We start from the raw sequence: 121,896 nt of genomic DNA, 5'->3' as shown, positions 1-121,896 counted from the left end.
AAGATTCCAAGGTTAAAGTACAATACCTGTGGCTCCTGAGACATATAAAAGATCCATCCAAACAACAATACATTATCACCAGTGAAAAGAAAGCTAGAAGACGAAGTAAAGGTTCAATGGCAAACGCTTCAGAATACTTGCAGATGATAATTTTGGAGTTTGTGAGTCCCATGTGTGCATTGACAGTGTCACGTTTCTTAGAAAACTAAATATAAATCACTTCCCCTTCTATACACTATTGCACTTTTTTACCTGACTTCCCACAGGTGTAGTATTACCCATAAAATACTCCAACTCCTAACTCTGTGAACATTACGAAGTCAAGTTTTACAGAAGACCAGAGGAAATCAACACAAAAAATTGATGAACTGAGGAAAGTTAAAAAGTAAAAAAAATTAAAGATAATGTAAAAGGAGGTTGAGCTAACCTGAAGAAACCTATACAAAAAAAAATAGAAATAAAGTGCACACATCCAAAATAAAAAAGAACCAGCCATGCACACACAGCAAAAGAGACAACACAGAGTCTGTAAAGATGTTCTGTGAATAGCTCAGTTACTTTGGATAATGAATAATAAGCTACCCTTCTTCTTGCATGGAGAATTTGAACTTCTTCGAAGGAACCTGAGATGTTCTACCTTCCTACCACATAGATAAAAATCATAACAACAAAAACATGAGCCTTTGAAAGGAAACATGTTCACTTCTTTGATGTAAAATGTGCTGCATTAAATGTGTTGTTTACATTGTATATAGTATTGTATGCACTGTTTATAGCAACTAAATATATCCAGCAACTAACCATTAAACAGTCGGAATTGAAAGCACATGAAACTGGTTACATTGTCTATACACCAACATAAATGGTTTTATGCAATGCCTAGTAGTTTGTTCTTTATTTAGGTGAGACAAACACCATGAAAAATTAGGAGTTACCTCAGCTGTCTGCCCCTGTTGGGAAGTTTCTTCCGTCACTGCCACGATCTGGGAAGGAAACAATATGATCCAAAGAACTTGTGGAGTTAAAAACCTGTTTAATAGTAATTCTTGATTTATCATACTTGGTTTCTGTTGAAAAAATGAAGACCCTGTCTCCTGTCTTACATCTACTCATGCACAGATCCAAACTGGGGAACAAAATAATTCTGGAATCTGTCTTTTCCACCACACAAGACATAGTGGGGAGGTTCTGTAATGTCATAGGAGAAATGTAAGGCTGGAAATATCTGCCTAACATGACCATAGTTCAAGCTGTCAACTCGGGCTTATAAATAGTACAAAGCGAAAGAGGCAGAGAGGGGGAGCAAGGCTTAGCTCTCATATGGCCTTAGTTCTTTGCCTTCTCCTTTCTAATATCCAGGTCATATTCACCTGGTGAGTGTATGAGCCTGCCATAATCACATGAAGGTTTCTCTTGATGTCCACCACTTTCAGTTCTAAGCTGGCAGACTATTCCGTGTTTGTTGTATTGGCATCAAGGAACAATATATAAGAAATGCAGCCATAGCCTTATACAAACCAATGTGACCTATGTTCAGGGAAGCTGGACACCCTTTGATACTGACTTTCAGCAGTGATCTACAATTTGTGAATGGAAGATAGAATGAGAAATGGGAAATTCAAGGGGAATACCAAATAAAACTTTTAATTTAGCTGTAGAACAGGGTTGCAGTCCTAAAGATCAGGAAAGTCCTGCAGGGTCAGTCCTGGGTGGGCTGTGAACTAGATGCCCAGTGCTAATACTATTTTCCATTTCTAAGACCCTCAGTTCTACAACAGAAGGAGCAACATGTAGCATCTATGAGTTGCCCTTACAAGGCAAGCAAGCAATCTCAATTTCAGTTAAGCTTGAATCCAAACCTAAAAAATTCTCAGGGTTCATCCATCCATAATATCTATGGTTTTTTCTCCCTTCATCTGTTGCCTCAGTTGTGCCGCTGGGGGTTTCTGTAACTCAGTTCTCCACTGCTTTTATTCATGTTTTCCAGAATGCTACCAGATGCAATATAATGAGATTATTTATGATTTCTAAATATCGTCTTCTAATATATCTCCCAGGCCAACAAAGCAGCAGCACAGCAAATCTCACTGAACCAGAGATGCTTGTAGCAATCCCAAAGCGTCCATTTCCATTTCCTGGCTTCACTGTCTTATTGAACCTTTTCAGATTTCCTTTTGGAGGATTTGGTGGTTTCTTTTTTTTTCACGGCAATAATGGAAAGAAAAGTGTTATTGGCTGCTGGTGTCCAATCCCTGAAGAGTCACTGCAGATGGAGTCTTTCTCCTGGGACTATTTTGGTGGTGTACAGAGGAAAGAATAGAAGTTCTGTCCTCAGTGTTGTCCTCAGACACAAGTTGTCCTTGACCCAGCAGCCCCTGAAGAGAGTCTGTAGTGACATGGATGGATATTCTCCCAAATCCTTCTGGTCTGGTCTCAGCAGCTGCATTTTCTTCACCCACTTGGGGCTTTGCCTATTCAGAGAGGTACATACTCTTAGGTGAGCACATTTCTAACGCAGCAAGTGAAAACTAATCTCCTTTAATGTGAGAATGAGTTGACTGCTTTTCAGCAAACTTGTTGGGAATTTGTGTCTAAGTAAAGACTTGTATATAACACTAAAATAGAATTTCAAAATGTCTATTAAATTCTATGTTATGTTCATTAATCTTTAAAGACTTTTTGCTGCTTTATATATCCAATAAAAAACCCCCCAAACCTCCTATAAACTCCTCTTTGTGACAGTACTTGAAAATTTATCCTCTACTTTCCATGGTCAAGGCAGTTAGAGAGTAACTATGGAATCCCTGTACCTCCCTTGCTGGCCAAGGCAGTGTAGCCCCATTTTACAGAAATTAAATTGAACAAAGGACTTGCCCTTGGCCATCTGTACCTAATACCAGTCTCTCCTCCATTTATTGCAAAACTGTAAACACTGGTAGAAGCAATAACGAAGTCTCCATCTTTGCCAATTTAGTACTGTATTTAAGGTCATATTCCTCGATTTATAATTTCAAAATTTAAGTCAAATGGGAAGAAGAGCATGCTATGTGATAACTGACACCACCAAGCATAGGTACTCTGAGCTGAATTTCTCCCGTTGCTGTTGCAACATCATCCAGAAATGCTTAGTGGGACCAAGCTTAGTATTTTATCACTGACCCATGGCCAGGTGGTGGTGAAAGAGTTTCCAGCTGAGGCTGCAAAGACTGTGGGTTGAATAGGCAGGAAAACTTCACCATTGCGTGCTGCTCCAGAGCAGTCCTGCTGTTGGCCAGCAGAAATCTCTGAGGCAGGATTGCTGGCTCCTTACCAGCACACGGAGCTGAAAAGTGCACCCTGGGAACACAGTGCTTTTGCCGACGGTGTACTTCAAATTGGTTTTACTCTCCCTCTGTGTGCAGATAAACACAGTGCTGTGCCAGCAGCTGCGTGTAGGTGCACAGAGAAGAAGAGGCAGTTGCTCAAACAATGTGGTATGGAGGGCTGGGGAAAAGGCAGGTTGTAAATGTAAAGGACATTTGCATTAAAGGAAGGTGTGAGAGCTGCAGGAAGAGCCAAATTAAAAAAAAAAAAAAAGAGTACTTCAAGCAGCCAAATTAAACAAGACACAACGGGGGCCAATTTAGCCTCCCAGGCATTTCAAAAGCCCACACCCCAGAGTTCAGGGAGTGCTGGTGGGGGAACCATGTGTCCCTCTAGGTCTTATTTAACTTGGCCAGGTATAAGGAAATTTAACTCTTTTGTGACTTGCTGGTTTCCACAGCACCAGCATCTTCCCATTTTTTTTCTTTGTTTCTGGGTGCTTTTTATTGGATAAGTTTTAAATCCTTTTGAAAAGAAATAATTTCTTTTGATTTAAAAAAATAATCATTAGAGGCAAAGCGTAAAGTCATTTCAGTCATACTATCTTGAAGGAAAATAGATACAGTATTTTGGAAAGAATTTGAAATGAAAACACAAAGCCTGATGGGATTTAAATGTAGAAAACCAAAAATTCAGTCTCGCCTCCTCTTTTCCCTTCCCCTATTCATGAGGTCACCATTTCTCAACTCACAGACTATGGCATCTTGCCGGGATACTGAGACAGCCACCAGAAGAAGTTTTCTTGCTCCTATGAGTACAAAGCAGGATCAGACTGGCCAAGAGAAAATAATCAGAGTGGTTTATTGAAGCTAGAAAGAGAGAAACTTTGCGGAACTAGCAAGAAAAAGATATCCAGAAAATGCAGGCAACCTTTTTGGTGTCTCAAAAATTTGATGCATAAGAATTTGAGAAAAAGGAGGCCGGGTGCAAATGTGTGAAACAGAGAATGTGTATTGAAATTCAGCATTGTTGCTTGTAAATAGCTTGATTGCAGAGGGATTGCGTTTGCATGTGTGTGTGTCCAGGTACCTGCACACGCAAGACATGGCAGACCTCAGTCCAACAAAGTTTAACTTTAATCCTGCTTGCAAGCACTTCATTGTGGCAGGCTGGGTCTCTAAAGAGGGAGGGCTGACACTGTTGCCATGTCAGCTCTACTGTTTCTGGGACAAATGATTTTTCTCCTGGCCTTACTCATACTGTCTGTGCTCAGACCTCAGAAGAGGATCCTTTGTTCAGCCCTGGCACCGTGTGAGAAAGCCCTAAGCTTTGCATACCATGTAACTTTCAGCCTACCTGAAGAAGAAATGATCACTCTGACACTGCACTGGCCTCGCTTAGTTACAGGTATTTCCCTTTTTAAATAAATTTTAACCCCTTCGGGGGTAAATCAAGAGCATGAGGGGAGTAGGGATTGTGAATATTATTCTTCCCAGCAGATTTCTCTACAGTAAGACCCTGCAAATTCAAAGGATCTCCTGGGCATATTGATGGCTCCTACTTGCTCTGCCATAGCTCAGAACCATAGAATATTTCAACTTAAAAGGAGCCAATAAAGGTCATTGATTTCAATTCTCTGCTCTTCTCAGAAATACCTAAAACTAAGCCATATGACTGAGAGCATCATCCAGATGCCCCTTTTAGAGGCTTGATGCTGTGATCACTTTCCTGGGGAGCCTCTTCTAGTGACTGACCACCTTGTCAGTGAAGAACCTTTTCCTAATGTCCAATCTGAATTTCACTTGATGCAGCTTCATTCCATTTCAATAAGAGCAGAGTGGTGCACAAATATGTTAACAGTCATGGTTCGCATTAAAAGCTTACCTGTGAAAGCAACAATCTGCTGGTCCCTGGTATTTATTTCAGATTCCAAAAACTGTCCAACTATACTTACCATAGAATGATAGAATGGTTGGGCTTGGAAGGGACTTTTAAAGGTCATGTGGTCAAACCACTTGCAATAAGCAGGGACATCTTCCACTAGATCAGGTTGCTCAGTCCTGTCCAACCTGACCTCAAATATTTACATGGAAGGGGCATCCACTAACTCTCTGGGCAACCTCTTTCAGTATCTCACCACCCTCACTGTGAAAAACTTCTTCCTTATCTATTCTATATCTACTTTCTTTTAGTTCAAAACCATTACCTCCTGTAGTATTGCAACAGATCCTACAAAAAAGTCCATCCTCCTTCAGGTACTGGAAGGCTGCTACAAGGTCTCCCTGGAGCCTTCTCTTCTCCAGGATCAACAACTTCAACTCTCAACGTTTCCTCACGGGAGAGGTGTTCCATGTCTCTGAAAACTCAGCTCAGCTTTTGGGACAACAGTGGTAAAGTGAATGCTTTAACTCTTACTGAAGTCAGGCTGCAGCACAATTATTTTCAATGTACATTTCTGAGTTATATTGTTGCTAATTAAGTCCAATGTCAACTTGAGTTGAAGATCCACTTCAAAAATGTGTCTTCATGACAATTTTCCCAATGTGAGAAAGAAAGAGAAATTACTACAAAGGAAAAATTGTGCTCATTAGAGAGAAGGTTTGTTGAATTTTGGCTCTGGATCTGAATTGTCTCCAAGGAATGGCACTAAGGACATGGAGTCAGTTTGGCTAGATGGCATAATCCTCTGGAATATGGGAAACACGCTCATCATCACGATGCAGCTTCTTAAAAATCCAGGCAGGGAAATAGGGAGAGCCTGAGGAGCAGGGGCAGGAGTGAGGGTGACATGGGGACCTGCTAAAGTCACAGCTTGGAGACACACAAGAGAGTCCAGGGTGCAGGAGGAAGGCCATCATCAAGAACATCTGTCCATACTACTGTGGATGTCCAATGCCAAAGCCAGCAGCCAAAGTCTTCAGCTCAGTTGAAGCACATCTGGCTCCCATGGGCATGAATCAGCGGTGAGGAGCACAGCTCCTGCCTGCACAGCAACAGAGCTCTGTCTAAATGTTACCATTCAGCGCTCTAACACCATGCTGACTTTGTTGCTCAGGACAAGACAAGCTCAAGCTGTACCTGACAAGACTTCCAGCCCACCATGGTGTTAATCACATCATCCAGCATAGTATTAGGGGATACTCCTCTTAATTTTCCTTTCCAGTCTGAAAGCCTCCACCAACCATGCTCTCAGCTCTGTTAGAGCAAACAGGTGTTTATTTCTGTGCAGTGCCATGTAGCACCTTGGCTTGAAGCTGTCCCATACATCTCCTAGACTACACACTGGGACTTTTACTCAGGTTTGCAGTTGATGACAGTGTCTCTGAAAGCCAAATTATCTGGGTTTTGTTCTTTTCTCATTCTCTACTGCTACTTGTATCCTGAATCAGATGGAGCTCCTCAGTCTTGTAGTGATGTTATTCTCCTTACACTGCTTGCAGGAATGTAGGGATGAGCACAGAATGTCTGGCTCTGACACTGACAGATCTCATACTGCTCCCAGGGAGTTGCCCAAATGCTACAAAGATGAACCATATGGGCCGCCCCAGCACTTGAGGCCATTAATAGGAATTTTTGAGCAACTGTGATTGATGAGGCAGCTCTTACAAGTCTGAGATCAATGAAAATGCAACTTGATCTTTTGAACCCAACTCCTTAATTTTTTTGTTCCTTTTTCTGCAGAGAATCCCATAAAAACATTTCTGTGCAGACAAAAGCTGTCTGGGACACTTCATGTGGATTTGTCATGCATTTTCCTTTTGCTCCCCCCTCTGCCCTATTTGCAGTTTCATATGCAGTTCGTTTTTGAGTTTTTCTTCAAGACTTGTACAGTCACAGCACGATCAGCTTTTTCTATAATTGTGATTGGACATTGTCTTAAGGGTGTTTTTTGAGACTTATTATTTTTCTTTTGTTTTCAATTTAATTAATTTACCCTCACTATTATTTGAACACCAAGGAGAAAACAATAGTAAGAAAAAAGAAAAACAAAAGTCACTGAGAAGGGGACGAAAGGCTGAACAACCTTCCTGGGAAAGCAGGGAGCCCAAGAAAAGAACAAGAGAGAGGACCATGTCTAATGAGTCTTGAATTATCCAAAATTTTTCCCTTAGGATCTGCTGACACAAATCAACAGTAACCAAAACTGCTTCATCTTCCAACATTCTCTATCAGAGAGACCAACCCAGCAGTCATTCCCAGTAAATTTGGATTGAGACAGTCCTCAGCCAAGATGTCAATAGGCTTCCGTCAGCTGGATGCTCCTAGAATTGAAAGCATCTAAGAGGCAGGCAGGTCACTTCTAACTAGAGGGAAAAGAGGCTTGAAAGACAGAGGGAAGGGGCAGCTTCTTAGAATTCCAGGCAGGGAATTAGGGGGAGCCGAGGAGCAGGAGCAGGGAGTGAGGGCAACATGGGGACCTGTATTCAGCTAAAGTCACAGCTTGGAGACACACAAGAGGGTCCAGGGTGCAGGAGAGAAGAGGCCAAAACCAATGCAGTGATGTGGGTGAGTTTGACGGAGCACAGAGAAGTGCGAGGCACAGCAAGAAGAGAGAGTTCCGGAGTGAGGATGCGAATAGCAAAGGGCTGCAGAGGAGAGGAGGGGTGCACAGCATTAAGGGAAATTGTGAGAAAGGTGAGGGAAAAGCCTTGGAGGGGTTGGTAGGGATGCAGTGGGAGAGGAAGGAAAGCCGAGAGACAAACAACAACTCTCCCCTCTCCAGGGAGGGGAAGAGCAGGAAATGGAGCACATGTTTTATGAAGGACTGACAGCTATATTTTGAACTTGAAACAACAACATGTAAATCAGGAGTTGGGAAAATGCCCCTTTAGCCACTAAAAAGAAGAAAGAAATAAGTGAAAGCATCGAAAGACATGTTTAATTACACAATACTTAAACCAATGCCAGTGCAAGAGGGATTCGGAGAAGGGGTGATACTGGTTCTTGGATTAGTAGTGCCTGGTGTGGGACATCTTCTCTTCCTTTGGCTAGCTGTGGGCTCAACCAACTCACTGCATAGCTCAAGGTAGAAAAGTTTTAGCAGCGTTTTGGGGCAGGGTGCACATAACGGGCTTCCCGGGAAGGGTGAGAATCTGTTCCCAGAAATACCAGTTTGAGTGCATTTTCTGGAGCACACCAAGCCTTAATGGAGCAACACTCTGCTACAAGTGGGAAGGACTTTTTTGCTGCCCTTCCCACTTGACTGCTTGTCATAGGGTGGAGCTTACTCACCAGCTGACTATGACAAATAGCAACAAATGGGAGAGTTGGTGGTGTAGGATGCATTGCAGTCCCTTGGAGTTATTCAGCACTTCTGAATCACTGTTCTTGCCTTTCTTTGGGACTGTTGGTGTAAGGCTCAGCTAAGAGAAGCACAGAGGTGGAATGGACTGGTTGAGAATGGCGTAAGTCTAGGACTTGGGATTTTTCAGGCTCAGTTGTGGGCTTAACCCACCCTGGCTCGTGCTGCTTCCCTGCTATTGACCACCATTGTGAAGGAGTGAGTAACTTGGAAGAGCACACACCCAACTTGAAAAAAGAGTCGCTGAGGGCATTGATGGGATTGAAAGCACCCAGCTCTCCATAGCCTGTCAAAAGCACAAGAAAAAATGAAGATGTTCCCAGGACCCAGTGACACAGCTCAGGTGTAGACAGCTGGTTACCAAAGTAACCTGATAACTTACAGTATGTCACCAAAATTCCGTTACATTCTGTGTCTCTTCTGCTAGGGAAAGAGTAAAATCTTCCCTGTGAACAACATCTGGGATTCTCTCTTACATTATTAGGTTTCTAAAATTAGTCCCTCCAGGACATGATCCTGGACAGGCAGAATGATGGGTGGTTACAGTTGCAGTGCGCTGTTGGGTCCATCGCACTCCTCTGGAGTTTGCATCCAGTTCTGGGAGAAGGATAAACAACAGCTAAGTGATGGAAAGTACTCGTGCACTCTCCAGACCTCAAGCATGCCAAAGTGTTTGGCATTTTGATATCTTCTAGCAGTGGGCACAGATCTGGCTGCAGCTGTGTGCAACCTGGAGACTTTCATCTTCAAATGAGCCCTCCAATGGTGTCACAATGTGGGTGACTCCCAGGGCCTCTCCAGGGTCTTCTGGAGTACCCAGATCTCTGGTTTTCAGTCCGTGTTTGACAATGTGGTATCCGCAGAGATGCACTCACACTAGATGGGTTCTTCCATTAAAACCTTAATATTTGCAAAATGCAAAGCTCCCTCAAAAGAAATATTACACTCATTTATCTGAGGGCAGTGACTCAGATATGCTTTAAGCTCGGGAATATGCCAGTAACAATGCTACTGACCTGAGTAGTTTGGACTTCATAGTCTTTTCTTTGTAACTAATACAAACTAAATGTGATTAACATTTTCCTTAAAACCGGTCAGTGGAGCAGTGAGGCATACCAACCTGGCAGCATTAGAAACTGGAGCTGTGTCCCCAGAGAGCAGACGTAGGCTGACAAAAGACAGGGCCAGCTTCTCACACCCACACAGGGCTCTGGCCACACCGCTTGGCCTCACACCCAACTTGGAGTGACAGCTTTGAGAAGTGAATGGCAAGCTCGGTTGCCACGACTTCCTCAGATGCTGCCTGCAATTACTGAGTCTGCCAAAAGCCACAGAAAGGCAGCCAGATGGCATCACCACATGCTGTCAGGGCTTGTCTCTTGCAAGCCTCTACCGACTGGGAGCCCATTCATTGCCATTCCCCCACTTTTCTGGGTCAACTACAGCACTGGGTTGAGCTTTAGCAGGAGACCCAAAACAAGCATGTATTGACTCAACTCAACTCCCCTTGCAGACAGTTCCTTAAACAGTGCTTGCTTCACTGAAACTGTATATGGTCTAATACAGTCTCTGTGACTGGACACATTTAGCATTTCCCCACCATGAACATTAGGGAAAGACTGAATGGTTCCAGGGACATTCCCTTCAGCTTTGTTCTCTCTGAACCTCTGATTTTTCCTTTCTTTCCCATCTTCTATTCCATTTTTAAAACTTCCTTTAAAATGACACTGACTCTCCTACCTACAGTCACTGCTCTGGAGCTCAGTCAGCCTTGTTGATCCTAGCTGCAAGTGACAACACTTCTCACTCTTTTATATATCGGCTTAACAGCCTGATAACAACTGGGCAGCACAGGATATTCCTGGCACTCTGTGTGTATGCTGTGCGAGGCTTGTAGTATGGCACTAGCTATATTTTGCTGTCTCTTGCTCTTGAGCAGTTACCTTCTGATTGATTGAAAATGACTCATGAGGTTCATATGGTCCAAATTAAGTGAATGCCTGAAGACTCGTGATGCTGTAGATTCCTTAAAGGATTTTAGGCAGAATCTTAATATTTCATTGTATGCCTGCAAACTCCTGAGATTTTTTAGCAGAAAACAAAATGCAGATTTTTCAAACTACAGAAATGTCTCATCAGCTGAGAATCTCAACCCTAATTCCAAGCTCATTTAATAACTTTTGTGGCACACTGTGGTTAATACAACCATAAAGTAATGTTGTCATGGAAACTTTCAGTTTATCAAGGACATTTCTCCATTTTTCTGTGCTATTTCAAGACTAGAATTGTTCTTCAACAGTGGAGCATTTTCACTAGGCGTTTCTTTAAAATGCATGGTAAGCATCTATGGGACATTGCCAATATCTTGCATTACATAAGATGTTATGTGTATACAAATATCCATTTTGAGCTCTGCCTGGTAGAGTAATCTCTACTGTCAGTAGTTCTTTTATTAGTTGTCTTAAGAGCTTCTCACCAACTGCTGTCCCTACTCTCAGCCTACCCACATCTGCAGCACTGGCCCTGCACTCCTGGTCCATCAGCTCTGCTCCTCATCTCCAAAGCGATGCTCAAGTATATTCCAGAGCACATTTGGTGATGTGAGCTGCTGAAGAACAGACAAATACAGCTCCTGGTGTGCAAACTGTTACTGCACTCAACAACACTTTCTCAGAGTTGCTGCTAAGTAAGTATGTGAGGCTCAAAAAGCTTTGGACAAGAGGCTTGGCTTCTCTATTCTCCATTACCCTAAACCCCTGACCTATATACTGTTTTGGGGAGCTGTACTGTTTGTCTGAAAGTCATCCTTACACCCCAGAATTTACTGTGTAAAAAAAATTTACCCTTCATTCTTTCATGCTTGAGTCCCCAGCATTCCCAAAGGGTGTTCCAAATGCCTTTAACACTTGGACTGTCCTTTTTGAATTTTAGCAAAGGCTAGAGGGTTTGCCAGTGGTTTTGCTTTCCCAGTATGAGCCAAATATGCCTGCCAGATTTCTCGAGAAGGGATGTAAGATTTTCCAATTTCTAAATAGACCAATGAAGCATTAAAATATCAAAATGTAAAATAAATGTGTTTTATGAAAGGATTCTCTGTTGTCAAGAAAGGAGGGCTGGCTAACACCTGAGGGTGCCGGGAACTTTTCTGCTCTGTGACCAGAGGCTCACAGGAAGTGACCTTTACCAGCCTGGAGGTGCAGGAATGCGGTGGTGCCAAACTTCCCCTCCACATGTTGTGGGCAACTTAATGGAAAATCCTGTAAATATTGCAAAATGTCATGGATTGTTAGTAGTATTACTATGCCCTTAGATAGAGACAGGTACTGTGCATTTTATTCTCTGTAACTCTCTTTTCATAACAGTTAACAAGGAAAGAAAAGTCAGAGGTTTCATGCTTACAGGAAGTATATAGTGTCGATGGATTTGCATAGTATTTAGAAGAGCTAGAGTTACATTGCGGTGACGCAGTTCTACAGCACTTGCTAATTCCCTCTTCTCCCCAAATACTTCCTTTTGCCTCCTACCTTTGGTTTTTTGGACATATCCAGTCTTTTTTTCCTCTCTCCACAGGCTGTGTCCAGAGTTACCGAACAGTTGCACCAGGTATGGTCATCCAGACTCTCTGAATGGGAACCCAGATATTTGTCTCTTGACATGTCTTGCCATTTTCCTTTCCATATCACTCTGTTGCTCTCCATTCATGTATCTATTCCAGCAACTGCAATAAAACAGGTCTTAAAATCCCACTTGACTGCCTAGCAAAGCAGAGCGTGAAGTCTTCCCAGGAGAGTTTTTGCGACGGTGATCTTCACGTCAGTGACAGGCCTTATATTTGTCATGTTTCTATACAGAGTTCAGGCTTCATATAGATATTGGTTTATCCTTATACACACATGGCAGCCTGTTACTCTGGAAAGTGCCTGACAGAAGCAGCACAGCTGTTGCAGCACCTTCAGCTCTGATTCTGGTAAGGGGGCAAACCTCCCATGAACCATCTAAGAGTTTTGCAAGGGTGACCCTGGAAAATTCCCTGGAAATGCCCTTTCCTCTTTCCACCTTGAGAGCTGGTTTCAATTGCTCTCCTTTTGTGGCAAATGGGGGTAGAGGTGGTGACATCAGGCCCTTCTTGGCAGCTCCCTTTTCACAAGGAAGCATGCGTTCAATTAAAGGATTTTAATTAAAATACTTTTCTGTAGCATCCTGTTTCCAGGCCCTGCTGTAAATTTAACTTGACGTTCTCTCATTTAACAGGTGGGTGAGATTATTCTGAGAGCTGCCAGATGGAAGAAAGCAAAAGCAGGGCTGGCTGCTGAGATAGAAGAATGAAGAGAGGAAGAGAGAGAGCAAAAGAAAGGAGTGGGACAGATATCTGGTGCATATCTGTCAATATTTACTATGTAACGTGCTATCCTTTTCTGTGATGGTTCTTCATTGCCATATGCATGTGACTTCTTAAATTTCTCTTGAAGGATAAAAGCAGCAAATCCGGGATCAACACATTTGCATTTGATCTCCTTTCCTTTTAGATTGGAGCAGTTCAGGAATAACCAATGAATTGCAAGTTATGCAAAATTCAAAATACCCCTACAACTGTCCCCAAAAAAGAAAAAAAAACCACTTTAACCTGGAAGCTGGGGAGCAGAGTAATAGTTGTGAGGCTGCAGTGGCAGCCATGGGAGTGGGCTAGTTCACTAACCGTCCCTTCTGCCATTGCAGCTGTGTCACCACCAGCTTCCAGATGCAACAGGTTAAAGGATATGGGAGAGAAGAGACTGTTTTCGAGAGGTTGAAACTCAGCAGCTAGCAGGAGCAAGGACAAGGAATGTGGAAACCTGCCATTGGGGAGTCTCAGGTAGAAAGGCTGGAGACAAGGGGTGGGTGACTAGGAAGGAAAATGAAAGGGACAAAAGGAAGAGAAAAAAAGAGGAAGGACAGTCTGGGAAGAAGGAACCTTACGGAATGGGGGAGGAACAACCGCTGAGGGTTGCTGAGGATAGTGAGATGACTGAGAAAGCCACAGAGGCAACAAGGAGAGGAATGGGGAGGAAGAGGAACAAGGATCCTTACACTCTCTGTTTCCCTTTGAAAGTAAGAAAACATAAGGAATTAAAGCCCAAACTTCAAGCTAATGTAGAGGGGTAACAGAATTGATCTCCTTCCACTGTGCTATGTTGGACTGTAGTGCTCTAACCCATCCACCACACAGCATGTGTTGCCAGGGGTGAGACCTCCAGAACAATGCAGGGTGGAGGCTGCCTGAGACAGTACCAAGATGTGGTGCAAGCAAAGAGGATGTTGTAAATCCTCAGAAGCACTGCACACTAGTCTCACTTTGCACTGATTGCCTGAACCAGCTGTTTTCAAAGGAGTCTTTTGCAAGTCTGGTAAGCCTTGTCTTTCCTCTTTCCATTTGGTATAGTTTGGTCCAGCTCCAGCTTCAGAGGTCTGGATCTTTCAAAGCTGTTGATTCCCTCTTTAGATTTGCTGTTCTGACTCTAGAGACCTGCTAAATAAATCCACCATCTGCATGATTTGGTTGCAAATTGATAAACTTGAAATTGTCCAGCTAAGCGCTGAGAGTCCTCATGTTTTCCTCACAAAGAATGGGATTTCAGACAAGACCTGTGATTGGGCTTTGCCTCCATTTAGCAAACTGAATATTTCAAGATACACCCAAACTGAAACATTTCAATATACACCCAAACTGAAACATATGGTTTTGATTCTCCAAACGGGAAAAATCCTGTATAAAACAAACTCCCATTAAAAAAAAAAAAAAAAGAAAGAAAAGAAATTTTTAAAAAATCCGTCTTTTCAGAGGAAGATTCTTTATCAAAAGGACAATATAGACATTTGTAAAAGCTGAAACTTACATCAGAAAGTCATCGCACAAAATCAAGTGCTTTGCTCAGCAAACATACTTTTGTCAGTTACATTGTAACCACTGCCTAAAAAGAGATCTTATTTTTTTTCCAACAGGATCTGCTCTCCATATTATTACACCAATGGTATTTAATTGCATCAGTATCCTTTAATTCTTTACCAGTCATGTCTCCTATGTGTCTTTCTATAATTTTCCCTGGGATTAATGCCAGGTTAATGTGCCTATGTTTGCTTGAGCAACCAAATTTATCCTCTTGAAAACAGGAAAAACAGCTAGTTTTTTTTTCCAGTTTCGTCTGGAAGTGTCTCACTCTTCCAGGACCCGTGAAATACCAACAGGAATACCTCAGAGTTCTCTTCAGCAGTCCCTTTAAAGGTCTTTGCTAAAATATACCTGGTCTGTGGACCTTAAAAGGTTTAATTATAATAATTGTTCAGAACCTTCTCAAATTATTCTTGGAAGTATTTTCAGAGATTCACAGGGATGACTGACTTGTATCACCAACTTGTGATACACATGTTGCCCAGATAATTTCACATTAAATTCCAAGACTAAGACTGAAGCCTGACCAAAGCCAAGGAGAAGGCAAGGCAAAAGCCTCTGACAAGCTCTGTGCCCACATCCCAGCAGGAGCAGCGAAACCCATCATGAACACAACTGACAACCCTGCAAACAAAGTGCACTTTGTACTGCAGAAGAAGGTGAAACTGCCTTCAAGACTATGCCAGTGTGACCTTGAGGAAGCCTCATATTCACCTCGAGTAAATCAGGGATCATGTCCCTGAACAAAGTGGCACAGGGTCTCATCCTCAGGCATCTACAGTAGAAGTGCTTTGGAGCACAACCAACTCCCAGTCACAGAGCTATCTTCAACTTTCGACAGTTTCTCAGCCCTCAGGAAAAAGCAAAGCAAGAAAACAAAAGTTACTTCTTTCCCCAGGAGCCTGAAAGCACACCAAAATACATCTGGTCAGCGGAACATCAAACAGAAACACCCTCCTGGTACCTGCAAGGAACTAGAGGGAAACCGGACAAGCTGTATTTACTTTCAACTGTTGCTTGTTTAGGGAGTTATACAGAACGGAAGGGGTTTTCAGCATTCTGAGGGCAAAAGGAGATAATTTTTTTTACTGAGAACTTCAATGCGTGTGACTTTGTCTGAGCAGTTGATTTACAAACTGTGGGCTCTCATGCTGGAAACTAAACAGGCATCTGCAAACCAAAATTTTCTCGGGCCTCTATCCTTTGTTAAACCCCAGAACAAAAGAATCCTTCAAAAGTTCAAAATTTTGGAGATTCACAAGATTTGTGAAAAGAGTATGATTCAGGATGTTCCCTTCACTGCTTCAAAAAACCGTTCTTTAATTTAAGTAGCTTCTGTCTCACACCTTATGTTGCTACAGACTGCAAACTTTTTATTTAATATCATACATAGTAAACCGCACCACACTGCTTTATTTTGTCTGTATAACTGGAATGTAATGTGAACTGAACACTTGTGACTTTAAAGTTTTGCTGTTAAAGAGGTCCGTATTCAAGCAAGGCTTTGGGAGGTTTCTTGGGTGCTGGTTTTTTTGTTGTTGGTTTTGTTGTTGTTGTCGTTGTTGTGGTGGTGGTGGTCTGGTTTGGTTTGGTTTTTTGTTCCTAATATATTTTTAAATGTTCTCTTTAAAACCACATTGGTCACTTTTATTTTAAAAACAACATTATTTTGATTTCTCATACATGTATTTTTAGTTTATAAATTATATTAACTACCTCCTGCTTTCTCTTTCTCTATTGTGTTGTGTGACAGATTGTCATTTAAACACTACTTTCAGGTAGCCTTTTAACCAGGGTGATTTCCATTCATCTATATTTCCATCCATATCCAACAAAATATATTTTACACATGCTCATGGTGATTTCTTGTGAGTGTTTATCTGGTAGGGATTCCACAAAGGGCTCCCAGGCTTCACTGGGCTTTTAAAAGTTTTCCATTCTGAAATACTTATGAGCATGGGAAATGGCCTTTAGAGTTTTAATTTAAATTAAGTTACTATTTCATGCAATGCTGTTTGCATGTGACAAATACACTTTTGCCACCACTGGTGATTGAGGCTACCACTGACCTTTAGGTTATTTATTAACTCCTTGTCCAGCATAAAAGTTGATACTGAACGATCTCATCCCGGATGCAGGACACTGCATGTAAAGAAATTAACACCTATTATTTTTAGAAGCTCTTAGAAGTTTTGTCACTAGTAACATGAGAAGTCCAGCAAATACTCCCCAAGTTCTTCTAGGCCAGATGGCTGTCATTTCCCATCCTTAGTGAAATCAGTTAGACCTTTAGCCCACATGAATTCAAATTTTGTGATTCTGAAACAGCAGTGACTCTTCAGTACTTTACAGCCTCTCTGATGTCTGGAGAGACAGCCTCTCTGCTGCTATCCCTGTGGGACAAGTTGTAGCTGTGAATTTTAAAGCCTTTGTTTGGTTATTATCTCATACACAAGTGGAATATAGAAACTTTCCTTTCATTCATGCACACAGAGGTATCTTAGAACTTGGATCCCATCAACTGGTTTGGGAAAGGTGCCTCAACATCTTTACTTTTACATGTCACCGCTGAGTGTACAGTCATCTCAGGTCAGCCATTGTCATCCTGGTCTGACTTCATGCTCATCCATCTCCTTTTGAGACAGATATCTGTCTGTGGCCAAAGCTCAAAAGAGCACAACTTGGAAGATTTCCTATCATTTTGTATGTACAAATGTCAGCTAAAATAATTTTTTTAAGTTTATGTGAACACGAGTTATATTTCTGATGCTATTGCTGTAATAACATTGCCTACTGGATTAGTTACTCCAGGTGCTGCCAATTTTTGAACATTTGGACTCTGTTTTGTGACACAGACCACTGCTCAGACCTCTTCGTCTCCCATAACCTTGTTTTTCCTGAGGAAAAAAAAGGGATAAAGTGATTTAGGAAGAGTTAATGCCCCTGAACAGATGCACCAGCAAGAGATGTGACAAAATGTCAAGTGGAATGTGCCTGAGGGCTTGGAATTTGGCCATGGAAGCAGCAGATGAGTCCCCAGGATGGCATGTCCCCCAGAGGCCTGGCATGCTTTGGTGACAGCTGTGATTTTTATGACCCGGCTTCGATGACAGTTTGGGAGGGGTCAGCTCTGCTCTTTTCTGACAGGAATTCAGTTTGTCATCAGATTCTAAAATCCCTCTGATTTATGGCATTAGCCACTGCTGGCATTTTATTCAGATACATGTCTTCTCCCCACTCCCTACAGAATGGGAGGTTAAGGTCCAAACCTTGATGTTCAAATTAAACTAATCATGAGGAAAAGGGAAGTGGTAGGTCATGAAGAGACAGGAAACACCAAGAATACCTAGCTCCAAAAATCTCTCATTAAGAACATTTAATCTGAAACCAAGCAGCTCCTCCACTGCTATTTGAACACCAAATCTTCTATTAACCTCCACAGTCCATAACCTGCCAAACTTACGGACATTTCAGGGAATTAAAAGACTACAGAGGCATACCCTTTGGTACCATATCCCCTCATATTTGCCAGTGACAAAGCAACCTTACAGAAAGGTGATTGCTTAGAACAAAAGCTTTAAGAGTAGGTGTCAAATGCCTTCCAGCCACACAGGGGAAGGGCCATGTCAGCATAGCACTCCTCAGCTTCTCAGTTCCCACTTGGTGTGACCATGGTGTGTTTTTCCGTGGTCACTTAGCACCCAGCAGGGGACTCGTGGCAGCTGTGGGCAGTCATTAAGGATACAGGCAGCTTCAGTTTTCCTCCTGGGTTTTCCAACCACTGAAATATTTTTTTTTTTTGCAGACCTGGTAAGACACAGTAGAACAAAGAGTTCTCCTGCAAGCCAAGAGCCCAACTCCTATCAACACTGCCATTTAATTCACATCTTAAAGGAAGATGTTACAGAACAAGTCAAGACCATTCTGATGACTCTCTCAGCTCCCTCCCACAGGTTTAAACAAGGTGCAGAGAAGGTTGTTTCTTTCTAATATCACCTTCTCACTCTTTGCTTACCTTACAGGTACAGCTCTTACAAATCAGAGGTGTTAACTGTCTCCTGCAGGAAATCCAGTCCTATTGAGGCTTCCTAGCAGTTGGAATATCCAAAAGTATGGGATATCCTCTGTGGAATTGAACAGAGGAAGCTGAAGGTGACCACTCAAATATCTGAGATAAGAAGAAAGGAATGGTTCTAAAGCAGAGCCTGCCTACAATGGTAAGAAACACTGGCCTCAGACTAATGCTGTTATGATCACAATATTATTATGAAGTCCTAAAATGGGTACAAGGAGCCATGGATCACAGAATCACAGAATCACAGAATTGTTAGGGTTGGAAGGGACCACTGGAGATCATCTAGTCCAACCCCACTGCCAAGGCAGGATCACCCAGAGCAAGTAGGTTGTTGAATGACTCCAGACAGGGAGACTCCACGACCTCCCTGGGCAGGCTGTTCCAGTGCTCTGCCACCCTCTATGTAAAGAAGTTCTTTCTCGTGTTGAGGTGGAACTTCTCGTGTTTTAAGTTTATGGCCATTGCGCCTCACCCTGTCGTTGGGCATCTCTGAAAAGAGCCTGGCACCATCCTCTTGGCACCTGCCTTTGAGATATTTATATGCATTAATGAGATTCTCTCTCAGTCTACTTTAAACAGGTCCACATGTAAAGGGATGAGGCTTTGCTCCAGTTGTTCGCATGAACTCCATTATAAATGTGGCTGCATAACCCTGGGACAGAGGATAAAAACTTCAGGGATCACTTTTTGTGGAGATGACATTCTAAAGCACTGAATACCTTATGGCTGAACTGTGTGTGTTTTGTGGGATCAAGAGGAGCCAAGTGATAGGAATTCTCAGCATGGCACTTGACACTCTTCTAGCAAAATATATGTATGTTCTGTTTGGATGCACCACCATTATTGCTTGGCATCCTTCTACCCCTGGGCTTGACATTTGCCTTCATCTTTCCTCCTTATATTCTTCCACATGGTATTATTAGCAGTCTGATTAGAAATTCCTTCCATTCCCAGTTCTTTGCATGTTTGTGAAGGCATGATCTTATAAACTCTCCAGTGGTCCATTGAATTTTCCAGACAAAAGGTATAAGGGTATAATTTGCTACTGTAAATTTTTAATGAAGTGAGTAAAAATTAAAGAAAACAATAAAGATAAAATATATTCAACTCACTTTTTATTCAGCATAACTCAAAGGCATGTCAGGCTCACATTTCTCATTGAAAGTTATCTGACCACAGGTTTTTACATGACAGAAACATTTACTTCTACACAACTGATTAAAGGGATTTTACAACAGCTTTCCCACAAAATTTGCTTGAGATGTTTGGCAAGTTTCTCTTTGTCCAGGCAGAGGAGAAAATGTAAGTATTCCCAAAAGTAAGAGGAGCAATTCAAATCAATCAAGTATTTTTTCACAAAAATGAAAAAGCCTGGGAGAATTATGGTAGAACAACAGTAAGAGGAAATTCAACTCAATCCTTGCCCACAAAGGATGCAGGGGATACAGAGGGTCCCATGACGTTTGCCACATCTCCTGGGGACTTGCAGATAAAGCTGAACTGGCCCTTGCTGTGGAAACACTCCAGTTCATTTTTTTTATAAACCAGCTACGGTTTCAGTCTGCTGAAAAACTTCGTCTCAGTAAGAAATGTCAGGTAGAATTCAGTTAGGAAGTCTCAGTGCTTCTGATGCAGTGGAAAACCGCATTTTATCATCCATTTAACAGGCTGAAAAATATTTCAAGATATCAGACTTTTTTGGCGAATGGGTGCTACAGATTCCAACTGTGTTTACGTACAGAGAATTTTTATTTCATTTGCCATTCTGGGGCTTTAGTAGTCATGATATAGCACTTTGCACAATTAGCTCTGTGTGAGAGATGTGTATGAATAGCAATGAAAATCTATTCTCTAGGGACCATTCTGCTTCCTTTATGGCTATTTTGGTTTATGTTGCAGTTGTCATCGTAATGTACAACTGCCTGATCAGATAGCAAATGCTCCCTGGAGACCTCAGGGTGCTGCATGCATTTGGAGACAGCATGACACAGGAAAGGCCAACGCCACATGAAATAGAAGAATACATTTTTTATTAATAGTCTAAATATTTTTTCCCTGATTTTCAAGTGTCTGAGTTCAGTAGGCACAATTATCTTGTTTTGTTAGTTAGAGGAATAGCAATGTCAAACCACAGGCTTTGGGAGAGAGAAGTGGTCAAAAAATTGTGGGAAAAATAAAGGACCAATCAACTACAAGAGCTAACATGATCAGAAAGTGTGAAATACTGGTCTGAGTGCCCAAAAGACTCCCAAGTTCCACAGCCATTTGAATAAGGAATGAGAGTTTCCATACCATCTTATACTCCACAACACTTCACAGATTTATTTTTTTTTCTTTCCCTGAGAAATGTTTTCCAGATTTTCTCTATTTCTGGCTCTTGCCAGTGATACAAATACCACAAGAACAGTCTATCTCAAAAGTGTTCTGGCAAACAATTCAGGTGCTGGCTAAGACTCTAATGCGTATTGGCTACATTAGGTTTTTATAATGTGTCAGCTAGTCCCTGATAGCTATCATATGGTGATAACGATTATTTAGTCCAAGCCCTAAGTGAGATGGAGAAAGTGCATGTGTAAAGTGGGAAGCCATCTCTGCAACCATGCTCTCGTTTCTACACTTGATGTATTTCCTGGAAAAGACGTGAATTCAGCGTCCCAGGCTATTACCACTGAGAAAGGACCTTCTCTTCCCATCCCTATATTTATGGGTTCGTCACCACTATTTGTCACCACTATGTCTTCACCTTTTTATTTTTCCCAGCTTAGTGATGCAGAGGTTGTGAACAGCTTAGTGCAACTCACATCTCTCTGTAAAGCAGATAATAATCCCAGTGACCGCTGGAGAAAATTGATTGTGCCGGAATGAATGAGCCACTGCTGGACTGATGAACCTCGCTGAAGGCAAGGTTTGCACGCAAGTGCTGATATTTTGGCATTGCACATCATGCATAATTTAATACTGGGAACCCAGAAGTGTCTGACTGGGCTTTGCAGAGAGCCTAACCACTCTGTTTTGCATGTCAAATTAACTACCCAGTAGTGAGCTACCCCAGCTAAATGATCACCCGTTGGCCAGCTGCCACACCACAAAGCTCCCCATACAACTGTCTCAAAAATGGAAACTTGTTATTCAGGAGCTGCCCTGTGAATACCCGTTCTGTCAAGACTGGAGGGAAATATTTGGGGCAGGCAGGCTGAGAAAACAGAGAGGTGTTAGGTGTCAGAATTGATTTAAATGGGCTGCAGCTTTGCATGGGAGCAATGGAGCTCAGCAGCCAGAGGATGGGAGGTAGTCAGGGTGGGGGACTCAGGGGCAGAAGAAAATGTGCTAGATATAAGACTCAGATGCCTGAGAGGGTCTTTTGGAGCCAAAAACAGAGTATTGTATGTTCCCACTTGACTTCCTAATCCTCACCAGCACTCAGAGGTAGCAATTGCCTTCTGTTGCTGGTAAACCAATAGAGGTTGCTCCTCGGGGGCCTAAACAGATTTGAGGCAAGCAACAGGCACCCTAGATAAACATGTTCATCATAAATATCTTTCAGTCTTCTTCCAAAGCTGTTTTGAAACTGTTTCCACATTTAGTTAAGTTATCTACAATAAATTGTTTCCTTCCTATCTTGCACTGAGCCATCTCCTTCCTAGATTTACACTATTTTCCTCTCTTCCACAGCCTGAGCATTTTTAGAAGTTCTGAGCCTTTTTAGAAGGCTTTCTAACTTACTGCACCTCTCAGTAAAAGACCCCTTACCATATTTCCTTCCTCTTTTTGATATCCAATAGCATTACATACAAGAAATCTTTCTAAAACCCATTTTATATCAAGCTAGTGTAAATCCAGTTATATATTGTGCTTCATTTCACTGCCACACATTTGCTTTTACATTATTTATTTGTTTAGAATAATAAAGGTAGGTTTATTGTAATTTATTTTTACTTTCTAAATATGAAGATGCTCAACTCTTTGATAATAACTTTGCTGGCCACAACCTATTGTATGACTCTGATCTGTCACCCCATAAACAGTTGGGCGATTTTAGTATTTTCTGTTACACCACTCTGTTAGCATTCCTAATTACTTTGGTTCCTTCCTTTTCAAGCATGTCACTCTGCAGGGTCTGTGAGTCTACAGTAAGAGTGCCGTAACTTATCAGATCTTCAACTTTAGAAACACCCATCATTGTAGGCGTGATGTGACATCTCTGGTAAATAGTTTGTTCAAAGATCTTTTCTGAACTTCCTCTTTCTTCTCTCACCTGGAAGTGTGTCATGCTTACAACCATTTTTGTCACCTGGCACAAACCCTTTCCCCACGAGTTAACCAGAGTTGTTTTTTATCTGGACAGTTCCACCAATATGGCCACAGTGCAGGCTAGCAGTATGCAATCAATGCTACCAGATTTGGATTTGCTATTCTGACAGCTGTGCAATTGTCAACAAATTCTCATATTGTTCATTTGACAGCATGAAATGCAAACATTTCAAAAATAGCTTGTAAATTTTCACTTGCCCACTTAAGCCACATGCACGTATGGGGTATGAAATATTTTGAAATCACAAGCCCAAATGCCATAAAATTCAAACACAGTTACCTTGTATGCAGAGAAGCAGTATAGTCTATATGTTCGTGAACTTGCTACTGGCTTGAATTAAAGGCTTGGCTGCAAAATCAAATTCTAGAAATTAAAAAGAGTAAATCTCCACTCCTCCCCTCAGCTACTCTGCTGAGTTACAAGTTTCAAAGGAAGGTCAAGGTCACTTTCAAAATGTGGCTCTTCATGTAAGGCTATCAACCAATGATAATATTTTTCTTCCTAAAAGCTCATAACAACACAGGCTCCCATCAGAAACTGAATCACATTGCTTTTACCATCACGGAACCTTTCTGTTTCATAAATCTGATGCCTACTTTGCATCAGCACTGGGACACAAATCTAACACCAGGTCCAAGGGTCTTTAACTACTCTGCATTAGGTGAGGAGACAGCTTTAGACATAAGAAAACAGTAACTCTGAAGTCTTTCCACATAGTCTACCTGCCTGTTCCTTTTTGGCCTTTTAGTGGCTATCAACAGGATGAGTAAGGTGGCTTGTGACTGACACACTGAAATCTCACTTCCCTACTTCACAGCTTTCCAGAGAATATCATATATATATGATATAGGACTGACAGAGATATTTCCCACGCTGATGGTCTTTGAGGTACAAAGTCTTTCCAGCCTTTCAACCTGATCAATATTCTTGCTTGACTTATGTTGCCCTTTCCTTCTTCCAGAATTTCCAGGTTTTCTTCCTAAAAACATGAGTTACATCCAAAGGACACTTTTTTCCTAAAGAAGGTAGAAATTGTCTGATGGTGTTAACACAACATATGCTCTCTTGAGGAAGGCATTCTCACAGCTTCCTCCCCATCTAACCTGGGCAGAGCTCTTGTCTGCCTACCAGAAGGCTGTCAACAAATTCAACAGCTTAATTCAGGGACATGAGATTTCTGTGTGACATTGCATAACTCAGGAACTTTCCCAGCTTGCAGTTTACCTAGAGGTGTAATTCTAAAACACTCCCTAAAACAGTCCCACTATAGCTGTTCTTAGAGCACTTCCCAGCCCCATATTCTTCCTGAAATTCACAGTGGCACTACCCCAAACTATGTCTCACAAGGAAGAAGACACTCCTCTGCGCCGAACGCCTGTCCCCCAGACGCATTCCCTTCCAACCTGGTCATATTTCTCAGTCTTCTCACTCTTTGACTGCCCTTTCCATAGCTTGTTTTTTTTTTTTTTTTTTGACAATGGAGTTTCCCATCCTGCAAACATCACACACAATTTTTTGTTGCCGTATGTGTATTTGGATGTACTCACATGCATGTTCAACTCTTTTCAGCCTGACAAGTTGTCCAGTTTTCTTTGCATCTATCAGAAGCTGCAATCAGCTAACTTAATTAGAAATAATTTTTATACTTGTTTTCAGATTATCGGTAAAAATACTCAACAGTGCCAGACCAAACCCACACCTCTGTGGGATTACATTAGAAACACATACTCCTTTTACTTAAGAGTCTCCATTAGTAAATACAGTTTTCAGTCACTTGAATGATTTCTAATTTGTTGACTATGTGCAATAGTGCCCTGGCAGATTCACAGATTTTAGTGGGAATGCAAAATATTTCAACACATTTTGAAGGAATTGAACCCTACCTTAACAGAATTAGCTTTGTCAGGCAGGAATGCAATCTTTTCAGTGAAAAAAATTGAATTTATTTTAGTAGAATACCTTTTCCATGAAACCTCATTGACTAACACTCATTGAATTCCTGTACTTTAACTGTTATTTGATTGTGTCCCACTGCCATTTTTTCCCAGCATCAATATCACCCTAACTGACCTATAACATCCCCTACTATGCCACTTATCTCTCTAAAATTTCAGCAGACTAGCTTCTTAATATTTCATTGGAATCCTTCCAGTTCTTCCAAACTTGAGCAATCAAATCCAATATTCAAAAAGTTCCTGGATGCACTTAAAAAAATCTTGACTGTAAGTTAGTTAGATAATTTAATTTTAAGATATTTAAACTTTCATAGTTACAGTTTGACTCAGCTACCCTTGGACTGTGCCTCATCTACCAGTACACTACACTAATGCAATAGATCTTTTCTTGGGCTACTTTCCAAGTTTTGTTCTCTAGGAATTGCATGGGCTCTTGGCTTCCTTTCAGGGGAACATATTCTTTTTAGTTTTTGGATCTCTTCACATTACGGTGCCTGGTATGATGGTTATGACCATTTTGACCATCATTCTTCTCATGGTGGTTGTTTCTATGCAAAATTACAGCTACAAGTTCAAACATTCTCAAAGAAAATCCATATCCTGAGAGGCACAAGTTTAGCAGCACATCAGGGTGCAAGCTATCTCCTCTTTTGCTAGCCAAAGGTAGTTTTATTTAAATTTCTGTGTTTAAATTTTATTTACACCTTGCTAACAATCAGCTGACAGCATGCAGGCATTTGGCATTAGCAAGCACAAATACTGTTTTGTATATGGTCTAGGATGTGTGTCTCTTCTATATGTGCTACTGCACACATGTGTATGTCTACGTAAACCATATCTGACACCAATATATGATGCCTGCATTATCAACACAGCCAACCTAATTTTCTCACTGTCCTTCACCTTTTCCTTTCTTTTTTTTCAGTATTAAGACACCATTTATAAGCCTAGGACACCAATTTTGCACACTAATCAATCTAAAAATAACAATAATCACCTTCCTTTAATTTAAACCAACTATTTTAACCATGAAGGCGATGTTCATTAGCCACACTACCCTGTGTGCTCCAGCCCCTTTTGTACTCTCTAGACCTCTTCCTTTCTCTCTGCAGTTGTCAGTGCTGTGTGCGTAACAGGACTCTGCTGAAGCCATGCAGCACTTTCCATTCTCCCCAGAAGCGTTATGCACATGCTCTGCTAGCTCAGCTAATTGCTATCTTTCTAAAGAATGGAGGTCACCTCCTGGGAAAGGACAGGAGGGAGATTCCTCCTTCTCCAGGGAGATGCCAAATACAGCAACACATGAAGCCAGTCGGTGTGAGTTCACAAACCAACTGTGACACATAAAAAAGGATCTCTCTAGCAAGTGTTCTTTTTTTGACATATCCAAGTCTATAAAATACAAAGGGACTATTAAAATGCAAAATCCAGACCAATTGCATTCCATGACCGTTACAGGTTGGTAGCAAGTTGAAAAGGAGAAGGGAGTCTTCCCTGTAGTAATTTATGATTCCCACACAGATGATCTTCCCTGTTTGTTTTTACGTGATGTGGTACAAATGGGAAAGGACTGATCTCTTAGTCTAGGAATATGCATTTGACTTCCTGCCTGTCTGTGCTAGCATGGTTTGCGATCCCCTTCTGCAGTGGCAGTGTTTTGAGGATGTATACAGGATAGTTTTCCAACATTCCTTATTGGTGTGCTTTGGGCATCAATGCCAATGCCAGAACAGTCTTTTAAATAAACACAGATACAGCCCAGCCACGGCTTTGAGATGAAAGACAAAGGATTGAATGAAGAGATTTATGTGGTGTGCTCATCTGGGGTGCTCTGGATACATCACGAGAGAAAGTAGAAGAGGCACTAAATTAACTTCAACTGACTTGAATCTCATGTTCTCATGACCTTGAAGAACTAGAGAGAAGGGGAAGACAGCTGGTATTTTATGTAAAGGTCATGAGCAGCACGGATAGGACTCTGTCTCTTGGCCAGCCAAGACCAGCACCCAGAGCTCAAAGTAATTTTGATACAGCAAACTTCATCATTTCTATCAGCAAAACGAGTCTCCTATGAGGTCTTCTAAACATAGGCCTGCTGCCTCACAGCAGTTCTCAGGGAGACCTTAAAGGGTCTGACAAAATTCTCAGTTACATGGAGCTAACTTATCTATAACTAGGATTGTGCCCTCAAGGACAGAGAGAAGCAGACACTGGACTGAGGTATTCTCAGCCTGGGATGTGAGCATTTTCCTTGGGAAAGGTCAGTCAGGTGTTGTGCATAATCCTATGCCTGGTGTTGTCTGTAGTCTGGATCTCCATGTTCCAGTGACACACTGTCCTGTCCCTTGACAGCCTAATGAAAAACAAAAACCATGTAAGTGAAAAGTCCCCTCATCCTAAACCCAGACAAAATCACTGTTCTGCTTTTCCACTGTGATTCAATACAGCCTCTGCAAACACTGTCCATACTTCTTGTTTTCAAAGACTGGCAGCACTGACTGCTCTTTCCCTTTGTCTCCTGCAGCACTGGCTGGAGCACCAGCCTTGGCAGAAGCTGCTCTGAAAATCTTATCCTAAATCTGCCTTACAATTTTTAATAAAAAAGAAGGTCTTAGCTATGGTGTCCTTGTTGAAGGTCAACCTAGGTAATTGCATACTGTATTCTTACATTCCGTGCAATATCAACTGGAGTCAAAGTCCTTTGGTGCTGTGTCAAGGCTTTATGCCACACACTCTTGACACTCAGCTCATAACAAACTATATGGTCCATCATCACCTGAGCACCTGCTCCATAACAGTCTCTGCCTTCTTTCAGCATCACCCCAAGATATGTCACATTTCTATGCCTGAATAGATTTAATGCAGAACTGTAATGTAAATATTTTCCAAGCTTTATGTCCTGTGTTGTGTGCTGATGTAATTAAAGACCTTACCAGAATGCAATTAACAGGCATAGACTTACCAAGGCAATCATGACTCTGAATTTACTAATATTTTGAAATTAAAGTCTTAACTTTCATGCTATATAATTATTTTTCAGAGTTAGAAGCGTCTTCCAAAATTCATCTATTCCTGTGCCCTTGTTCCTCTGATCTACCATTTCTCACACCCATGGGGAGATGTGGAAGTTTCAAGCTTTTATTGAAATTCACCAGATTCCCCTCGTGCTCCTGACCCAAGTCACGGCAAATAATTCTACCTAGTTGGCAGGTCACTTGTGCTGCATAAAAAGTACAGTGCATGCTCCCATGTAAGAGATCGGGAAAAGAACTTAAAACCTTGAAAGTAGAATTTATTTTTAACCCAGCAAAGTTGTCAAAATTTATATGTTTTGTTCTATAGAAAGTTCTGATATCAACATTTATTTTGGATGCACATCTGGAAGAAATGCCGAAACAGTGATGTTTTTACTGAAAGCAAATGTGTCCTTTCTCAGAAAAAGTTTAGCTTCAGCTTGGTTTGATATAACTGTGCATCCCTTGGAACTGCTGTAGTGCCTCCTGAGGGTGATACATCATGTTTCTCGGCCGATGAAGTTCCCAGCCAGCGTCTTGTGATGTTTTGTGGCCATCTGACTCTCAGAGTACATTGCAGAAATTTAATGAGAGAGACGATTATGATGCATTATGGGAGTATGATGTCTATAAATTAAAATGTCCACAAGGCACACAGTAACTCTTGTGGACATAAATTAAAGCTGAACTGCCCCTTCATGAAATGTTTTAATTCAGTTTGACAAACCAAAGTATTTCAATTTAGGTTGAGCTAATTCAAAACAAAGCATTTTATTTTTCCCAATGGGGAGTAAAAATCTCCAGCAGAAGTGCCACAGGGAAATTCAAAGCTCTTAAAGACTAAATTTCCATTCAGAAAAAGATATTCATGGGAAATATCTGACCCCAAATAATACATACTCCATATCCACATATTTATATAAATATATAGACAAATATATTATCACAAACAAAGAAATATAAGCCTGGACTGTTAAATATAGCTTAATGGGCTTAATATGCAGTTGGTGATATTTAAATTACAGTTTGTTGTATAATATCCAAGTAGGAAAAGGAAGTCATAGAGTATTTATTTCTTACATTTATTTCTAATGCCTACATGGATGACTCTATATGTTGCAAGCTCATCTCAGTAGAAGCTTTTTTTTCCCCTAAGTTTCACAGGAGAGGGAGCTGAGAGGAAAAAGTGATGTGTTTCATCTCAACCTTGATGTGTTCACAGCACTGACAGGCTTTCTATTGTCTTCATTACAATCCTGTAACACTCCAGCAATTGGGAGACATCTCATTACTTCTGCACAATTTTCTGGCTTCCCATTTTAAAAGAGGAAATCTGTTTCCCTGAGGCAGAGCTCTGCTATCGCGTTGTGACAGAAATCTGTGTGTTTACGTATGGCTGGGAAAGGCCTACGTACACCTTTTGTATTACCGCTGTTTATTGGGAAAGATTTCACTTATTTTGGACTTCCAGAAAACTTATTTCACAGCTTTTTTCAAGAGGATATCTGTTTCCTGGAGACCAAAATTCTGTTCAGTCCCCAAAGCAGAGTCCTATCCCCAGGAATCTGTGCCATCAGAGGTAGAAAGGTGAGAACAACATCAAATCCAAACACCTCATAGTTTTTAATGAGGTTTAACCATGGCAGAAAGTATGAAATTAGGCTCTTGTTATTCTTATTTCAGAAACCATGAGTCATTGTAGACTGTTTCAGACACAGAATAATGGCAAAGCAACTTTGGAAATTGACAGTAACTGTTCTTATAGCAACACGGTTTGCCACTCACAGCTGCAACGCCGTTTCAGAAGCACAGTGTTAACCTGGCCCATGACGCTGGAGATTCCACAGCCACGTCAGCTCTGCCAGCTGCGTCCTGCTTCCAGCAACAGTGAGGAGTCCTGTAGGAGGGGATATTTCTGGGATGCAGCTGAGTCACAGGGACTGCAAGCACCAAGGGTGCTACGAAACTGTGTAGACACACACAGGGAGAGCCATGTCCATCATTCCCCTCTGCTCTCTGACCCCACGTGACTGTGATGGCACATGGCTATGTCGTAACAGCTTGTGACTGTGAGCTGCTTCTTGATAAGAAAACTGGACCACTCGTTTTCCATTCCTCATTTTCCTGACTGAGCTGTAGGGTCTGACTTGCCTCTCTGCCTCAACCATCTGGTTGGAGTTATCCTCATGACCTTTCCAGAGTCTCTGCTTTCCAGGATGGGTGCCTGCCTCCCCACACTGGAGAGAGTTTTCCATTCTGTCCCGCTAGATATACGCCCTGGCATTTGCACTTATTCAAACCTAGTTTTGCTCAAAGGGTTCTGTTCTATCAGGTGATCAAGATTGAATCAATAGTCTGAAAAATTACCCTCTCCTCCCCATCCTTTACCACACCACCAGCTTTGTCTTCCCCACAAACTGCATCAGCTGTAAGTTTGTACTTCTCACAGTCCACTGAAGTGACATGCTTGTCCCTGTTTGCCAACAATGCATGTCTGGTGTTTCCACACAAAAGTGTCACTGTACAACAGGAGATGAATATAAACAGATTAACAGCTGACAAAAGAAGCTGGAAAACACTGCCTCTGGTAGAGGAACAGCAAAATACATTGTATAGTAGAACACTGGGCAGAAACACTCCAGGAGATATGGATATAGCTCCAGTCAAGAGTACTATCAGCTTTTATGTATTGCCCTACTATCGGGGCAATGAGGCCCTCTGTACCTTCCAGAGAGACACCAGCTTTTGGGGAGAGAGACAAGTCTGTGCAGTGCAGGTTGCCTTTTCTCTGTGTCTGGAGTTCTTGCTACATGACAGCATCACCATCTGTAGCTGCAATTTTGAGCTAGAAATAGCATGAAACATTTTTTCCTTCTTCTGTGCCCACTATGCCATTCATGCCACCAATGTCCTGCTGCAGACCCATCCAGTCCTTATCCCATTTACCCTCCTCCTTCCCTATATTTATGCCAGACTTATTTTGAGCCTCTTTATGTGAGCCATTAATCATAGCATGGTTAGTCATTTAAAAATAAAAATAATTACTGGTCTATGGACGTGACAAGTCCAGCTACTGAACAACTTGGCAAGTGATTTTTTTTTCTGTTTGGTTGAAAATATTCTAGACACACCAGGGAGGTTTTTTTATCTGTGTATTCGTATAAAGAGAACATGTAAATGTGTCAGAGGGGATGAGATGGGAAACAGCCAACTCCTGAGCAGTTGCTAAAAGATGACACTTTGTAAACTATGTTGATAACCCTCTTGGGAGGAATAGCAAAAACTTAATTAGTACTGATATGTATTAGGAGAAGTCTTATTTTTAGAGTTCTGAAAGGAGCCTGCAGGAACTCCTTGTTTTAACTTGTACAGAAGCACAATGCCTTGACTGCTCAGGAAGGTGAGAAGCTTCGCAGGGAATAAGGTGACCTAGAGTTTACTGTGACTTAGCTTTGTTCTGTCCATACAAAAGGCCCGCCGACTTCTAAGAAGGACAAAAATCAGGCTTGTAATTTCTGGGATCTAAACTAAAATGAAGAAATAAATAGTTTTGACATCTGGATAAGGACCTCAACTATGAGGTGTCCCAGATTAGTTTGCTGCCTACTCCTTGACTAATCTAGGAAAAGTCATTGAACCTTTTTGTACTTTACCTCTGTCCTGGCAAATAGCAATAGCAGGAATGTTTGGGGCACAGATAGCTTTTCCACCTTGTCCATATTTTTTGCTTTTAAGAAATGTTGTGCTTTTTGCACTAAGACATGCCTAAAACCTTTTAAAACTTTCTACAGGTGGACAGAGATGGTATATAAAATCCCTGGTAAAAACATGCTAGGATAATTCACTCAGCATGTGAGGGGCTCAAAACTAATTCAAAAGTCTAACTCGGACACATGGGTCTAACTCTTCTCCTATAAACATTAATATCGTAGTTGTCAAGCCCTTCTAGGTCAGGCCAGCCTCATCCTACAGTGGAAAAGACCCTTTTTTCAGATAAAGATTTTTTCATTAAAAGTAGCTCTGGTCCAACAAAAGATTGCAGTTTCTTGAGAAGAAGCTCTTCTATTTAAATAGTCTTCCCTATTACAGATAACATTTTGCAGCTTTCACTCTGGACCAGTTTCATCTGGTAGCTGGGCTTTTCCATGATGCTTAAGTGAATGGAAAACATACTGTAAATTTTTGCAGATACTGCACTTATCTGAGGTGACCTCACTGTTGTGGGAGGTCCCTTGGTTTTACTGCAGAACATAAGATAAAGAATAAATTAGTAATAACAAAACCGAGCAGTGAAAGACACTTGCTGACAGCCCTATGGGAGCACTGCTGTGGATGCCTCTTCCACTGTGTGAAAAGTCAGAGACAGCATAGCTGAACAGGAAAACACGGTGAGAAAATCTTTGTATAGCATCATAGAAAGAAGACTAAAAATAGTCCAAATCTTGTTTCTCCACTTATTTAATAAATCATCTTTCTAAGGAGAACTGACACCTTGCAACCTCACAGCCATATTTTTAGGAGGTGGTAATAATTTGCAAGAATGGTCTGAGCTGGAAGAGAAGTAATTGATCTGAAGGGTCACAACAGATTGATGCTGACTGATTTAAACTCCAACACTGTTAGCTGAGATTAAATAGCAGGGAACTTTATAAAATGTCAACTGAGCAAGAGAAAAGGCTTTTCTTCACACCTTCACAGGAGGTGTGAAGGATCCAAAGAGCTTGGGGCACATCAGTTTAAGTCTTGTGATCTATTCCGACATATGGTTTCTTGGGCATCAGTACAGGGGATGTTTGCAGCCCTGATGGATACTAAGGACATGTCCAGGCTTCTCTCAGTGATGCTCTAACTCTACCTATGCGGTATGGATGCAGTGTTATAACACCATGGAAAAACAGCCTGTGATATACAAGTGTTTGAGTATCTGCCTCACTGATTGGAGCCACTGGTGTTGGTGTGGTCCAGATGGTTGTCAACCATAGGAAGAGTTGAGCAAATGTCCCAGGTGCAGCCAGCCAGTGTCCATCCTGTATGAACAAGACAAGCAACAGCTTTGCTGTTGCCTTCAGGAGGCTCCACCCCGTCACCACCCTGTACAGACCCACATAGACACTTGTTCTGGACTGGGATTCCTAACTCGTCAGCAAAACCACTTCAGTAAATCTGATGAAAAGCTGTCCTGCATGACACTTCTCTGTTGGGTGTCCTGTTCCCTGGAGCTTTGGTAGCTCCAAACAGTGCTTGTCATAACATTTTCCATGTTTCCATTATGTCTTGAAAGACAAATGAAGGGAAAACCAGCCATGCCCAGGAAAAGGAGTTTTGAATACAAATGAAATATAAATATTAGCATACTGTACTGTCACAAGAAACACTACTCTGAGCCACATATATCTGTCCCCTTTCTGTATTTTAAGATGCCCCCTTAGCCCAGTTGGCAGCATTATGATTCAATAACTGCCACTCACTGTCAGACACTTACTGTCCAAGGAAGGGTGCCGAAGAACCCAGCAATTCCAACGAGGAAGAGAGTTTTCTTGTGTGACAGGAATCGTTTATTCAAGCCTGTTTCTAAGATGGGGAGGATGCTACAGACAAATTTGACTTTAGCTGCTAAAAACATCCAGCTTTATTAAAAATTATTACCAGGGCAGAAGCAATATTTTACAGCCTGCGAAGTCATTCCTCCTGGATGATTTCAACAGTGGGAATTTTCTTCCATGTGCCTTCATGCTGTACACACTGTAGGGAGAAGGAAGTTATCAGAGATCAGGGCATATTGAAAAAGGTATAAGAAAATATGTGCACATCTCCTCTTTCTCTCCTTATAGTTCTGTGCAAATGCTGCCTCCTAGAGATTCTCAGCCTCTCCCAAGTTTCATGGCTATTTCCATTTGAGAAAGTGAATGACCACTGCAGCTGCTACCTCCTCCTTCTTCATTTTCACTTCCAGTTTGTGCTCAGTTGTGGGATGAACAGGAGTGAATACCAGCATTCATCATCACAGCCATAGAAACTTTTAATGAGATACAAGGATGCCATACTTTAGACACGCCATTTCTCCTCCTGCAAAAAAGCCTGCCAAACCAAAGGGCCAGGTTGTTTTGAGAAGAATGAAGGGATGCAGCTTGTCATTTGCTAGCAGTGGTTGAAGTGGTATTTCTGTTTGCTTAGCTGGTCCCTCAGAAGACCATTTCCAGGCACACTGTATTCAGGGAAGAAGTGATGGGAAGAAGACAGGTTAGAATAGGTGAGTCCGTCTGCTTAATTGAATCCTGCAGAAGGACAGGAGAGAAATTCACTTACATAAAACAAGAGCAAACTGCTGCTCTCAGACAATTATTAAGCATGCTTGCAGACACATGCATAGCAGACAGGGTGTCCAGTTGCCACTTGGATTTCTGAGAACCCACTCTGTTGCGGCGAGCAAAGGCCATGATTAGTGCTAACCGTACCATGAAGTGGTTACAAGCAGAATTAAAACATGTCATATGCATAGCCACTACTGTGATTGCTATGGGTTTTGGGGAAGAGAGTGAAGAAAATATCAAATACAGCACAAGGGAATCCCTGAGAGACACAAAGGCTCAAGCATTTGTATCTCCCAGCTGGAAAGTTGAGTTGTTGAAAGGAGACTGTGGTTTTAAGGAACCTCACTGGATAAATCTGTCAGGGTGATAAAAATAGTTTGTGTTTTTGTTCCATCTCCAGCAGCACCCATGTTATTCCCAGCATGGTCACAACTTAGGCCTCAGCCTCCATCTGCCTGCTTAGGGGAGATCATTTCATTGTGTCAGCTGTCTCAGAGTCATGGATGTGCATAGCACTACTAATTTGCTGCAGCAATTTTCCATGGCATCAGTCAAATTCAGCAATATTCCTTTACCTGCATCTATCTGAGTAACAGTCTCTGTCCTCCGTTCCACACCAAATGCCTTTAAAGACCAATACAATACCCAATGGCGTTGCCTGGGGCTAACCTCAAAGGCAGTTGAATCAAATTGTTAGGGTAAGATTCAGCATGTCTAATTTCAGGGGTCTGCAAGGAAGCAGTTTATGACTCAGTGGGTTGCCCTGGGTCCTCTTGAAAGCCATAAAGAGAAATAAACACTTTTAGGATCTGATCTATTTCGCTCATTTTAGATGTCTACGTCACAATGAGGAAACTAGCGCTTGGCAAAGGGAGACTGTTCATCCAGACAAGATGTCTACATCTGTCAGCTTTATCCTACCCATTGTGACTAAAGGGAAAGAGTGCATCATACTTGCTTACATTCAAAATTTATGCCACCCAAAGCTTTCTGCCAAAACCAGCAAATCTCTTCACATGATGAGACAGTACTCAGTATTATGTGGTTTTCCTTTATTCCTTGAAGCCTGAAGAAGTCAGAAACTGTAAGTGTAACGAAGTCTGGAGTGCAACATTGACCTTATCACACAAGACCGTTTTTGGTACATCAAAGCCCACTCACAGCTTCTGGTTGATAGTTCTAGGCCCTTAATTCACTCACTAACTTAAAAACTTCTTGAAAGTTCCATGTAATAACAACGGATAGAATAAGGGAAAAGAAAAAGGGCAGGCTTTGCTCAGAAACATGGTTTGAATTTTTCTTACTAAAGCACGGGCAAATGTTTTGCCAAAGCAAGGAAGAATAAGTCCACAGCTAGTGTTTAAAATACCCTAAGTGACTAAGCAGTACTTGACCCAGCAGGACTGCAGCTTGAGGTTACTGGCAGCTCATTGCCTAGAAACTGTTTAGGCACAAATAAGAAGATAAATAGCTTATTTTCATTTCAAGGAGCAAAAGGGATTTTATGTGTATTAGTTGAATTTATCAAAATTCTTTCATTTCTTCAGTATAAAGTGATATTTGTAACAATAATACATAGTATTTGTAGCACATTTCTGCTCTGAATTTTCCTAGAAGAAAAAACCAAGGAAAATATATCCGTATTGAATTTGACAGGCAGGGATTTTTCCATCTTCCATAACTCCAATTGTTTCACTTGCACTTCATCAGAATGAAAAAGGCACAGAAGACTTAAAATTGACTAAAACTTCACATTTTTCAACAGTTTTGTGGAGTGTCTCTAGATGCTAATACCTCTGAGCATCGTTTCAGTGTTTAACAATTGTGGGATTTTAATGGCAACATGTAATTGTTGGTTCATTCTGGCTTGTGGCACTAGATAATTATGATCCTCTCTGCTCTAACTAATGGTGCCTTCTCTATATCCTGATTTTTTGCTGTTGTAGTTATCATGCTACTAGTTGCTAAATATATGACATCCGCAATATTGTAAGCCCTGAAGAATCATAGAATATCTTCAGTTGGAAGGAACTCATAAGGATCATTGAGTCCAGCTCCCTTACAGACCATTAATTTATATAATGGGCTTGATTCTCTACCATCTCTCATCTGGAGGTGCTGAAGTGCCTTTGCAATGGAAAAGACCTGTAAATGACATAGTTGCCTAGGCTGGTTCTGTAGCTATTCTCTCACATGCGCACACATATGGTTCACACTATGAAAGGGAAAGATAAGTAATCCACGTATGTTGCTCACCAGCCGTTGATCTGATCATGTGGGAAAGAGCACTCCATGTGTCAATAAATTAGAGCTGACTTTAAATTTTGGGTGGTGGTGATGATGTGACACTGCACTGGATGGAGCCTTGTAATCAGAAGAGCAGCACTAGCCTCCATAAGACACCCCAGCCCCAGCCCTGAGAGACACCCATGCTCTGTTCCTGCTCTGCTCCGACTCCCCAGTGCAGCGCTGGTATGGCCAAGCTGACCGCCTGGTTTGCTGCTGGGGTGCTGAACACACATAATTCCAGGGCCATCACACCTTCCTTCAGCCCCAGACACAGCGAATGACATGCACCACTGAGTCAGCCACTCACTCTGGCCTTTAGCTTAAGGCCCACAAAATTAAAAGTCTCTCCACTGTGTTGACAGCTGGAATCGTTTTGGTTATGACTACCCTCCAGCATCACACTGCTTTTCTGACTATTCTGACTAGATGACACTAAAAAAAACTCAACTGAATGTTTCAGACTACAAACAGCTTTGTGAAACCAGAGTGTCCCTGACACACAGCCCTGGGTAACTGCCATCATTCATTCTCAAAAGCCAGCTTCAAACAGCACCGTCTATGTTTGATACGCCCTTTCCAAACATCAGGATTTATTCTTGGGAGCACGCAATACCCTGGGTCTGTACTAAAGAACTCATTGTTAGAGTTCACAGGACTCAATAAATAAGTCCCAATCTTCAGCTTGCCATTTTAAAGGAAATATGGTCAATTACATAGACAAAACTAGGAAAAAAATGCCTCACACTTCATCTGCCTATGATTAACAAACTATACCCTGCTCTGAGACTAGAGAAAGGGCAACATCCAACCTGGCTGTTTTGGGAGCTCCTGGAGAGCAGATGTGTCTTGAAACCTTAGTATGACACTGGGCATTGCATATCATTGCTCCAAGTGCTCCTCTACGCAGGAACAAGTGGCACAGCCACCCCTTCCCCACCAGCATGGATCCGTGTGGAGCTTCATGACAAAGCTGTTTCCCCATCTTCTTCCTCTGTGGGAAGCAAGTGTGGGAGGTCTTGGTGTGCCACAGTCCAACATGCCTGCTGCCTGCAGCAAGTTCTACCCAGCATTTTTTTCCTGAACTACCTCTGGCATTATTCAGCTAGATCCCTGCATGGTGGAGATAAGTGTGTGAACAAGAAGGAAAGGGCTGAAAATCAATTGCAGTAAAGTTTGTTGATGAGAGGAGTACCATCAGCAAAAAAGGGAAAACACACTAAAGACATAGGGGGCCGAGAGAACAGTGTGTTTTGCTGAAGAAAACTAAGCCTGTTTCAGGGTCAGTTCTAATTTTTAAGAAATTCTGTAATACCATTGGAAAAGGTGTACAGTGAGAACTGCAGTCTGCTACTGCATCTCTGCAGCAGTGTCTGACTCTGAGGTCAAGTGGGCAAAAGCAGCTTACACTTTTGGCAGCAAGGTATGGATTTTGCAGAAAATGAGATCGAACCCACATGCAGTGACCTTCAGAGTGAAACTATTTTCTTTAGACTGCCTGGATGGATGGATGGACGGAAGGAAGGAAGGAAGGAAGGAACAAAAGAAGGAAGGAGGGAACAAAGGAAGGAAGGAAGGGGTAAAAAATGGGAGACTAATGATGTAGGAGAACTGAGTCGGAAAAGGGTGAAAGATTAATAACTTATAATTAAAATACAAGGAAAAAAGCCTGTAAGCATGATTACAGAACTATAGGAAAATGTACTGCTTTATGCAGAGTTCTGTATAAATGGATAAGTCTGATTAAAAGCCTAGGGAGAGAGAAAACACCCTGCAGAAGGAAAAAAAATCAGAAGGAGGTTTCTTTACTCATTGGCAGTGTTATGCTGATTCTTCTTTCCCTCAGCTATTACAGAAACTTGCATTATGGTCATTACTCCTATTCATTTGTTCTCCTTTGCTTTGTAAACCAGGAGAATGACTTCACCACAGAGACAAGAGGGCAACTTTGGGCCACCTGGAAATTTTGCCATCTCTAGTGAAGAAGGTTTAAATAGTGACAGAAGCTTTACAGCACAACACAAGCAGAGAAACAAGACACTCTCTTGGGGAGATGACACTTGCCAGCTTCTAGGCTTGTTATTGATGTCCTATCAGATACAACCACACCGGATTATCCTGTCAGGAATGGTAACATGCAGCACAGAAGGTGCAAACAGTTATTTTAACTCACTGCAGGAACATGTGCACTCACACACTACACATTTTGAGGATGTTACCCTGCGGAAGGGACACCTATCAGCTAAAGATAGGCATAAAGCATTTGGAGCCTTCTCAACACATGCTTGCCCTGGTCATTTTTATATACAAACAAGCTACTTCTTGAAAGCAAGGGCTGAAGCTCAGATGAGTATTTGTTGAGCATACACAATTAAAATGCTGGGTTTGCTGCTGACGCAACAGACTCATGAAAATAGAAGGAATAAAAGTCAAGAAGTTTTGAGCTGAAGTGTTTGAAAAACAAAGACTCATGAAACCACAGTAGCTCTGAGTAAATGTCTTGTCTGAATGTTAATTCATGCCACTGAAAAAGTATATATAACACCAACTATAGCAAGAAGAAAAAACACGTGTACTTTAAACAAACTAAACCCCTCCAAAACCACCCTGAACCATATGCAGTGCTGGAATACAATTACTTGGGGTATATATTCCCAAGGAGCAGTTTTTATCAGCCAGTAGCTGGTTTACATTTTCTCAAATAAATGAACTGTATGTATGTGACTTTCTACAGCTTCATGAAAACAAAGTTACATAAAAGCTGGTTATTTGCAGCATAACCTTTCTGAAGAAGCCTCAGCTGATATCAGATAATTATTTGCCACCCGAATCTAATACTTTCCACCCCGTGCCAAGTCATTTTCATGGGATCTGCAGGGTGTGATGTGGATCAGAAATACCTTCACCACCCATCAGTGCTGAAAATCACTGGAGCTGGTTCCGTCTGCCCATGTTTACCCAGCAACCAGAGTCGCGTTGCTAATGCAAAGGTCGCCCCATGTGAACCCATCAATCAGTGAGCTGGTGTTTTCAACTCTGTACCAATATCAGAAATAAGCTCAAGGGAACAGCTTTTAACCTTTCACTGTTTTTAAATGGCTGAGTCCATCTGTCCTTCATGGAAGTAGTTTTACATTTAATATAGGTCTTACATTTAATCACAAGTAGCTTTCAATTTTATTTAAGGTTGAAGTGGTTCCTGTGGGTTTTTTTATTCCTAATTTGATTTTTGGGGGACATCTATGTTAAGATTACAAATGCAGTCAGCTGCTCAGTCATACTTTAGGGTAATGTTCTATGTGCTCTTCTGCTTTGTACAGATAGATGCCTTTATGCTCTTTTTGTGATTAAAGCTAGCCAAATTTATTAATTCAAAACATTCTTTCTATTTCTAAATTGTCTGCATACAGATTGGGATTTCCATTAATTTCATTCTTACCTGAAATTGTTCAATGGGTTCTTTGTCCAAGCACACCTCAGACCACAAACTTTTCGTCACTGACCTGCAGTGACTGATTGAACCATCTCTTGTTCCCAGTACTGAGTCTGGTAGAGCTGTGTGTCTGTGTGTGGATTAGAACCCCGAACAGAGAAGAAAAGGTTTTGATGAAGGCATCTACAAAGATTCACAACTGCAAAACCTGAAGAAGCTTATCTTGAGGCTTGTGGAAAATAAGCATAACTAAAAAATACGAGATCTTCATTTGCCACTGAAGTGTATTCGCCTCTTGGTAATAGTTCACAACAACATGGGCCCTGGCCTGAATTCTGACTTCATAAAATTTTAACCCTACAGAAGTGTCCTGAAGCATTCAGTTAAACAGTTGAGATGACCTAGATTACAGATCGAGCTAATAAAAGCTGTTCTTTTAAGAAGTTCAATCCTGTTTTGCTCCAAATCAACTTGTGGAGAGAAAGTTAACTGTGAAATAATCCATAGCCTTTCCTTCTGTGTCCTAGATTATTTCAGTGCTTGTTTTTCATTGATTTGGCTGCTTTTTGTTTTTGATAAAACTGTTCTAAAATTTGTACTCTTAAACAAGGTATATAATAAAAAATGAAGTGATCAATTGAAAGTCAACTTATTTAGAAAAATGACACTTTTATGTGATGAAATTTTGTGAAATCTTCTGAGAAATAAGTGCTTTACAGCATGTTTTTGCAGTGTTTGCCACTCATGCTTGAGACCATTAGCTTACACACATTCTCGTCTGTATCGTTTCTCTAAAGTATTGCAATGGGAAATGATTTTGGCTTCTTAGCTGTTCTGCTGCTCATACAAAATCCAGTGACAAGTCATCAGAATGTCTGTGATGAGACAGTGGTCTCAGCAGCTTTGTGCAGTGGCAGAGATGACAGTGAGAGGTGCTAATACAAGTCAGTGATTAATGGGATGTAAGAACACAGATTGGATTAGGCATGCATATGTTAAGTTTAAATTTAAACCTTAACCAAAAAAACAAAGCAAAAAAACCCCTCCCCAAACAAACAAATAAATAAAATCTTGTTGTTTTTTGCCTTGACAAAACCACCAAGCTATTCTAAATTACTCTCTGGCTTTCCAGTGGCAAGGAGCTTTAATTCAAAGAAGTCTTAGGCAGCCTGACAAATCATGGTCTCTAGATCTGAACTCTTTCTGTCTATTACCTGTTTTATACCTGTCACAGCAGCAGCAAAGACAGATAAAGGAACCAGCAGCAGGTTCCAGGGTGAACCTAGCCCTTGGCATATTGTGTGTTACATTGATGTAGGCAAAGGTGGGATTTAAAATCAACCAACCCATATAAGCAATCACTCCCAATTCAGTATTAATCAGTTGAGAATAATTCTTGCTACATCAGGAGCAGTAGCTCAGTGTAGTACTATGAAAATCAATGAAAATTCAAGCTGTATCACAGATGTACTCTCTGTGCCTCATTTTTCCGCAGATGAAACTGGGCTGCAAAGTTTAACAGTTTGTAGTTTGTATTAACCTGTGGCTAGACTTGTAGGAATCCATGGCTCTGTGTTATCATGCACTGGGGCATCACGTGATGTCCTCCTTACAGACTCCTCCAAAGTTTTTCCTTTCCTGTAGGATCAGTAAGACACTCCTTGTATGAGCTATGATTTCCTGTTCTCCTGCTAGTTTATGCATCAACCTCAACAAAGCCAGGTCCATGCAAGCACTGTTTAAGCCAGTTTAAACCACCTCTTCCTTTCTGAAACAAAATGCAGGGTATCTTCCTATAATTTTTGCGGACACTTTAATTTGAAATACTCTGAGGTTTTACTTTTAAAAAATCCTGTGTATTTTCTTTTTTTCTGCCAAATCATGCGCTCTCTTTTCCTCTCAGTGCTCGAATACCAGGTGACTTTAAAGGAATTGCTGAGATAAGGAATATGGAAGATTAGTATGTTCCCTCAGTAGCAGCTCTTCACATGAGAGAGAGAAGTGTGCTTTGGCCTTTAGATATTTTTTCCCTTACATACTACAAGGTCTTGGTAAGTCATGGCCAAGTCAGAGCCCTTCATCTCCAACATGGTCTCATCGGACATTGTTTGATCCCAGCAAAATGCTAAGGGACCTACTCAGAGAAACCTGGCTCAGTTAGAAGCACATCAATAAACACCTTGGCTGGGTATCTCTACCATGGCTAATACAGAGGAGTTCATGGAAGTGGACTGGGATGATCGCTGTTGGTTCAATGTGGAGATGCCATTGGCAGGGTTTGTGTGAAGCAGAAACAAAGCAAACCCAGCAAACAGTGCCACGTGTTTGGATTGAGGCACTGATACACTGCCAATGCTTTAGCAAAGATCTCCTCCAAAGTTCTTTTAGCACAACTACAAAAAGAAACATAAACATTTGTGAATGCACTGCTGCTGAGACCTGTCTCACAGGTAGTGGTCGCAGGCATGTTCAGAAGACACACAGACCTGTCTGTAGTGCAGCTTGGGCTTGAGTGCCTCAGAGAATAGACAAGAAATTAATTTCATCTCTTCCTGTTACAACAACCGAATTTTAACCTAGAGCTCTTTGCTGCCCCTGAGAATGCTTTTCCTGAACAGCCATGATGAACATCCTGTAAGCGGTGAGGGACACACTGGACAGGGACTGCACCAGGGTGCCTTGAGTCAGTGTGGAGGTACCTCAGCCCAGCTGTGGGAGAGCAGAGGAGCCAGCTCCCCAGTACCACGATGCTCTTTGCCACCTGGAGGGAAGAGGGCAGTAAAGGGAAGAGAGAGCAAAAGGAGCATTTAGAAATGAATCAGTTAAAAAGTTTCTCTCCATGTGAACCTGTCAATCTTCTGTAGAGGATTATGCCCACTGGGGTGAGTAAGCCCAGGCGCGCACACACACACACACACACAAACACACACACACACAGACTTTCACATAGTATCACTAAGACCTTGTGGTTAATTATAGCTCTGAATCTGACAGAGAAAAATTAGAGGGGAGAGGGACAGCTGCGGGATCCTGGGGTGTAGGGTCTGATTTCCAATGTAATCTGCAGCCCACCAAAGATCTTCACTTTGGAAAAATAAAGTTCAGCCATTTCTAGTCCCTGCCTGCTGCTTTTCCATTGCCTCATATGTGCCGTGAACCTCTGAGCTCCTAGCAGGGTCCCCATAGCAGCAGCCTGGCCCATGCTAAGCAAGGGTGGCTTGTGCCAATGAAAAATATACATACACTGGGATTGCTCAGATCTCCTTTTCTTTCTGTTCTGCTTTTTTTTCTCTAGCTTGTTGCAGGAGATGAGTCTGTAAGACAAGTGCTAGTTTCTTTCTTCCTAGGTCTGCCTGCAAATCTCTCCTAAACCTGGAATTAAAATGAGGTAGCAAGTTTTACCTTTTTCCGGTGACATGTCATCTGACTCTTCTGATGTCCAGAGGCAGAGCCTTCAGAAACAATTCTGTTGATTCCACATTTTAAGTATATGGATAGCTCAAGATCTGGGTATTGCTTCTGTCTTCCTTTGAAACATGGGAGACTTCAGGGAGTCTTGCTGCTCATCTTGAACCTGTTTACATGCAATGATCTCATATTACATTAAAAAAAAAAAAGACTCCATAAGGTGGTTGCAACATGAGCTGAAAGGGAGAATCCAAAGATTACATAAAACTGGGATCACTGTGTTTAAGGTTTGTACCTCTGGTCTGGGCTACAGTGGTTTGAGAATCATTTTAATGCACACAGACAAATAATAATCCCTCATACTTACTAAAGTACAGTCAGGAGTTGGGACCAGGTCTCCACTACAGGTTCAACACCATTTTTGGATGCAATCATAACTTTTAATGCATCTTGGAAGGCCAAAGAAACTCCAATGAACTGGAAAATGTTAGTGATGTGCCAATGCTTGAAGAGTATATGGGGCAGGGAATTATAGGCTGCTTAGCTTCACAACAATCTGAGGCAAAAATCACGTACTGGCTGATTAGAAGATGGAAAATCCTACACAACTTTAGTAACTTCTTTAAGTTAGGAATTTCTCATAGCAGTTCCTGCTTTAGTATTACCATTGTTTACCAGTATTTTCCAAGGAAAATTAGTTTAAAACATCCATACCAGTTTAATGTCTTGCTCTACTTCCAGATGCGTATTAAAAGTGAATCATCTTCAACATAAGACTAAAGTGCAAACCTCACACAAATGCAGACCCCAGACTCTGCCAGAGTGTATTAGAAGTTAAGCACGATGCAAAATATTGATTTTCTTTTGAAATCTACTTTTGAATTGTATAACTGTGGTCAACCAAATTCTGATTTCTCCATTCAGAGACAATATTCATTAAGAATACACTACAACTTCCTAGACTTCTTTTAGGGAACAGATACAGTCAGGCATAGGATCATAGAATCATTCAGGTTGGAAAAGACCTTTAAGATCAAGGAATCCAACCATAAACCTGGCCCTGCCAAGTCCACTGCTAAACCATGACTGCAAGAGCCATATATACACATCTTTTAAACACTTCCAGGGATGGTGGCTCAGCCACTGGTAGACCAAGCAGACAGACATCTTTAAGACACAGTTGAAGCAGCTGAACACATTATCAGTTCCATTTCCTTCAACCAAACTTTCAACAGAGATCAGCTGACATAACATTAAACAGAGTAACCTGATGCAATGCAAAACAGGCAGGTTAGTTAAAATTACCTTTACCAGTGACTTGAGCCATAACAGTCTGACTTTGTCCTCACAAAAACACCCAAAGAGTTGGTTTTCAGCTCTCCAGAATAGACAATAAACGGCAGCATGGGTACAAAGGTAGATCAGATTGCTCAAAGCCTTGTCCAGCTGTGTTTTGAAAATCTCCAAGGGTGGAGATCTTAAAAAAGCCTAAGATGACATTTTTTTCCATCACAAATACCCATTCCCTTTTGGAAAGAACATTTCCCCTTTGGAGAGAACATTTCCCCTTTGCTAGGCTCCTAAGAATAAAATCCTCTGTATCCATGTACTGATTTATAGCCTCTTCTGTATTCTGCTGGCTTTGCAAAACAATCCCTTTCCTGTTAACCCATGCATGGAGGCATGTCCCAGGGCACACAAATACAATAACCTAACATCACCACCTACATGGGCTTTGCAGGTCCCACTTGAAGCATGCATTCACGCCAGGTCGAAAGTTTTTCTTACAGCTGATAATAGCGAGGCAAGAAGCCTTGTTCCAGTTTTGACTGCATAGCTAGGTGATGGTGGGCGGCACACGTCACCTATCCATACAGCTCCAACTTTAATGCAGTCACCATGATAGCTAGCCAGTTAGGTGGTTTCACCTCTCAGGAATGCTCTTGGATTGCCAGATGGAGGCTTTAGTGAAAGGCAAAACACCATGAGCCTGAATCTCTACTAACTTATCCCTTTGTGTCTTTCGAGAGAAAAACTGCTGGAGGTGTAAAGACAGCTTAAGCAGAGCAGGGAATCTGGTGCTGTAGGGCTGCTATGAGGACCACTGAGCCTCCCACAGGGAGAAAGACTTTCCAGAAAGGCAAGTCTGTGATGTGTCCCGGAGCAAGTCAGGGCTGGGCACTTCTTCAGTACTACAAAGCAATTGAAACATTGCTTTGGAGGCCTGAGCTAGCAGTCAATGCTGAGACTAGGTCCAGGGCGCTGACAGACTCTGTAGCCAAACCTTCTCAAGTACTTGCTGTTTTCTCCATCAGGGCAGAAATTGCTCCCTGTTTAACTGTTTACACCAAAACCTAGAAAGAATGTAGTCTGAGAAATTACTGAGTATTACAGCACTGTAGTTATCCCACAGCTCAGCTGCTCTCATTTCTGCTTGTTGTTATTCCTTTTCCTTCCCCTCAACCCCTTCATTCCTCTGGTTCACCTACCATCCAGTCTTTTTCTCTACTTGGTGGGTTTTTTTCTCCTATGCCTCCTTTTCAGTCTCTTTCTCTTAACCACTTCTCTTCCCCTCCCCCTGCCCTACATTTTCTGGCAGAGTTTTGGACTCTGAGTTCAGTTTTATTCTTCCCTGGAGAAATGACTTAATGCCTTGGCTCTAATGAGCAGTTTGCTAACTGTGAGACCTTGCTGCTTAGTCTGTATGGAGATGTGCATGCCAGTAATTGGGAACCCCATTTTTCTTCTACTTTGCTTTTCTTCTCCCCCCCCCTTCTTTTCCTAGTCTCATTTAGCCATATGATGGCTGAAGAGAGTCAGACAACAAAGAGTCAGACAACTGGGTAAGACCTTTTGTATTAGATCACTGCTGTTCATGTGCTCAAGAGAACAAGCTCAACAGCTCAGGGAGCACGGACTGCAACATGAATGAGACTCATGAGTATATATAAAGTTTCCTCTTTTCCCCTGTGGGGATGTTTTCCCACTTATTTTGCAAGCAGATTAAGCTGACCATGGATTGATTGTATATGCACTGCAATGTGGACATTGCTCTGGGTTGCCATCTGTGGGGGCACGTGTCAACTGAGCCCTGCTTTCCCAGAGCTGCATTTGGCTGAAGACAGCCCATTCACCAACAACTTTCCAATGTTCCCAGCTCTGACCAATTCCCCTCTACCTCATAAACACGGGATTTCTCCAAGTTTTAAAGGCCCTTGGGTACCCTAACTTGATCTGTTCCATTCAACCACTTCCTGTAAACGGACATTTACGGTAATTTTAGAGGCCACCAGGGCCCATTCTCTATTCAAAGTAAACCTTTGCTCCCAAACGTCTAGACTTTGACCTCCTCTCTCCCCAGTTTTCATGGTCAAACTCCGCCGTGCTTCACACTCTCTATTTGCCTCTGAAGTGCCTCGTCCAGCCCCTCTGATTCTTTCTTGTGGTCTTCGCAGCTGCTGAACACCCTCCTTGTGAGACATGGGAAGACACCAGCAGAGTGGTAGTCAGCAGGACTTCCTTCAGCGAAGTAGTCACAAGGCACCCCACCTGCAAGAGGCCAAGCTTCAGTGCGCTGCAAGTCCTCATAAAATAGAGGCTGAGAATACAGAAGGAATCGTTGCTGCAGCTGACAGAAGGTGACAGACTTTAAAAGTCATTTTAGTGCCTGAAAAATCTCAAGAACACAAAGTTTCCTGATGAGAGTCACTAGGTGTTTCTATTTCTAAAGCTTAACAAACCACAGAATTAGCCACACCCCAGAGGTGTCCACATTTCTTTTGGATGGCTCTTTCAAAGTCACCTAGTGGCTGCTATCCTGTAATGAAGAGTTTCCTCCTGACTACCTTCTTGGGATTCACCAGGGCCTAACTCTTGGTGAAATTGCATGTGCAGTACCCGTGTAGTTGGCCACTGTGGCAGTGTCAGTATCATCAGCTATCCACAAAATCTAGGTAGCGTTTGTGCATTGCTGTGTGCCATGGTTGCATCCAAGTCCCTGATTCATTGTCTAGTCCAAGAACCACATGCAAGACCTTTATTCTGGATGTATTCCCAAGAACTGTACATGACAACAATTAGTACGTTTTTAGTACACAGCCTGGAGTCCCTGTCTTAAAAGTACAGTTTTTCCTTGTGTCATTCAATACCACATCCTGCCTTCAGAGCCATAAGTTGATAACAAAACTTAAAGCTCACCATTAACAGAATGTATAATTAAAAACTTTATAATTTACCTGTTAGTTAAGCTGATTAACAGCGGTCAGTTAGAGCTACAAAGTCTCTTGCACTCATACTTGATTCTCCAAATTTAACCTAGACGCCAGTGGTGTTGATCTCAGGAGACAGTCAACCCTTTTCTTCTAGTGATTCCACATCTGAGAGCTACTCCATCTCAGACTGCAGCTGCTGCTGTTGCCTGGTGCTTGATATCTCACTCTCTCTGAGAACTGGAAAAGGTGACTACTGTCCTCCCACAGACGTGGCCCATCACAGGTGATGACCTCATATCATCATGGATTAATGCATAATTTTCAAGAAGTGGAGGCAATTTCCAACACCACGAAACCCATCTTTCTTCCCTTCCCCCTTTGATTCTTTTTCCCAATTTGGCAGGTCTTTAGTCTCTCTGATATCAGCTTCTAATTGTTTGGGCCATCCTTGACATTAGTTTTCTGCTCAGCAAAACCTCAGAGGGTGACAAGCCATGCTGACGCTCTACAATTTAACAGAGCTAAATATGGATCAGAGTCTGACTAAGCATTCTTCTTCAGATATTTTTACACCATTTCCCACCCATCTGTTATATTTGGAATAATAGTAATTAGCAGTTCATCTCCAAACCCCAAATTTGCTTGCAAATGCTTGAACTCATGACCACAGTTGGGCATCAATTTTTCAGACCTCACTGCATCAATAATGCCACGTAAAAGAAAATTAGATTTGACAGCTGTTTAAATTGCAATAGCATATACTAAGCATATCTTATATTGTATAGGAGTGCAGAACAAGTAGATAGTGTTTTTGCAGACAGCACAAATAAACATGTGCTTACTTTTCTCAGTGGAACAATTATTTTTTTTACCAGGGGAAATGTTTCCCTGCTCTTTTAAACTTTTTAACAGCATGGATTTTTTTTTTCCTGTAGTACATTAGGACTCAGCACCCTCACACCTTTAAACAAAATTCCACCTTGTAAAGAGATTTTACCCTAAAATTGATGCAGGGGCTGTTCTAACAATTCTCAACTAGTAGTTTGAAGAGTATCTCCAGCTCTGGCTCAGAGTCCATGTTTCATCTGAGAGCTACCATATTTTAGGTTTCACTTTATTTTATTTTAAACCACATATCTCCCATGCTGTCTAGTTCTTAGCTCTGCTCCATTGTTCTTTGATTTAATGTTCTGAAACAACTCTGAAACCACTGAATCTTTCCCAGATTTGTCTCCAAATTGTACTCTTGTACTTAAAAGAGAAAAGTCTATACTGAACAACATGAGAGTTACCAGGTCCCTCTTGGCAATGTTAGGGAGGTTTTATGGTCAGTTCAGCTAACACTGGTCTCCCATAAATAAAGAAGTGAAATTTTACACTTGTGGACTGGTGCCAAAGCTGCCTTCTCTATTTGAACATGCTGACGCTCTGTTTTTGTTGGTGTATGTGACATACAAGCCACTGGTTTCCAACTCCAACCACAGCAGTACAGGAAAGGCACACTGAAACCCTCCTCAGAGGCATCTGTGGACAACTCACTTTTGCATTTACTGTTATAATCTCCCAGGACTTTAGCCTCTTTCATTAACTCCTTCAGCTTTGTCAGCTGTTGAAAGATTGCACTCTGTATCTTCTAGACCTCTCTCACACCCCTTTCTGAGCTTCACAAGCACATCACCCTTGACTGATTTTCTTTGAGTCTTCTTCCATTGCAGGCAGTTTTGATATGTACCAGAGAGCTACAGTTGCTACTTCAAGTAAATGAGGTAGTTGCAAACTTTCCTATACACTACACTGGTCCAAGGAAACTCTCTCTGGCTTCCTCATCTCTTCAGGCAGGAAAACCGGTGGTTTGCTGACCACCCTGAGATCTATCATCACCTCTTACTGTTTTAATAACTCTCCTCACTTTTTTTTACACTACAAAAATGTTATATTTGCTTTTTTTTTTTCAATTTTACTCCAGTCATGTAAGCTCTTCAGATGCCCGAGGATCTTAAAATGTTCTTCTGCTGTTTCTCCCCAGGCCAAGATGATGTGCACGACCTATTACACTCCATGCCATCCAAAATTCACCTTACTCTCCTAGTGGAACACCTGGAATACTAAATACAACACACATCACACCTTGCAGAAACCGTGTCTCCTGAAGGGTGTGTTGGATGTACACAAACACGTGCTTTGTATTCTGAGGTGCTCTTTCCAGAATCCCGCTGGGGCATCTAACACAGAAAATATTTGACATTAATTACCTACCCCAATATTTTTCTCCTTTCAAGTAGTGGAAAACTTGCCTTTTTACATTTTCAGTACTTTTGTGGAACCAAAGTTCACCAGATGTACTAACAATTTCACTTCTGTCACCCCCAATACAATTTTCAGCATGACTAGCCTGTTCAAGAACTTTTGTTAAGTCTCCGTTTTAAGGCAAAATGAGTTTTTGCATTGCAGTGAATCATATAACAGTTGTATCCTTTCAGCCTTATTCTTTACTGACAGCTTCTCTATCATCTTGAAGATGTTCTCAAACTCTTCCTCAGTGCTCTGCTCTCTTGCTCCCCCAATAAAGGCACCTTTCTGGGAAGACTGAAGGATTAATCCGTCTTTATTCAGAGCCACTCTTCCCTCTTGTACTTTTCAAGTCTTTAGATTTATAACATAAAAATCTAGTTCATATATATACTTTTCAGTGGAGGTAAAATCACTACATTTTAGCATCGCCTACATGTAGATAATCTTTAACAGTCAGTGTCCAGTACAAAAGTATGTCTTATTTATTGGTTAGAAAGTCCATTTGTCTTGAGTTACAGCAAGAAGAGCCACTGATCCTACAAAACAGCTGTCTCTGTAGTGCTACTGTTAATTTCTCATTCATACTCTGGATGCTCTGTTGGAATATACAGTGTTTAGCAAAGTGGTAGGACATGTTCCTTTTGCAATTTCTCCTCTTCTGCTGGAAAAATATTATCACAGTGTGCACTTTGGTGTGTTGGTTTTGCTTGACTCTGAACAATGTACACTTCTCTGCTTCTACTCATTTCTCCCCTGAGTACAGTTGAAGTCTCTGATGTGTTGCGCAACCTTCCTCCCCTGAACATCACTCTACTCTCTGGTATCACATTCTGTACACACAGTCTGAAAAACCAACCTAAGCACAGCCTTCATTGAGGGCTTGATGGTTTGCACTCCACCATACAGTCTTTTTACTCGGCCTAATTGTGTTCTAGAAAACATCCAGGCGAGGTATGACAAGAAAAGTAGTCAACAAGGTACTCTTTTATTCATAAAGACCTTTGATATGTACAAAACTGCTTGTTAAATACTTCTCTGGCTGTTTTTCCTCCTGAAAACCACTTGTTTTCCATCTCACTTTCAGTAGCCTCTTTTCGCTCACTTAACAAGGGTATTTCCAATCTCTAAATGGTTGTCTGAACTTTTTACGACTAGGAAGGATAGCAAAGCAATTTCAAGGCAGGGACACAAATGCTTCTAGAAAACATTTTGGAACTAATTTCATGATATGTTGATCTTCCCTGGACTTCAGAACTTATCTCTAGGGAGTTCCACACTGAACTATGTATAGTCCTTTGTGCAGTGTTCATTGTATTCCCTATTTCCTGTCATTTTCTGTAACTGAAATCCATTACAGTCTTAATTATATTAGCCACTGTTAAGCATATCAAACCATGGTACTTGTTTTTTTTCCTTAATAATTCGGAAAATTTAATTTAGCTTTTAACATGACAACATCAGCCACAGGATTACTAACTGTGATTCAGTAATTTAGATACAAGCTGCTACATAGCTATTGCTCATTCAGTCTATCCTTGAAGAATAATGAGAAACTTATTTCTTTCGCATAGTAGATTATTTGCAATCTGCTTGAACTTTATAGCGTATAATCACTGACCTCAACCATACCGTGCTGGATCTGCTTCATGACTACATCAAGACCTGAAAGTTTTAAAGACGGTATATAAACAAGAAAAAATGCCCCCAAAGCCAGGAATAATACAGATTTCAAGTTACATTGTGTAATTTTTAACACAGTAAGCATTTACTTTAGTGCCTAGGAATTACTCTTGTGTACAAATACATGTGAATTAGCAGAAACCCTAATTGCAACTTAAACTGAACTGAACTCCTGTCCTTAGATTTTCTAATAGGATTTGTCACTGCTCTGCTTATTTCTGATTATTTTTCAATCATTACCAGGTAGTAAAGGTATGGATGAAGGTCTCTGATGTCATTTGTTCTCAGTCATTATTTGTATTGCAATATCACAGACATTTGTGCTTTTTCACAGGGGAATATGCACGTCTGAGCAAATCTAAGTAAAACTTTATGGTGCCTGAAACAGCTTAAAGCAACATTTGGGACAAACAGAAAGGCTGACTCTTCTCTAAACTTAAGCATGTAAACTTAAGCATGTAAACTTAAGCATTAAATTCCAACTTTTGAGCAGCAGTAAAGACAACTGAATTACCTTTGATTGTCCCTCTCAGACTGCCCAGCATAAAGTAGGATGGGTGGAGCATTCCTGCTTTGTGTTCTGGTGGCTTGGAGCACTCTCCAGTGAGCTGTATATCTTCTCTGCAGTCTGGTCACAGCTTCCTCTCCAATCTACCATCAGATTTCATCATCAGCCATATTTCACTTCAAGACAATGGGAAGTTGGCTGTACACCACCAGATTTTTTTTATAATCCATGGCTCTCAAATTCCCCAGTGTTCTTGGTGCACCTGAGGAGGATTATAGTCTCAAAGTTGGCACAGACTTACAGTGACTGCAAGTAGTAACATGACAGACAGAACTATAAAATCATTTTTATTGTAATGCTCTTCTAACATATGTATAAACCTCTGAAATTTTCATTCAGTGGACTGAAGCATATCTATATTCAATGGGATTCACAATGGAAGTTTTTAATTCTTTTGTTATTTTTGGAGGAAGAGAAGTATATCTTCCCCAGGGTGCTGGAGAGATAAACAGAGAAATCAGCCTTAAACTTGGAAATGGTATAACAATGGGTCTGTTAATGAAGACCACGAATTTCCTAACTCTTAGGGATATGACAAGATTATTTCTGTTTGAAAACGTACTTGTGCTTGAATACACAGTACTAATAACACATTTCAAGCTGGAGCTATGAACTCCTAGGTCTGTGCACTTTCGCTCAGCTGCACTTAAAGACCAGGTACATTTAAAAATGATGCTACATCTGAGGCTTAAAATTACTTCCCCAAAACCACAACTCTACTCCATAATATTATTAAAATCATACTTTAAAATCCATATTAAAAATACACAAGGACTGAAAGTCAAGGACAAAAAATTGGGAGCTGCTTATGCAATATTAATGTGTGACTGCAGATTCATTTTCCAATGGGATGCCTACATCCATTAGCTTTCAGAAAGCCCCAAGGCCCCACTTCAGGAGGTAGAAGCACTTTCTTGTGCAGGATGCTCACAACATCTTTGCAGGAGCTGAGAAGCATGAAGCAAAAGGAGAGAAATATAACAAGACATCCTCTATACATTATGGATTTTTGTAATAAGAAATAATGTAAGAACTAACAAAAAAAATAAAGAAAAATTTTGGGTCATCTACCAGACTGGGATGTCTAGGCTCACAGCTTATCACAGCCTGTGTCCTGCTCCTGAAATCATCTCTATTCTTTCTGCACATCAAGTCTGAACCCATGGGCTACCTCTAGACTAACTGTGATGCTGAACAACTGCCTAGTCCCAGCTGAACCCTGAGACTGGAGACAAAAGAAAAGAAGCTGGAAGGAGGTGAGAGGGGAGAAAGTAGCAGAGACGGGAAGAAAAAGTGGAACCTCGCAGTCATTCTACAACACTGGAGCTATGGGGCTAGGAGCATGCCCAGAAAACATTGGGTCTTCAGGAGACAAAGCTGCCAATGTCTGAAAAAATTCCTGTTCAGAAAGCACAGACTTACTAATTTAGGGGCTAGTATGTTAGAAGAATTTTCACAGGGACATATAAAAGCACATACCATATATAAAGGCACCAGACCTGTGCCAAATTTCAGACCCTTACTTCAAAATTCAGACTTTCTTAATGAAATATATCTCCCTTTAATCTCATGTTTGGAAACTGTTGTTCCAGTTTAGCTGAAATAGTTGAACCATCCCCCCCAAATCATCATTAGGTAGACATTTGGCATGAAAATCTTCCATCTGTACTGTTTGTATTTGGCAGAGCATTTCATGGGCAAGTGCTTTAAAAGAGTATAGCTTTGGAAATGGTGAGGTGTGCCATACCATAAGCCATGAAAATTATCCAAGGAGTTTCACAGGACTTCATGGAATAATTTGCAAAGCAGGGGGGTATGATCCTGAAAGCATAAACTTACTTGCTCAGGACTGTAAAGAGAAATAACGAAAGAGTTTTGAATAGAATTGCGGAGAACGGTTTCCCAAGCTTTTTTTCCTCAACTTTTAATACTAAAGACTTCTCATCTTGCCTCCTTTCTTAGCCTCTAATGCACTCTGACATTGATAGCGTTACATCTATAGTGTGATTCCTGTATCTTGTGTTTGCAAATCTAGAGGAAAGGGATTTCTGCCCAGTGTAGGATTTTAATACTGTATTAGGGTGTCCTCAACCCCACCTACATCCATCAGATTGCTGGTTCTCTTCTTGGGACCCCATATAAATTCCTCCCACTACATAAACCCTGGCTCTGCTATGCCTGTAGCTACAGGGCAGCTACAGCCCAATCCCTTTATTTGACTGCAAAGACTCAAGTTGGGACTCCTACAGTAACACGTTCCTCCCTAAACCCTGGAAGCTGTCTTTCCTCAGCAAAGGGCAAAAAACAGACAACCACAGAGTGATTTCTTCAAGCAGGGCTAAAAGTCCGATCACCAGAAGACTTGCTCCAGTAGGAACTACAAGGGGAAGCTGTAAGAGTTTGCTAATGCTGTGTGGTTCAGAGGCTATCTGCCTTAGTTTACTTCACCACAGTCCTTAACAGAAAAGAAAGGTCACCAAAAATGTCCAAGGTTTTAGGATCTGCAACTTCTATTTTGCAAGCTGAAAGTGTCCTGGGGGGTTATCTGCTGTCAGCTGACTGGTGTGGTGTTTGAAGCTGGGACAGGTGAGAGTTGCCTCATGGAGGAATGCTGTAAAGTTTGCACACTTACTCTTTCTTTTCTTCCACTATTTCTAGCTCTTCCTAAGTTATAAAATCAAGTTATTTAAAGAAAGAAAAATCATGAAGCACAAAAAATTTGTGCAAACTGACTTTCCGGTCACAAACAGGTCAACAGAAGCCAACTGGCATGGCCACTGTGCAGCTCCCCATAGCTCTAATTATCTACTTCTCTTTTTGCAATTTGCTCAAGGGATTTAATCGTACCCTTTGCAAAAGGCAATTCAGGGAATGACTTTCCCTGTGTAGTTGTTTATAAAATGGCAACCCAAGCTTGATAGTTAATGAACCTCAACCTGCACTGAGCTCAGCAAGGGTGATTTCACCTTGCCTCAACCCTTTCTCCCTATCCATGCCCATTGGATGATAGGAGTTTGTTAATACAAACCTTCTCTCTCTGAAGCTGAAACTCTTCTAAACATGTCAGGAGTATGGGAAAACACAAAAGGAATTTCTCTGGCCTGCAAAAAGTGCTAAGCTTAACACAATGGTATCTAATAACAGCCATGCCAGTGTGACTGGCAGCTGGCCAGGTCCCTACTGACTCCAGTACTAAGCACAGCAACACATACTGGGGCCTTTCTCTTTGGCTAAGCCTGAAGACTTTTGCCTCACACCCAGCCCACATTGTGCTTGGCATGAATGACTGGGGAGACACTGTGAGGTCTGAACATAATGGGATCTCCGTCTGCAAGCCTTTCTTACTCCAAAGTGACCCCCTCCCCCTCCATCATTCTTCTTTTCTGCAGATTTAATTTTCTGTAAAGTTCACACTTTCCATCTCAACAGCCAGGATATACAAACATAAGCTCAGCTTCCACCCTTGACCAAACTAGAAAAGAGATCTTCTGTTATTGTTGTCATTGCAGAGGAAAGCTTCTCAGCTGGGGAGATGTCAGACCAGGGGGCACAGGCATTAATTACTCCTGTGCATCACCATCTCCAAGCTGAACAGACTGCCTGAGCACAGGAAATGGGAGGAAGTGAGGGAAGCAGTCAGAAGATGAGGGCAGCCTGGTCCAGTTTCTGTGAAATGCTATTTGCAGCTCCCTAGCTTTGGGCAGACTGACACCACCCACCCATCTGAAGGTCAGAGCCCACCACCCTGCAATGCCCTTGGCATTTTCCCATTTCCTGCTCTCCAGTCAATGAACCGTTGCACACTACATGCAGTGCAGCAACAGTGGAAAAATACCATGGTACTTGGAAAGGAGATAAATGCTCCTTCACTTTTGCCAGGATCAGTGGAGAAAAGATGGGCTGGAGCGGCAAAACTTGTAACGCAGTCCCAGATGCGCCGGCAAACAACAGACATCCCACCACACACAAAGAGACATTTGATCAGTTGAGACTGCTCCGTAAGGGGACAAAACAGTGATCTCCTCAAGACTGCTAGGGATGGTTTAGCAACGTAAGCAACTGGCTTGATGCAGGGAGACTTCAAGGAACCTGTTTCAAATCCCAGCAGAACCCATTAAGCAGTTTATCCTCAGACAGATAAAATGCCTATCAGGTGGTTACTGCTCCCAGATTTTTTTCAATGAGACCTCAGAGACTTAGCTCATTGCTGGGCTTAGTGGAAAGTAAAGACTTCATGATACCAGTGGTAAGAGCAGAAGTATTCCTCGGTTACTCTAGTTTTTTTCCAGGCTGCCTTCTGTGCAGGTCTGTGCTATCATGTGCATGCCTTTTTTTATGGAAGCACAGCCTACAGAATATTTACGTGCATATGCTGTGCTCTCTGCCATGGTCCTTTGTGAGGAACCCACTCCAGAAATATACAACTTATATATAATCAGATCAAACAGAGAAGGTGTTGTTCTAAGATTCAGAAAGCTCAACAGAGAAAAGGTTTTCTGGAAAAAAAAAAATTCCTTTCATTTCAGATCAAAGGAACAGAAATGTTCACTTTTTTCCTGCCAAAAAATATACTTCTGTCAGAAAAGTTTCTGCCTAGAAACAATCTTCATTTGCAGATATATCTTTAATGTACAACTTCCTGGATTAAGTCTGTGTGGCCATTTTTGCCACCTTTTTTTGTTGTTCTGTAATTCTCAAGTATTAGATAGTTAGGCTGTCAATTCCTCCTTACTTTTTCTTTCCTAATTTTCTCCTTCCCTCCGCATCCAGAAGGAATTTTTAACAATTCAGAAGCCTGAGAAAGAAGAGTATTTTGACATATGTCTTTCTTCTCTTGGAAGACAGATGCAAGAAAAAGAAAGGTGGGTTTTTTTGGTTTTGCCTTTGACAAAACAAAAATCATAAGAAAAATTGTTCTGGTTCATTCTTGCATTTTTCATGTATGTGTATTTCTCATTTTCCCCTAAATTTTCTCTCTTCCTTTTACAGAGGCAAAGGGAAGAGAAAAGAAGAAAGTATCAAAAACTAAAATGTGTTTCTCTATAGGAATCAAATTTAAATTTAAACTTCAACATGAAAAGAAATAAAACAATTAATTTTGTTTTGGTTAGAATTTTTCTTCAGAAGAAATATGTGAATGTTGAATAATTTTTAAAGAACTTTTCACTATACAAAGTGACTTTTTGACCTAATGTTTCAAAGAAGTACAGCTGGTGACAGGCAATCTCCAGGACACATTTCACTTGTACGTCTACAGTAGGAACATACTTTATGAGAGCAATTACCAGACATATAACTCTAACATGAGTTCTACTATAAATTGCAGCATAGACATTATTTATACCAATCAATAATAAGGTGATTGTCTAAAGCACAACAGGAATTTACCTCAAATAGGGGAGACAGTGTGAGGAAGGAGTCACTTTGATCAAGGAGAGATGAGAGACTTACTCATCATATTTTCTGAGTGCAAACAGGATGGCAAGACTGCAGCTCCTCGCATTTAAAGGACTATAATAAAGACTGGAACATTCTCTATAGGAAGGAGGTGAAATATTAGCAGTAGGTCTTATTAAGGTTGCTCTGAAAAAGAACAGATGGTTTTACACAACTGGACTTGCTCAGCAGAAGCTGAAAAAATAATTTTGGCTAGAATTTGTGTAACTTTCCAAATTAATTCACTGTGGCCATGCTTATACTGCTTCTTCATTCGTTTCCCATGAACATCAGAGTGATCAAATTTTACCCACACAAATTCCTGCAGAAGGCACATTTTCAGCTTGCTTCCTCACATACTCAGCAGTGATGTATTTTAAAGTTGTCCTCAAAGTTTACAGTCTGATATGAAACTGGTCTTAAAAAATGCAGGCAAAGGCTTCCAAAGCCCCTTACTAGAGCCATGGTGTTGCAGCTTTTCAGCTTATAGGATCTTATGTTACCTCTTGAAACAAGAGCCCACAACAATTTTTGTACTGTGTGACTGTGATCACAGAAAATTAAGACAAAACCTACATTTGTCTGCTAAATTTCACATGAAGGAATGTTTGCTAGAGAATCATGCTTTAGGTATGATCTGGCTCACTGAGAAAGGTTTTTTGTTTTGTTTTGTTTTGCATTGTTTTAAAATATTGTTCAGCGAGATAATCTGAATTCTCTGCTGTCTTTTGCCAATCTGCAGTAGCTTGTTCAAGCCCTTCTTTTGATGAAGGCATGCTAATTAGCATGGCATACAGCAAAGTGTATTATAATCCATGAAACCAAGCATAGCTAATTAACAATATTTCCATAAGAATACAATTCCTGGGGGAGGGGGGAAACCCAGAATAATTTTCAATAAGGTGTGCCTTGCAAGGGGACTGCAGTTGGTGAAGAAATGACTAAGAGATGGAGCAAGAAGCAGGGATAAGTCACCAACTAAGCTCTCATTTAGCTTTATGAGCAAAATCTCGTTTGCATGACCTAACCCAGCCAGTCCTCAGGGTGAATAACCTTTCTTTATATGTATAACAGAGGCTAGGAGTTTTTCCTGACATTTGAGACAGAGACAGCAGCCACCATTTTTCATTCCAGAGGAACTGCAGAACAAAGTTGTTCCAGCAGTTTTGTTGATTTGGCTGGGGGAGGGAGGGAGGGAGAAGGGCAGATGTTAACATTTCTATTGTGAGACTTTCATTTGTACCATCAACCATGTATTGAGGATGAGGCACCACTGAATATCAGAGCAGACATTCTGCCAGCTGTCCTAGACCATGAGGGGAAAGACTGACTAAGTGCCCCCTGGTATTTCCTCATCCTGTGCAGAGTGAGAAATGAAGAATGAAACCTTCATCTCTCGGAAGACACTGCCACATCTCAGAATGAGCCTCCAGTGTCACTCCAAGGGCGATGCAGACTTTCCAATGGGATCAAAATCACGTGATGAAAGAAGGATCACTAAATTACACTGGCTGGAATGCTGAGCCTGACCCCAATGGAGCTTTGGGAGCATCACTGGCATATCAGCACTGAGGACCTGATAGCTTTAAACCCTGGAGTGTTGTCCTGCACTGAATTCTCCTGCTCCTGTCTTCTATCTCTCTCTCCCTTTCCCTTCAAGGGAAAGGTGGTGGTTAGGTGAATGTCACCCACCACCACCTGGGGTAAAAAGATGGTCAGATTGTTCTTCCACCCACCCTCTGGAGACATGTAGCCTGGCCTTTGCAATGTCATAACATGCCAGAACTCTGTCACATGAAATATTTGAACACGGTGCAAACTCACATGCTGTGACTGAGCTGGACTTTCCAAATGTCACACTGTTTTGACGCTGGGAACAGGTTCTCAGCCCTGTGGTCAGCTGCACTGAGCTCCTGTGGTTCCACAGTATAGGGTGCCCCCTTGGGCACCATCACTGACTCTGATATGTTTAAGCCCCATCTAAACTGGCCTAAACTTAGGCTGGAGTTAGTGCTACTGAAATGCTGGTCCATCTCAGACCACACAGATGCCAGCAGTGTCCTTCTTGCTGGCTGTTCCAGGAGGTGCAACGTGGGGTTGTGATGCAAATTGACACTGTTTCCACAACAGCACCACATCTCCACACCATCACAGGGGAGAGGCTATTTGACCCTATCACTTCCCATAATTTTCCACATCCACCTGCAGAGCACCAGGTGTTCTGTAAGGGTTAACATCAGCACAGTAAGTCTGTACTTTCATTTTAACCAGCCTCCTTTATGGCTCTCCAGCTCTGATTTCTGCTGCAACCCAAGGTGATAAACACTTCATTAGTGAGGAACTCATTCAGTTACGTATGTTGGATCTCAAAAGAATGCACCACATTCAGCTATCATTTCTAAGTAAAAAAGATCCTAGTTCTGCCAAAATCACTATGCCTACATTTTTACTTTGTGTGAGAGGTGCCAGAGGGTAAAGAAGGGTGATAGTCACAGAATCATAGAATGGTTTGGGTTGGAAGGGATCTTAAAGATCATCTAGTTCCAAACTCCCCCACAATTGGCAGGAACATATTCCAACTAGATCGGGTTGCTCAAAGCACTTTCATACACTCAGTTACACCCAATGCATCAAGAGCAAAAGTCCCCTCATACTACTTTTGCCCAGGCACTTTTTTCTCCTGTCTAGTACTTCCCCAAGTCACAAAAGGATTTTTTTATCTCCCATCAGCACCTGGCTCACAGAGAATGGATGGAGCAGATTTGTGCCCTTGGTTTTGTTTTGTACCTTTAGGACAGGACTTCACACCTTGACTATTTCACACAGACCTGTGAGACCATGTGTTGCAACCACAACTTCCATCCACTGTGATCTTAAAGAAGATTTTAAACCATAATCTGAGGGTGAAAAGACATACATTCCAGTAAGCATTCCAGGTCTCACAGAAGTGAGTTCACTGGGAAAAAATCTTAGACCAAGCCAGCATTAAAAGGATCACTTTAAAAAAAGAAGAAAAATACAGGCTTAGTATCAGGAAATATTTGCTAGCAGAGAGCTTTGTTCAAATGTGCAACTTTCTCCCAAAGGAAAAGATGGAGCTTCCATCACTGCAGTCAGTTAAAACTAGACCTGACAAAACTCTGAACAATAATTCACTTGTGCTAGCTGAAGGGATGTATTGGATGGGACAACAAGTCTTTTTTCCATTTCTAAATTTCAATTATTCCCCTTTAACCTTATTTTTTTGAGCACTTGCTCTCCTCAGCTGGGTATTGCAGGAATGGATTTCAGTTAAAGGAACACAGAGGAGTGGAAGAGGTACAGAGCTCAGTCTGAATTTCTGTGTGGGCCTGAGTCCAGGAAGAAAACAGCTTCCCAGAGCTGGATAATTGAATTCTAATTTAATTACCGGCTTAATATCAAACACTTAAATGCAACAGCTATCTATGCATACTGCAGCCTTCTATTTTCAGACACTATCTGCTTTAAAACTGCAGCTCTAATGCTGTTAGCAGATGGATGTGTGTTATTGCAGTATAGGGAACTGGAAATTCTCCATATACCAAGCTATAAATATTTCTTTGACATTTATTATCCTCACTTGAGTTCAGGTGCTAAAATACTTGGACTGAAGTCATGCTTGTAGCAGAAAAAGTCAGTCTTGGATCTTACCTTGTTGCCGACTAAATTATTAAGAACAGACAAAAGACAGCAAAGAAAGGGAGTCCCTCACTTAGTAGAGGTCACGCAACCTTTGAATCAAATTAGCTGAAGTTTCAACTCATTTAATGATACCAGTTCTCAAACACTCCTGCTCAGACAATATGATAGATCACTTCATGGAAGCTTTTCTTATTCGCTCTCTCGCTCGCTCTCTCTCTCTCTCTCTCTCGCTCTCTCTCTTTTTGTTCTTTCTAGCGTGTGTGCAGTAGGATTGCCTTTGCGGTCATGAATCTGAATCCCAGTTTTACCAGCTGCATTGGATTGTAAACTCCAAGTCATATGAATCTCAATTTTGATTGCCCTAAGGGAAGTGTTGGATTATGTAAACCAGGAGATAATAGCCCTTATAAAATCCCTCCAATAAAATAAAATCAAGGTGTATGTGTCATGGTGGATTAACAGACTTGCCTGTTCCTTTCCTCCCCCCCCCCCACCCCACTTCAGGCTCCTGGTTGCAGTTGACTAGAAATACACACTACCACAGAGGGAAGGGGAGCATACTGTCATTTGTGAATCAAACAGAAATGTGTTACATTATTTAAGATGCTAAGTCTGCTCCCTGTTGTAAAGATCAAATTGAAGGAAAATTGTGAGTTGTCTATGTGACCATACTAAGCAACTGCTTAGGTAGCACAAAGCAGCTATTTTAATGTAGAACATTTGAATATAGTGCAGCCAAATTGAGTGTCCTGGCTTGGCATTTGTCTGGGACAAGATAATCATCATCTTTGCCCTTTAAAAACAGAGGAACTTCTAATTACTAAACCCCAAATTTACTTCTAGCAATGAAGAGTCTAATCCAAAGGTACACCTTGAATAGCACAAGATCTCTCAGCTATTTACTGTGGCAGAGGTGCGTTGTCAGTTCCCAAAGGAAAGTCCTGGCTGTTCAACCATACCCCCACAACCACGTGTATGGATGACTGTGACCTTTCTGGTCTGCTGAGGTGATTCTTTTTTATGGAAGAACATAGAATCATCTCTGCAGAACCAACATTTTTCACCAGAAAATTCCACCTCAGAAAAAAATCCTTGAATTTTGGTTGATAAAACCATGATGCCCCATTTCATTTGGGGCAACTGACACTTAAGTTCAACACTGCAATCCCCAGACAATTAGTGCTTGTGAGACCTAGATCACCAATATTTACCATAAGCCAAATTACCCCTGTGGACTGAATGCACTGTATCTCCAGTGGCACCCCACTATGATGAGGAGAAGCTCCTATCTACAGGTAGACCATGATGCATTATGTAAGTTTAGTCACAGATGGGCTTTTTAGCTCTTTTTATGGGGACCGGACAGATCAAAGAGTAGCAATAGGGAGGATATATCAAGCAGCCTAAAGAGCTGGTATTGTGGTCCCCAAAAGCAGGATGCCAGATCTACAAGTGCCTCTGCAGCCTCAGGTCTAAGCTGCAGTGCTGACATCCCAATCTGAGGACGCTCTGCAGGTGCAAGTCTGCCGTCCTGGAACACAGGCTGCAGAAGACAGCAGTGAGGAAGTGCAGCTCGATGACAACATTCAAGTGCAGGTCAGTGTTAATCCAAAACTAAATGACACATTTCAATTCATTCAAAAGGGGAAAACCTCAGAACATTTTGCCCCACACAAAATTCCAGCTTCTCAAATGTGGATGTTTTTCTCCCTCTTTTGGAGCTGAAAGATAGATGTCAACATTCACAGTAGCAGTTCTGTCTGTCCATTCTCTGGGTTACTTTTGAGACACTTCTGCCAAACACTGAGTCATCTGGACTACTTTGCTGACAGCATGGTTCAATCAGTAGTCAGGCTGCATCTGCTCCACCACAGACAAGACAAAGAATGGGGCCACTGGAATCACAAATAAAATCTGAAGAACTAAAGAATTCTTCCTCCTACCACTGTCCAACACTGGAAGCTCAGTTGTTGTTGGTGGTGCTACCAAATTTGGCCCTCCACAGTGTCGTGGTCGTGTTGCAGGAATGGGATGAGAGCACGTTGGTATAGGAAGAACATAGGCAGGGTAAAGGGTCCCTAAAGACTCAGATGTCAGTGCTTTAAAGTGAGACCATGTTTATAAAATCTGATATAAAGTAAAAACTTGATTCAGAAGTGAATTGATAATAATATTTCTAGCATGAGGAGGTTTTGAATATAGCAAACAAAGGCAAAGTAAAATCAAGACCAAAAAAATCAGTAAGAAATGCCATACCTGTTTAAAGTCCTGCAAGTAATTAACCTTCACAAGAAAACTACTGTACAATGTGGTAAATTCTCCATCATTTGGGTCTTAAAATTAAGGATAAATCATCTTTTCTTTTCCCCCCCACAAGATATGCTTTGGTTCGGCTACAGGTTGTTGAATTTAAGGCAGGATTTACTTGGTGACATTATTTGGCATGTGTTATGTGGGAGGCCAGACCAGACCAGATGATCATTAAAGTCCTTTCTGGCTTTATAATCTCTGAAATTACTAACCCCAGAACAGAGCTCTTGACCTTGACCACATCGCTCGTGGGCAAAATATACTCTTGGAAAGGGTTGGAAAGACTCCTGTCTTTTGGATCATTGGCCAAGGTAGACCCTTCCTTGGTAAGGTAAACTGCATCATGGAACTTCAGAGAAGTAATCATTATCAGCTGTTCATTCTTCTCTTTCCTTTCAAGTCCCCAGTTCCTTGTCTGAACTTCATGGCAATCTTCTTGAGAGACTTCTCCTATAAGAATCTCTTATTCTCTCAACTTCAATTCAAGTTTTTCCAGTATGTGCTTCCATCCCCCTTGATCCTGACTAGTTGTCTCCAACCCCACCCTGGGCTGCATCAAAGCCAGTGTGGCCAGTGAGCTGATGGAGGTGATTCTACCCCTCTACTCCACTTTGGTGAGACGTCACACGGAGTGCTGCATCCAGCTCTGGGGTCCCCAGCACAGGCAGGACATCAACTTGTTGGAGAGAGTTCAGTGAAGGGCCATTAAGATAATTAGAGGGATGGAGCACCTGTCCTGTGAGGAAAGGCTGAGAGAATTGGGTTTGTTCAACCTGGAAAAGAAAAGGCTTCAGGGTGACCAAATCGTAGCCTTCCAGTACCTGAAGGGAGCCTACAAGAAACACAGACTTTTGAACATGTAGGGACAGGACAAGGGGGAATGGATTCAAAATAAAAGAGGGTAGGTTTAGATTAGATGTTAGGAAAAATTCTGTGAGGGTTGCGACACGCTGGAACAGGTTGCCCAGAGAAGTTGTGAATGCCCTGTCCCTGGAAGTCTTTGAACCCAGACTAGATAGAGCTTTGAGCGACTCGGTCTAGTAAAAGGTGTCCCTGCCCATGGCAGTGGGTTTGGAACTAGATAATCTCTATGGTCCCTTCCAATCTGAACCATTCTATGATCATATGATCTATGATTCTATAACATGCTTGCTCCCAGACTCATCCCTACATCAGGGCAGCACACAGTGGGCAGGAGGGAGAGCGCCTCCTCTGCAGGAGTACCAGGAAGACAGAAGAACTTGTTCCAGACATGGGTCCCAAACTACCTCTGTGGTCAGGAGGTTGCCTTGAACTGACAAGTAGTTGGAGCTCAGTTCTCAACACAGACCACATTTGAAGGCACATCGATCTTGGTCTAATATTGATCCTACAACTTTAAGAGTATCTGCTGCTACCCCTAGGAGGGAAGTGTTCTATTTCTCTTGACATTCATCCAAATTTTAGAAAGGCTGAAATGTTAAATAATCCTAAAGAAGAAGGATTTTAGGTCTGGGGTTAAATGAATAGTTGGAGATTGATGCAAAATGATTTTATTGATCTAACACATTTCTTTTAAACTCTCTCAATGTCTTCATTATTCCCACAGCTGTTTCCAGCACCGTGTAGCCAACTTCTAACTACATCTACTGTCTCAACAGGAACTCCTTGAAGTTCACAGAAGGATCAGCTGAAGGGAGAAAGTGAGCACTGATTTGGTCAACAAAGGCTCCAGTTTATGAACTGCTACAGGTGGTTGAAAGGATAGCAGACAGCAAAGCAGAGAGGACTTTATCATGCAGGTAACCAAGACATTTTCACTTGATTTACATGTAGATTGTGCTGTCAAGACAGGAGCACAGCCTGAAGTCTACTGGGATTATCAGTCATGTACAGGGATAGGTAAGAAAGCAAAGGTAAGAAGGTAGAGAGAAATAAAACGTAGGAGGCAAAGAATTATATGCTTTCCTATTTCTGACTTCTGTAAATGTGACATCTTTTTTTTGCTTTGAGTCAACCATATCAAAAACATGGAAACTCTCATTGAGAGCATCCTTTTGAAACCTGTGAAGTCTGCTTTCTGGCAATAATGCTGTCCAACTGTATCAGGACTGTTTCTTTCTGAACATATTCAGCTGACTCAGTAAAGTGCAGGGCTTTAAAAATCCCTCCTACAGGGAGATCTTTAATCTACGGTTACAGGGAAATACTGGGGGAAAGTATCTGAGAACCATGTGCACAATCCAAACGATTCAGCACTGACCTTCTAGCGTAGTGTTTATTAGCTCTTAACTATTAGCATTTGCTCAGTGTGCTTCATGGGGTGAGACTGACATAATCCAACAGTATGGTGTGGCATCTGGATGATGTTATCACACATACTCTTGCATGCGCAATCACATTCATCCCCATATGCATATACGCACATACATGGAGATATACGAGCACAGCACAAAGTGGGCAACTGGAGGCTTTTCTTTTCCTATCGTTGTAGGCGACAAACTAGACAGGATGAAGGGTATCAAAGCCTTTCTTTCCTCTCTTGTTGGAAAGGGCAACTTACTTCCAGCACTATTAATGGGTTTTGAAAATCCACAGAAAGATACAGGAGTACCCAATAAATATAGGGGGAAACATTTTTGTGGAGCTGGAGGGTAGCAACAATGCTGTGTGCTTTCTGGACAGGCTTCACAGGCAGTAACCTCTGACTTTCCACGTTGAGATGGAAGAAGCCCATTTATGTTCATCTTCGTTCAATAGTGAACAGACTAGTGCTTACTGCTGGGCATGACAACACATCTCTAGATACAGCCCTTTGTCCTTTAGAATAGGACAGCATAAACTGAGATTATAATCTGCTGCATTGCCTCTCTCTTCACTTACCTTGCCTTGGGAAATTAAGGTCACATGGCAATATTACAGCCAGAGGAAGAAAGGACACCTACACTAAATTTTGCTCTGCTCTTCCTATAACACCCTCCCTCTCTCTGTTTTAATGAACTGTGCTGAACTTGGGTCACTGTTAGAGTTGTTGGAACAGATTTCTGCCTCACTGGAGGTGCTGTTCAGGTTCATTTGTTCTTTTTTTGAAATGTCCCAGGAAATTGGTTAGGCAGAAAAGTACAGTTTCATCCTGTGTATAAATTTATGACAGGGCTTTCACCAAGAATTTAGTGCTTCAAAGTTTAGGATCAGCAGTGGTGGGAGCTCAGGTGGAGGGGTAGATACAGGCCTGGGTGAGAGCATTGTGCAAAAGGGTGAGAGAGGATACTAGAAATAGAAGGGGAGGCTGGGACTGAAGGAAGCAGCTGGTGACTGGAAACTGAGATGAGGAGGTGGAGATGAGGAGTAGAAGGTAGGGGAATATGGCAACAGGACAACAGCAGGCTGGAGGGTCATGAACAACCTGGAAGAGGAACAGAAAAATAAGTGTCTGCAATCAATTGATCCAGTGCTTCTGTACCGGGAAAGTGGTCTTCACTGCAGAGACACAGGCACTGCTGCACAGGGCATGTTACATGCTGCATGCAGAATTCTGGGTCCTGCCAGCCTCTGGGCTGTTTCTGTGTGGACCTGGATAGACACCTCTTTGCCACAGCCCTCAAGGTGGGCAACACAGTCCAGGGCAGGAGTAGGTGATGATGGCACCTCAGGGCAAGGCAGGGGGATCCTGAGCACTCTGAGAAGGGGCACACAGCCAACTTTCTAAAGTGACATCCAGCCAGGATTTCTGGGTCATGTTCTCTTAGCAAATTTGTGCAGAGCTGCTGGGCCTTTTTGCCACCTTGCTCCCCAGTCCATATATAAAATACTTTTTACTATAGCCAGTGGTGCTGCTTCCTCAAGAGGCAGGAAGCAGGATGGGCTCTGGAGATATGAGTCTCAGAGAGAAGAAACCACTACCACCAAATCCAGTGTATGCTGATACTGCTAAACCATTTCCATTGATGTGACAATCCTGAAAAATATAAACCCTCTGAAAAGGAAGAATTTTGATTCTTGCATGTGAATTTACATCTCATTTTAGTTTGAATCAAAATTATTATGTCACATGAAAAACAAAAATCAGAATGAAACCCCTCTGTTTGATCCCTGTGATTCTTTTACATTTCTGAGACCCATGAACAAAGGAACCAGCCCTCCTGATGGTCCATCTTGGAGTAGTTATTCCTGCTTATGAAGAAATGCCCAGATTTTCACTTTGCTCTTAAAAAAAATGAGGACATTTACTCATAAACTATATAAAAATATCATTAGGGCTCTAAAATCAAGTACTTAAAAGTTAGGAGGGACCAAAACTAAGATAGCCATCCTAAGTTCAGTCCTTTTGCCCATGTACACTATAACGATTAATTATGAACCCAATCATTTATCTCCAGGATACCCATCTCATGCAATATGCAGATGGATGGTGCTCTGGTGATGAAAAAGCGTTGAATAATGAAAAAAGCTTTCGTCTACCAGAGCTTGCACAACTGCTGAAGAAAACAGAACCTTCCAAATAAAAATGACACTTGGTAAAAAAAGAGAGGATGAGAGAGGGAGGGAGAATCATGGCTTAGACAACTGAAAGCCATCCTGAGAGAGCTGGAGTCCAGTCTTGCTTTTGTCTCAGAGCTGTGGAGCAGTACCTGCCAAATCACTCCAACTGGGGGTTTTTTGGTGGTGGTCAGTAATTGTGCATTCCTTCCACCTCTGTGAGAGGCCAAGCCTGCTCTGCAGAGATGAACGTTGAGTCAGTGGGAGCTGTAGTCTGAAGTGTGTGCCATGAAAGGAGTCATTTATTTATTTATTTTACATTAGGCTCCGAAGCTTGTCACTTACATGTTCACAAAGCATGTTGTGTGAAAAAGCCTACTTACGGACTAACAGCTTTGCCTTCGGACACAGGGCTAAGGAGACATTGGTAACACAGGGCTGGGGACCACACACTGAACAGTGAGGATTAAAACAAAACACTGAAAAACTTGCCAGTAACTGAACACCATGCTCTGAGTGGGGGGGCATCTTTGGAAAGAAGATGATGTGATCTCATAATAAAAGACTGCAGCACCTTATCTGAGGAATTTCCTAACATTTGGTGCCAGACTCTTCAATTTTAATATTTTTATAATCAGTTTAGCTTAGAGTGGTAAATCAGTGTAACTCATTTCTAAAGCACATTAAGAATGTCCACATGTTCAGATGAATCAGTGACAAATCATATGCCTTTATGTAGGGAGGCACCCTTGGATTAAATTCCTTACGACCACGAGCTTTGGTGAACTGCAAAATAGTCACTCAAGGATTTACAATAGTTTTGATTCATTATTGTTTTAAACCAGTTTATTCTAAGTTGGTGCAAACTTCTCACAAACATGACTCTAGGGAGACTTTGTGGGAGATTTCCGAAGGCACTAATGGTAGTTCAAGCATTTAACTCTGTGTGAACCAGCAACACGCAGGGTTCATAAATAGGCTGACCTTTTCTCGCTTCCTCTGTCCACCACAGACCCATCTGTAATTGCTCAGCTGTTCTCAGACTATTTCAAATCTACTTGTTTCATCATATTATCTCCAAGAGGAAAGAATCTGGGGAGCCATTTATTAACACAAAATTGCCTTTACAGTAGAAAACTTCACTTTAGACACATTGCTTAAACGTGAAGGAATCCCTGCCATCATGAACCTATTTTAGTTGTCTCTTCTCTAATTGCTGTTCTGTATATCTTTCTTTTCCTCTCTTTCATTTCCCTAATGTTCTCTTTGTTTTTAATGGGTGACGTCAGCCCAGCCATCTGGAAAGAGAAACAGGAGGGAGAGTTTACAGAGAAACAAACCTTGGGTGCTTCTTCCTGTGCAGCATTCAGTGCCTTTCACTCTAAGACCTGACAGCACTTTAGACAATACCCTCCTCATCAGAGAAGGCCAGTGCACACCGGGCTAGTGGCAGGTCACCTGGCTTCCAGATGCCCACTCCCAGCTATATAACAGAGACCAGCAGGTCCTTCAGTTCATGCCTTTGGAAATTCATTTCCTATTCTTTCCAGAATTATTTACTTCCCAGTACAGTGCAAACGTGCACATGTGCCTGTTCATGAGCATGCACACACTCACATACACACAGAGTTTCCTTTTCCTTTGTCAGGCTTTAAAGACACCAAAAGAGTCTCCTTACTGTATTTTGTCATTCCCTGGTGCTAGGATTACCAGATCTTGCCTCTGATACAGTGTTTTCCATATCATGGTTCCAATCCCCATGCTCCATATTGACGAGGACACTGTGTTTTCCCACCTCCACCCAGATGGGAATTCACTGTCTAACAAGAACACTCTCAAAGCCCCTTCTGCTCTTCTCTTGTCACTGCTCGAGGCAGCAGACTACCAAGCTGGTGCACCGCAGGTACCCGGACACGTGCCAGTCCTGCTGGGGTGCTGCCAGTTGGTGGGACTCTTGCCCTGATGGGTTCAGAAGGAGACTACTCCATCCTCGTTTCCATTTGACCTTGGGCATAAGTGAAAGTGAGCCTGCATTCCACAATTCACCATGAAGCCCAGGCAGAGCTTGGGGAGTGCACAGAGCAGAGCATTCCAGCTGAGGAAAATGAGCTGTATCCACACTTCTTAAGCAAAATCTGCCAAATCCAGGTATGACTGAGGGACTGGCACAACAGTGTGATTGATGTCTTTTAGTAGGATGAGCTCAAGGGTTTGCTCTGGCAGTATACAGTCCCATGTGTCATTTTTTGAGGTATGGTGAAGTATATCACAAGGAGGGAGGCTATATCCATGAAAATATTCCCAGACAATCCTCTCCAAGGAGAAAAAACAGAATTTGTAATTGCTAAATTATGTACTCTTCAAAGGCAACAATATTCTCTGCAGCTAGGAAAAAGACTCAGTTCTGCTGTGGACAGTGTACTCAGTATCCGGACATAAGGATGAAATTTTCTAATGACAGGAAAATGGCTCCCCTGGGTCCACAGTCCCCTTTTCATATTACACTGTGGGGGATGATTTAGTTTCAATGCATGGCAGGTCCCACAAAGGGAATGATACCATTAACTTCTGAACCAAAATTAATATAATCATATAAATAAAATGCACAGTTTCCTGTCTGCACAGTGCATAAAGCTGGAAATTTAAAAAGTCTCACTCATCTTCTATTTTACATTTAACAGACTCTGCAGCCTAGCTGCTTTCTTCTTCCATCTTCTCTCTTTATAGCCATCTCTGCACAGAGGTCACACAGATTAAACAGATCAGTTTAGAAAATTACATAGCTAAATGTACGGAGCCCTTGCATAGAGTTAGTGTAATCAGTGAAGAATTAAGGCAAATTAAACAAATAGAAGGTACTTTTCAACCTTTTCAACTGCTACCTGCATTAGTTATACTGATATAAATTTTGAATGTAGAGGTGGTCCATGTACCAACATTCCACTTACTCTCTTAGGCCAGAAGAGCAGAGCAGCCTCTCAGTCTCTCAAGCAGACTTCCCTGTAGATAAAGAGAGAGAGATCTTCTAGAGTATTTATTCATATTACAAAGTAATTAAAAAAAATAAAATCAAGCAACCACTTGATTGTTTAATGTCTCTAAAATTGCCTCTTATAACATGTGTTCAAAAGTTCTCACACTGATTGCAAACATTCAGCAAATATTTTTCTCTCTCACTTAATCCGTTTCTTTAGAAAAGTCTATGCTAACTGCATGCACCCCGGTGTTAAAACATATTTTAAATATTCCAGTTTTCTGTTTTATCATATATCCTGGAACAATGTGTGGACTTATATACCAGTGACATTCTTCCAGAAGTGCAACCTTTGCACCTTGCAACTGGACATCTAAGTCTGTGATATGAAAGCAAAGAACTTTTTATTCTTTGAGCATCATAAAAGGACACTTTCACCATGCCCTTCCTCATGGTCTGGGGAATAACACGCAAAGGAACTTATTCCCACTTGTATGGTATTGTATAGCTCCAGTACTGCACCTGGGGCCTTAACATAGTACACTTGGATGTTCCCCTTTCAAACCATCCTCCTGTAGTCAGATGAAAGCATTTAGAGAATTTAGAGGTTTCTGAGAAACCCTGTTCAAAACAATCAGACAATGCAGATAACTGAATTTGTGATCCTCCACAAATCAGCCAAATTGAAATCTGTTACCCTTTTGAAGGCTACATGGAGAATTATGAAGACCTAAAGGCATCACACTGCAGTGAAAAGTCCTCTTCAAAGCACAGACTCAGGGAGATCTCAGGGACCTATTTCCACTGTTTAGAAGACACTGCTAAAACAGATCAGGAAGGCAGTACATCCAGACAAGTGGATCCAAGATTTCAGTCTCTTTGAGGACTCTTTGGAATAGCAGAGGGGAGAATTTTCCTTCCTGGATCAGGAAATAGTCATGGGTCACTGCTGATAACATATAAGTCATTTTGGCGTCATTGACAAGTTTCTGCTTTATCACCAGCTTGAATATTTGTCATGAAGTGTACCAATCCAGGCACAGAACCCTTTCAGCTCACCCTTCATCACCATCACTATGTACTGCTTTATCAGACTTTCAGGAAAAGAAGTATTCATCTCCACAAATCTTCATTATCTCTGTCCATATCCATGTGAGGAGTGGGACAAAGAGTCTAAAAAACTCACCAGTGGACTCGTGCACAAAGTAAATTTCAGTGACTCTGTAATCTCCTTTAGTCCTGTTTTTTCTTTTTTTCTTTCTTTCTTTTTCCCCCACTGCATCTTTCATGCAACTTCCACTGGCAAGTGCTTAAATCTGAAATACAAGCCACAGGCAGAGAGGCTCACTACCTACTTTTTTTCAGCTCCACCTACAGTAATCACCACCAAAATCCCCTGAAAGTGAAAAAAGCCAAATTAGTTTTTTCCTCACCTAGACTGACTGCATTGGTTAGCAGTTACTGAGAATAGCCAGGCTGTTTTAAGCTAAACTACTCTAAATTAGGAGCTGTTTTAAAAATCTAGCTTGGCTTATTTTCTGTTATATTAACACTTCAACATACTCCATATGCTTACAAGATGGGTGTGAGAGAAGAAGAGAAACACAGCTGGCCCAGAGTGGGAAGAATGTAAGTTTAAACAGCCTCACCCCTTCCTAAATGTCTTTTTGGCGGCACTTTGTGACTTTCTGGATATTTTCAGTTCTCGCTTTCTTTTACAAAAGCTCATCATACCCAATTTAATTTTTATAATAAAAAACTGAACAGTGAATTGTTGCCAGTCCCCTTTACTACTGCTGAAAATGCACTGGTATTTAAGATTAAAAGGAAGAGAAACAAAGGTCCTATAAGAAGTCCTAAGAAAGGAAACCTTATCCATTATATCTAAGTGCAAAGGTGCTAAAAGTTGAAAAGAAAAAATATATTCCTGTATCTCCTGCATTAATAGTTGCTCTTGATCCTTTTTCTTACAACTATTTATTCGAAGACAAATGTTTTATTAATTAAAACCTTGAGCTTTTTCCTTTGTAAAGCATATAAAGAGCCAAATTTAGGGATATATTCCAGAAGGGATTGCAATAGTTTGCACCGTTTCTTGCCGTGTGATCTTCAATTACATGTCTCAGAAAGCATATCCTTTCATGGCTCATTGCTAATTTCTTCCTTGACCTGAGACAGGCCAGCTTGCAGTTTCTTATGATACTTTAATCTACCCTAGCCATGAATGTGGAGGCCCAATGGGTGCCACTCTCAGGCAGGTTTAGCATTGGTAGCTTGTAGCCAGATTACGGCCATCATTTGTTGCAACACAACTTCTATTGTTCCCAGTGGTGTCCCCGGAACCAGATGAGAAGGGGATGTGGTGCCTCTCCAAGCTCCACCTATTGAAATAAATCCTAAGCATGCACCTAAACGAGAGGAGCTCACAGCAGATTTTATAGAGATTTAGAGTATGACGTGTGCTCTCTGGGATCCCATCAGCTCAGCTTTCACTGGATATGCCCAAGGGCTCTTGACCTTAGCTCCTTTTTGACTAGGGGTAGAAACCTAAGATGCAGCACTTCCCAAAGGCCACCAATTAATGGCTCAGTAAACTGTGCAACTCTCCATCTTCTTCTCATGTGAGTAACTATATCACTGACAATCATGATGTTTAAATAATCATATTTAATGTAAGGGATTATTTTGCTGGACTGGAGGAGGTAATTTACCTTTCCAAGTATGCTGGCTGCTGACCCCTGTGGGTGTCTCCCACTCAGACATGGTTGAATCTTACCTCTAAGTTTTTCTTGACAATTGTGGAAATGGAAGATTCTGTCTTTCCTTTTTACAAGCTGAGATTTTGTGGAGTAGAACAAGACAGACACAGGTGCACTGAACCATGCTTCTTTCAAAATGTTATAGCACCCTTCCCTCACCTTACTTTTGTCTCCACTGGCTGACTCTTTCTATGCTTTATGCAGCAAAAACAGGGCAGGTTTCAATCATATGTTGCAGCTTGGCCTCCCCTGTCTTGGTAGATAGTTGAACCTCTTGTTTCCAGTTCTGCTTCCCCTCTTCTACATATGCAGGTTAGAAGATGTTAGTTCAAGCTTCATTCAAGGTTTGTTCAACCAAGGAGACTGTAAAACAAGTATGAAATATTTTTTATGTCTCCAGAATGGAACAAACCTTCATTGGAGAATGAGAATTTCACCTGCAGTTTAAAACAAAGACCATCTCTTTATCTAGGCTTGGGTCCAACCCAGAGGCATCCCCTTTTTGAATGTGCAATGAATACAAAGGGTCTGGCATGAACCTGAAAGCTGGTACTTTTATCAAGATTGGATTTCAGGAAATAAGAAGACCACTTATTACCCTCAGTAATTCCCTGTGCTTGTTACAGGGTTTCATGTTTGGGTGAAGGCTAGGAAGGATTATGGACAACTTGAAACACTGAAATCAGAAGTGCCTCAGGCACCAATTTTCCCTTCCAACTAATCCATCATTCCTGCTGTGATTTCAGGAAAGTGATATAGTAACCTGTCTTCTTAGAAGAAAGGATGGTCCACTGCTGTCTTTTATATTCTGTTGAATTATAACACTTTCCTTTTTCATCTGGCCTTTCATCAAAGACTTAAGTGTTTTTCTTTCTGTATATACAACTGTGCCAGTTTCTCATTAATTATCTACACAGGGATGGCCACACTGATCCCATCTGCAATGCTTCTTCTATGCTCCCACAGGACTTTCTAGGGAGTGAAGTTTTCCTAATTTGGAACAGATTCTCAATTCCTTACCAGAACCTTATCAACAAGTGCATCTGATCTCACCACAGATTTTATGGCAAAAATGCTGCCTTCCCCCTCCTTTCCAGTCACCCACAACTGCAGACAGGACACCATCTTCCAACAGTGTACTCAGATGTCAGAGACAACACAGTGAAGCATGAGACATCAGTTCTTCTGGTCCTTCACTTTGCATGTGGTCAAAAAAAGCCTAGGTATTTGTGCAATTTTGATACATTTAATATGTTTTATACTGTGCAGTGGTAAGTTTGTACCCTGGTTAAGAGTACAGAATATCTCATTCTGAGACCATGTTTATCAGAGGTGTCTGGTAAGATTTTATTAGTAATTCATTAAAGATTTGATATAAATGTGTTCTTCTCCTTGGTCAAGCAATTATTGAATTTCTGCTTATGCATGATCATATTGTGTAGTCTCAAAAGGAAAACAAAGGCATGGGGAGTGCAGCATTTTTTCATTCAGAATGTACAAAACGAATTTGCTCATAAAGCAACAGCATTATGGTGTACTTGGTGTTGCAGATATGTCAGATGGATTTTCTGAACCATAGAAGTAGTTGGCAAGATGCCCTGCAGTCAGCTGGCTTCCTCTCTGTCATTAAATCTACAGTTTTGCTGTTGATGCTTTGAGGCTTCTTTAAATTCAGAAGAGTGCCTGCCCCAGCTCCATCTGAAAGTGCTTGGGGAGGATTCCTCAACACAGTGAGACCTAGTGAAGCCACAGAGTCACGATGAAGACAGAGGTAGCAAAAAGCATTACCAAGAACTTCTCTCTCAGTTTGTGCCCCACTGCACTCTATTTCCCTCTCAGAGGATGCTGCCCCTAGTCCATCGTATAAAGCAGCCATAGAAATGTATTAGGACGATAAAAATATGGAGTTATGGGAACACTTCAATAGTTGTTCAGAGGTGTGCATCTATTCCCCAACTCATTTTAACCTGTCAATAAATAGGCCTAATGATGTTACCACTCCTAAGTTTTATTTCTTTGATTGAGGAATAGGCATCAGTAAAAGAGCCTGGATTTAGTCTCTGTGTTCTTCTCAGTTTCAGTCTTTTAACAGTAGAAATCTGGCATGATCTTCATTTCACCTAACTCATATAATACAGTTTTCTCCACATGGACTGGTTACCATCAGCCCTTTTTTAAAGTTTACTCCACAGGCACATCTCTGGTGCTGTTCCTGACCTACCTTGAGTGAGATAGATTTTTTCTTCCTTTGACTGCAAATGGAATCCAAACAACTACCACAGTTGAAGAAACCTGTATTCTTCATTTCTCAGCTTAGCGGATTACAGATCCTACCCCTGCAACCTGAAGCTTAAATCCTGATTTTCACTACCCAAAGCAAAAATAAGATTTGTGAGCTTCCCAATAGACTGGAGGCTATCATGGAGGCCAGTGGAATATCCTCAGCCCTGGAACTTTCTGAAAGCAAGTATTTGCACCACACCTGCAGAAAACTTGGCGATTAAATACAGTGAAGAATTCTGAAGGAACAGGAACAGTGGTCTTTTGAGTCACTGTCTTCACATACTGGATAATCCCTTCTTCTAATACTGGCACTCAGTTCTTTTGACTGAGGTCTAGGACATTTTCTTCTCCTGGGTAGTCTTCCCCTTTTCAACTGTTAATACATAACTCTGCAATAACCTCTTCTGTTCACTTCTCACTATCTCATTCCCAGGTGCTTATAAAATGCACTGAACGTCTTTTCTTAAAGACCATTTCATGTGCTATCATTTATTTGCATTCCTTAAGTTCTGTTGTAGAATAGATTTGTGTGTTTTTCACTGTTTGGGGGACTCTCTTTACTTGTCTCTTCGCTGAAGACTCTTGAAAATTTTGTTTGTTCAACAGCTTTGCTGATAACTTTGGGAGTTTATAAATCAAACTCCTATACTCTCAGCAAAGACTCACATATCATGTCTAGAGCTGCACATCTATGGCATATTCTTTAATGCTTTCCTGCACCTGTTAGATTCTCATGAGAAAAATGAATTTTTCATAAGATGCATTCTTCTGGTGGATACAATAGGTTTCATTTTGTGTAATGATCCTACCAATTTCTGTGCAGCTGTGACTAAGATCTAGATGTAACTGAAGATATACAGAACATTTGCATCATCAACGGTAAAAATAAGAATTATTTTTCAATTAAGAGTATTTTCAAGCAAAAATTCCTTTGCACTGTTCAGCACTTCTGTAGCTCTTCCAAATATATAAAATTTAAAAAAGAAAATCGAATTGAAAATGGTTCAAGGAACCCACAAAGCTCAAAGCTCAATTCAGGATACAGTTTCATGTAATGAGGCTGTCTGGCCCCATTAGCTGTGCTATGTTGTTCTCATCAGATACTAGGCAGGTACATTTCACAGGAAAACAAAAGTCCCTTTTATTTGCACTTGAAATTATTCTCTTTTTTAGATGGCTTTAAGGAACAAAAGCGAGACTCTGCTGTTAAAATCTGTGTAATCCAGACCTCGGGCCAAGACCACTGGCATTTCTGTGCTCTGACAGGTAAATGTGCAGTCACTAGGCTGATGGAAGGCTGTAGAGGTTCTCCTCTAAGGCTCCTGACTGCATGAATGGATGCAAAGGGAGAGGAGCAGGGGGCAGGATGCTTATCTATTGCATCTCAGTATACTTTCTGCACCACTGCTTGCTCCCAAAGCAGCAAGTTCAGCTGCATGGAGCAGGTTTAGAGTCAGAGCCTCACAGAATGCAGATTTCTGTTCATCCACAGTGCAGAAACATCTGCCAAGGTTTCTCCTGATGCCCTGCAAACAAGACTTGCTTCTGGATGACAGACATCCCTCTTCCCCCTCTCCCATGAGAACATCTCACAGAAAGCCTGTCCGTTCAGCTTGTGCAGCAAAAACATGAACATTTTGCCATATGTTTTGCTTTGTTGGCTGAGCTGCTTGGAGTGTTTCTGGGAACAGGTGCCTTTTGCCAGCCCTATCTACTGCCTTGGCAGGATGATGAGCAGAAACAGTACAGACCTACTGAGACTTCTTCTTCTGCCCTTGAGGACCAGAAGCATGTTGACTCCTGACATACTCCAGGTGTGAACCACATGGTCCTGCCCATGCATTCCATCTTCGGTGGCCCTGATCTCATCTTCCTGAAGAAATACAGCTATTTTTAAAAGAGAGGGGGACTCCTCCTGTGGAACTGGTCCAATTTTAATCAGTCAGTAGATGGAGATTTTCTAAATAGTTATACAGATGAGGTAACCACACCATTTTTCCCCATTCAGGGATGTGAATTCTCTCCTCTTTGCTCCTTTCTGTCATCTTCTGTTTACTGTCTCATCTCCTTGGTCCCTTAAATTTATGCAACAACCATCTAAAATTGTATCAGAGGGCCATGAAATGAATTTTCTCATGCAGCAGATTTCAGGATCTTTAGGAATGACATCAGAGGCCATCTGGAAAGGCCAGCAGCAGCCACATATCATCCCGGAACACACACATATCCAACACCTCCTTCCTCTGTGAAAAAATGCAACCAAGTCCTCCTGGCTCAATGGAGTTGTAAATGTCCTTTAAATCTGTCACTTTAATGTCCTGCTTGGAAGATGCAGAATGAGGAGGCAGGTTTTTTTCCTTATGGCTTTTTATATTATAAACCAGAGGAATTCAAAGTACTCTGTGGATTTGTTACAGGAGTTCTTTGAAAATACTGTCTTCTGGCAGGAGCAGCAATAAAGTGTTGAACTGTGTTTCCTTCTGACATTCAGGAGAGTCAGAAGTCAAACTAGCTGTGAGTAGCTACGATAAGATAAATCTTTCATGGCAGTAGACTACCAAAGTCAGACATGCTTTGTAGGAAAGGTTTTATTCTTTAAAAGCACTTTTAGGAAAGGTGAAAAAATCAGATTTTCCATCCCAGGGCAAAGCTTCACGCTGAGAAGACAGCCTGCTGCCTGTGGAATATTAGCAAATCTGTAAAAAAAATTAATGCACATTTTGTAGAGCAATTAGTGATCCTCACAATCACATAATACCTCTCCAAAAGTGTGTCAGAAAAACCAGGGGTTCTCAAACACAATATTGCTGTACCTTAGGGCACCAGTATTTTAAGCACCTTTCTTGACCATTGGAACTACAACGGCTTATTATGCTGAGCTAAACAGAAAACTGCATGCAATGAGGAGAACAGCACAATGGGACAAACAGCAAACACAACGCATGGAACAACCAGCCCTATTTCCACAACATGGAAATCATCAAAAAAGAAAAGATAATGGAAAAAACAGGTATTTTGAAGTTCAGAACTTCGAACAAGTGCTCTTTTCAGTTCAATTATTGCTTCCATATATAAGAAAGCTACACTACATTCATTTTTCTATTTTTTGCATTTTAATCCTTTTTTCCCTCTTGATATTTGTTTTTCACTCCAGCTTTTCCATTCTTTTTTCCTTTAATTTCTTTTCACTCTACAGTTCATTTTAGCATAGTGACATGCTTGACTGGTGTGCCTGGCAGGCATGAAACATTCCAGTACTGTACTTATGAAAGCAATGGATGAACTGATTTTCCTGCTCACTAATCTGGGTTGGGTTTTTTTAATTCTTGAGGATGCACTAAAAAACATAACCAGCTTTTGCATTTTGATTTTTGTTAAAAAAATTTTGTCTTTTGTAAACTTTTTGTAAACTGTTTTTGCCTTGTAATTTCTGACTCTTGCTTTCCTAGTTTGATCTGTAGTCAGCATCATGGTCTTCTTTTCCAAGTCTGCAGTAACTATCATGTGATTTTTCTTGTGCTTGCTTCTTGCTCAGATTTTGTTTTCTTATTCATCCTGCATTTGAGTGTCATCCTTGTACTTACAAGCTTGGCAGAAGGCTTGGGCCTAAAGGATCCTGAACACAATGTCCCCACCTGGAAGGCGCCACAGCAAGTGCTCAGAAGATCTGAGCCCAAACATACATGTGGTGTATTCTGTACATGAGTAAATCTTTGGTTTGTTTCTGATTGCTGTATTCATTTTCTCTTAAATTTGTTTAGCATCTCAGTCACGGCAACCTCCCTTCTGCATCCACTAGAATTCTCTTACTCTGTTTTTTTCCTCAAATATTGCCTTTTTTTTGTTTGTTTGGTTTTTTTGTTGTTGTTGTTGTTTGGTTTTGTTTTGTTTTGTTTTGTTAAAGTCACTGTTCCACTTTTGTGTGGGTAGAAAAAGAGATTTTGTGCAGACAATGTTGTTTAATTGGCATCACCACATGTTGGGATATTTTTAGAGAGAAAAAACCCCCAAGTTCTGAAACATTTTATATGTGGAAAATGAACAAATGAAAGCATTGTAATTAGAATTAATACTTAGATGACCATTCTTAAAAACAAATAGTTATTCAATGTAAAAAACAGATGAAATTAAAATAATTTTGAAATTTTCCTCAGCACTTATAAAACTTCTTTGGTTCTGGCTGTTTTAAAATTGTTCTGATTATGCAGACTGGAAAGTGAGGGAATGTATACAGACCGTGTAATTCTCTGTGAAAAGAGAGAACAGTGAGACTGGTATTTCCATTGACTGATTTCTTAAGAAACCTTCTTTAGAAGAAATTGGAAATGAGTTTTCAGGACTCAGTCAATTTAAAAATTATAAGCAAGCACAATGAAGATCTCAGAACACAAAGCCAATTTAGGCAAGTAGCAGCTCCATCAATGCTAGACAGAAAGGGCAAGTGAGAGTTTTTAAATTAAAAATCTGGGTTCTGAACTGAGAGCTCTAACTACAGTCTGTAAATTGGCCATTAGCTAAAAGAATTTATTTTGCCAAGAAATGTTGGGTTCTGTAGTCCTTAATGTCCCTTAAATTTACCAAAACCACCAAACACAGACAAGGGTCAGAGTATGCCCCTCTAGATCTTACACTAGTGATTACACCATCTGCGTGTTTTCCAGGCAGTATGGGACCTCCTTGTCACCGGCTGGCCATTCTCCACAATGCTGTGCCACTGGGCTGCTCCATCCAACCAGTGGTCCACAGGGGGCCAATTATCTTGGCACCTGGGCTTCTGCCAGCCAGTTTTTCCCTTTAGGGAGACAGTGCTTCAGATTTAGCTATTGCAGGCAGGTTACCAAAACTGTGGATCATTTTGATTTGCACGTGCTGCTGGGATTTCTGGCACTGTTAAATTGAACTGCTACATCAAGAGAAATGGTTTGGAAGCAGACAGACAATTGTAACTCCTCCAGACAGACTTTTAGAACAAGAAAGTTGTATGGTCCTTCTCTTGTAATACTTTTCACACTGTTATTCAGAAAGCCACAATTAAGGGCTGTGTTTCAGCATCAAGTGCAGAGCATCTAGAGGACAGCAGCATACTTTCAGTCTTCCATACATTCAAGAAGGGATTAGGAGACTCCCAGGAGAGCAGATGTGCTGGTGCTATTTTTCTACCTCTTCTATTTCATTGATCAGGACTCAGAGAAACCTCTTTCTCCCTGCACACAGGAAATTCACACAGATTCTAATAAAATAAGAACTGAGTAGGGAAGCTTTTGTATGTGCATTTTTTGAATCATCATTTCACTACTCTTCAACCTTAGAGCTTTTGATAAACCCTATAATCCATTGAAGGTGACAGGAGTTTTGCCTGAGTGACTGTCCACTGCCTACATTACTTTACGGATTCAGTGGTGGTGGTGACACACTGATCATCAGTAACTATTGGGACACTGTGAAGATACCCAAAGGAGTGTCTTTCAACATGTCCTGAGGGAAGGGGCCTCTGAACATAATTTCCCTGTAAACATAAAGTTTATCTCCAGTTCGTTCAAGAGACATAGTAATGGTGTGATTATGTGGCCTTCTGGACTGAACTTCACATGCAAAAGTCAGTTGCATAGCAAATGTTACTTTAAGTAACAAAATTATCTTTTATACAACAAGGTGGGTGAAAAAAGGGGAAACTGGGTCCCGCAAAAACCACAGGGTCATCATCCTGGTATTTCCCAGCGGGATGAGAGAGGAGCAATACTGAACTTTTTAAGTCTAGGCTTTAGAGTTATGAGACAACACACACATTTTTACGATATTGCATACATTCAAAACATAGATTGAAGACAATTCCTAACTGCCTTTTCATCTATTTTTCTTCTCTATATAGAAATTGCAGAGATGCTACCAAGCTAGCGCCTTACCAGCCTGGCCAGCATAATTCACAGCTTACTGTTTGCAGAAGATGATTTATTTAATCAGATTTGTTTCTAATTTGAGAGGGCCATCCTGGTTCCACATCAGAAACTCAAAATGGAGCAAATCTGATGCATTCCCTTGCAGAACCACATTGGACAATCAAGTATTAAAACAAGCCACTATTATTAAATAGTGTCAAAGCTATCCTGAACCTTAGCAATGGCCTTAACGTATAAAGCTCCTACAGACTCTCCATACTTTCTTTAGTGATGCTGCAGGCACCAGTTCATATGCAATGACATTGACTGTACGAACAAGCTATCAGACTTTACACAGTGTCAAATAAGTAAAGCAAAGATGCAACCTCCACGGTAGCGTTTCCTGACTTGACATTTAATGTTTGATTAATGATATTTAGTCACACAATTCAAATTGCCACTTCAAAGAGTGTTGTGGTGTTTTAAGACCTTGGCACAGTTATCAATGATCCAGAACACAATTCTGTGGGGTTTTGTCGGTTTTTTTTTATTATTCCAAATACTGGGTTAATCATGGAAATATAACAAGGGAATAAACATAACTAGGTACTACAACCTTCTCAAATGTAATGAAATATTCACTTATATGTCTTATAAAGTAAGTGTGGTGAATAAAGGAGGAAGTCTGAATGGGAGAGGGTACTTGGGCACTGTGTGCAAGAATGCTGTTGCAGGATGTATTACATCCCAGAAAAGCAACCATCAGAAATTTACTAGATATTTCTTGTTGAAGAGTGGAATTTACAAAAAAATATTTTGCTACAACTCCCAGGGTGGTATTTCACATATATACAGACACACATGCTCATACCAAAATTTTGTTTTGTGGAGTTATTAACTGCTAAGGCAGAAATAGAGGTGGTCTCCGTATCCTGAAACTACTGCTTTCTGTCATTGTCCTGCCCATCTTTTTGTCTATCATTTTTGACATCATAGATCAGTTTGGGTCCCTAAGCCTGATGAAGCACAAACATTTCCCTGCAAGACTTGTGTTTCTCAAACATACCCTTCTGCAAACCTTTCTTTCTGTTTGCACCATGGCAAGTGATACCCGTAGACAGAGGAAAGAAACACTGAGTACAGCCATCTCTCTCCAGTCATGTACCAGTCACCAGGTTGGCGAAGCTGCCTCACACAGACCTTTCTCTTCTGAAAAGGTCTCTGCAAGAGCTGTTTCCTGGTCCTGGAGATCAGTGATATGGCAGTTTTTTCTGCTCCAATACATTGTGGAAGTACAGAAAAGGCCTTAAATTCAAAATCTGTGGTAACATTAAGATGCTCAAGTGAATAAAATAAAGAATTTCCGCAAAAAGGAGTGTAAGTGGTTTTATTCCAGCTTTGGGGGTATCTCTGAACACCCTGAACAGTAGAGTTGACCTCTATTTCCTAGTGTCTGCACACAAAAAAAAATTGATTGAGAAAAAAAAGACATTCTTTAAAAAATCAACTCCTTTGCAACTTAATAGGACTCTGATCACCCATGTAAAATGAGTCATGTTTTATTGCAATCTTCTCTAACCCTGACCCCCTTCACTCAGACACACCTCATGGAAAGAGAGGTGGAAGCACCATTTCAAGGGCAAGAAGCAGGTAATAATATTAAATGGCCACGGTGGGACTGCAGCAATGGATTGAGCAGATTGGATTTGCCCAGTGCACCAAAATGCCCATTCAGTCCTCACTTCTTTACAGGCTGCCTTCCCAGTCCCTCTGTGCTATATTTCATGGTCAAATTCAGGTGATGACATGGACAATTTAGTGTCTGAGTTCTTTCTAACCCAGGACATGGTGTTGTAATTACACGCTCCAGTGCAGGCCTGCATTCCGAGATAACAAACAACCTTGTAAAAGAGGGGGAAAAAATCCTTTAATAAAGTGCAGTTCCCTTCTTCATGGGCTGAGAAAGCCAAACAGCGAACAAAATTTCACTGCATCACCGTGTACCTGGAAGGGTCATTCAAAGAGAACCTAATTAACACCAGAAATTATACACCAAGAGCTAATGACCGCTAAAAGCACAGTTTCTTCCTTCATCCTAAATGTTTTGCTACAGGTTTGATGCAAGTGCAATTCTCATAAGTAGCTCTTTCCCAGATACATTTCCTCTGACAACACTACTTCGGTCTCTGGTCTTGCTCGGAAAACTCCTCATTGAGCAGCAACGGCTCATTCCATAAAGCAGTTTTCACACAAACAAATTATATCCCAGCACACATTCAATATATCTACACCCAGATCTTCTGCATTTCCATACTCTGGCCTCAAGACAGTGGTAAATGACTGTGATTTAGGACTGAAAAGTACTGTGGGAAAAAATGCCCATTTATCAGAAGGCAGAAGCAGGAGAGTAGAAGATTATGTAAATTTTCTCTTAAAGATTTAATATAATAACTTGATAGGGGCGAGATGGAGCTCATAGATAGCAATATGATTACATAGTTGCCTTTTCGTTTTGCCAGGATCAGCTTTAACATTAAAAATGTGAGAACTGTTGCCTCATCTGTTTGTTGAAAAACTTATGGTTACCACTGACTCAGGCACAGGTGGATCCTTCAGCTCTTAGCATTTTGTCCAAGTATAAAATAACAAAACACTTCCACTTCTGGACTGGGTTGCCAAATTTTCTCATTCTATCATTGCCTGATAACAGCCCTTGGGTATTTATGTTTTTTAATCTGAGCCTCTTCCTACTTGTTTTTTCTTTTCTTTTTCTAAGAATCTATTTATACATATGAATGCATTCACAGCAAACATCCCAAAAATCAAGTCAAGACACAGTATTCATGTATTGTTGTAGAGAAGACACCCCCTTTTCCCTTATATTTTTTCAAGCTCCGAACAGATGTTATTTTATCTTCAGGCCAACTGGAACAACAGCTCTAAGAGGTATGAACCATATCATTCATCTCAGCACGGTGTTAATTCAGGGTTGATCTATACATAGGCTGGAACTAAAAATATACCCATCCTACAAATCCTACCTGCAGTTCAAGTGTGTACATGAATATTTTGGAGGCTTATCCTCATACTAACCTGATTTGGTTAGTAAATCACCACCAAAATGGGTGATAGACAAACCCACATGTCAGCTCCAGTGTTTTTGCGGCAAATCTGATGGAGATTTGTTTAACAGAGAAAGGCCACTCTGAACGTAAAAACACAGCATTGTCACACCAAGATTCACTGGTAAGTTCAGATTTAAACTCAAGTTGCTATTTTGGTTCCAGTTTGGGTGCACATAAGCTCTCCAATGCCCTGAGATAACAGTTTAAATGTCACTAAAATTAACATTTTCATTCCTAATCACAGGACTCCGTAATTTATTTACTGTGCATCACTCCATGGGCACATATAAACAGTCATAGGAGACACAATGCCTCACATTTCTCCTTGTGTTTCTCAGTGAAGAACCAAACTCACCAGAGCTTTGAGCCCTTCTGGGATATACCAGACTCAAGGAACTCAAAAACACTTTACGTCATATATGAACCTCTGCACAACAGGGAAGAAGGAGGAGGAAGTAATATTCCAGCCACTATCTCTTCCTGCCTCCTCACCTTCGTGTCATTTCTGCACAGTTTTGTCTTTGTTGATGTCCTGCAAATGCATTCACACATAATGAGTGGATCAATTTGAGTTTCCTGATTTCAAGCAGCAGCACTTCCCCCTTTTCTCCCCCTAACAAGAGGACATATTTTGCCATATGCAGAGGGCTCATCCAATCTGGTGTTAAGTTTTAAGCTTTAAGATTGACAGAGGTGCAAGTGTCAATCTAACTGTAGCAACAGATACTTAATATCAGACATAAAATTCAGGCCAGGGGATTGATGGCTCTACAGTTGTAGTTGCCTTTACAACTGCTTTGTCTAAAAGCAGCCAAACACATTCACTTGAAAGCTGGACAGCCTTGATATGTTGTGCTCAGAGTAGTCACAAGGCAGTGGGGAGGCCCTCAGGTACTGTCCCAAGCCGGAAGGGCTGCTCTGGTACTCAAAAGGATATACTGTCCTGGAGCCACCTCTTCTTCTACCCAGACAGCCTGCAGACAGAGACAAAGAACTTGGACTTTTCTCACGTTCTTCCCATAAACATGTCTCTCTTTCTCCTCTTCAGAAAATGATGGGAGAGGAAAAATGTATTTGGGGTGCAGGGAGGAACAAGGTGGTTGTGGGCAGAGACTGGAGGAGACAAAAAGAGCGGAGTGGATGTTCGTTGGTGGACGTGAAACACAGCAAGAGAGCAGGTGGAGGAAAGGACAAAAGAAGCAGAGACCAGGCAAGAAGGATCACTAAGAGTTTGGGCATGCACAGCCCACAAGAACGTGAGGACACCGAGGTGGAGAGGAAAAGAAAATTAATTTCCAGATGAAGATAGAGCAGAGAGGAAATGGAGACGAAACAGGGAAAGAATTAAACTCATGATGGCAAAATGCTGGCCCTAGCAGAGAACTGGCACCACACCAGTGGTGATTAATTACAGTATCTTTTTTTTTTAATCGAAGGCTTGTTCCTTTTGGAATACAGCAGTACACGGTTTCACTATATGCAGGCTCTGAGAATAAACGTAAAAAAATTGTTCCTCATCCACATTACTGCAAACATGACTTTAGCACTCCATGCAAGAGCTGCTTTATATTTTATGGGCACTGGGTTTCAAAAGCAGGCTTGATACATAGCAGGATGTTCTTTAAAAGCCAGTAGAGTAGAACTGCTAGTGATGGAAACAAAAATATTTGCAATATTTATTATGTGATTGAGCATGTTAATAAACACACCCAAGCTCTGTGCACAAGCAATCACTGACATATTTTCACTGCGGCTTTGGAGCCCAAATGCAAAAGTGTACAATAAAGCAGTAGACTGAGACTTTCAGGCATGAAGGAACAATGAAGTACTGCATGATGAAACAAAATTGGAAGCCATTATTACGTCTTCTGGAATCTGAAAGTAGACTTTTTTAAAGAATATTTTAATGATAAATGCTTTTTTGAAAGACATCATAGAAGCTTGCTTTCAAACGAAAGGGGACAAAAAAGGGATCCTTCCCTTTTGAAATGACCAACATTCCTAAGAACTGCACTTCAGAACTGCAGAAGTTTCCACTGACAGCAAATAATATTTTATTGGCAAGATCTCAAGTGGCAGGCTGCACTGCACATCAAAAACTGCTATCTGATGGTGATTTCACATGAGGAAAGAGCATATCTTTTGCCAAGCCATTATCTTAAGCCTATGATAACAAAACTGAAATGATTCAATACAAAACGCATGCTAAACAGCAGGGATAAAGTTAAAGAATTAAGTTGGATGATGGCCTTGCAATTCAACTAGCAGAGGATTTAGATAAATGTGACTGGTTTTCCATTCATTTCAATGAGCTCATTGGTATAAGGTTTGTAATATAGCTACTCACACACAGAAAGGGAAGAGTACTATAGCTGTATACATATAAATACCAGATGCTGAAATAAAAAATACACTAATGAAGTTGCTTAACTTCAAGGGCCTGCTGAAGTTAAGATATGTGTACAGGTCAGGAGTAAAGTTAATATATTGATGTATCAAAAGTTTTAAGCATCACTACAGATGCTCATGACATATGATTGCTACAAAAGTCCAAAAGTCAATTTTGAAAATTGTTTTGAAACCAACTTGTGGCATTACATGTTAGAGTGTATAAAGAAGCATTATGGATGAACAAGAGTTTAAAAAAAAAGAGAAAAAGAAAATGGAGAGATGACAGAGCTTTAACAAAGTTGTGTTGATTCACACGGGTTAATTCTTCACCTAGGATGAAGAGGATAGGTAACATCTTCACCTAGGACCATCTAGGTGAAGATGCTCCTAGAAAAAGAAAGCACTCAACAAGTAAGATCATTGATTTGCAACAGCAAGCAATACCTTTACTAGGTGTTTCGAGGAAACAACTCCATTTCTGGATGAGGAGGAAGATTAGGGACACTGTTCCAAGAATAAGAAAAAACAGGTATTACCAAGTTCTGTCCCCATCTTTCTTCTTCCATAGTCCATTTTTCCTTTTTCTCAGACCTTCTATCCTTTGCTAGTCCAGCTAAATAGTCTGGGAGAAAAGAAAGAGAAAGAAGTTCCTGTCTTTCTTCCTCCTCTATTCATCTTGAATTGCAACCACAGCAGTCCCTTTTTTACTGACCTAGCCTCCCACAAACTTTTCCCCGCTAAAAACAATGTCACTAAAGATAAGTTCCAGGTCCATAGTTTTGGCCACTCACCAGTGACGTGCTGTCTTAAGTCTCATGAAGGGGCCCTCCCACTCCTGCCAAATGTTCTCCCTTTCAGCTGTGGGTATGTGATGTCCAGGCTAATCCCAAATCATGAGCCTCACTCAACTCATTTTTAATCCCCTATGACTCTTGTAGACACTGTAAATCTTCCACACCCAGCATAGCATCTATTTCTTGGTTGTAAGAAAAGTCAGCACCAGCCTTCCTCTAACACACCCATGCTGAGAGAGTAACATAGCTGGTGCAACAGCTTAGTGGTATTTTTGCTCAACTTAGAGGGTAGAAAAAAAGCCAAATACAAAAAAGCCTGTTACGAGAAGTAACTGCTATAAAGCTGTGGTCATGCAGAGATAAAAGACCCCACTCCTCTTCTTTCTTGGTATGTTCCCACATTTACCCAATGCCTGCAAGTTCCTAAAATGCAAAGTGTCCTCTTAAGTGCACTCAGACTTCCCCTTCCTGACTTTGTAATTATTTTAGCTAGTCCTAAAATAAATGGCCTTGGCATCTTTTTCTAGATTCATCAGTGTTTATTACTCCATAGTAAGGTCTGTCAGAGTGAGACTCAAAGAATTACAACCTCCCTTGTCCCAGGGGCAAAACTATTCCTTGAAAAACAAACCAAAAAAAACCCCAGCGAAATTTCTCTCTCAGGTAACCTTTCTTCAGTGAGTGCCCTGTGGTCTCAGCAAGCAGGTAGAATAGCCCAAGAGTGGTATCAATTGGCCCTTCAGCAATTTCACGGGGACATTGTCTTAAACAGCAAGTTTCCATCTGCTATAAACCTGTCTCTTCCCTCCCCTCTATTTCCCTACATCCACTATATAGTGACAAGAGAGGGGACAGGCATTTGCCCCTGTACTTATGCAAACCAAGGTCACACAAAGCAGTGAGACCATTAGGAAGCAGAGTGGGGCTGCCACACACGTGAAGATCCAAGGGTGATCCCAGCCCAGGTAGGGACCTGGAGATGAAAGGCAGTGCCAGGGGCCTTATAACCATTTCTGTTGAGACCCCCAGCCAAGGCAAGGTGATGGATCCTGCCCAGAGTCCATCTGGGGATCTCAGTAAGGAATAGCTAGAGAAGGGGCCCAGAGACAAGACTGGATATGAGGCAACAAGATAGGTTCCCGAGCTGAAACGGAGCGCACGGCACATGGGCAGTGTTGGCGGGTGGAGTGACCTTACTGCTCAGGACTGACAAGGCACAAGTCTTACGAGGAGCAGCTGAGGGAACTGGGGTTGTTTAGCCTGGAGAGAAGGAGATTCAGGGGGGACCTTATCGCTCTCTGCAACTATCTGAAAGATCACTGCAGCAAGACGGGGATCAGCCTCTTCTCCCTAGTAACAAGCAATAGCACAAGAGGAAATGTCCTCAAGTTGCACCAGGGGAGGTTAAGGTTGGATATTGGGAAAAATTTCTTCAGGGACAGGATTATCAAGCATGGGAACAGGCTCCCCAGGGAAGTGATTGAGTCGCCATCCCCGAAGGTATTTAAAAGATGCGTAGATGTGGCACTTAGGGACATAGTTAAGTGGTCGACTTGCAATGCTGGATTAATGGTTGTACCTGATGGTCTTAAAGGCCTCTTTCAACCTAAATGATTCTATAATTCTATTCTAGTGCATTAAGGACCCTGACAGATATATCTTACATAATTTAAAGTGAATAACTTTTAAAATTATGTCTCTGGAGGAACTCCCCAGCAGTGAGCTCTAGTCTCCAGGCTGCAGTTTTTGTACCTCCCACACAAAGCATCAATGAATTATTGAAGAACCAGCACATAACCTCAGTAATAATAATAACAATGATGTATAGCCCCTTGTGTGTTGGACTGAAAGAGGCGGTCACATCTTGGGACTCCTCAGCGGAGTACTGTGGAAGTCAGATACTGCCAGTGGAGGGGAGAGGTGATCCCACGCCATGCCAGGACACCACAAAGATGAACAAAGAAAACTGTTGTATAGTTTCTGTGGTTTGTTTTATTTTTTTTTTTTAAATTTTCCTCTGAGCTGAACTATTCCTTTCCCTGAAAGCAGATCTGTCAATTTACTTCAATTTTCTGGAGCTTTAATGCATCTTATGCTTTGCAGGTATGTTAACTTGTGGTATCTTCTGCATCTCAAGCTTAGTATACTACACAGTTCTTAATTTGGATATGTAACCATGTCAAACATCTGTAAAACATCTGGACTGCAAAGCAACAGTCTCTTCTCTCAGCAGATAAGGAATTGTCCTACATTAAGAGGAATGTTATTCCTTTCATTTTTTCACTCACTGACTTCTCTAAGAAATTTCTCTGTCCCCTTTCCTGCCTTTCTTCTTCTCTGGAGTGTTAAAAGGCAAGAGCTCTTACATTCCTACTCTTGTAACCCTGACTTACCTCCACTTTCTGTGGACTCACAACACCTTTTGTCTGCAATCCCACTAATGTGGGATCCCTATTCACCCTTTGTCTGAAAAAGGACACACATCTTTCATCTGAGCATCTCACCAAATGGGCTGCAGGCCGAGGTGCTACCCCACACAGGGCAGGCAGATGACACTGCACATTGACATCACTTTTTTTTCACATAAATTCTAAGCAACATTTCTTTTTTCTTGGTTTCTGACTCTGCATATTTTGCTCTGAAACATAACTTTGCTATATCCTTTCTTTTCTTTGATACAGTCTTCATAAGTCTCAATTTTTCTCTTTTGAAAAATCTGATGAAATTTTCCCCAGGAAAGGCTGTGTTCTGAATAGGTATTTATTGTACATTTTGTGTTCCCCTTAAGGAACTTATTGATATGGATTGCTTTTTCCCCTTTTTTTTTCTTTCTATTTCTTCTCTATTTTCTTGTTGTAATTTGCGTATTTGCTTTGTAATATTGCTTTGTGAGCTATTTTGCTTATTTAAGGGTGATTCCATATTTTAACTTAGGTTCTCCTTATTTCTCCTTAGCTGCCTTGATTATAGCACATATGTTTCTCATTAAAAAAACCCAGACTGACAGTGCTTTGTTAAGGTTGGTCCTAGCCTGTTTACTCTGTGGCAGGAAAGGAGAAAATAAAGATGAAGAACTAGATCTGTAGTGTGTATGTGTGTGTAGTGGTGTTTGGAGAAGCATTTTCCTCCCATCTTCACTGTTATGTACCCAGCCAGCTTTGTGCCCAAATTTGTCACTTTGAAAACCTGCTAGGGGCAGACAGAAAGATAGTGGTGTGGTGGGGAGGACCAACCTCTTCCATTAGGCTCTGCCACTGGTCATGCAAGATGAAAAACCCTGATGTTTAGGACACAGTTGATGAATCTGCAGAGAGAACTGAAATTCAAGCAGGGGAAGACATTTCCAGAGGCAGCAAGGCGCAGGTCTGCATATTGGAAACAGAAAACAGGTGTCAGATGATGTTGATTCCTTGATGTCCCTCTCTCGCCCATGTATTCTTCCCATCTGAGCTCCATTCACATTAGGATGGGCCTGTGTAATCTGTCTTCCATATGTTCTAAAGGGAAACTGTCTCTTCAATGGCAAAACCATATCAATTGTTCTCTGCCAGATCCCTCCCCGTGGCTTGTGATGAATGGCCCCAGCATGCAGCCTGCTCTGGGAGAGATGCACTTTGCTCACTGGAGATTGCAGCCTTTCTCCAAACCTTTCAGCAAGGTTTAACAAGTTCATATTTCTTAACCAGACCTTGTTGGTAGAACTCTGTCAGAAGTGGATAAATCAGGCTGGAGAGTTACAAAGAAGTATTATCTTGTCACATGGGCTCAGTTTCTGGTAGGTACTTGGAAACCTGACTGCCACTCAAATTACAATCAATAGCATAGAGATAGTAAGCTCTTTTGGACTATGGCCTTAGTGGTCAAAGTAGATTTTTATGTATATTAGGATTTTACTGTTGCATTTTTATTTTGCTGTTGCATTTTTATGGACTTCAATAGCAATTTAGTGTTTGTGAAGTGGTCCCATGCTTTAGGGGGCAGGAAACTACTTTTAAGCATCAATACTTCTAGTGAAATCAGTAGATGTCTTTATCAGTATGTTTTTAGTTGAGGATGTTACTCAGTTTTCTACTTAAAAATATGACCTTAAAGATGAATTATTTGAGTTACCACAGTTTGAATCTCACAAAAAGTTCAGAAAATTCTGAAATCTTGTACTAATATGTAACCTATTCCATACAGTGATTTTACATATTAAAAAGTATGTTTTTCTACCATTACCTTGTGGAACTGTAAACACCAGTTACCACAATTAACAGGAAAATGGTGTCTCAGGTCAAAGTTCCTGAGCAGCATCCTAGGCAGAGTGAACTCAGACCATGCTGTACTCATGGTCTGAATGTCTATAACACGATCTGACCCAAAGATGGTGTAATTGACCGCAATCACAGCGAAGACAACGTTTGTGAAAGTAAGGGTGAACACAGTGGGCACAGTATTACATGGAGGGGGACAGAAGGATCAAGTGTTCCTCTTCACAGGAACATCATGACCTTGCCTCTTCTTACAAGCAATCCTTCTTCCCTACCCGGCTTACTTTCTCTTGAGGTTGTTCTCCCCACCTCACCAAAATGTTTGTTTCTTCTGTCACTCCCTTTTTTAATGTTCTGCCATGCTCACTTACTGCATTTGAGAGTTTTGCACCTGCTGATGACTGCCCACATCTCATCCAAGGACAAAGCACACCCCTGTCTGCCCCCTCTCATCGGAGCCCTCCTGGGATCAGAACTTTTAATCTAACCAGGTGAAGAAGTTGCATTGGCAAAGACCCCTAGAAAGTCACATGCAGAAACCAGGGCAATGACTTAGTAGCCCAACTGCCTGCTGACTCTCTGGAAGCAGGGCAGGTATAAGGCAGGAAAAGCTAAGGCGGATGCTCTGTGTACAGCTCCATCACTGTGACATGAAGGTGTAGCTTCAGAGCATCTGAAGGTCTGTCTCAAAGTTATGTAGCCAGGGGCAAACTTTCTAAAGGAGGGCAGTGGGGGGCAAAAGGAGCAGGGCTGTTGTTGTTGAAGGCCGTTAACACCTCCTGGGGCTGTGCACATACTTCAGGTCATCTAACACAGGCCTGGCTGGGTTGTGCAATCCTCCTGCTCCTCCCAGCTCTAGATCCTCCCATGGTCCATGTGCATAGTGTGTAACATGTACAACAAATCTGACATGCCCATCTACCCAGTCCTTAGGGAACAAGTTCAGAGAAGAGCAATGAGGCTGGTGAAGGGACTCAAGCACAAGTCCTACAAGGTGAGGCTGAGGGAGCTGGGGTTGTTCAGCCTGGAGAAGAGGAGGTTCAGGGGAGACCTCATCACTTTCTACAACTACCTGAAAGGAGGTTGTAGCCAGGTAGGAGTTGGTCTCTTCTCCCAGGCAGCTATCAGTAAGACAAGAGGGCATGGTCTTAAGCTCTGCCAGGGGAGGTTTAGGTTAGATATTAGGAAGAAATTATTTACAGAGAGGGTAACCAGACATTGGAATGGGCTGCCCAGGGAGGTGGTGGATTCTCCATCCTTGGAGGTTTTTAAGATGAGACTGGATGTGTCACTTAGTGCCATGGTCTTGTAACTACAGTGGTAGTGGATCAAAAGTTCGGCTTAATGATCTTGGAGGTCCTTTCCAACCCCACTGATTCTATGATTCTAAGTGGCACTGACTACACCCATAAGATTATTAGTTTAAAACTGAGGAAGTAGAAAGGGAAATGTGAGGGGTTAGTTGGTTTTCTTCTTTTTAAGTTTGAATGCTGAACCTGTATCAATGAACACTGTAACAATGAGGTCAACAGTTTGTTGCTGTTAAGAAAGGGATTAGGGATTTATATGGATAATGAGAGCATATATAGTTTTATTAGACAGATTCAGAAAAATGCTTTGAGACAAGATCTAAGTCCTTCTCAAGTTTCAGGGCATAAGCCAAATGTTAAGTGACAGAGGCTGGAAAGAAAAATGCTATATTCAGCAACTGCCTACTTTGTCATTCCTTTCTGCCTCCTCTGATACAGCAGACACTGAAAAGAGCCTGTGGACTTCAGATCGCCAGTCCCTCCCTGGTTCGTGCCAGGGCTGTTTCTAAGGTAGGACAGAATGAAGGGACTGGAGTTTTCCAACATAGCAGCACATGTACACCTACCCACCCAAACAGGGGCAAGCAAGTATTCATCCCTACCCAGGTACAACTGCAGGTCTCTTAAAATACAGGCACAGCGTTTCCCCATTTTTTACAGCAGGATGTTGTTCAGTTTGTGGCACGTTAATTACTATTTACGGGACTGCTATAAAAATTAGTTACCTTTTTATAACAAAAGGCCCACAGCCAATATTTTATAGACAACACACAAAGAAGTTTGGAATTGATGATTTACAGATCAGGAAATAACACTTAATCAGCTTCCCTACCTTCCCAAGCGCAACTGTGCAGTTTTACGCCACCTTGCTGTTTTCAACTCATTTATTGATGTTGATTGCTTGACATTTCACGACAGGATATGCTTGTTCTGAGAGGTGCACTCTGGGATTTATCCCAATGTAGCAGAGAGGTGGGGGTTATATTATTTTGCCCGCAAGTCAGCTGTATCATATGTCCCAGCACATAGAGTGGTCTCTAGTGTTTATGTCACACAACATAAAACATGCTTTCACGGAGGGTGACCATTTTCCCTGCACCACACACGAAGGGAGCCCAAGAATGTGAAGCAAATACCTCATTTACACCATCTCCACGGCATGAAACACACATTGCCATCCTGCCAAAACACCACTTCTGCTTGCTCCCACTTACTTCTGTAACATCTTTCATCAGGTGGTCTGAAAGCTCTTTACCCCCATGAATCAATTAACTGCACACCATCACCATGATGTGGAAAGACAGGGGATAGCTATAGGTAATTTATAGATAAGTAAACAGAGGCACTTATGATCATATTCCATCTTAAGTGCTACAAATCACAGTCAGTTGATTAATGTCTGGAAACCCCTCAGAGTGGCTTGAGCTCCGTGCATCACTGATGAAACACTGCTAGAGCAGTTTGGGCCAGTATGGAGGGTAGGATAGTCTGATGTGCTGCCACCAGCAGCAAGCGAAAGTGAGAAACCTACCCAGTCACACCTGGTGGCTCCACAGGGCTGTCAATAAGAGTGTGCAGGAGGGAGGATGCGTTACCGGTGTTCTTCCCTCACTGCTTCCCAACTTGCCCTTGCTGGAGGAGACATGGAAGAATAAGGATTAAATAAAAGTCTATAGTCTCCAACTCTGCAGACTGAGACCTACACCAGACATGGGGTTACAGCATGATTGTCCATACCTAGAGCTCAGCACTCATAACACAGACAGTTTTACCTTGGGAACTTCCTAACCACAGTTGTCAGCGTCTTTTGGGAAATAGTAATTGTAAAAGCATGCACATAGCCCAAATTAAATCACAATAAAAAAAAAAAAAGTGCTTCAACTAGTTCTAGACTCTTATGCAGGCTTGCATTAGGTTTTGAAGCCACATGCTGTCCTCTGAAAAGAGTGTGATTACTCTTCAAATAGGCACAGCTTTACATTCATCTGTCATACACACTGACAAAACCAAGTATGGGACCACTACTCACTCCATTACCTGGAATTAATTTTTAAAGTAATACCACTTCATTGTCAGCCAAAAGAAAAAGATCCCAAGAATAGTTTATTGATGTACTTTGTGAACTATGTTTTTGAAGAGAAAGTTGTTCAAATTTGAAAAATTTTACTTCAATGACTTTTCATTTTACTAACTGGTTAAGAAGATTTTTATTTATTTATTCTCTATGTTTACTTATATTTTCATTTAAAATTATCTATTAAACTATTCAGTATTTGTTCACAAACATTGCTCTAAGTCAAACGAATCAACACACATTTTTATCAAACAGTATGAATCATCAGTATATATATTACAGCTGGCTGAACTGGAAAAAAAACCATCTGCAATCATGCAGCAAATCCCCCTCCTATGATCCAGTCCCACAGCCTGTCTAACCTTTCCAGTCATTTTCCATTATCTAGTAGTATGCCAACTTTTTGTAAATGCTTAGCCCAGGGCATTTGTTATAGGTTTTGTTTGAAAGTACTTAGCAGCTATTTAAACTCCACTTCACATGCTTGCACAAAGTAATTACTCAGAGTTCATCTTGAAAAGGAGGCAATAGAGACAAAGCAAACGAATTATGTAGTAATCTCCTATCTGTAATTTCTGGGGAAAAATAAATCCACAAATCTGCCTGAGCACAAACAGAACTTAAGAGAAAACCTGTAGGAGCTCTAAGTCATGAAGACAAAACCTATGGCCCACTGAGTTCAGGGCTTTTTGGGAACTTCTCAGTGAACGACACTCTGATTTTTAACAATTGTCATATTTTATTAGGAAAGGTTTTCAGTGACACTGAGGTGAGAACACAAGCCTCAAAACCCGGTGAGGCTTTGTATGTGGACAGAAAATGAAAGCTAGAGTGAAATTTAAATCAGCAATTAATATATTTACAGGAAACGTTTTGTGGACAAAAGGAGGTGGTCTGCAAAGCTTTATGAGGAATGATAAACCATTGTGTTACACAGAGGCATGGAAATTTTCTGGTGTTCCCACTTCAAAAGATCACTGGAAAACCTAAGAGCATCCACACGAACTCTATACTGATATAATGAATCTGTCTGAACTCACTAATGTTACAGAACTTGAGAAGAGAGCAGCAGCAGTAATTCACATGTAAGATATTCCAACATGGTAGAATATGTCCATTTCAATATGCCTTACTTAAAAAACCATAGACAATACGATTTATCCAAAATAAAGTTAAGAGACTATTCAATTCACAGCCTCAGAAACTCAAGAGCATTCAGACATCTAATCAGTTTTCATGCTTGCCACAAGACAGAATAGAAGAATCACAGAATTGCCAAGGTTGGAAGAGACCTTGAAGATCATCTAGCTCAACCCCTGACCCAGCACCACCACAATCACCCCCAAGCAATATCCCCAACATCCAGATGCCCCTTGAACACTTCCGGAGGCGGTTATTCCACCACATCCCCAGGCAACTCATTCCGATGCCTAACCCCTCTTTCAGTGAATTTTTTTTCTAATATCTAATCTGAGCTTTCCTGAGCACACCTTAAGGCCATTTCCTCTCACCCTTTCACTTGAGACATTGCAGGAGACCTTGAAATTCAGCCCCATGTGTTTTTTATTAATGCATATATCTAAAGGTAGGAAGACATAGAGACTCCCAACATTGCTCCTGGTAATTTGCAATGATTATATTTATTATCAAAATATGTGTCTATTTTCAATTTGAATTTGTCTGGCTTTAGCTTTCTCTCATCAGTACTAATTAAGCTTTTCTATTGCAATGAAAACCCCTAAAACATTTAGTGCTTGTTTTCCTTCCATGGAAGTATTTCCAAAGTGCAACACACTCACCTCTGAATATTCTATTCAAGGGAAGAGCGCAATGGAGTCTCAAAGTTTCTCTACTTTTTCTATAACTAAGTTTCCATAGCACCCAAACAATTGTTATGACTCTTCTCTGCTTTCCTGCCGACTTTGAAAATATTAAAAATAGGAAAGCTGGAATCGAATGAATTATCCTCATTCCATTTTCACCAGTGCTCCTTACAGAGGTAAAGCAACTGCTCTTCCATGCAGTTCACACCTACCTAATGGCTGTGTTAGCTCTGTCTGCCACCTGCACCAGATAGAGAGACGGAGAGATCATGTCTTGAAAACAGAGCTTCATATTTAAACTGTGTCTGGCTGGGATGCAGTTAACTTCCGTCATGGCAGCAGGGACTCAGGCCGTGGCTGTGGGGTTTCTTATGTGTGGTCCACCTACAGCAAAATTCTATTTGTGATGAAAAAATAATATACATTTGTTTTGAAATGCTATTGATGTGCAACTGCTAGCTGTGTGAAATATGCATTTAATGAAATGTATATCCCAAATCGAGGTCTCCATAACATTGTGCTGATAAACTCTGTTGTGTCACCTGTGTTAATTGCATTGAGTGGACCATTGAAGAGTTTATTGTATAACTGATCTATACACTTAAAATCTTCCCTGTTAAATTCTACCTCTCTCCCAGACAGGGAGGAATTAATCCCTCAAGGGTCTCAATTGGTGTGTATCTGGGAGAAGTCATCTGATATTAATCAATCCAACAAATGAAAAAATCCAATTAATCTAACCTGGATTTAAGCTAGGAGGAACATGCAATATTTAACCTCTGGAATGAACATGAGATGCAGAAGAGTCTCAGCTCCTGAAGTCTTTAAGTTACTGTTGCATTTCTTTCAAAATGTATGACACATGGAGCACCTAAACAATTCAACCTGCTCAGGGATTTCCTTTCATGGTCCTTTCTCTAGAGTATGGAGTAAACTGGTGGTAGTTGCTTGCTCTAGATAAGTAAGCCGGAATGATCCTTCCATCATGTAGTGGGCACACTGAACCTCATGACACAGAATTCTGTCTCATTGAGAGGTTGATGTGGCAGAAGCCAATGGTATTCAGGGAAGAAGCCACCTGGGAAAAACCCACATAATTCCTTCTTGTGGTGGAAGTCTGTCCCCAGCCTTTGCTAGGGGCCATTTAGACTCAAGGAACAGACAAAAAACTGGAAAGGGATGCATAAGCAGGACAGTTGAATTGTAGGAAACTGTAGGAAATATCATACCTACAGGGTCTGCCCACTCCAGCTCTGTATGATTCCCTACTCCTGGAATAATGTTTGTGATTTCTTAGTTCAGAAAATTATAGGCATTTTTAGCCAAATTGAGCCTTAAGTTGTATAGCTCAGTGTGAAAGTTGGGGCTGATATTCTCCAGCTAGTGCTAGGTAGTGTTATGTTCAGGGCTGGCACTCTGACTGTAAAGCTGATGAATTGACTGAAGGAAGATTAAAAGAGGAAACATGTCTGGCTTGATTCTGATGCAGTGATTACACCAATAATCCCTCCAAGGCTTCAAAAATTATGAGGAAAAAGTATCGTTGCTACAGGTGACTTAGGTGGCCATGAGTAAAGAGAGGGGATATATTGAAGCAAATGAGAGATACTTTCCATCCCACTAGGAAGGTATGTCAAATAGTGATCTTATTGTCTGTGGAGAATGTAGGAACTCCACTGCTGTGGTCTCACCAACTGGCAAAAGACAGGATATCACACGAGAACCTTCTCCTCAGAATAATGCAGTGAGCACTCTTGCCCTATCCAAAGTCTATCCTCCCCATCTCTTGCCGTGGTGGCAGGAATACCCCTTCCTTGGGAGCTAGGTTTGTTACTCCCAGCCAGTGAGTGGGGTCCCTCTTCAGTCACCCTTGCACATGTGCACTTCATTGTACGAAAGCTATGTAACAGTGCTGGCTTGATTTATGAGGGCTGCATTTCTTCCAGTGATCCCTGCTGGTACAGGACTCACTACTTCCCTTTTATGTGTCTGTGTCAGAGGGCAACTGGCAACCAGCTGTTGGAAACTGATTTAAAAAAAAACACAACAAACCCCTTTGTTATCATTGTGATATTATTTCAAGTCCCAGTACCTGCCTATAGTTCCTGTTCTCTATAAAGAGAGCAGTGGAGACTGTGGCTGCAGGCTGACTTTTTATCACTGCTGTGAAGGGATTAAAATGAAATCAAATTTCCCACTTGGACAAGTCACTGGGCATAGTGAACCAAAACACATCCCCACTACAAAGTAACAGTGATTCAGACCAAGGATGTGTTTTCCCGGTAGTGTTCATGTTCAGAGACCATATGATATACATATTTCCCCCTCCTAGGTGTCTGTTAGTAAGGGGATACCAAAACCCCAGGAATAACAATTATAATAATCTTTTTTTAAAAGCAAATCTCGCCTCATATGTCCAATCCAGTCAATCTATTGTGCTGTTGTACATTGTGCAGATACAGCAGGGTTGGAGAGAAGGAGGGTGATGTTCCACAAGCACTCTGCCTTCTTTCCTTCCCAGGCAAACACAAGAGTCCTGACACTCCTCAGCTTGTCTTTGCTCTCTTTGTGTGCATGCACCCTGTGGGTGGTTCCTTAGTTCAAAGAGTCTCAATTTCCAGCTAGGCCAGGATTACTGGGGTGAGTGGCCAGAGAAGTTCAGAATGCACAGACAAGACACCAGCAAATGATTCAAGCATTACAGAAATATGTCGGAGAGAAATGGCCAAAACCATCAGTTTGAATGTTCTGGCCTCATATGAATTGTGTGGAAATATATATTTGCAAATCCATGCATGGTGTTTACAGAACACTCTTCAGTCTGCCTTACAAAGTAAAAAAGCATTTTTATAATTGCAGCATCCATCCTCTTCCCTAAGATGTGCTGAACTTTAAGGATAATATCAACCAAATCTGAGGGAGAGCTGAATATCCCTGAGGTGAGTTCATTAAAATTTCATTAAAATGGAGAGCTGAGGAATGGAGAAAGGGACACGTTACTGTTTTCAGTAATGGAAAGGCCTGGAAGGAGCTGGGGATATTGTGGTCAGATGGACAGAACAGGGGAAGGTCTAGGAGAAACCAGGAAGAACAGATACTGCCAAGGGAGAGGCAGGGAGCTGACTTTGTGCAGCAGCAGAATAAGAAAAGAGTTGGATGGATGTAGGACACAAATGCATAGGAAACCGGGCTTTGGGAGCTTGATGGCTTATGGTTCCTACTAGAATTCTGCAAAATCAGTTTGCTACAAAAAAAATATAAATCTACTTCACCTGCTGCTCTTTACCTCTCAGTGAAGCGCACCAACTCTAGGTATGCTCACAACCATTTTTGAGAAGTGCTGTGTCACTGTAGCACAAGTGAGGGCAAACAAACAGGACAGAAACAAATTGAGATGGGCTGGCAGGAATTGCCTGGGTCCCTGGCAGATGCAGGCAGAACCAGGGGATCTTGCAAGCGGCTTTAAACCCCAGCAAGGTAAATCATGCAGGAGCTAAACGAACACTGTGTTATCTTTTTCCTGCTGTTATCTTCCCCATGGAAGGAAGGTGTCCCAAGCCAAACAGAAAACCAAGCTCTTCATGCTGCCCAGAGCCTCGTGCCTCCCAAGCCGTTCCCATCCCTTCCCCCTCGCCTCCTCCTGCCTCTGCACATGCCAGGTGACAGCCTGTCTCAGGAAGGTATTTATTTTTGCACTATTGGTTAGCTTTGTTTTACCTCCTAAGTAAACCTTCCAGTATTTATAGCCTTGCCTCCACACTTGTAGTATATATTAGCCTTTTATGCCTTCTCTGTCACCTGTTGAAATGAGAACTTGGGGTCTTCGGGCCTCTGCGGCCCTTCCCTTACATTAACTTAAATCGCACCAGATGTGGGTCCTTACTGCAGAGGAAGACTAATTGATTTCGCCAGTCACAATATGCCTATTGTTTTTTAACACAAATAAACACTGTGGTGTGGGGGGTTGGGGTTTTTTTTTTTTCTGCCTTTTCTTTTTTTTTCTTTGCCACGAGTGCCAAAGGTTATTCAATTAAAGGACTCCAAAAAGTGTGACTAATAATCCACGGGCAGGGTATTTCTACAGTAAAAAAAAAAACAAAAAAAAAAAAGAAAAAAAAAAAAAGAAAAAAAATAATCTCCACGCTACCCTGAGAACAGCAGCCTCACCAGGGCCGGCCATAACTGTGATGGATGGCTGGTGTGTGTAAGACGTTATTATTTGTTATGTGAGTGGGGGGACATGGCAGGCGCATTGGGTAGTACACCTGCTGGGCTCCAAGAAGCAAGAACAGCTGTGTGCATTGATTTAGACGCTTGCTACTTGGGGCTCCAGGAACGAATCAAGCGACAGCTCATAAAAAAAGAGGGTTTTATGATTTTTTCCCCCTTCTTTCTGCAAACAAACGGCCACATCATATGTTTTCCTAACACTGCTATAACTCAAAATTAAATCCCAGCCCAAGGTGTCAGGCTGGTACCATGTCAGAATTGTAACGGCTTATTTTAAAGGTCGTTATGGATGTACCAGGGAAACACTGGGGGCTTCTGCACAAAGGTGCCATTTCGTTTTGCTAGAGCTCAGGCACTTAAGGGCAATTAGCTCCACTGTTAAAAAATGAGCTGAGAGTGTTTTAACTGGTGATTTTATGCTAATAGCAACTACTAATTCATATTGTTAAAAAAGAAAGTGCAGGCTGCCAAATCTGCTCCAAGCAGCATACTGTAAGGCCCCAAAGCTTCCTCTCGTCCCCCTACCCCCACCAGAGGGTGTACTGCACACTGAGCTGTGTGTCACAGGGTCAGCAAACCTCTTCCAGAGCAAAGGAGACTGAAGCCTGAGCACAAACTCTGCAGCAGGGACAGCTAGCACCCCTTTCTGCATTCTGCACCCCTGCACACCTCCACGTTGGCTCCTGCTACAGTGCTGCAGATGCTGCTGGATCCCATCACTCAGCACCAGGAAAATGCCAATGTCTTTCCAGAGCATCATGCAAGGCTGCAGTCTGGGCCTTACTAGCCCCTGCTAACAGGCTTTCATGGACCAGGACGCCTGAGAGAGCAGAGTAGCTATGCCCTCAGAAACACATCTGCAGTCCTAGGAGCAGCTGGGGGTGCCACCAAAAAAATCTTAGCAAACCACTTGGTTGCTGCCTTTGGAGGAGCCAAGTTCAAGCATTGCTCTCTTAGCTGTGCTGGCACTGCTTGAAAGCAAAGATGAAACTTCACTGTAAAGGGTGCATCTGTACATCTATGATACACAAAGGAAAAATATCTGCAAGAGCACTCTTTACACCAATGCTATCAAGGACAAAAACATACTTTAAGCACTGCCCTAACAGCCATTCCTCCAGGTAGGTGCAGAAGTCATCAGAGAGAAGCAGCTACTGCTCCTTGCTTTTCAGATGTTCTTTTTCCCTCCTTAAATCTCTTACTGATCGAAAAGACCCCAGCCTTAGAATCATGGATTTTACTCACTGCATTATGCTTGGGATAAAGAACTAACATTTGGCCACGTGTGCCCAATAGGTATAAACACTTAAACAAGGAGAGCCTTACAGGAAGACAAGACCACTTGGCTGGGTTCTTCAAGGAAATGCAATTTGTTTTGTTTATCTTAAAGATGGAAGGAGGTAATCAGCTTTCAGAATTGGGGGACAGTTGATCTATTTCCACTAACAGACAAACAATAAGGTGCAAAGCCATAACAATTATGAAAATGAAATTTTTAAATTATAAAAATGAACACTAATATTATCCAGTCTGTTAGACTTTCAGACTTGCCTTTTACTTATGAGAAAAAGAAAAAGGGTCATCGCAAACATGAATTTGCGCTATGGGACCTATATGGGAAGCTTCTTCTCTGACCTACTTCACAGTTTTGACATGACAGCCAGCAAATAGAAAATTTGAAAAAGAACAGGAATAGAATAGAAAACACTCTAAAAAGTGGAAATTTTTGTCACTTGCAGAATGAGATTTTAAAAAAAAATCATTGGATCCCTTCCTTACATAGATATGGATATGTAAACTACAGGTGACAGAGACCAGCAAAAAGCCTCCAAGACCTGCACAAACAGCAGAGAAGCCCTGCAGTTTTTGGAGTTCTCAATTCACCTTATCTACCACTGATACAATTTTTGTGGGTTCCTGAGTGATTGAAAGTAACACAACAGCCTTCATGGAAGTACAAAAATATATCAGTTTACTTTTAGAAACAGATTTCAAACACCAGTCAATGATCAGGGGCTGGGAGGGGAAGAATGCTGTCATTTGGGTAAGGAAGGCAACTCAACATAACTAGCCTATGTATCTGAAAATAATAAAATCTGGGAGAGACATGTCTTAAAGTTCAGAGCTCAGAAATCTCTTTCTCTTTCTTCTGCATAGAAATAGAACAATAGTCACTGTACCTGGGCACAATACATCACTTGCTCTGTTGTTAAGTAATCAAAACACTACAGAGCAAAACTTTAGCTGTTTGAAACTATCATAACTTCACTGTCTTTAATAATATAATGACACTTTCCAATACATTTTTATTTTAATAAAAACAAAAGAAGGAAAAAGATTTAAGGCACAAAGACCTCTGTGGTGTTGTGATTCTGAGTGCCTTCTCACAGACTCAAGAGTCTTAATTCTAACTTCCCTAAAAACAAGTATTAAACAAAATATGAGAACATTACCTCAGCCTCTTTTATGATTGATAGACTTCTCCTTGTGTAACTGTATAAAAAATGCTAAGAAACTGGTGTTTTTTTCTGAAAAGTTCCCCCAGATAGAGAATACTTGTAAAATGTGGTCAGCTCACAGAGTCCTTATTTCTTCTGATGTTCTCATGCCTTTCCTATTCTCTTAACAGGTACATCTATCTATCATTTTATTTTATACTGTGCAGGACTGATGGAAACCAAGAGCTAGGGTAAAGAGATGCTTAAGGGCATTTTAAACATTATTTTTAAACAGTGCTAAATGAATATTCTTATACAGCTGTGGTAATTTGCTAGAACAGAATCCCACTTCCCAATATTTATGCATTAAACTTCTGTATGTGTATTGCCTCTTAGATATCTCTGACTTTTCAGGTTGTAGTAAAGCCTGGTAAATGAATGGAATTGCAGCAGCAATGGTAAATGAGGCAACCTGAGCAACTAAAAAAATTCTAAACATATGTAAAGCACTTCTTCTTCCACTTCCAAGATAAAGCACAGCACAAAAGGTAGTGTGTTACTATCTTAGAGATACTACCTCAAAGTCCTGAGTTTACCTGCTACTGAAACAATGAAACTATCACTTCCTATATGATTTTGGTCATGAGACAAACCTACCTGCTTCTGCTAAGCAGAAGAATTATAGAAGATAGGCACTATAATGCAGGTAAAACAGCCACAACCTAAACTTCATTCAATGCATAAATAAAATGATGGTATACATGTTGAACAAAAGAGTTACTACCTGCATCTCCTGAAGGATATGCTTGTCTATTGTCAGAATCTCTATGTAGTATTTTATGAAACACCACAGCCCTTTAAAACAGCTAAAAGCATAACGAAAAATCCCCAGACCTATTGGAATAAAAGCTAGAACATGAGGTGGTGTCAGAGGTAAAATTTGTCTGAGAATTTGTGTTAATATTTTAATTTTAGCAAGCAGCTCTGTAAAATCACCAATGGTCTCCTTTTTTTTAGGACTAGATATTTTCAAATAATAGTAACAAAATTCTTCATAATTTCTTTAATTGTCTGCTGTAAAAAAATTGCAGCATTCATTACTGTTATTTGCCCAGAAGTAGGCAGGAGAAGTGTTTTATGTCTAAATTTATTTATTCTTCACTTCATGAGGAGCATGCTATCTTTTCAGCTTCTGATATCTTCTGATACTCTTTTTTCTAATAACTCAATGTTTCTTGGGAGTTCCCTGTTTATATGTTGAACCTAGCCCAACTCTTTTTAGAATGTAAATTCTGATAGGATTGTAGCACGCAGCAGAATCTTTTGTTTTAAAAATACATAACAGTTACCTCCTTCCCTTTTCAGGGTTTTGATTGGGGCAGGCTGCCAACGCCTGACATGTTCCAGATAGATATACAGAAAGGCCATGTGGGTCAGTGGTGCCTTGTTCTGTGGTCAGACCTCAACACAGGAGGATAGGAAACAATGGGGGAAAAGCAGAATATTTTAGGCAAAGTGTCCTAGTTTTGGAAAGGACCGAGGGCTTTTTGTTCATTTGCAAGCACTTTCTCACATTACATGCTGGCGAGTTTCTACTGAAGCCCTTGTCAGTCAATCTCTCTCTGTATTTCTCCCCGGTGCTCCGTTAAAGCCAAATAAAACCTATTTGCCTCTGCTTTCCCTCCTTATTGATGTATGTAAAGTTATCAGCTTCTTGCAGGTGTCTGCTTCTTGCATTTGTAATGACAGTTTAACAAAAAAATCAACCAAACCTGAGGCCACAGAAAAGCTTTCACAAGAGGGGTCAAAAGGGTTTCCTCTTCTGCTAAAGGTCTGCTACATTATTAGCAGTGCCGTGCTAGAGATATTTACCTGTTGGTTGCTTTTCAATTGATTCAACATGTGGCTACAGGGAGGCTGGAGTCCTTAGATTAAACCCACTTCAAGTTAAAAACTTGGGATAATTTCAGAGGGGTGGAAAAAAGAGCGCTCATCCTGCTTTGGCTCCACTGTAACTTTTTACTCTGTTTTTAAGTTTAGCCTCAGTTAAGCGAAAACGAGCAAATAACAAATGGAGAACAACAATTCCAAACAATTAGGGTTTTGACATCTAAGGAAGGCAATGTTGGATGAGGTCATCTCATCACAGCCCATAAAGCTATCTCTTCCTCCCTTTGTAATACCCATGTTCCAGTCCAAGTTCCTTCTTAGTCTTTTTGCGGCTAAAGTGAACTAAACATCCCAGGCAAAATATGTGGCTGATTTATTAGTTGTCTGGGAGAATTAATGCTACAAATGCAATCATGTCTAATTTCAATTCAATAAGAAAAGCAAAGCCCAAAAGAATAGACCTCCCCATGAAAGAATTAAGGAACAGATTCATGGTTTATAAAGTCAGAGGGGAGCAGCCTGCACGTTGATCCTGACCTCCAAGAGAGCATAGGCCAAACCACTTCTTCCCTGAATTACTTCCTTTTGGAAGTAAGGCACATATCTTTAAGAGAAACAGTCAATCTTAATTTTCAAATTGCCAGTGATAGAGAACCTTATATAACCACGAGATCTGTTCCTTTGATGATTAGCTGTCCTTCTCTGGTAAAAACATATGTGCCTTATTTTTGGTCTGAAGTTACCGTGTTTGTATTTCCAGACATTGGATCCTGTGATATCTTTATCCAGTAGACAAAAAAACCCAAACAAAACAAAACGATGATCTCAGTGTAGGTAGATATTGACATCTTTACAACATTGTCATCTTTACAACATTCTTCAAGAGACTGAACTCTTTTGTAGGCTTTTACTTTGGTGTAAGTTTTGCAGCCTTTTAATTATCCTCCTAATTCTCCTATGAGACTTTTCCTATTCACTGTCCAGCTTGGATTGTGGACACCTGTGAATATAGATGTTATGTCACATTGTCATGAAATACCATGCCTGTATTCGATTTTGTCATTTCTAATTCACCTCTGTAATCCTTTCTGAAGGTCTTCAGGGAGCCTCTATTTGGCTGTGTACTCACTGTGGTCCCAAGCACCCTCCAGAGTACACATACAGTATATTCCGACTGTATGACTTGGTTTGTTTTTTTTTCAGAAGAATGTCTTTACTTCCTAATATGTTGCTTGCATCTGTTTCACCAGGCAATCTGGTTTGCATCATTATTTTTTCTTCTTTTTTTTTACTTTTCTCCCACTCCATAATCTTTGTGTCATATTCAGTCTTTGTCAGTAGAAACTGCATATTTTTTCCCTTGGACATTGATACTAATACTAAGTAGTTTAATTCTGAAAACTGACCCATATAGGGCTCCAGATAAAACTAGGTTACTTAACAAAGATTCCAGATTTATAGTATCACTTTCCAATTTATTATTTCATTTCTAAAACATTTAACATATGCTGCATTAATTTTTTACTATACCAGTATCTGAATGAAAACACATAGTGACACCAAGTGAAATTCCATACTGAAGACTATTTTATTGACACACTAATCTTTATGAACTACATTTAAAACTTGATCTCCCCTATATCTCAAGCTGCTTGGACAAGACCTATTTTACATAAATCCACTTTGAACATACTAAGTTTTGATTCCAGCAGCTCTGCCTCAGCCTCCAGAATTCTACCTACCAGTTTTAGACAGGCTTCTGCTTGTTTCAGTCATGCTACTTTCCTCTTTATAGGCAATCTTGTCGGAAAACTTTTACACAGATATGTACATATTTTACATTTTTTAAGATTACTAGAGTTTACAGCCCTGTTCTGGAAGTCCAAAATTCTCCCTCTCATCTTTAAGGCTTTTTACTGTGGTCCTTTGGCCAAGCAGGTTTTTTTGCATAATTTCCATCTTTCATGCACAGCACAAAGCTTCAACAATCAGGAATATCTGCATTGGCAATTAAGTACAACTGGCATTGAGTACAGCGACCAGAGAGACAACCATTCCTCTGTTCATATCTACAAAGCATATTTCACATATGTGAATGATTGGGGAGCTAAAACAGCAAAAACGGGGCCTAGGAAAAAACTGAACGAGTAGAAATGTGGGCAGACAACAACCCACAAAGCGACCAACTGCATCTTCATCCATCCTCCTCCTTTTCTCAGATGGACAAGAACAAGCAAAGGAGGCGGTTCTGGCAGCTTTGTGAAGGGAATGACAATACAAATTTGGATGAAGCTGTGTAACTTGTGTGTATTTTACCACTGATACAGGATAAACAGAGCCTGTTTGAGCTGCACACATTGCTTTTGTGCCATATGTCTTACCTCCAACACACATGCTTTGTCCTTAGGATACCAAAGAACGAATATCCGCTGCAATCAGGAGTTTTAAAAGAATTGGCTAAGGATTTTTCTGAACCATTAACATAGTTTTTAAATAAATGTTAGGTTCCTGAGGATGTTGCACAGAGCTGGAGAAAAAAAAAAAGCCAATCTCATGCCAGTAATTATAAATGATCAACAGGAAGACACAGGAAACTGTAAGTCCCGTGAAACTTGGCTTGGGGTCTGGGGCAGGTGGAGAAGAAAGATTGGAAGAGATACTCATAGAGAGAGATAAGAAGATGTACATTTCCCAGTGGAACATCTAACATCTCCCTGCAGCATTTTGTTTTCTCTGACTGAAAAGTGGAAAATATCCTTAGCTAATCATTTCTGGAAGAAATGGGAGAGTCAGAGTTCAACATATGGAGAAACCCTTTAGTTCCAACAGTCTACTTTTCATGTGCGTGTCTGAAGCTGCCAGACACATGCTTCCTTCACATCTAAAGTATTTCATCTGACCGCTGGTTTTCCTTTTCTTTTCCTTCCCTTGAGAATGGGTGGTGGAGGGAATGCTTCATTACAGAGAGTGGATGTTTTGTTTGTCTCACACTTTTTATTTACTCCAATCTGTTGAGTATAATAAGGGCTCTTATTCAACTTGCCCTGAAGAGTATTTACTAGATATCGAATATCATAGTTAATTTGATATGGGACTTTAATATTAAACCACCTGCTTTGACCATGTTTTGGCTAAACTGTAACAGGCATTAGTCTCGGTGCAGAAGTGGATATTTTTGGAAGCCACAAGAAAAATGTCAGTTTTCAAGTTACACAACATATGGCTTTTCTGAACTTTTTTTTATGTGCTTGTTCTAAAAAGATGCTATTTTTGTGCCTTTATAACTGAAGAACATCTGACCTTTACCAGTTGAAACTTCCCAGGTGTTTACTTCGTGCTGTTCTCATGTTGCAAATAAACAAGTTAAAATAATGGAAGCGTAATCCATTTAACACACTTCTGTGAACATCTGTGTTCCAAAACCTCTGTAAGAAGAAAAGAAGAGACTTCAGACTCCAAGGGCTATTAGGCATCTCCGTGTTATCAAGGACAATTCATTCCAACATTCAGACCTTGCATAGTGGGGATGAAAATATGGGGAGACGTGTTATGAAATCAGCATAGTTTGGGAGTTTTTAGCTGCTGCTGCCATTTGGTTGAAGCTGGCTCCACTGCTGTTCTAAGCAGACTGTGACACTTTTTGGCATAGACTTTCAGACTGGTTAATGGAAAGCTGATAGCTAATAGGTCTCACAGATTTAATCATGAATAATGTGCTTGGTTTTGTTCAGTAATTTCTCTGTAGCATGACTGAATAGTGGGGAAATTTAAGCAGTAATAGTTCAAACTGAAAAAGGTTTTGATTCCCCTTGTGTTTAAATGTCAATTTTCAATAAATATTTAAAATGTACCAGGATAATCAGTGCATTAAGCTTCACTCCAATGATCCACCTGTTCAATTTTTTTCATCTGTGGCAGCAGTGAATATACAGGCTTATTAGACAAAACTTGTCAAATAGATAAACAACAACCTAAAGGAAACTTTTTCCTATATTTTTTGATTAGGAAATTAGCTTATAGGTTAAAATAGTAAGGTACATGTCCATTATCATCTTTAATTTATTTATATATTATTTTTGGCACATCATTTTACCTATGTAGCCTAGCATCATAGTTGTTAAGGATTAAGCAGTGCCTGTGATGGAACTAGGTGCACTGATAACTGCATTTTTTGTTATGTGGATAAAACAGATTTACAGCTACAAATAAGGATGTCAGTTGATTTCTTCTATGATGCACAGCTTTTCCCCAGAATTAACTGCTTCTTGTTCACTGAGAATCCAATGGCCATGGATGTAAGGAGTATTCAGTGCCCATTCTTCATAAACTTCACTTTCCAACCCTTTTTTGGCAAAACTCCTGCCCACCTTTACTGGGTTTGTATGACAGTGGGGGGCTATAGAGCTGGCTCTGTGATAAGCTGCCAGAAGCTTCTTCCCTGTCCAACAGAGGCCCCAAGACAGACCTGCCGCTGACCAAGGTCAAGCCCATCAGCAACAGTGGTAGCATTTCTGGGAAAATGTACTTCAACAGGGGAAAAAGCTGCTGCATGACAGCAATTGCAGCCAGAAGAGAGGACTGAGAATAGGTGAAAGAAACAGCTCTGCAAATTCCAAAGTCAGTGAAGAAGGAGGGAGAGGAGGTATTCCAGGCACCAGAGAAGATATTGCCCTGCTGCCCATGGCAAAGACCATGGTAAGGCAGCTGTCTCCCTGCAGCCCATGGAGATCCACAGTGGAGGAGAGATCCACCTACAGTCTGTGGAGGACCCCATAACAGAGCAAGTCAATGCCTGAAGGCTGTGTCCACAGGAGAAGCTCATGCTGGAGCCAGCTCCTGGCAGGACCTGAAGCACCAAAGAGAGAGAAGCCCACACTGGACCAGGGTTGCTGGTGAGACTTGTGACCCTATGCGGGATCCACACCGGAGAAATTTCTTCCTGAAGGACTGCACCCCATGGAAGGGACCCATGCTGGAGCAGTTTGTGAGGGAGGATTCACACAGGAGAAGTTTGTGGAGGACTGTCTCCTGTGAGAGGGGCACCACACTGGAGCAGGGGAAGAGTGTAAGCTGTCCTCACCTAGAGGTGAGGAGCAGAGAGCAATGTGTGATGAACTGACCTGCACAAAAAGGCTGGGAACTCCCCATCCCCAGAAGCATTCAAGACCAGTCTGAATGGGGTTCTGAGTAACCTGGTCTAGTGGAAGATGTCCCTGCCCATGGCAGGGACATTGGAACTAGATGCTTTTTAAGGTCCTTTCCAACCTCAACTGTTCTATGAGTCTGTGACCTCAGCCCCTATTCCCCATCTTTCTGAGCCTCTGGTGGGGAGGAGATAGAGAAAATCAGAAGTAAAATCAAGTCCAGAAAGAAAGAAGGGGTAGGGGGAAGGTGTTTTTAAGACTTTGTTTTATTTCTTGTTATCCTACTCTGATGTGGTTGCTAGTAAATCAAACTAACCTCCCCCAATCAAGTCTCTTTTCCCTGTGACGGTAATTGGTGAGTGGTCTCCCCCTGTCCTTATCTCAATCTATGAACCCTTCATGGTATTTTCTCTCCCCTGTCTGGCTGAGGAGGGAAGTGACAGAGTGGCTTTGGAGAGCACCTGATGTCCATCTGGGGATATCACACCACCTCAGGGAATAATAGAATGGTTGGGGCAGGAAGGGACCTGTGATGGCAGGGCAGGGACATCAGTTCTCTGATCATCTTTGTGACCCCCCTCTGGACTCTCTCCAACAGGTCCATGTCTTTCCTGTGCTGAGGAGCCCAGAGCTGGATGCAGTACTCCAGGTAGACTCTCACAAGAGCAGATTAGAGGGGCAGAATCATCTCCTGCAACCTGCTGGCCACACTTCTTTCAATGCAGCCCAGGATACCTGGCTTTTTATCCGTGGTGTTCCCAGGGTTGTTGTTGGAGTGGAGCATCTGGATGCAATGCAGCAGATGTGTGGAAGTTTCCCATGTGGTGGGAGGTGCATTTTGCCATGATGTTGTAGGGAGGCTGAGGCTGCAGCTTCCATCAGAGACGAGCTCCCCATGCGGCAGGCTAGAACAACCACCCCTTTACAGGCAAAGCCTTTTGTCCCAGCGGAAGCTGAATGTGATGAAAATCTGTCAGGAATTACCCATGTGAAGACTATAAATAATTGAAAAAAGAAATGTGGAAATGGCAGGAGTGTAAAAATCTGGCATCAGCCTTTGTGATTTGCAAAGCAACACCCGGAGTCCAGCTGATAACACAAAGAAGATCCTTAGTTTTGTCTTGCCAGAAACAGAGGCAAGAACCAGCAACCTGAATTATGTGAAGTCCATCAGGTGCTGGCACTGGTAAAAAGAAGGGAAATTTCAAATAAATAAGGTGAAGTGGGAAGGCTTTCTTAGAGCACATGTACAAAATTTCATTATGGTTAAACTAGGGAGCCAAGCACAGCTTTTCATTTTCAGCTCCCTGCAAGATTGATTTGACTTGTATTTATAAAGGGACTTCAGCCTTTTGTAGCCACCTGGAGCAGGGGACAGGCAAAGGCCAAGGTATTTCCCTATGCAGGTGGCCCACATAAATATCTTGGTGGAATTTATTTTCTTTCATTTATTTTGGCATTGCTTGGGCACTGCTTGATTAAGAGGTGGTGTGTAGGAACTGATATGCCCAGAGATAGACAGCCACATCTGCTAACCATTTGGATTAATTATTACACCTGTACCATAAAACACATGTTAATAAAGAGCTGGTGAACAGGTTCAGGTTGCAGTTTTAAACAGGTCCAAAGAAAGCAGAATGCTAGTCACATACAAGAGCAAGCCAAACCTTTTGCTGATAAGATGCTGCAGGCTTCAACCATATCCAAGGAAGAGGCAATGTCAGATACAAATGAAAAATAAATCACACACAGGAGGAAAGTGAATATCCTGGCAAACTACGCCTTTGTAGTCTATTGGCTAGAAGGTGAGCGACAGTACACGCTCTTTCTTTCCTTCTTTCTTTGCTGTTAGATGTAAAAGGAAAAAAATCATTAATCACTCTGCAGGATACAGCACTTAAATGGGTAAAGTTGCTGAAGGGGTCTGGTTAGCATCAGCCGATTTTTCATTTCCTTTCAGTGGGGACAGTGTGGTGCTCTGGAATCCCTGGAGCCCAGGAGCATGAATGCAGGTATTGAATTTTCAGGAGGAGACAATTAAGACCAAGCATGTGAGATACAATCATATTTGAATTAATTCAGATACCTCAGCTAAAGACCTAAACCCTACGCCTTCTTCCTTCTTTGGGAGGCATATTTGAGAGGGCTTTACTGGGCTGGCATTAATCATTAATCATACCTTGTGTCAGTAATGATGGAACACAATGGAGCTCTGTATTTATTATTTCTTCCACTGAAAAGGTTTACCATATTCTTTCTGCCTGTGGAAAATCATTTTCCCGGACAACCTCTGCAAACAGCTTTTACCAGGTTTTCACAGCTCTTTATTCTCAGATTCCCTGCAATTGGAACAGAGTGAATGTGGACCTTGAGTCTGGTGCCAATTCTTCATTATTTGTCAGATGCCTCCTGACCAAAATTGGCTTCCATCATGATCTGTAGATGGCTGAAGAAAGAGCATAGGACCATCATGAGGACATCTGCACTCCTCACTTTGGGCTTCATCTGTGGTTGATGCTGGTGTATATCTGTTAGCTTTGGGAGTTCTTTTGGCATTGTAATACTCATCACTGCATATATCACCAACAAAGGGGCACGCCATGCTGCCCTGATGCCCAGCACCACTGGACAATAGTGCCTGGTTATCTTTCCAAAAGGAGGAAACCAGAACATGCACCTGTCCCACAAACCTGTTCGAACAGTATTTCACTGACAAACACAAGAGTTCAATATGTTTTGGTCCTGACCTTGGCAATTTCTCTGAGAAGCCATGTGGTCCAGATGAAAGCTGAGGTCTGTGCTGTGCCACCACGCCCTGCAGAAGCCTTGGGATCAGCTGGATGCTTGGCAGGTTGACCATGTGCTGTCAGGTTTGAGGCTCTCCAGTCACCAGTCAGTTTCAAACCCATGTCTTCCCTGAGAGGATGGATTTACAAACAGTCTGTGGGAAGGTCCAGCAAAGATGGTCTGGCCATCCAAAGTGAAGGATGGTCTTTCAAGGATATTTTTCATGAATCAAGACAAAAAAGATGAAGTTAATGTCTGCCTCACTTGCCCAAAGAAGTATTTGTCTGGAAATACAGCAACTTACAGGGGATAGGAGTATGGAAATGTGAAATACACTGAGATATAATTTTAAGATATAGCCCACAATAACTCTGATAAAACTATTTATCTTGATGCACGTGTTTTATTGTCTGAAGTTTATTTTCCCCTGCAGCCTCAATTTAAGTCTTCACGCTCTTCACATATATATGTATATACTTCAACACTTCAGAGGGTTGGAGTCAAAATTAGCATTTCATTTTCTTTATTTTCAAATCATACTTCTGCAGTATTTTTTCATATTACCACTATATTATTAATGAACACTTTTGTGGCTACTCTGATCACTTGAGTTCTGTCCAGGTAATAGGTGCCAACTTTTAGCAGTTGCAGGATCTGAATTACAGTGCACAAAACTACTGGTACATCATTTACATTCATATTTCTGACTTAAAATAATCCTTGGAATCTATTAATTTCAAGCTATTGTTTAGATTTACTATCCAGCTCCACCTTCTGGTAAACTTGCATTAAGTCTAACTTAAGTTTCTTTCTACTTGCAAACACTGAAAGCAAATTCTTTCCTTTGTAACTGTGCTACTGATCAACACATAAGGATGAATTATGCTGACCTGTATTAACCTTGCCAGTCATTGAATTTGTACCTCATTGACTGTTTCAGGGATACATGGAATAAAAGCAGCACTTTCAGAGTAAACTTGAAGGGAGATAATCTGCATCATCAAGTCACTGAAATTTCTGATTTGTGACATCTCTTAATAAATAAGTCCGAGACTCCAAAATTACAGAATGGCTTCCTGAAAGTCCTAATGCCACAGTTCTTTTAGTCTTAGCTGTTCTTGAAAAAGAATATGCAAATGTGTCTAATGAGACATCCATTCATTCTTGAAAAGTTTCTCAAAAAAGATAGGCATGAATGCATTTATACTCAAAATAAGCATAACTGGGTTTACTTAAAAATTCCTCATTTATGTCTTTGCTTCTTATCCCCTTTTTAAAGTACTTGATGTAATCAGACTGTCAGCTGTCATGTACTAGGGATATCCAATACTACTGGTTTATGAAGCACCTAGAGGAGCTGCATGCCTATCTTGGACATGAGGGAAGGGGACACTTGGACAGGGCATGGAGACACCGTGATTTTCAAAATTAGTTATTTGATTAATCCATTTATCCAGGCTCTTATCTATAGGGGTTTTTTATGTTTTCTTGCCTGTGAAATTGCAGTTTTCTTTTGAATCCTCATCTTTTGTATTTATGTGCTTCTGGTATATAAGCTGTAGCTCTACCAATAAACTAACTAGGGCTCAAGAGCTATTCAATCGGTAATGTTAACTTTTAGCTCATGCCCTGACACAGCTTCCCCAAATCAACTAGTCCCTCATGGACAAAGCCAAAGCACAGTATAGGGTGTGGCACAGGCCAATGAGTATTTCCCATAGACATTTTGGGCAATGGTTGGAATGCCACTCTCCTTCACTGCTCATTTCATTTTTAAGGATTGACATACACTTATCACTGCCATTTTCTGTTTCTGAGAACCTAGAAGACTGACAGCCTGTTTCACCATGTGACTGTTCAGAAGATGCATCAGGACATACAGCCCTGCTATATGTCTTGTGCAAACCACAACCAAAATGATGTGGTTTCTTTTCCACTTACTCCCAGTAAGCAGACCATGTCTGTGTCTGCCTGCTGCTTACACTGTGCTGGGAAAGGTCTCTTCATTAAGCCAGTGTGCAGATTGCAGAAGGCTGAGGACAGTGTGCATTTTTATTTATTTTCTCTTGAACCAAATCTTTAGCTTCTTCCTGTTTTTCTACTCAAACAGCATTCAGCTGCACTATAATAGGAGTTTGCCTGAGTAAGGACTCAACATTTGTCCTCTTAACTGAAAGAAACATCTTATTGTTTCTTGCTTATGTTACTGTAGGGCATAAGATGCCTGTTTTTCAACCAAAGTCCCATAGGTCTAAGGACAAAAGGAAAACATAGTTCCACCCTTCATAGTGATCATAAGACAAAAGACAATGGACAGCTACAGACAGATGAATGAGCACACAGACACAGAGAGACAGCGCTGGTCAGTGCAATGGGCTGCAACCTAACCATTGTCACTGTAGGCATCACTGGAAGGAAAACAATTGGAAAGAGAACTGATCCAACAGAGTAATTTTATTTGCAGAGGAATTTGCATCTCAGCACTTGGTGACAGTCCAGCAAGAACAAAAACCGGAATTGTTGCAACGTTGGGTGAGAGGGGGCATGGAGCCCCTGCTGGGGACAACCCCTGTCAGGCTGATCCTCATGGGACTTGCACAACCTTTCAGTTGTAGCAAACTGGCACATGTCAGCGACCATGAAAACACTTCCGTCACAATTTTTCCAGACAGTGAAGCCTGAAAGAAGCTGGTGAAGCAGATTTTGTCTTTTATTACAGAGAATTCCTCCAGGAATGAGGGGTAAAAAAGGAGAAAACATGGTGATTAGATCCAAAAATGTAACATGCAGGTACTCTGGTATGGCACCATAGGCTGCCCAAAGATCCAGTATCTTCCAAGGGAATGAGAGATAATAGGTAGCATAAGAACTGACTGCAGACGGCTAGAAAGGAGAGACTAACTCCCACCCCATGAAGTGCTACAGGCTGGGGGGAAAGTGGCTGGAAAGCTGCCTGGTGGAGAACGACCTGGGGGTGCTGTTCAACAGCTGGTTGAACATGAGCCAGTAGTGTGCCCATGTGGCCAAGAAGACCAATGACATCCTGGCCTATATCAAAAATAGTGTGGCCAGCAGGACTTGGACAGTGATCATCTCCCTGCACTCAGCACTGGTGAGGCTGCATCTGGAGCATCGTGTTCAGTTCTTGGCCGCTCACTACAAGAAAGACATGGAGGTGCTGGAGAAAGTCCGGAGAAGGGCAACAAAGCTGGTGAAAAGTCTGGAGCACAAGTCCATGTGCAAAGAGCAAATGAGGGAGTAGGTGTTGTTTAGCCTGGAGAAAAGGAATCACAGATCTTATCGTTCTCTAAAACTACCTGAAAGGAGGCTGTAGCCAGGTGGGGGTTGGCCTCTTCTCGCAGGTAACTAGCGACAGGACAAGAGGAAATGGCCTCAAACTGTGGCAGGAGAGGTTCAGGATGAACATCAGGAAGAATTTCTCCACTGAAAGGGTTGTCAAGCATTGGAACGAGCTGCCCAGGGTGATAGTGGAGTCACCATCCCTGGAAGTGTTCAAGAAATGACTGGACATGGCACTTAGTGTTATGGTTTAGCTAGCATGGTGATGTTCAGTCAAAGGTCAGACTTGATGATCCTGGAGGTCTTCTCCAACTTTAATGATTCTGTGATTAAATGCAGAATGTGCAGAAGAAGCAGGGGAAGATTGCAAACAAAAAGCGACATGATCACAGTAGCAGGCTATGAACACAAAATGCAAACTGACAGAATTTGGATGAGTTTAGCTGTCTACATGGAAGCTCAAATCCCCATCACACTGTGTGGAGTGTGTATGTGGTCTGAATGGGACTCATGAGTCACAGGCTCTGCCCAGATGTGACCAGCAAAATGGCTATGCTTTCTAAAAGAATCGGGAAACTGAGATTTAGTCAACCTGAATTTAATCACAGAATTATAGAATCAACTGGGTTGGAAAGGATCTATCAGATCATCAAGTCCAACCATTGATCCAAACTGCCATGGTTACTAGACCATGGCACTAAGTGACACATCCAGTCTTATCTTAAAAACCTCCTGGGACAGTGAACCCACCACCTCCCTGGGCAGCCCATTCCAATGTCTGATTATTCTCTCTGTAAAAAATTTCTTCCTAGTATCTAACCTAAACCTCCCTTGGCACAGCTTAAGACCATGCCCTCTTGTCCTACTGCTGGTTGCCTGGGAGAAGAGACCAACCCCCACCTGGCTACAACCTCCTTTCAGGTAGTTGTAGAGAGTGATGAGGTCTTCCCTGAGCCTCCTCCTCTCCAGGCTAAACAATCCCAGCTCCCTCAGCCTCTTCTCATAGGACTTGTGGTTGAGTCCCTTCACCAGACTTGTTACTCTTCTCTGGACCTGCTTCAGCACCTCAATATCCTTCCTGAACTGAGAGGCCCAGAACTGGACACAGTACTCAAGGTGTGGCCTTACCAGAGCTGAATACGGGGGCAGAATCACTTCCCTGGTCCTGCTGGCCACACTGTTCCTGGTACAGGCCAGGATGCCATTGGCCTTCTTGGCCACCTGGACACACTGCTGGCTCATGTTCAGCTTCCTGTCAATCCAATTTCCTAGGTTCCTTTCTGCCTGGCTGCTCTCCAGCCACTCTGCCCCCAGCCTGTAGTGCTGCATGGAGTTGTTGTGGCCAAAGTGCAGGACCCGGCGCTTGGCCTTCTTGAACCTCATCCCGTTGGAATCAGCCTGACTCTCCAGCCTGTCCAGGTCCCTTTGCAGAGCCCTCCTACCTTCCAACTGACCGACTTAGTGTCATCTGCAAATTTCTAATGGTGGACTCGATCCCCTCATCTAAATCATGAATAAAGATATTAAATAGAACTGGGCCCAACACTGATCCCTGGGGGACACCACTAGTGACCGGTTGCCAACTGGATGCAGCACCGTTCACCACCACTCTCTGGGCCCGGCCCTCCAGCCAGTTCCTAACCCAGCACAGAGTACCCCTGTCCAAGCCATGGGCTGCCAGCTTTTCCAGGAGTATGCTGTGGGAGATGGTGTCAAAGGCTTTGCTGAAGTCCAGATAGACCACATCCACAGCCTTCCCCTCATCCACCAGGCGGGTCACTTGATCATAAAAGGAGATCAGGTTGGTCAGACAGGACCTGCCCTTCCTAAACCCGTGCTGGCTGGATCTGATCCCTTGTCCATCCTGTAGGTGCTGTGTGATTGCACTTAGGATGATCTGCTCCATAACATTGCCAGGCACTGAGGTCAGGCTGACAGGCCTGTCGTTTCCTGGGTCCTCCTTCCAGCCCTTTTTGTGGATCAGTGTGACATTCGCCAACTTCCAATCATTTGGGACCTCCCCAGTGAGACAGGACTTTTGGTAGGTGAAGAAGACCAGCTTGGCGAGCTCTTCTGCCTGCTCCCTCATCACCCTTGGGTGGATCCCATCTGGTTCCATAGACTTGTGAGGATCCAAGTGGCTCAGCAGGTCACTGTTTCCTCCTGGATTACAGGGGGGCTATTCAGCTTACTGTCTCTGTCTACCAGTTCTGGAGGCCAGTTGTCCTGAGGACAACCTGTCTTCTTGTTGAAAACTGAGGCATAGAAGGTGTTAAATACCTCAGCCTTTTCGTTGTGTTTGATGACTATGTTCCCCCCCATGTCCAACAAAGAATGGAGGTTTTCCTTGCCCCTCCTTTTGTTATTGATGTATTTGTAGAAGCACTTCTTGTTATTCCTACACAAGTGGCTAAATTGAGTTCAAATTATGCCTTTTTTTCTCTAATTTTCTTTCTACATGACCTAACTATATTCCTAAACTCTTCATGAATAGCCAGCCCTTTTTTCCATAGTCAGTAAGCTCTCTTTTTTCCCCTAATTTCCTTCAAAATCTCCCTGTTCAGCCAGGTTGGCCATCTTCCCCGCTGGCTCACCTTTCAGCACACTGGGACATCCTGTTCCTGTGCGTTCAAGACTTCCTTCTTGACGTATGTCCATCCTTCCTGAACCCCTTTATTTTCAAGGGCTATTTCCCAAGGTACCCTCTGAACCAATCTGAGTAGGATGAAATCTGCCCTGTGGAAGTCCAGTGTAGAAGTTTTATTGATGGTCCTCTTTGCATCCTGAGTATTGAAAACTCTACCATTTTGTGGTCATTGTGCCCCAGATGGTCTCCGATCACCACATCTTCCACCAGCCCCTCTCTGTTTGTGAACAGAAGGTCTAGCGGGGCCCCACCCCCAAAAGGCTCATTTACCAGCTGGAGCAGGAAATTATCCTCTATACACTCTAGGAATCTCCTAGACTGCCTCTTCTCTGCTATGTTGAGTTTCTAGCAGACATCCAGCAGGTTGAAGTCACCCACAAGAACAAGGGCTGGTGATTTTGAGACATCTGCCAGCTACTTGTAGAATAATTCATCACGCTCATCATCCTGGTTGTGTGGTCTATAACAGAATCCCACTAGGATGTCATCCTTATTGGCCTTCCCCCTGATTCTGATCCACAGGCACTCAACTTATCATGACCGACTTCAAGTTCTATGGAATCAAGAGACTCTCTAACATATAGAGCCACCCCTCCACCTCTCCTACCTTGCCTGTCCCTTCTGAAGAGCCTGTAGCCACCCATGGCAGCACTCTAGTCATGTGAGTCATCCCACCACATTTCCTTGACAGTGACTACATTGTAGCTTTGCTGCTGCACAATGGCTTCCAGCTCCTCTTGTTTGTTACCCATGCTGCGTGCATTGGTGTACATGTACTTCAGCTGGGCTGCTGATTTCACTTCTAACTCTGGCTTTCCACCCTTAGGCTCATCTCTGGAGAGCCTGGTTTCAATCCCTTACCCCTTCAAACCTAGTTTAAAGCCCTTCTGATCAGCCCCAACAACTTAAAGGCTAAAGGCCTTTTGCCCTTGCTAGATAGATGAAGCACATCTGACTACAGCAGGCTAGGTACCATAGAATTTGCCTCATGGTCAAAAAACCCAAAATTCTCCCAGTGGTACCTTTAGCCACTTATTTATAAAATTTATCCCTGCTACTGCAGGAACTGAGGCGAACACTACCTGTGCTCCTGTCCCATTAACTAATCGACCTAGTGCCTTGAAGTCCTTTTTAATTACCCTGTTACCTCTTTCATTAATGTCATCATTGCCAGCCTGGACCACCAGCAATGCATAATAATCAGAAGGCCGGATTAGCTCAGGGAGTCTCCTACTAATATCCCTCATCTGGACCCCAGGAAGGCAGGAGACTTAAGTTATTAATTAGCCGTACATAAAGAAGTGCAGTTAACACAAGTGAAATTTTGACTTGGAAGAGAAAGTGATTCTTCTCTAGAAGTGACATGAATTGCTAACATGGAGTGGTCTGTGTGGAGACACTCATGGATTTGTGTCTTTGCCTGGCTAGGAATCTAAGGGATTTTTACATTTAAAGAGGTGTCAGAAAGGACCACACTCATAAGGAAACTTGAGTCTGCCTGGGCTCTGGCCAGAGGAAAGAAAAGTTACCTCTGAATTCAATTATCTGTGGGATATCTTTGTCCTAGGTTGTCAAAAAGAGCCCAGAAGAATGGTCAGCCAACACCACCACCAGACTGAAATGGCTAGGACACTTCCTCTTCTCTGACAGCTCCTCTTTCCCTTGAGTGGAAGGAGACTGACCCAAAAATGCCCCGAAAGATGATGAAAAGGACACTGCTTGGCTATAGTTTCTCCTTACCATTTTCTGTTGTTTGCAGTCTCTTCCCCTGACTTCTCTCTCCTTCTTTTTTTAAAATTTCAGTCCTGGCATGCAGTACTAAGAGGCTCCAGATAGGAATGAATGTGTCAGTCAT

The 121,896-nt window shown here is 41.6% G+C and overlaps 3 long non-coding RNA genes across 5 annotated transcripts; 1 reads left to right on the top strand and 2 right to left on the bottom strand.

Annotated features, from left to right (window-relative positions):
- Nucleotides 1–2,196: 2,196 nt before the first annotated feature.
- Nucleotides 2,197–43,448, bottom strand: LOC113951978. 3 transcript variants are annotated; one of them, XR_003529339.1, is made up of 3 exons: nt 43,320–43,448; nt 33,370–33,629; nt 2,197–2,471 (listed from the first exon to the last, which is right to left on the bottom strand). It is a non-coding gene; the product is annotated as an uncharacterized LOC113951978 (long non-coding RNA). The 3 variants fall into 3 exon arrangements; XR_003529338.1 differs by lacking the exon at nt 2,197–2,471 and adding an exon at nt 28,337–28,444; XR_003529340.1 differs by lacking the exon at nt 2,197–2,471 and adding an exon at nt 32,576–32,914.
- A 65,939-nt stretch (nt 43,449–109,387) lies between these two features.
- Nucleotides 109,388–111,382, bottom strand: LOC113952021. Its single transcript, XR_003529352.1, has 2 exons — nt 111,284–111,382; nt 109,388–109,588 (listed from the first exon to the last, which is right to left on the bottom strand). It is a non-coding gene; the product is annotated as an uncharacterized LOC113952021 (long non-coding RNA).
- Nucleotides 111,383–111,469: 87 nt separating this feature from the next.
- LOC113952020 lies at nt 111,470–115,146 on the top strand. Its single transcript, XR_003529351.1, has 3 exons — nt 111,470–111,543; nt 113,268–113,319; nt 115,035–115,146. It is a non-coding gene; the product is annotated as an uncharacterized LOC113952020 (long non-coding RNA).
- The last annotated feature ends 6,750 nt before the right edge of the window (nt 115,147–121,896 follow it).

The sequence above is a fragment of the Corapipo altera genome, unplaced genomic scaffold (assembly GCF_003945725.1).
Source record: "Corapipo altera isolate COAL_440 unplaced genomic scaffold, ASM394572v1 61, whole genome shotgun sequence".
NCBI classification, from domain to species: domain Eukaryota; kingdom Metazoa; phylum Chordata; class Aves; order Passeriformes; family Pipridae; genus Corapipo; species Corapipo altera.
The sequence above is the reverse complement of the archived record's forward strand: the minus strand, read 5'-3'. Positions and strand labels throughout refer to the sequence as shown.